General features: G+C 42.7%; 1 protein-coding gene and 1 non-coding gene across 2 annotated transcripts; both read right to left on the reverse strand.

Moving 5' to 3' along the window:
* Positions 1-19,388: 19,388 nt before the first annotated feature.
* CFAP91 (cilia and flagella associated protein 91) lies at positions 19,389-109,315 on the reverse strand. Its single transcript, XM_056109130.1, has 17 exons — positions 109,192-109,315; positions 104,348-104,424; positions 103,695-103,852; positions 101,341-101,424; positions 100,380-100,436; positions 83,453-83,634; positions 64,310-64,487; positions 54,692-54,849; positions 52,189-52,371; positions 50,526-50,668; positions 42,936-43,052; positions 39,633-39,704; positions 37,577-37,723; positions 34,639-34,860; positions 25,268-25,416; positions 24,220-24,311; positions 19,389-19,702 (listed from the first exon to the last, which is right to left on the reverse strand). Exons 1-17 carry the CDS (start codon positions 109,313-109,315, stop codon positions 19,389-19,391), a joined length of 2,457 nt encoding a protein of 818 aa, XP_055965105.1.
* Positions 20,997-21,103, reverse strand: LOC130018766 (U6 spliceosomal RNA). The gene has a single exon (XR_008791638.1). It is a non-coding gene; the product is annotated as a U6 spliceosomal RNA (small nuclear RNA).
* Positions 109,316-130,025: the final 20,710 nt, after the last annotated feature.

The following is a 130,025-nucleotide window of genomic DNA, read 5'->3' on the forward strand; positions in this document are numbered from 1 at the left end:
CAAATCGACGATCAACGGGAGGGCCTTTACCTTTTACCTTTACTTTTTGGGTCACAACTGTTGATGCACAAGGATCACTCCTGGCTTTGCACTCAGGAATTACTCCTGGTGGTGCTCAGGAAACCATATGGGGTGTTAATAATCGAACCTGGGTTGTCCGAATGCAAGGCAAATGCCCTACTCGCTGTATTATCACTCCAGCCCCAGAGTTCTTTATTTTCTGAACCAAGTTTTTTTCTGAAGTAAGTTAAATATCCTTAAATGATTCATAAATTCACCACTGAAACTCAGATTCTGGAGGTTTCTTTGTGATAGATTTTTTTACTGTTTCTTTGGTTTGGTTTGGGGGCCATACCTGGTGGTCCTTGGGGACAATTGCTTGCTCAGTGCTTAGGAGTCATTTCCAATGGTTACGGGTGTCAGGATATTCAATTCTGTTACATTGATCTTTGGATCTATCTTTATTTCAATACCATGCTGTTTTAATTACTACCACTTTGTAGTATAGTTTGAAGTTAAGGAAGGTGATGTCTCCCATCTTCTTTTTCCCAAGGATTGTTTTAGCTATTCATGGGGGTTTGTTGTTCTGTATTAATTTCAGAAGTGCTTGATCTATTTCTTTGAACAATGTCATGGGTTTTCTTATAGGGGCCACATTGAATCTGTATAATGCTTTAGGGAGCATTGCCATTTTGACAACGTTAATTACCTAGATTCCATGAGCAGGGAGTGTGTTTCTATTTCCCCATGCCCTCTTTTATTTCTTAAAGTAGTTTTTGTATATTTTTTGGTATAGGTCTTTCACCCCTTTATTTAAGCTGATTCTCAGATACTTGATTTTCTGAGGCACAATTGTGAATAGGTTTTTCTAATATCTCTTTCTTCTCTTTCATTATTTATATATTGTAAAGCCATGGAATTTGGGTATTGATTTTGTAACCTGCCACTTTATTATACAAATCTATTGTTTCTAGGAATTTTTTGTAGAGTCTTTAGAATTTTCTAAGTATAGTATCTGCAAATAGAGAAAGCTTGACTTCTTCCTTTCCTATCTGAATGCACTTGGTATCTTTTTCTTGCCTAACTGCTATGGCAAGTACTCTCAGTACTATATTGAATAGAAGTGCTAAGAGTGGAAAACCTTGCCTTGTGCCAGATCATAAAGGGGTAAGCCTTTAGATTTCCACCCTCCATTGAGAATAATGCTTGCTGAAGGCTTCTGGTAGATGGCTTTGACTATATTGAGGAAAGTTCCTTTAGCTCCCATTTTGTTGAGAGTTTTTATCATGTATGGGCGTTGGATTTTGTCAAGTGCTTTTTCTGTATCCATTGATATGATTGTATGGTTTTTACCTTATTTCTCATCCATATGGTGTAATATTTTTTTGTGGCTATCTCTGAATCTTATGAAGACAATGTTTATGAGAAACAGCCTTGTTCCTGACGCTCCATTCATTCTCAATGGAACGACCATCTCCGAATGCAACAGCTATGTGTACCTAGGTCGAGAGGTCAACATGACAAATGACCTGGCACCTGAGCTGTGCAGGAGGAAGAGAGCGGCTTGGAACGCCTTCAAGAACGTTGAAGAAATAGCTAAGAGGACGAAGAACCTCCGGCTCCGGGCACATCTCTTTGATTCCACTGTTCTTCCTGCATTAACATATGCCTCAGAGACCTGGGCCCTACGCGAACAAGATGAGAACGCTATTCAGGTCTCCCAAAGAAGAATAGAAAGAGCTATGCTTGGAATATCACGTTTCACTCAAATGAGAGAAAGAATCCGGAGTTCTGACATCCGTCGACTATCAAGGATCAGGGACACTGTCTCATTTGCCAAGGTGTTGAAAATCAGATGGGCTGGTCACGTAATGAGATTTAAAGACGACCGCTGGACTAGAGCTGTTACCGACTGGATTCCACGGGATGTCAAAAGACCGCGTGGCCACCCACCTTCCAGATGGTCAGACTTCTTCGTCAAGATCATGAACGATCGGTTTGAGGCCCTTCATGTTCCCGGAGCGAACAGATGCCATTGGGCTACACTAGCACGCGACAGGGACAAATGGAGACGTTACTGGCGCCCGCTCGAGCAAATCGACGACTAACGGGAAGTTAAGTGATTAAGTGAAGTGATGGTGTAATATGTTGATTGACTTGCTAATATTAAACCATCTTTGCATCCCTGGACGATGTGTGTGATCTTTTTGATGACTTACTGTATATTTGCTAGTATTTTGTTGAGGATCTCTGCATCTGCGTTCATCAGGAATATTAGTCTGTAGTTTTATTTTTTTGTGTGTGGTGTCTCTGTCTGCTTTGGGCATTAGGGTGATATTTGCCTCATAGAAACAGTTTGGGAGTGTTTCTGTTTGTTCAATTTCCTGGAAAAACTTTAAAAGAACTGACAGTAGAACCTCTTTAAAGGTTTAAAAGAATTCGCTAGGGAACTCATGAAAATCCTGCTTTTTTGTTTTTGGGAAGACTTTTTGTTACCATTTCAATTTCCTCAGTGGTGATAGATCTATTTAGGTATTTTTAATCTTCTTGTTTCAGCCTTGAGAGGTTACATGAATGCAGGAAGTTATCCATTTCTTTGAAGATAACAAGAGATTGTTTTGTGGCATAAAGATTCTCAAAGTAATCTCTGATGATCCTTTGAACTTCTATATTTTCTGTTGTAATGTACCATTTTTTATTTCTGATTTGGTTTATTAGTATGTTTCTTTTTAAGTCTTGATTATAGTTTATCAATCTTGCTTTTCTCGAAGAACCAGCTCTTTGTTCCACTGATCTTTTGGATTGTTTTTTAGGATTCCAGCTTGCTGATTTCTGTTCTAAGTTTTATTATTTCTTTCTTCCTGCCTGGTTTGGGCTCCTTTTGTTGGTCATGTTCCAAGATCTTAATTTGTGAGGTTAAGTCATTTATGTGGATCCTTTCTTCCTTCCTGATGAACGCTTGCAGAGCTATGAACTTTCCTCTTATCACTTCTTTTTCTGTGTCCCACAAGTTCTGATAGCTCCTGTCCTCCTTCTCATTTGTTTCCAGTAATCTTTTGATTTCCTCTTTGATTTCCTCTCTAATCCAGTGGTTGTTCAGTAATGAGCTGTTTAATTTCCAGGTGTTATTGACTGGAGTCCATTGACTTGACTCTCTGTTTCTGTGTGTGATTCACTTCTATTTTCGGTGCATCGTAGCCTGAAAATATAGTTGATACAATTTCTCTCCTTTTAATTTTATGGAGGTATGTTTCATGGTCTAGCATGTGGCATCATGGAGAATGTCCCATGTGCACCGAAGAAGAAGTGTATTCAGATTTGGGGAGTGAAAAGTCCTATATATCAACTAGCCCACTCTCTTCTATTTCTTCCCTCAAATAAAGTATTTCCTTGCTGGGCTTTAGCCTAGGTGATCTATTGAGAGGTGACAAAGCAGTGTTGATATCTCCAGCTCCTGCTTGTTGCTATCAACGTCCTTCAAAACTATTAGCAGTTGCTTCAAGTATTTTGCTGGTCCCTCATTATATGTGTATACATTTAAGAGTGTGAGTTCTTCCTGATGTACAGTTTCCTTGATCATTAAGAAATGACCTTCACTGTCTCTTATAACCTTCTTCAGCCTGAAGTTTATGTCATCTGATACTAGTATAGCCACCTCTGCATTTTTGAGGGGGTTGTTGCTTGAAGATCTGTTTTCCAGACGTTGACTTTGTGTTTGCTTTGACTGTTCGAATGTGTTTCTTGAAGGCAGAGGAGTGTTGGGTTCAATGTTCTGATCCATCCTTCCACTCTGGTCTATGGCCATACCACCCTGAACGTGCCTGATATCATCTCATCCGGTCACTCTGTGCCCCTTGTGCATTTAGTCCACTGACATTGAGAGAGATTCTTGTGATGGGGTTTTGTGCCATATTTCTGCAGGAGTTTGGTGTACTTGTGGGACTTGTCTTATCTAAAAGAAGCCTTTTTAGTTTTTGTAACAATGGCTTTGAGTCTATGAAGTTCCTGAATTGTTGTTTATCTGTAACATTGTGTACTGTTCCTTCAAATCTGAATGGGTCTCTGGCTGGATGAAGTACTCTTGGTGAGGCATTCATTTCATTGAGTTTTTTCACTATGTCCCAAGACTGTTTTTGAGCCCAGAGGTTTTATCGGAAATGTCTGCTATAAATCTTAAGGATGCTCCTTTACAAGTGATTTCCTTCTTTGATCTTGCTGCTCAGCATTCTATCTCTATCTGTGGTTTTCGTCATTCTGACAAAGACGTGCCAGGGGGTATATTTATTTTGATTTCTTTTAGCTGGCCTGCAGACCTCCTGGATTTGGGTGTGTGCACTTTTCTTGGAATGCACAATGTCTGGGAACTTCTCTGCAATGATGGCTTTGGTAGTTGCTTCTTCATCAGGGTTTTCTTCCTGTCCCTCTGGTACCCTAATGATTCTTACGTTGTTTCTCTTGAATTCATCTCATGTTCTCTTGTCATGCTGGTTTATTTTGAGACTCATTGCCATATTCTGCTATTGTCTGAAGATTTTCTGCATATCCTCTTGGAGCTCACTGATTTTGGAGCTAACTGCAGTCCTCAGCAGCCGTTACTCCTGGTGGAGCTTAGGGGACCATATATGGTACAAAGCATCATTCCTAGGTCCACTGCATACAAGGCACGCACTTTACCCATTGTACTATTTCTCTGACCTCTCCATACAATTATTTTTGTAGGAGTACTGCTATTTATTCAGCCACTGATTAGGTGATTGAATTGGGCATGAACTCTACCTTAATTTTTTTTTCACAATTTTATTTATTTATTTTTCTTTTTATATTTATTTATTGAATCACTGTGGGAATAGTTACTATGCTTTCAGGTTTAAGTCTCGGTCATGCAATGATCAAACACCTTTCCCTTCACCAGTACTCATTTTTCACCACCAAGAACCCCAGTATACCCACCCTCCCACCCCTCCAAATGCCTATGAGGCAGATGATTTCTACTTAACTCTTCTCTACATTGATTACATTCACTATTTCGACAAAAGATGCACCATTATTGTTTAGAATTTCTCCCCAATCAGAATTGCTGAAAAGGCATTGTGAAATGTTTTGTTTTCTATAGCTGGTTATGAGAATCATATAATGTCACGCGGCCACAATTTTGGATTTCTGCAAAGAGCCAGATAATTTACAAGATTGGTTTCTGTGTGTCTGGTGTTATGGCCATGCTGGAGAGCCGCTCGTGGGGGGTAACTAGTGACCTCGGTAGGGCATGGTCCATTCACTTTTCTTCTGCAAGCTTTTGGGCTCTGGACTAAGTCCTTTTGCCTCTGGAGCTATGGCTGTGCCAGAGAGCCGCTTGTGGGGGGCAAGTCATGACCTCGGTAGATTGTGAAGGATGAGCCGGTTCCGTCCCCTTCCCATGAGACTGTAGTTGCCCCTTCACTGCCGGTTCATACCTGGCTTTCCAATAAGCTCTAAGGTGGTGGCCACCTTGCTGCCAGGGGGGCGGAAAAGGTGGAAGGGAGCAACACCCTTTCCCTCCCAGGGAGGCAGCTCCATACAATCCATACAATTTTAATCTTTGAAAAATTGGTTGAGACTGATTCTGTTGCCCAGGATATGGCCTAGCTTGATATATATTTAATGAACACTTGAAAACAATTATGTATCATGTGATGGTTGGATATAATGTTCTAATCAGAATTAGGTCAAGGAGGTAGATACTATTTATTTTTAAAAAGTTGTTCACAATAATTAATTACAATCAATATTCCAACACAAATCCCATCACCATTACCCCTTCTCACCACCATATTTCAAATTATTCCACCCCAATCTCCAAAGCCTGCCCCCAAAGCAGGACATAAATAATTTATTTTGATTTGCGTATCATGAATAATCCACTAAAGATGATGCAAAAAAGTTTCCTTAGAGGAAAGTGTGTGAAGATTGTTGTACCACCCTGGAGCCATTAAGTCCTTTTGTAGAATATGAGATGATGGCTGCATACTCCAGGAATTCTAAAATTTTAAATAGGGTGATACAGCTAGAACTAATCTTTTTTAATAATGTAGGACTACTGCTATTTGTTTAGCCATTGATTAAGCTAATTGAATTGGGCATGAACTTCACATTACTTTTTTTTTAATAATTGTGTTTCCATGAGATAGAACTAGAAAGCTTTCGTGTTTGAGATTCAGCCATACAATGATGGAACACCCATCCATCCACCAATGCACATTTTTCAACACCAATATCCCCAGTATCCCCCCAACATCCCAGTCCTCACCCTGCCTCTATGGCAGACAATTTCCCTAATACTTTCTCTCTAATTTGGGCCGTTATGTTTTGCTCAAAATTTCCTACCACCATTCAAGCCTACCTGTCAGGGCCAGATGCTAGATAATTTATTTTCCATTGCTCATTCTGAATATCATGAGAGCTTGTACAACTGCGATTGTAAATTTAAATTCTAGATTGTAAATGATTGGGTTCCAGAGGCATCTCTGTATGGCACTAATCCATTTGGGGATTCAATTTTTAATGGGGTTTTCAGATTCTGTTGTTGTTTATATTTGTGAGTGTTTTAAATATTCTGGATACCAATCCTTTATCTGATAAGTTGAATATAAATATTTTCTCCCACTTAGTCTTCTTTTATTTTTAGCCCATGTTTCTTGTGCCGTGCAAAAACTCTTTAATTTGATGTAGTCCCATTTATTTACTTTTGATTCTGTAGCTTTTGCCAAAGGCTTCATGTCATTGACAACTCCTTTGAGGTCCAAATATTGGAGCATTCTGACTATATTTTATTCAATGTAGTTTATACAGTCTGATCTCAAAGTCTTTGATCCACTTTGAATCAACTTTTGTCAGATAAGAATCCAGCTTTTAATTTCTCTTTACATGTGGCTTTACAGTTTTTCCAGCACCATTTGTTTAAGAGGTTGTCTTTATTCCATTTAATGTTCTTAGCTCCTTTGTTAAAAATCAGCTGACCAGATACACTGGGGGTTATCCTTGGATATTCTATTCTGACACATTAGTCAGAGTCTGTCCCTAGCATAGCACCATGCTATTTTTATCACTATGGCTTTATACTGTAGTTTCATGTTAGGCAATAAGATACCTCCAAGTTTCTTGTTCTTCAGTATGGTTTTGATTATTCAGGGTCTTTAATGATTCCACACAAATCTCATTACTATTCTAAGTCCTTGAAGAATGTCATTTGAATTTGGGAAAAGATTGCTTTGAATCTCTGTAATAGTTTAGTTAGAATAATCATTTTGACAGTATTGATTCTTCCTATTCATGAGCATGGAATGTTTTCCATTTCCTAAGGTCTTCTTCTATTTCTTTAAGTGTTTTGAAGTTTTCATGTTATAGGTCTCCCATCTCTTTTGTTATATTGATTACTAAGTACTTGATGTTTTTGGACAATATTTTAATTGGGGTAGACTCTTTGAGTTCCTTTTCCTCTGATTCATTATTTGTACATAGGAATGCAACTGATTTTTGCTGCTGCCATGTCAGTGACTCTATTCACAAAATAGGTAAATCATACAAATGAAAAAGTTTAGTAAGAGTGAAGAGAACTAAGAAAATTTGAAGGGAAAAACCTGAATAACCCTATAAAAATACTAAGTGTGTTTTATCCTAAGAAAGGGAATGTTGATTTTTTATTGAAAAATATTACAGATACTGCTTAGGTGTCTGCATTACTAAGTAAAAAATTATGATAAATAATTGTTATGAACGTAAAAACCCTGATTAGACATAGAATCATTCAATGTAAGTGAAACATTGATTCATTATTGAAAAAAGTTTATTACTTTGGTTTTTTTTTTATAATTTATTTCCTTATTGAATCACTGTGGGAAAAGTTACAGAGCTTTCGGGTTTAGGTCTCAGTCATGTAAATATCAAACACATTTCCCTTTACCAATACTTATTTTTAACCCCGAACCCCAATAGAACCTCACCTCCCACCCCTCCCAATTCCTGTGAGGCAGATGAGTTCTAGTTAATACTCTATCTACTTTGACCAGATACATTGTTTAGATAGAAGATGCACCATTATTGTTTAGAGTTTACGACCCCCCCCCAATCAGATATGCTGAAGCAGCGTTGTGAAATGATTTGCTTTCTACAGCTGGGTTTAAGAATAAAATGATGTCTGGATTTCTGGTTTTGAATTTCTGCTATTTTACTTATTGACCCTGGAAGAATTTCTATTAAAAGTTAGCTAGTTAAGAGATTGGTTTCTGTGCCCTGGAGTCGTGGCCGTGCCGGAGAGCCGCTCGTGGGGGGCAGCTGGCGACCTCGGTGGGGCGTGGGGGACGGCCCACAAAGCCCCCCTTCCCATGAGGTCCCTGCCGCTCCCGCCAGCCCCGGCTCAAACCTGCTTTCCACAAGGCTCCCGTGCGGCCGCCATCTTTCTTTCCAGAGAGGAGCGGGCGAGCGGGTCAACACCCTTTCCCCTCCGGGCAGGCTTGGTGGCGCGGTTCAACACAAGTCCATTTGCTTTTCTGCTCCAAGCGGCTGGTTCTCTGTGCTAAGTCCTTGTGCCTCCGGGGCCGTGGCCATGCCGGAGAGCCGCTCGTGGGGGGCAGCTGGCGACCTCGGTCGGGCGTGAAGGACGGCCCATTACGCCCCCCTTCCCATGAGGTCCCTGCCGCCCCCCACCCCCGGCTCAAGCCTGCTGTCCACAAGGCTCCCGTGCGGCCGCCATCTTTCTTTCCAGAGAGGATTGGGCGAATGGAGCCAAGTTTATTACTTTGAAGTCACTTTGTTGCGATGGTATTTTGCTATTGATTGCAGGAGCCTGGTCCTATTCCACTGCAAGGCTTTAGTTGCCAGAACTACATAACTTTAAATATGAAATTTGATCTTCACTAAGGATGTTTATTTTCACAAGGACAAAGATGATGAAAATTTGGGTGGAGGGTAACTCAAGCCACTATTAGTCAAAAAGAAATGGAGAATTATGTACTACCTTATATTTATCTTTTTGCCTAATTACTCAGATTAATTTTAGAGGACTACGTAAAGACAATTCTCATTATAAACTTCCCCCCAGCAACCTCTTTAAATTCTTTTTTAAAATGGATGTGACTTTAACTTTAATTCATAGCATTCTAGTTGGGTTGGGCAAATCAGGCACATGGGCCAGCTTGCTGTCGTTTTTTTGTAAATAAAGTTTTATTAGCATACATAATGATCACTCCCTTATATGAAATTCACTGCTGCTTTCACCCTACAACGGCCAAGCTGAGTACTTGTGACAGGTTACCTGACCTAACAAGTCTGAAATGGTTACCATCTGCTCCTTGTAGAACGTGTCAGTGGTCTTCATACCCTGTCCCACTTCTAGCCCATCATTCCTAACGCACCTCTTCTCATTTTGCACCCCTGACTTTCTTAATTTCATAAATGAATTGCATGACCTTTACTTAATTCAGTTCAATCTTCTTTACAGAACAAAACAGATTTCAATGCTTCCTTTCTCAAGTAATACATTTTTTTTGTTTGTCAGAGATCCCAGGCTGGAAAAATCCTAATATTTTCCTCAAACACAGTAAACCCTTCCAAGTTTGTGCGATCACTATTACCCTGCTCCTACTCCCCCACTAAGATCTCCTATTTAGCTTATTGTTTCTCTTTTATTTGTTTTGGTTTCTTAAGAATTCTTATGGATGGGCCTTAGAGAGGGTACAGTGGGCAAGGCATTTGCCTTGTAGGCAACTAATCTGGCACTCCTAGCCTTGCCAGGAGTGATTCTTGAGTGCACAGCCAGGAGTGAACCCTGAAAACTACTAATATGGACCAAAACCTAATAAATAAATTAAAAATTGTTATGGCTTGTAGGGTGCTCATCCAGTGCTAACAGTATGGATATTTTATCACATTTCTCTTTCTTTTGTAATTTAGCAAGTTTGTCAGCAGCATAACAATTTTATTCTTTGAGGTGGCATTTCTATTCTTTTAGCTGCATTCTAATTGATAACACTGGACTTTTAATTGTCTGTATTGTTTTCAGCCTGCATTTTCCTGTTTGTTTTTGTTCGTTTGACTTTGTTCTTATTATTCTCTGCTTTCATTTCCTAAGAGGCTATCTTTATACCCGGAAGTGCTTAGTCCTGGTCCTATGCTTAAGGGATTACGCGTGGCAGTGCTCGGGGAATCATTTGTGGTACTGGGAACTCAAACTGGGGTCAGTTGCATACAAAGCAAGCACCTGTATATCTCTCTGGCTCTGAAGCTGTGGGAGACAGAACCTCAGGTCTCATAAATGTGAGTTATGAGCCCAAACACTGCGCTATGGATCTATGGGGTTCCTGGATCATTTCTTTTTGCTGCCTATTAAAAACACCAGCAGATCATTTCTGAAGATTTTCTTTGTTGCTTGTAAGATTTTCTTCTATGATAGACTTTTGCAGCTCTCAGAGTAAATTAGATTTTCTTTTATAACCTCTTGTTGTGTTGACCAATTGTTGATGTTTCTGCTTATTGTTTCTCCTATTTCCTAATCTTTTGATTAAATACAGATCTGTTCAATCTTGACTTTTACCACACATTAGTAGGGCACCTACTCTCCAGTCTCTTCAGAAAGAGACTGAATCTTCTCCATGGTATAGCATGGACATGCATTTTTAACTCTAAGCCCACTGAGGCCTAAAGCTGTGCCATTATGTGACTATACCAGAGTTGCACCATTTCAGTGCAGACAGATGTCTGGGTTTCCAATTTGGAAACAAACGTGAACAGCCTTGCCCCCCTTAACATGCCTGTGGTGTCTGCTGTGCTCTTACTCAGCCATTCCTTTTGGTATTTACCTAGGAGATGAAATGATGGGTCCCAAAGTATATTTTCATCTTTAGTAGAAAATGCTATGAATTACTCTGAATATTAAGTCAACAATACTTAAATATCCAGTAACATTTCTTTATGTTTGAGTCAACAAAGTAACGTATTCTGATAGTTAATAAAATGTTAAAATGAGTCATAAGAACATTTTCTCTTATAGTAGAGCATCCAGGGAACACCAAAATGAGGTGTCCCTTCATTTGATTTGATTATTATCACTGAAGAAAATAATTTCAAATTATTGGGTTGTTGAGAAATCTCTTCCCTTTATACACTGGCACACGTAATCTCAGAGAAGCACAGTCCGCTGGAAATTTTTTCAATGATTTGTAGCACTTCGAAAAAAAAAGATGATAATCTGTAAAAAAAATGAACAGAAGGGCATAAATGTTTATGATTAGTCATATTTCTAGAAACAAGCATTACTAACTCAATATATCCAAGTACTGTAAGATCCACAGAGCCCTGATTTGAAGTTAGACAGACCCTGAACACAGAGAGGTGCTGCAACTTAGGACACCAGAAGGTGCGATGAACCTCTTCCCACCCCATGAACCCTGCACCATGTGGACAGGTTAGCAGACATTCCCAGTCCTTCCGCCCCAACAACTCAATGAGCGTTAACTCTGATATCTTGCCTCCAACACCTCCATAATAACCCTCTACACAAATGGGAATATTAAGTACTGACTTGCATAACCACTGAAGGAGCACCCTAAGGGCACAGAAATTGTTATATTATCAGGAGTAACAGCTTGCTGAAAAACAATGAAATGGATCATAACTCAGATAATTGGGAATCTGAAGCTCAAGTCACCCTCAAAATGTCAAGAATCATAGGGAGACAAAGAAATCCACCTGCTTTGGTCAATAGGAAAATCACTAGTTGTGGCTGTTGGATTGCAGTTCTAAGCATTTGAAGAAATAACATTGGTTTGTCCTTTATCTCCTCTGCAGGGAGCTTAGGTTTTTTGAGTTGCTCCCATCACAGTGCTCCCAAGGCATACCCAATTCCTTCAGGCACTCCCAATCCTCTGTGTTTATCTTTAACCTCTCCATTGTGCTCTTCTTCCCCTATCTGTTAATCGCTAACATCCCAAAATCAGACCCTGTAACTTGTAAAGTAAAATTCTTCTGAACTTTGTAATGACACCTTTGTCAAGGTGTCAGCCATGGGGTGGGAACATGGCAGGGTGGGGGGGGGGAATCGAATATGGAACCTCCATGGGAGATTGACATGGTGGTGGGACTGGAGCTGAACTATTTTATGTCTAAAACTCAACTATCAATGACCTTGTAAATTACAGTTCTTTAATTAAAAATAGTTTTTAAAAAGAGAAGAAAATCTGAAAAATAAAACCATAAAAAGAAAGTGATTCTGGGGGAAAATTAAATTACTAGAGTATATAAACACAAAGAAAGTAAATCTCTTTCCTCCTGCCCCCAGGACCATATATAAATGCTCACCAAAATTCCTTGTTTATCTTTCCAGGAATATTCTGCGCATATTGCATAATGCTTGATATACGTCTGTGTATATATACATATATATTTATACTTTTTACTTATGAAATATGAGACGTAGGAAAGTTCATAAAAACAATGTGGAATGACATGGGTGTCAAGTGGTCATCTTGCAGATACCATATATAAGTTACGAATCATAGCCCTCTCTTCTTTTCCACTAAATTTTTCCAAGATCATTATTCTGATTTTTATTGCTTTTTACCATAATTACTTGTCTTTATACCTTTAACTCATATACATATATATATAAACATATATAAACATTACAGTTTAGTGCTGATTTTGAACTTCATATAAGTAAATTCAAAGCAAGTGCCTTACCCCTGCTCTATTGTTCAGGCATTTCTGTTATCATTTTTATGTTATTAGTTTCTTATGTTATTAATGTAATTAATTTATGTAATTATGTAATTAATGTTATTAATTTTTCTTCATTTCTTTGAATTTCCTAAAAGGATGCTTCGTTGGGTTTTCCCCCCACCTTTTCTAATATGTCAGTAAGGCTGAAAATTTCCATCTACATGCCCAGTCAGCGGCATTCCACAAGTTCGGTATGAAGCATTTTAGTATTTGATTTCTAGCTTCGTTACATTTTTCCTGATAACAAACTATGCATGTTTCCAACTCCTTCAAATGGCTGAAACTTCTTTATAATATAGTAAGTACAGTCAATTTTTGTTTAACGTTCTCTGTGTGTTTGAAAGAATATGAGTTTGTAGTTGTTGACTAAAATTCTATAAATGTCTGTTAGCCAAGTTTCTTAACTACGTTTCTCAATCTTCCATTTTTTAAATTTTTTTCTCAGCTTACTCTATCAGTTTCTGAGAAGATTGAATTTTTCCCAGCATTATTATGAATTGATGACTATTTCGCTTGCAATTCTATTAAATGTTGCTTCATGAAGGTTAAATCCATGTTATTAGGTATATTTAAATTATAATTCAAAATACTTTCCCAATGAACTAAACCTTTGTGAAGTGCCTTTTCTTCTCTAGTAGCTCTTTCTGCTTTAAAATCTTTGATATTCAGCTCTTCCTGTTCAGCCCCAACACTGTGCTGGTCTTCTTCCCCACCCAGGTCAGTTAAGCTGTCAGTACTAAAACCCGGGAATTGGCTTTCTTCGGGTAAGCGTCCCAGGCGTCCTCTAGGACCCTGGGTTGCCCACCAGCCCTGAGCCTCTTCCTGTTCGTCCCCAACGCTGTGCTGGTCTTCTTCCCCTCTCAGCTGGTAACACTCCCCCACATACACCAGGTACCTTTGGGGGCGTGGCCTCTTAGAAGTGGGCGTGGCTTCTGTAGAAGTGGGCGTAGATAGTTTAGTCATACCAAGAAATCCAGTGTAACATCTTAGTCCCCATACCTCTACACCAATATGAAGAAACAATGCAAATCCCCACCACATGGGGACAATGATGAAAAGAGTCCAGAAGCCTCAGTAGGTGCTACTCACCTAAAAGACCTCTCTGAGAAAGAATTCAGATATGAAGTAATGAAGATGTTCAATGAACTCAGTGAAACAGTCAGACAGATATCCAGTAACATGACAGAAACAATCGAGAAATTATGGGAAGAAATGAGAGCAGACATTGGAAAGCTACACACAGAAATGTCATGAATAAAAGATTCCATAGATGAAATAAAAAATTCAGTCTGTGCCATCAACAGTAGAATGGCCACAGTGAAGACAGAATCAGTGAGCTGGAAGATCAGCTGCACCAAGCCAACAGGCAACAACAAACAATGGCAAGAGACCTCAAAATAGCTCTAGAGTGAATCAGAGTCCTAGGAGATGATTCCAAGAGGAACAACATTAGAATCACTGGAGTACCAGAAGGTCAGGGAAACAATCCCAATGAAAAAGCCATGGTTAAACAAATCATTGCTGAAAAGTTCCCAGAGCTGGACAATGCAGCCATTCAGATTCAAGGAGCCCGAAGGGTGCCAGCTAAAAGAGACCCTAACAAAAACACTCCAAGACATATCATAGTTAGAATCATGGATGCCTCAGATAGAGACACAATACTGCAAGTAGCAAGGTCAAAGAAGGAAATCACATACAAAGGAGCACCCCTTAGATTCACAGCAGACTTATCAGAGGAAACCCTCCAAGCCCGAAAGCAATGGTAGGATATAGCGAAAAAACTCACTGAAATGAACGCTTCACCAAGAATACTCTATCCGGCTAAACTCTCACTCAAACTTGAAGGAACGGCACACTACACACTATTTTCTAGATAAACAGCAGCTCAGGAACTTCATAGACTGAAAACCAAACCTAAAAGAAGGGCTAACGGGGCTACTGTAAGACAAGACAAACCCTACAAGCACAACAGACCCTTACAGAAAGACACCAAACCCTATAACAATAATCTCTCTCAATGTCAATGGTCTAAATTCACCAATTAAGAGACACAGAGTGGCAAAATGGATTCAGAGACAGAACCCAACATTCTGCTGACATAGAAGGACTGCACTCATTTGTGGCGTATAAAAGAATATAACATGAGGCTTACATCTAAGGATAGTGAATACATGGGACAGGAAGATTGCTCCATAGCTGGAAGCCTGCCTTATGGGCAAAGGGGAGAAGGCAGCTGGAATAGAGAAGGGATCACCAAGAAAATGATGGCTTGAGGAACCGGTCGGAATGGGAGATGTGTGCTGAAAGTAGATAATGGACCAAACGTGATAACCTCTCAGTATCTGCACTGCAAACCATAAATGCCCAAAAGGAGAGAGAGAGTATGGGGAATATTGTCTGCCATGGAGGCAGGGGGAGGGTGGGAAAGGGGGAGGGTATATGCCGGGGATATTGGTGGTGGGGAATGTGCACTGGTGGAGGGATGGGTGTTTGATCATTGTGTTATTGTAACCCAAACATGAAAGCTTGTAACCATCTCACAGTGGTTCAATAAAGTTTAAAAAAAAGCATGCTACTGGAACAACAACTACAAAAAAAAAAAACTTTCTGACCAATGAGTCAGAATAGAATATCCCAGGATAAACCCCCATGTTTATGTTTAACTAATTTTTGACAAAGTTGCTGAGCGCATGAGAAGGAATAAAGTCATCCTTTTCAACAAATGGTGTTGGGAGAATTAGATAACCACATGCAAGAAATTAAAGCTGGATCCCCTATCTCACGTCTTATACAAAAGTCAACTCAAAGTGGATCAAAGACCTTGAGATCAGACCTGAATCTAATGGAATACTCCAAGCAAAATATAGGCAGAACACTCCAAGATCTCAAAGAAGTCTTCAGTGGCATTGGCAAAAACTACAGAATCAAAACAAAACAAATGGGACTAATCAAATTTCAAAAGAAACATGGGCTAAAACTAATCGATAGCTAATTGAGTGGGACAAAATACTCACACTCAACACCTCAATAAAGGGTTGACATCCAGGATTTATAAAGGACTCACAAAAATAAGCAAAATCTAAAAGCCCTGTCAAAAAATGGAGAGAGGAAATGAACAGACACTTCTCTGATGAAGAACAACAGATGGTCAAAAGGCACATGAAAACATGCTCATCATCACCTATCATTAGGGAGGTCCAAATCAACATGACAGTGAGAATTTGCACTCACACCAGTGAGAATGAAGCATAATCGAAAATACTGGGAACAATTTCTTTTGGCAGGGATATGGGGGAAAAGGAAACCTCATCCACTGCTGATGGGGATGTTGTCTGGTTCAATCCCTGTGGAAAATAGTAACACTGTAGCACTGTCCTCCCATTGTTCATCAATTTGCTGGAGCAGGCACCAGTAATGTCTCCATTGTGAGACTTGTTACTGTTTTTGGCCTACCGAATATGCCACGAGGAGCTTGTCAGACTCTCCGAGAGGGATGGAGGAGTCGAACCCGGGTCAGCTGCATGCAAGGCAAACACCCTACAAGCTGTGCTATCACTCCGCCCATGGAAAACAGTATGTAGTGTGATTAGTAAACTAAGAAATGAGCTCCTATATGACCCAGCAGTTACACTTTTTAGTATCTATTCCCAGGACAGAAAGATGTTCATTCCAAAGAATGTGTGCACGCCATTATTCATTGCAGCACTCAGCACAATAGATAAGATTTAGAATCAATCTATCCAATGACAGATAAGTGTATCACTAAAATGTGTATATGTACCCAGTGGAATACTACACAGCTGCAAGGAAGGATGAAACCATGTGATTCACAGCAACAGGGATGAAACTGGAAGATATCATATTAAAAGAAGTAAGCCGGAAGAAGGATAAACACAGGATGGTATCACTTACATGTGGTATTTAGCGTAACTGGGTGCAAGGATGCAATGTTTTAGGGGGGATGCCCAGATTAACCTAGGTCCCAAAGTATAATAGGGAGGAGAAGAAAAGAAAGTGGAGGGGAGGGGAAGAAGAGACAGATGAGAAACAAGGATTCATGGACAAAGGCGGTCTTAAGGAATGATGGAGCCAAATACTCAAACTACAGAGTCAACAACACTGAAATCAAAAGACCCAAACTTCAACAACTGAACTTAGAAAGGGGCCTGTCTAGAGGGATGCTGGAGGGGGTTGGGGGCAGATACGGAGGTGAGCCTGGGAACAGTGGTGAAAGGAAGTTAACACCGGCAGTGGGATCAGTCAGGAAAATCTTACTTACAATGGATTCTAGCTTTCCCCCCCTAGAAGCCCAGAGCAATAGCACAGGGGGTAAGGTGGTTGCCTTGCACGCGGCCGACAGGCTGACCTGAGTACGATTCCTCCACCCCTCTTGGGGAGCCCGGCAAGCTACCGAGAGTATCTCGCCCATACGGCATAGCCTGGCAAGCTACCTGTGATGTATTCAGTATGCCAAATACAGTAACAAGTCTCACAATTTGTTGTGAGACGTTACTGGTACCCGCTTGCACAGATCGATGAACAATGGGAGGACAGTGCTACAGTCTGATAGGGTGGCAAGTGTTAATTACTAAAACCACTAAGGTAAAAAAGACCAAAAATTAATAATCCAACTTGTGGTAAAAAATAAATGTCCTCTACATACTCAAGTAGCATACTAACTGGGAAGACTTATCGATGAACTGTTCAGACCTGTGGAAACCCATAGCACTGATTTACTCTGGGCACGCTGACTTTTGTCACTGGGCAAGCCCACTGTGGAAACCCTGGAAGCGAGGCCTTGTAGTTATTATCAAAGATACTGGCACATGGGTGACTCCATATAAACTGTGTGACTCCTAAACCCTAAATACACTCACCCTGAAACGCTTCTCGGCACTTTGAGTTTTGCTCTTGCTAAAGAAAGATCTTCTCCTTCTCCTTCTCCTGCTCTTTCTCTTCCTCCTCCTCCCCCTCTTCCTTCTCCCTCTTGTTCCTCCTCCCTCCTCCTTCTTCTGTTTTGTTCTGTTTTGTTTGGGGCTCATACCTGCCAATGCTCAGGAGTCCCTCCTGGCTCTGCACTCAGGAATTACCCTGAGTGATTTACGAGCACTTACGCTGTTTGGGGGACTGCACGTGACTCCACGGACTGAACCGGGTAGACCACATGCAAGGCAAATGTCCTACCTGCTATACTATTGGTCCCGACACTCTGTGCTCTTCTTCTTCTTTTTTGTTTTTCATTAGGTAAGGTAAAGGTAAAGGCCCTCCCGTTGATCGTCGATTTGCTCGAGCGGGCCCAGTAACGTCTCCATTGGAGACTTTGTTGTTACTGTGTCTGGCATATCGAATACTCTCGGTAGCTTGCCGGGCTCTCCGAGAGGGGCGGAGGAATCGAACTCGGGTCGGCCATGTTGGCCGCTTGTAAGGCGAACGCCCTACCGCTGTGCTATCGCTCAGATTTGTGATTTACAAAGTTGTTGATAGCTAAGTTTTAAGTATCTAATATTTCAACATCAGTCCCACCACTGGTGTCAGCACCTCTCCACCACTGTTCCCATATATCCTCCCCACCCCTCCGTGCTCTTCTGTGCGAGCATGGCCAGAGCTCCCACGGGAAGGAAACGCCTTGTGCTCTTCTAACGGCAACTGTGACTCCTGTGCTATCTTCTGAGGAGACGGATGCTCAACTCACAACAAACATGGTCTGAGTTAGGCTTGTGAGTGCAGATGTTTAGCTGATCCTAAGACGAAGTTCTCAGGGGCACTGCAGAAGGTGTGGGTGCTGTGCCTACTAACGAGTCCACCTCTCTATGAAAAGGACATTGACACATTCCACTGACACACTGTGATTTTATTTATGAGGGAGTTTAGTCAGATGCTAACTGAACCCATTAAAAATCATCTTGCAGGAAGCTGGAGAGATAGTACAGTGGGTACAGTGCTCACTTTGCATGCTGCTAACCCGGGTTTCATCCCCAGCATCCCATACAGTCCCCTGAGAACCACCAGGAGTGATTTCTGAGTGCAGAACCAGGAATAACCCCCGAGCATCAACTGTATGACCCCTCCACCCCAAATTATCTAGCAGGGCTTATAACTCAGGGACGTAGCTCAGTGGTCAAGAATGAATTCTGCAAGTGTTGATTCCAAGCATTGGGGTAGAGGTGGGTGTAAGAAGGAAAGATCCAGAGTCCTGTTTTCTGGAATGCAGGAACCCACGTTTTGTGAATCCATTTTGCTCTCTAGAAATTTTAATAAATGGCTGCACCACCCAAATGGAAAGCACCAACTGAAGTGGCACTGCATATCCTTGTGACCAGCGGGCACTCTGCATAGCAGAGCACGTGGCTGCTAGATGATATTTCTTCTCTTCCTCCCTCCGCTTCCTTCCAGACACAACTCGCTGTCACTGTCACTGTCCTCCCATGGTTCATCAATTTGCTCGAGCAGGACCAGTAACGTCTCCATCGTGAGACTTGTTACTGTGTTTGGCATATCGAACACTTCACGGGTAGCTCGCCGGGCTCTCTGAGCGGGACGGAGGAATGGAACCTGGGTGGGCCAGGTCAGCTGCGTGCAAGGCAAATGCCCTACCCGCTGGTGCTATCGCACAGCCCGGACAGACACGACTCAAACCCACCTCATTTTGAGTCTTTTGCGTCTTTCTTCTCCTCTGGAATTTCGGGGCTCTCCTGTGGCTGCTCCTGCTCCTGCCCCTGCCCCAGCACCTGCTCCCAGGCCTGCTCTAACTGCCGCTGCTGCTCCAGCTCCAGCTGCCACTGCTGCTCCTGCTCCCTCTGCCACTGCTGCTGTACCTCCAGCAGCCACTGCCTCTCCTGCTCCCGCTGCAGCTCCAGCAGCTTCTCCTCCTCTGCGCGCCTCAGCAGCATTTCGTCCATCTCAGCGTGGATGATCTGGTGGGCTGCGAGAATGTGCTTCCGCTGGGCGTCCCTCACTGTGCCAAGGACACAAAGAAGACCCTCCCTGAAAATCTGCAGGAAACCATTCCTGATGGTTTTTAGTTTGGTTTTGGATTGGGAGGAGGGACCCGGGGGTGGGGTGGGGCTACATCAAGCAGTGCTCCGGGGACCAGGGGATGTTGTAGGTGGAATCTGGGTCCCCTTTATGCAAAGCACGCACTCAGCCTACTGAGCTGTCCCAAAGGTTTCTGAGGGAGGCGTAAAGGAACCGGCATTCTGGGGGCAAAGTGGGCATTCTAATGATGGGTGTGGGATTGAAACCATGTATGCATAAAACTGCCACTAACAGTGTAAATCACAGTACCTCAATAAAAATTTTGATATGCCAGACACAGTAACAACAAAGTCTCCAATGGAGATGTTACTGGGCCCGCTCGAGCAAATCAACGATCAACGGGAGGGCCTTTACCTTTACCTTTTACCTTAAAATTTGAAAGAAATTGGCATTTCATTGGTGGGTGTGGTGTACATTATATTCCTTGGGTACACACACACTTATACTCTTTTAAACCAATGTTGTGCCAATGTAGTAGAAAAAATTGAGAATCGTAATTTTGCGAACGCCATTCCTTGGCTTGAGCCTGAATATATTAAATACAAATTACCGGCTCTCTTTTATAAGACGCCAAACCCAGGGGCTGGAGAGATACCCAGCAGGGGAGGCACTGCCTTGCACACCACAGAGGGTTTAATCCCCTGGTCTGCTCAGGGTTCTCTGGCCGCTGTTAAGAGTGATTCCTGAAATATTTTTCACAGACTTATGGAAGAGCTTAATGTCCCCTGGGTAAAATACAACAATCTTCACACTCTTTCCTCTAGGGATACTTTTCTGTAGCATTTTCAGCAGTTTTTCATGACAAATAATACAAAATGTTATTATTTCAGTTCTGCTTTGGGGCAGGGATTAGGGTTCGGGATGAAAACATTTCAGATATGGTGATGGGAAGGTGTAATGGTGGTGGGATTGGTGTCTGAATATTAAACGTAATCAAACAGAGTGAGCTACTTTATAAAATAAAAAAAAATTTAAAAAAAAGAGTGATTCCCCTAGCACAGAGCAAGGAATAAGCCCCGAGCACCACCAGGTGTGGCCCAATCACCTTTCGTCATCATTCCAGTGTTTTAATCTTTTTTAAAAATTTTTATTAGTGAGACACCATGAGGTCCAGTTGTAGACTTACAAATTTTTGTGCTTGGGTTTCAGTTATTCAATGATCAAGTACCCATCCCTCCACCAGTGCCCGTTTTCCACCACCACGGGTCCCAGTGAAAACTATGGAATGCTTCATGAATTTGCATGTCATCCTTGCACAGGGGCCATGCTAATCTTCTCTGTATTGTTCCAATTTTAGTATACGTGCTGCCGAAGCGAGCACTGTTTTTCTCTTTCTAAATAAAGATAACTAAACCCAAATTGTATTACCATTGGCTCTTTCTTCCCAAGGATCGTTTCAACCCTGTTCTTGGGTTCTGGCCAAGGATCGTTCCCCACCACGTTTGCTTCCACTTCACACCCCCTCCACAATTGTTTTTCTCCTGGAATACCTGCATGCCAAATTCTATGCATCTCTACAAACCCCAACTCAATCCAAACCTCGCTCGGAGGTTTCCTCTGGCACTTCGGTTCATGCACACCATTTCCTAACCTCATGTTTGTATCAGCCCTTCCAGAATGGAAGCACTTCATGTGATTTACCATTTGTTTTCTACCAAAAAAAAAATATTATTCAAGATAAAGTCCTTTTCTCATACTTCTCTTTGAATCTCAGTTCCTAATACAGAGGACACTTGTTGATTCATGATAAGTTTTTGAGCTCATGACTTTAGAATGTAGTCTATTTGTTATCAAGATCTTATGGTAAGATTTTTCCTTTAAAAAAGAAGAATGACAATGATGATGATGATGATGATGATATCAGTTCACATTTGTCCTTACTTTGTGAAAGGTGCTAACGGGGACAAACTTTCTCAGGGATGTAAAAACATAAGGCATCTTTATTCTATAATGTGATATATATTGCCTATTGCTTGGCCTAAAAATTAAATTTTGTCAGAATAAGCACTATCACAGCGGGTAGGGCGTTCGCCTTACAAGCGGCCAACATGGCCGACCCGAGTTCGATTCCTCCACCCCTCTCGGAGAGCCCGGCAAGCTACTGAGAGTATTTGATATGCCAGACACAGTAACAACAAAGTCTCCAATGGAGACGTTACTGGGCCCGCTCGAGCAAATCGACGATCAACGGGAGGGCCTTTACCTTTACCTTAAGCACTATCTTATACTGTTGATGGGAGGACTGATTAGAAGGATCTTGTTTTTGGGGAGGCAAGTTGGCACTATCTGTCACAATGTGAGATGCTGAGAGTATTTGTATTGCTAGGAATCCAGTATTATACCACTAGGAATCAAATCACAGAAGCATAATCAGGACACATATAAAAAGTACATCAGGGGCTGGAGCATTGTCAACATTCATTATAATTTTTCCATGATAAAAATTATCTTGGGTTGAAGCAATAGCACAGAGGGCAGGGCGTTTGCTTTGCAGGCGGCCAACCCAGGTTCGATTCCCAGCATCCCATATGGTCCCCCGAGCACCGCCAGTAGTTATTCCTGAGTGCAGAGCCAAGAGTAACCCCTGAGCATTGCCAGGTGTGACTCAAAAAGCAAAAAGAAAAAAAAGTACATCAACTGCAACTTGGATAATTACAGAAAATCACACCAGAAACAGGTCAAATGTTCATTTAAAAGGGTTACTGGTTTTAAAATTATAGTACAATCACATAATGGGAAGCTAAGACATTTTTCTGTTCAAAGACTTTATTAGAACTACACTGCTCCTTGATCCTGGGTTCAGTGAGCTGAAACATTACATACTCTTCTCGTAAGCCTGGCCAGTACTCCCCTGCATAGCTGCAATTTCTCAAGGTGTTATTTCACTTAAATGTTGGTCTTCTCCTGGCTGTGCCCTCTTCTGGGATTAGGACAATCGCCAATGATTAACAGCTCCAGAATAATACTCCTCTTTTATTTTTTCAGATATATTTTATCTCCTCTATTGACTAAAGACATTACTTTTTAAAAAAATTACCACTTTGGGGCTGGAGAGATAGTACAGTGGGGAGGGCGCTAGCCCTGAACCACTCAGCCAACCCAGGAACCTCTGGCTCCAGGCACATCTTTTCTCCTCCACTGTTCTTCCTGCACTAACATGTGCATCAGTGACCTCGGCCCTATGAAAACAGGATGAGAATGCTATTCAGGTCTCCCAAAGAGGAATCGAAAGAGCTATGCTTGGAGTATCAGGCTTCCCTCAAGTGAGAGAAGGAACCCGGAGTTCCGACCTCCATCCATGATCGAGAATCAGGGGCGCTGTCTCATTTGCCAAGGCATCAAAAATCACGTAATGCAATTTGGAGATGACTGCTGGACTAGAGCCGTTACCAACTGGATTCCACGGGATGTCAAAAGAAAGCCTGACTGCCCACCTACGAGATGGTCGGACTTCTTCGTCAAGACCCTGAACAAACAGTTTGACGCTCTTCATGTTCCAGAAGTGAGCAGACGCCATTGGGATACACTATAACATGGCAGGGACAAATGGAGCAAACGAGGACATTACTGGCACCAACTGGAGCAAATCGATGAACAATGGGATGACAAGTGATACAAGTGAATGTTTTAAATTTTAAAAATTGCCACCTTTGGCAAATGATAAATGAGGATTTTGTTTGTGTTTTGGAGGCCATGCCCAGTTGTGCTCAGAGTTTCCTCGGGGCTCTGGGCTCAAGGGTCACTCTTGGCGGGGCTTGAGGGACCATCTGGGGTGCTGGAGATAGACATCCCTCCAGTACCTAACTTAGATTCAATCCTGGCAGAAAGAGGAGGTAGTTGTGGCACGGGCTGAGCAGCAGAGAAGACTAAAGCCCTCCAGACACCCCAGCTTTCAGCACTCACTCTGCACACACCCTACCCCAAAGGGCAGTTCTATATGCTTCTCAACACTCACTTTATGTGTAAAGAGCCACCAAATCTCAAAATACTCGTCTTCTGGAAGATTGGGAATCTCCTTTTAGAGAAGGTTTGGATTTTTAAACCTCCAAACTCAGCAAGTGATTCTTCTCCTGAAATTTCCCCATAACTCTACTCAGTTTGAAATCTGAGGTGCACTGAAAATGATCTCCTCTGTGAGTGGTGGGTAAGGGGTGTGTGTGTGTGTGTGTGTGTGTGTATGTGTGTGTGTGTGTGTGTGTTTGGCAGGGGAGGGAGGGGGATGGGGGTTGGTCCCACTCAGGGCTGCTCAGGTCCTCCTCCTGGCTCTGTCTCAGAGATCATTCGTAGAAGTGCTCAAATGATCCAACTCAGTACTAGGGATTGAACCAGGCCCATTATGTAGCAAGGCAAGCACCTTACCCCCTGTACTGTCTCTCCAGCCCCTATGAATATATTTTTCAAAAAAAATTATAAAAAGAAACATGTACATTGGTTTACCTTTTTCTTTGACAAAGTTCTTTTGTACTTCTGGGATCAGGAAACTATAAACTAACTCTGCAACAATTTCCTCTGACTGAAGTGTAGTTCGACTAAAACATAAAAAAAAAATTTTTTTGGATGAGTTCTTTGGTGGCTTGTGTTAGGAACTTCACAGCTTATGTGTACTATTGACTCTTCCTTGATTAAGGATCTGAAATAGCATATTCCTGGTGAGCAGAGCTCACTCCATGGACATTGCATATGTAATCCTCTAAATAATTTACCTTGCCTGCTAGGAAGGGAATATAAGATAATCAACTCATATATGGAAACTTAAATCTAATGTTGAAGATACATATTCATATTGCTTTCTTGCTTTGCACATTCTCAAAGTTAGAAATATGAAAGTATTTGGATACCAGACTATAATCAAATACCCAGTTCCCAAGGAAAGGGAAACTGCACCAGACCCAGTGGGATATAGAAACCACAAAAAGGCGCATTCATGTTGATATCTCAAGAGTTGTGCTTTCCAGAGCAGCATGACAATTATAGCTGGAAATGATCATGCTGGAAAAGAACTGAGTGTTTAAAAGTAGGTAAAGGGATATTCTGAAAAACCTTTCAGTATCTATATTGCAAAACAGTGCCCAAAATGAAAGTGTGTGTGTGTATGAGAGAGAGAGAGAGAGAGAGAGAGAGAGAGAGAGAGAGAGAGAGAGAGAGAGAAGAAAATTGCCTCCCAAAGAGGTAGTCTGGTGGTGATGGGAAGGCACCTAGAGACACTGGTGCTGGGAAATGTACACTGATAGAGGGATGAGTGTTGGAACACTGTATGACTGAAATCTCATCATGAACAGCTTTGTAAGGGACTATTTCACAGTGATTCAATTAAAAAATCTTAAAGATAACAATTAAAAATAACAAATTTTTTAAGTTATGCTTTCCTTTTAAATAGTGAACACTAATGCATTAGCCATACACAAATATTTATCTGAAGGTTAAATCTTAAACTGCTGAAAATATTTGCAATTCCACCATCTTGAAGGGGGAAGGGAGTACATACCGGTCCTCCATTTCATAAGCAACATCATTGATCTGTTGAGCTATCTTCTCAATTTCTTCCCTGGCCTGAACGTCTGCGGTACTCTCTTCAGCATTTAGTATTATATCTTCCAGATAAGAGGATACAGTACTTTGATGAATTTTAATCATCTGCAAAGCCAATCCCCCAGAGTTACTCAGAACAGGGAAGCCATCGCAAACAAGACAAGGAAAATACACAGGCACTGCACAACAGCATATTTGTCTCTTGTGTTAAATCAATGTGCCTCTCACTGATCACTCCTTCTTGACCATTTAGTCAGTTCACCTCTGTCTAATCCATTTACCCACTCATTCTGAGCAGCCTGACAAGGGCATAAGTGATACTAGCCCGCAGAAAGGCGCTGGCCTTCAGAGTAACCTGGCTTAGGATTCTGACTTGCTTTCTATCGGCTCTGTGTCTTGGTCAAACTCCCTAACTGTGAGAGTAAAATAAGCAAACACTAATAAATGCTAATAAGTATTTCCCAATGTCTTTTCTCTCCCTCTACCTTAATAATAGAACCCCTGAGTTTTTCTGGGCCAAGTGCTTAGAATAAAATATACATTTTCTAGTACTATTGGTCCTCTTTCTTTCCTACCTTCTTCCTTTCTTTTTCTTCTTTCTTTTTTTTACTTCCCCTCTCTCTTTCTCGTTTCTTTTCTTCTGTGGTTCTGGGGATCACAGATGACAAGAGTTCCAGACTTAAACAGCAGGTCTGCTATGGCCGTGCTCAGCACAGACAGGATACTGGCACTGGGAAACTTACCTCATAGTCATGAGCTTGCAAGGTTGAAAGGCAGGTGCAATGAGCCACTGAGCTTTCTCTCCAGTCCTCCAGAAAGGATTCTTGAGAGAAAGGCGAGCACTTTTCTTTGTTTTGTTAGTTTAATCTCTCTTTTCATTACTTCTTTCTAGGGAATAATGCTGGAGCACTAGAAGTCATCCTAAAACTGTCACGAGTGGGCCAGCGAGATAGCTCAGCTGCCTGAGTGAATGTCTAGTACCCAGCACCACATGGCACCCAAGTAGTGCCAGGAGTGACCCTCAAGCACAGAGCTGGGTGTAGTGTCAGTAGATGTGGTCCCCAAACCAAAACTGCCATAAGGGTCATGCCTTAGCCCAGAAAATCAGAAAGTTAGGAGATACTCAGTATCTTCTGAAAATATTTAACTATTGTATCAAATTAGACTGCTTTAAATTTTTTCCTTAAAATAGTATAATGGTGATTTCAATATAAAAATAGTGTAATAGAATACATATTTCAAAAAAGGGTAGAGCACATAAAGGCTTAGATTTCTTCCAGCCCACAGCCCCTCCCATTCTTAAATGTTTTATGGTCAATTCCTGCTTTTCCCTTAATGGTTTGCTCCTTAAGCATTCAACCCAAAATAATAGCTGTTTTGCCTGTCTACAACAGATAGGCAGGAAGTACCGAAAGCACCAACTTACACGTGTATCCGCTCTCCTCCACAGAACTGCAGTTTGTTGGGGAAGGGAACTTTCCTATTTCATGTCTGAATATTCCTTTGTAACTGTGAGAATGCTCAGTAATTACCTGTTACTTGTTTCTTTTCACTGGGAGTTGGAGGAGGGTCACACCCAGTGCTCAGGGCTTACTCCTGGCTCTATGTTCAGGAATCACTCACTGTGGTGCTCGGGGAACCATAACCGGTACTGGGCATCAAATCAAGGTCAGCTGCATGCAAGGCAAGCACCTTCCCCGCTGTACTGTCTCTCTGGCCCATGTGTGAGGGTGGCACACATTCTGGTACCTGTTTATTGAAGAGGACTACGCCAGGATTGTGTATGTAAGGCCTACTGCAACACATCTACCTGTATGACACCAGATCCATGGTCTGGAATTCCTCCTCCTTCCTTAGGGGAGAGGTCCGATGACGAGTTTACTACTGTACGAGCCAGGCAAACAAGCAAATTATACTTGCTCAATGGCTAATCTGCACGGAGGCCTAAGCTGGCACTGTTAAGTTACAAAGGGACACACAATATGCCTGCTCTCTGGGAGTCCAGGAGGAAGCCAGTCCCTGAATGGAACAATTAGACAGCTGAGTCAGAAAACAGCTTAGAGATGGAAAGCTTCGTCTATCTCTAGCAATATATGTCCTCAAAAATTTACATATGGCTTCCTAAATATCAAAATTACTGGACACATATGTACTTATGAATAAATAAGGAAACATAGAAAGTGCTTAAATATGCATCTATATCATCTATATGTATTCCTTTATGCCTTTGCTACTTATTGTGCACAGGACTGTGGTTGTGAATATAAATACACAAATCCAAGAATGTGTTTGTATCCAGCATATATAAGGCAAAGGGCTAATATCTAAAGTACATTAAGCACCGACAAAGCTTAATAACAGCAAAAGTAACCCCAATTTAAAAAATGGGTGAGATGAACAACACACTCATGAAAAGGATATATGGATGGCCAGTAGACATATGAAAAAGTATATGCCATATATTATCAGAGAACTGAAAATTGAAAGGACAATAATATATCTTGCATCAATGAAAATGGTATATATTGAAAAGACCAGAAAGAACCAGTGTTGAGAGGATGCGGTGAGAAAAAAATGCTCACTCCTTGTTGGTGAGAATGTTGTCTGGTTCAGACTCTATGAAAGCAATATGGAGACTTCTAAAAAAAAGTAAGAATAAAATTTTCACATGACCCAGTGATTCTTCTTCTTGGTATCAACCCCTCAAACACAAGAGGATCCAACCAAAACTATACATATACACATATGTTCATTATAGTACTTAGATAGCACAGCGGGTAGGGCGTTTGCCTTGCATGCGGCCAACCCGGTTTTGATTCCTCCGCCCCTCTAGGAGAGCCCGGCAAGCTACCGAGAGTATCTCACCTACATGGTAAAGCCTGGCAAGCTACCCGTGAAGTATTTGATATGCCAAAGGCAGTAACAAGTCTCACAATGAAGACGTTACTAGGGCCACTTGAACAAATCAATGAACAACGGGAGAATAGTGCTACAGTACCATAGCAAGGATATGGAAATAATATATATATATATGTTCATTAACAGATGAATGGACAAGGAAGTTGTGATATGTACACAATGGAATTCTATGTAGCTTCAAGAAGAGATGAAACTTTGCAGTTTGCTGCAACTTGGATGAAACTGGGGAGTATAATGTTAAGTGGAAGAAGTTGGAGAACGACAAATACCAGATGATCTCACTCATTTGTGGGGAGGAATAAAACAAAGATAGAGATAATATTGAATGATTATAACCCCCTGGCCTTGGATTATATAACTAAGATTACTAAAATAAGGCCGGCAAGCTACCGAGAGAATTTCACCACACGGCAGAGCCTGGCAAGCTCCCCATGGTGTATTTGATATATCAAACACAGTAACAAAAAGTCTCACAATGTTACTGGGCCCGCTTGAGCAAATCAATGAACAACGAGAGGACAGTGACAGTGACAGTGACTAGGTGGAGGTTGGGGGGCGGGGGAGGGAGACGTTGGGGAGGCAGAAGAGGAAGACTGGAGGTAACATAAGGACAGTAGTGGAAGGTGTTGGCCACTTTGATGGTAGTAAGGCGCAGTAATTACATATCAAAACCATGTCAACCATAATTAATTACCATCAAAACCATATTATAAACTTTTTGTGTAAGTAAGTAAGTAAAGGCCCTCCCGTTGTTCATCGATTTGCTTGAGCGGGCCCAGTAACGTCTCCATTGGAGACTTTGTTGTTACTGTGTCTGGCATATCGAATACGTCGCGGGGATCTTGCCAGGCTCTGCCGTGCGGGTGAGATACTCTCGGTAGCTTGCCGGACTCTCCGAGAGGGGCGGAGGAATCGAACTCGGGTCGGCCATGTTGGCTGCGTGCAAGGCAAACGCCCTACCGCTGTGCTATTGCTCCAGCCCAAACTTTTTGTGTAAACTACAATATTACTGCTACTGCTGCTACCACCACCACCACCACTACTATTACTACTAATACTACTGAATTTTAAAATAGTCAAAACAAAAGTAGTGGCATAAAACAAGAAAACTAAGTTTTACACTCTAAAAACAAAAAAAAGTGGGACCGAAGTGCTAATACTGTGGGCAGGGCACTTGCTTTTCATGTGGCTGATGGAGGTTCAATTCCTGGCACCCCACATAGTCTCCTGAGCACTGCCAGGAGTGATACCTGAGTCCAGAGCCAGGCGTAAGCCCAGGACACCATTGGGTGTAGCCACAAAATAAAATAAATAAGCAGAGTATATGAGTGTACAGGCTAGAGAGCTAGAAAAGGGGGTAAGCCACTTGCCTTAAACATGGCTGCCCGGGTTCAATCCTGGGTACCACATACGTCCCCCCAAGCACAGCCAGAAGTGAGCCCTGAACACCACTACACACGGCCCCCAAAAACAAAATAAATATAAGTCTGGATCAGTGTTTCTCAGTATCTCTATATATTTGTGTATGGGCATGTTTATCTTTTCTGTTTTGTGTAGGGAGGAGGCTGGAGGACACTGGTTGTCCTTTCCCCGGCCCTGTTCTCAGGGCTTGCCCATAGTCCCATCTCTCCAGCCCAACATGTTTGTCATTAAGAGAGTTTTATGAAGGAAAGTTGGTGATGAAGATGATGGATGGTATCTGAATATGGAGTCTATTATCCTTAAATCATCCTGGAAAAGTCATCCTAATCCTTTCTTTCCCTTTCTAAACATGACTCACATTTCCTGGCATCATTCAAAAAGAAAAAAATTAAGGAGGGAAGGAAGAAAGGAAGAAACGAAGGAGGAAAACGCCCTTTCAATAAAGCCTTTCGCCTTCTTTCTTTCTCCAGATTGGTTCCTTTGTTCTGTACCACGTTATTCTCAATCTTGGTTGACTTGTCCTCTCCCAACTGGTTTTACCCAGTAATTGATAGCAGGAAAAATAACTTCTAATTTAAATGTTTATATATCTTAATAACTCTTCTTAAAGAAATATGTATTAGGATGGCAGAAAACTAGAATCTGAATACTGTTGGTTATTAAATATTATACATGATCTGTTACTTCTGTTAAATTGTTGAACCTGGGGCTGGAGTAGTAGTACAGTGGGTAGGGAGCTTGTCTTACATGTGGCCAATGTGATACGTATACAATGGGCCAGGTTCCATCCCTAGTATCATATATGGATCATATATGGTTCCCCCGAGCCCACCAGGAATAAACCCTGAGTACTTCCAGGTGTGACCCAAGAAAACAAAAAGGAAAAAAAAGTTGAGCCTGAAAAATGTATAGCCAAAGTATCTTAAGCTTTATAAAAGGAAGGCAGATTGTTTAGTTTTAATCCATTTTTTTCGTTTGCTTTTGTTTTTTCGGTTACAAAAACACCCATCAAATAGTATTCATCTTTGGAGTTGGAGAGATAGTACAGTGGGAAGGATGTTTGCCTTGCATACAAGTGACATGGGTTCAATCCCTGGCAGTATATATGGTCTCCCAAGCCAGACAGGAGTGATCCCTGAGCACAGAACCAGGAATAAGCCCTGAGCACTGCTGGATGTGTCCCCAAAAACAAACAAACCAAATAAAAGCCAAATAGTACATATCCTCAATCTTATTCCATGAAAATTGGACAAGTCATTGGAATCTTAAATCAAATTAGAAAACTCCAAACTGAAGTACAAAGCAAAACCACTATGTGGTAACACCTCAGGCCTGTAAGAATGTAGCATATTAAAAAAATCTGAAAACAATAAGCACTGGAGAGGATGTGGGAAAAGGTATGATGCATGTGAGACTGTGAACTGGTATAGCTCTATGGAGCTGATGTGGAGATTACTAATTCAAAGTGATGTGTGCACCCACATTATTATTATTATCATTATTATTATTATTGCAGCATTATTCATCACCTTCAGCAGGACATCAGCCTAAATGCCCACCAGCAGATGGCTGGATAGAGACTGTTGGGCATGTACTGTTCTTTTTTTTAATTGAATCCACCGTGAGTCTTGGTCATGCAATGATCAAACACCTATTCAGCAGTGACATTTTTCATCACCAAAACCCCCAGTATACTCCTCATTCAACCCCGACCACTACCTGTGTGGCAGATAATTTCCACATTACTCTTTCTATACTTTGATTACATTCAATATTTTGACACTAGTTTCACCATTATTATTTGTAATTTTCCCCAAACACTCAGACCTGCTGAAAAGGCAACATTAGACAATTTGTTTTCTATTGCTGGTTTTGAATAGCATATTATGATTTTGGAATTCTAAAATTTTAATAATTAGGTCTGGAGAGATTTCTGCCAAGAGCCACTCAGTTCCAAGATTCATTTGTGTGTCTCTGGGATAATGACCGTTAAGGAGCTTAATCAGTAGCGGGGGTGGGGTGGGGTGGGGTGTGTGTTCGTGGGCGGTCCCGTCAGAGTGGGGCACATGTACCATTCTTACTGGAATACGATACTACCATTAAATGACTAAATTGAGTTTTTGATACAAAATGGATGAATCCTGAGCTGATCATGCTAAGTGAAATAGCTAAGGAGTTGTAAGAGAATTGCATGATTTGACACTCATTTGTTGAATATAATTAAAGAAGAAAATCACGCAAAATAAAACTGAGAGAGAGAGAGAGAGAGAGAGAGAGAGAGAGAGAGAGAGAAGAAAATCGCTTTCCACAGAAGCAGGAAGGGGGTGGGAGGTGGAGGGCGATGGGAGGGAACCTGGGGACACTGGTGCTGGGAAATGGACACTGGTGGAGGGATGGGTGTTGGGACACTGTATGACTGAAACCTAATCATGAACAGATTTGTAAGGATCTATCTCAAAGTGATTCAATTAAAAAGTTTTTTAAAACTAAAAAACTTAGATTTGATGAAAACTTACGGTGGTTCCCAGGGAAAAAAGAACAAGGGAATGAGGAGAGGAATCTTTTTGGTGGTTGAGTGACACCAGGAATTTGAGGTGGGTTCAGTGTGTTTTATACAGACGTATTAAACTATATCCACGAAGTTCTGTTGTGCTCAAGACTGCTAATAAATCAATTAAGGAGGGGATGGGGAAAATCCCCAAATTCACATTTTTTTCTCTTTAGTCTGCGAAAGTCAAAAGGACATGCATGCAGTTCAGAATGCCTTCTGGAATATATTTTTTTAAAGTTACAACTTGGCTCTTTTTCTCTTGACCATGTGGCCCACATCTGTTCCGTGAGGCTTTCGGTCAGCTTTGCCTCCATTGCTCTGGGCTGTGCCTACTTCAGAAACAACTGGCCACCCTAGCCCTGCCCTCCACTCCCAGGAAGCTGGATACCCTGGCTGAAAGAATACGGATCAAGCTCTCCGATAACAAGAGCCAAGGGAAAAGAGCCTCTCCACCTTGGGATGTCTGGGTGCGGATGTGGCAGATGTGTGTGTGTTGGGCCAGAGGAACAGTGAAAATTCTCAAGGGGAATTTTCCCTTGAGGAAAGGGAACTCTGGGGGAAAAAAGACACACCAAAGGGATGAGGATGTTCGGTGCTATAGGCCTTGGGAGGCAGGCTGTGAAGCCCGGGACAAAACAGAGAGCAGGAAGCACCAACAAAGGGACACCGGTTCCAATACTGTGGCAGCAGAGCTCAGACTGGGAAGCCACATACTGGACTGAGTATAGAAGGAAACAGGACCTGGCCATAGCCAAGGGACAGACAGATGATACAGTTCACTGGCGAGGTCATGAGGGGATGACAAGTGACATCGTACATGGGAGAATGGGACAGGGGGAGAAGAGAGAGAGAGAGAGAGAGAGAGAGAGAGAGGAAGGAGACAGACAGAAAGAGGAAAGAGAGAGAAAAAAAGAGGAAGGAGAGAGAGAGACAGAGACAGAGAGAGAGAGAGAAGCCTGGATACTGGAGAGGAACCTACAACAACCTACTAAACTGTACAAAAATATACTATAGCTTAATATGCATCTTTAGTTCTATATGCAAATTTTACATGCAAAATTCAAGAACCCATTCAGGAAACAAACTGGCTTCACAGTAACAAGACTACATAGAAATCTCAAATATTTATTAATTGCATAGAACATACTGAGATAATTATTTGAGTGTATGCAACCCCAAAATATGCACATTTATTAATTTTTTAATTATATGTATACACTTCATTAGTAGTGTATTATGTATATTAAAATTAACCACCAAAGAGGGAATTAGAGAGGGACAAATTTTAGAAATAATATGAAATGAAGATTATGACTAAAGTCATTCAGATTTGGGCTGGAGAGACAGCATAGGGGTAAGGAACATGTCTTGCACATGGTCGACTCAAATTCAATCCTAGGCATCACACATGGTCGTTTGAGACCTGCCAGGAGTGACAGCTGAGCACAGAGCCAGGAGTACGACACCAGCACTACCAGGTGTGGCACCAAAACAAAACCAAAACAAAGCAAAAAAATTAAAATTAAGAGGTTAACCTTTTTTGCTTGTTTTGTTTTGGAGTCACAGCAGGTGGGGCTCCTGGCCATTTCTGGCAGTATTTGGGGGACATGCCCGGAAGTTCTCAGGGGGTCCCCACAATGCCAGAAACTGAACTTGGGATCCGGGCATGCAAAGCTTATGCCCAGATAATAGCTCTCTCTCTCTCTCTCTCTCTCTCTCTCTCTCCTCTTTCTCCCTCTCTCCCTCTCTCTCTCTCTCTTTCAAAGGGAACTTAGGTTAAAGTTCCTTCCCTCACAAATTATCTCCAATCTTTTTAACACTTGACCTTGAAGAGGGTGAAAATGTTTTGCACTATTAGTTAGTGATCCAATTACTGTTTGCACCTTGATCACTTTGGAATTCCGCCTCACTTGTGTCTTGGTCAGAATGCTAATTTACCACAAGAGCATTCTAAATCCCATATGGATCTCTTTAGACCAACCTGCTTTTCTAAATTCCATCTGCGTATTCACTTGCGGAAGTGACAGCACCATGACATCTCAGACTCAACAGAAATCAAAGTCCTGAGTGTACCCCTGCCCCTAACCACTGCCCCTCTTGGCCTTCCCACCTCAGGACCCGGACCATCTTCCGCAGTTGCTCAAGCCTGTCTTCCCTCCAGACCTGTTCTCCACACAGCAAGCAGGGCAGCCTTGTGAAAGGAACCACCGTCCTCTAATCCTGTACTTGTCTGAGTGTCAGTTGGCACTTAAGCTCCAAGGAGGAGCACGGATTCCCTCTGACGCATTCCTCAATGCCCTGGCTTGGTGAGGAAACCCAAAACAGGTTTGCTAGGGGCAAGAGCAGCAGAGAGCATCTGCCAGCTGCAGACCCCAAGTCTCCTCTGTGGGGCCCTGACTCCAGGCCCCAACCCGCCACCCAGAGCCCCCACTTGCCTCCTTAAATATCTGGTCCTCCTCCCGCAGGCGCCTCTCCTCCAGCTGGCGCCGGCCACTCTCCTCGGCCTCCCGCATCCTCCGCTGTCGCTCTGCCATCATGGCAAAGGCGTGGATGCGCCTCTCCTCCTGCAGTCTCACCAGCTCTTTTGACAGGAAGTCGAACATGTCGGCCAGCACCCCTCCTTCCAGGCCAGCCAAGTGGTCCTCAATCAGCGACAACTTAAAAAAATAAAAGATAGCTTATGAAGGATGCAGATTCCACTGAGGACAGTGACTTGTCAAAAGGGGCATCTGCTAACCAAACTCCCGACAGGCCCTCCTCTTTCAGAAGGCGCTCAGTTTTTATTGGGTCTATTGTCCCTGGCCCCATCCCAAGGGTTCTTAGTAGGAAAACGCATGCTACAAATTTAGACGCCATGAGAAAGTGAATTACTCCTTCACTGGCAGATTATAGTCTTCATATTTCAAAGAGGGTTTAACAAAAAAATTTCTGCTAGTCTCTACCTAGAATGATATTTTCCTTTGTTCAATTTTATCAGAAGGTGATATGCATATTTTCTCAGATATAAAGGGAAATGCCAAGGTTTGTAGCAAAAGGTAATACTGAAATTTGATAAAATATGATCTCCTAGAATTTTACTTACAATTCCTTTGAATTTTTTACTGCTTGGACCTTTAACATCAATTTGGGGAATGCTGAGATCTTGACCAACATGAAAGTGGAAAACCATAGTACTTTTTGTTTTATCCTTTTGAATAATTTAAAAATCATTAACAACTATCTTTAAAACAGAGCAGGAAAAATCTTCCGCTTCTATGATCGTTGAGGTAAGAAGCAGGGTGGGGAGGACTCAGCCAGCAATAAGCCACAGAATCTATTCATAGCCTTGACTCAAGGAAAGCAAAAGTGTTCAGGGAGGCTGTATCAGTTACTTCGACTGGTAGAACTTCAACCTATAAAAACTCCTGCAAAGAATATTCAGGGAGGACAATTCTGCATATTCCCAGTCACATGTAATGCAACAGAGGCACACCTCATTTGACTGCATTTTGTTTTACTGAATATTGCAAATGCTGCACCTTTTAAGGACACCTTGAACGCTTGTGGCAGCCCTTATCTACCTGGAGCAAGTCTACGGGGGCCATTTTTCCAACAGTATATGCTTACTTTGTGCTTTGTGGTTTTTCTTTAAGATATTCTTTTATGCATGGGGGGAGGGACAGCAGCCCCAGAGGTGCTCAGAGTTTACTCACAGTTCTGTGCTTGGAGGTCACTCCTAGCAGTGCTCAGATTGAACCCAGGCCTCCCACACACAAAACATGCACGTGAGTCCTTTGAACTATCTATCAAGTTATTTTTTGTTTGATTGGTTTTGGGGCGACACCTGGCAGTGTTCAGGGTTACTCCTGACTCTGTGCTCAGGGATCATGAATAGTGGTACTTGGGAACACCATATGTGGTGCCAAGGATCAAAACGAGGTTAGCCGTGTGCAAGGCAAGAGCACACCCCAGTACTACCTCTCTGTCCCTAATCCAGTCTGCATTTTTAGACATAATGTTACTATACAATTAATAGTCTGCCATGCAGTGTAACATGTATATCGTGGAAGACAAAAAAAAAATTACTGACTCCTTTCATTGTGATATCTGCTTTCCCACCGAGGTCTAAACAGACGTGCAATATCTGTGAAGTAACAGGACATTTCCTGGGCTGTTTTCATGGAGACACAATAGAAGGCAGGAAGGGGACACCAGCCGAGCTGCTGGTGCTTAGATATAAGGGGCTCACTGCCTGCGATTGGGCAGAGCTGACGGTCAATTGGTTAATTTCTTGGCTATCACTGTATCACTGTCATCCCGTTGTTCCTCGATTTACTCGAGCGGGTGCCGGTAACGTCTCTATTCATCCCAGCCCTGAGATTTTAGCAGCCTCTTCTTACTCATCTTTCCCAATGATTGGAGGCTCTTTCAGGGTCATGGGAATGAAACCTGTTATTTTTACTGTTCTTGGCATATCGAATATGCCATGGGGAGCTTGCCAGGCTCTGCCTGTGTGGGCAGGATACTCTTGGTAGCTTGCCGGGCTCTCCAAGATCTGAGTGGGAGAGTCAGTGAACGCTTATCTACTCTACAGTCAAAAAACACATTTAGAATGTGTTGTCTAGACAACTGAAAAGGATGGGAGAAACATTTGGTCAAGAGCTACAAATACCAGCTCTCAGGGGACAGGGCCGAGAGCTCCTGGTGAGTAGTAGCGCATTTTATCTGTCTTTTCACCAGTATGAGCTATGTACAGCTCCAAAACTTGCAAGTGTTTCCTGTTTTGGGGACCATTTGTTCGGTTAGGCTCCCACTAACTGAAATACAAGTCACCAAACAGATAGGAAAAGTGAAGAGAAAAGTCTTACATGTTGAGCTCCTTCCCTCAAGCTCAACTCCTGAAGGATCGTAAGGCTCATAACTCACATTACAGACTACGGACGGTCATGTTTCAAAATGCAGGCAGTGGGGCTCTGGAGAGAATGCAGGGGAAGTCCCCTTCCAGGCACCATCCCCAGTAACCCAAGGCCTCCTAAGCACAGTCAGGTGGCGGCCTGGAGACCCTGGAGTACTGTCCAGGTGGCCCTGGTACTCTCAGCATCACAGACACTGCATCCTGGGACTCTGCCATGGAACTCCAGTACAGCTGGCCCAAAACTGCAGGGGTGGCCCCAAGAGGTCCCTGAGCACTGCTTGAGAAGCCCCCAAATGAAATTAAAAACAATGATGTAGACGATAATAAGAGCAATAAGATTGTGTGTGTGTGTGTGTGTGTGTAGGGGAGTGTTATTTCTTAATGTTATTCTATTTATTGATTATCATGCTGTTGATGCAGCAATAAAAATCAAAGAAGAAAAGGAAACAAGAGAGAGCAAAGAGAGTGGGGACGAGAACCTTATTCTCATGCAGGTTCCTTTGTCGCTGTAAGGCCAAGGTCACTTGCTTCTCAGCTTTCTTCACCATCCTTTCATCTTCCTGCAGTGCATGACTGGTGCGCAGTTCCTGGATCAACTCCAGACGCTTCTCCTTCCCTTCAAACATCTGTATCAAAACCAAGTAAAGAGACACTTGCAGGTGAGCACCGTAACACCCCTGTAGTGAGCTAGGAGGCCCTGTGACAGCTAGCAGGGTGTCTAGAAAGTAGATGCGGGTGGTGAAGAGCAGAGGCTTAGTTATCCTTGGCTTAATTTGTTTGTTTGTTTGTTTGTTTTTTGGTTGGTTTTGGTATTCAGGGCTTACTCTGGGCTCTGCACTCAGAGATCAGTCCTGGAGATGCTCAGTTGACCATACAGGGTGTTGGGGATTGAACCTAGTTAAGCAAAGCTAGGCCTTACCCATTGTACTATCTATTCAGCCCTATGGCTTGATTCCTTAAGAGACCTCCCTCAAAGAATCAGACTGGCCACTTTGGGTTCATATTAGTCAGCTAGAACCTTCTCCCCAATCTTGTGTTCCTTCCTTAAGAAATACGGACTTTTCTTTTCCACTTGATCTATCCCCAGACCATAATACAGAATCTGTTGCCAGCCGGCCACACCTCGCTCTGGGAAAGTAAAGAATTTAGAATAATGCTGAACACTGGGTGCTGTCCTGGGATGATTCCTCTTACCTAAGTCTTTTAATCGTCATAATTGCCAGAGTCAGAGATACTGCACAGGGGGCTAAGACTTGCAGGTGGCTGACCCTGACCTGAACCTTAGTAACGCATATGATCCCCCAGCACCAACAGGAATGATCTCTGAACACAGAGCCAGGAGTAAATCCTGATCTGGGGCCCCAAAACCAGTGAAATAAAAGAAAATGACTGCATAGAGAGGGGGGAAGTGTAGCTGGGGGTTGATAGACGTGTTCATACTATACGAGTAGGATTAATCACATGGGGGCTTGACAGCCAGGGTGACAGGTTTGAGTCAGCTGGCAGTAAATGCAATCCCTCTTACACTCAGGTGACTTGCCCATAAAATGGGGGTTTTGATAGGGAAAGAAAGAGATGTATACATAGAGCACAGAATATATTATGTGGGTGTATAGTTGAGGTTCAAAATGATGTTTTTTTTTTAAAGTTGGGTTTTGGGCACTTGGATTGTTTCCAGATTCTAGCTACTGTGAATTGTGAACTGGTGAACTGTGCTGCATTGAACATACAGATACAAATGTCATTTCTACTGTGTGGTGTTTTTTTTTTTTGCACTCCTGGGTTGTATTCCCAGAAGTGGTATTCCTGAATCATATGGAAGCTAGTCTTTTGAGGACTGTCCATACTGTTTTCCAAAACAGCTGGGCCTGTAGGCACTCCCACCAACAAGGGCCAGGAGGATTGGTCCAGTTGGAAGCCTGCCTCAAAGGCTGGGGGAGAGGCATTGGGCTAGAGAAGGGTCCACTCTGACAATGATGGTTGGAGTGATTGTTCTGGATGGGAGATGTGTGCTGAATATGGGTAAAGGACTAAATATCATGGCTTCTCAGTATCTGTATTACAAACCATAATGCCCAAAAGGAGAGAGAGAGAGAGAGAGAGAGAGAGAGAGAGAGAGAGAGAGAGAGAGAAGACCAGTGCCTGCGGGGTGAGGGGGAAGCATAAGAAGCATGAGGAATATTGGATTCATTGGTGTGAGAAAATGTACACTGGTGGGGGGACAGGTGTTGGAACATTGTATGATTGAAACCCGATCATGAAAGCTTCATAACTGTATCTCATGGTGATTCAATAGACAATTAAAATTTTTTTAAATAAATAAATAAAAAGTTGGTTTTGGTGCCACACTCAGGCTCTGTGCTCAGGGACCACACCTGGTGTAGAGTGATGCTTGCTATGCTCAGGGAACTATCCGGCAAGAAATTCACTCCCATTCACTCCAAGGAATTCCAAGGGATTCCATTTTCTCCAAGGGAGCTGGCCCAGAAACCCTTCAGGAATCTCTCCTGAGCGAGAAGCACTGGCCCTACCCACCATATTCTGAACTGCTCTGCCTCGGAGTAACTTCTGCAGGTAGATCACAGCCATGTCTATGTCTTCTTCTTCCTGAAAGAACAAAGGCAGAAGCAAGGGGTTGGAGTGCAGCCGCAGTCGACTTCCAATATTTGGGGAAGAAATGCAGACCAAGGAATAGTCTTCAGAGAAGTGAGGAAGAAACCACATTGCCCACCTCTTTGGAGATAGCATATTTTAAGTGCAACACACTTTATTGTCAACACTTATTATGATTTTTTCCATGATAAAAATCATTATCTTGGGCTGGAGCAATAGCACAGCAGGTGGGGCATTTGCTTTGCATGCAGCCAACCCAGGTTCGAGTCCCAGTATTCCACATGGTCCCCCGAGCACCGTCAGGAGTGATTCCTGAGTTCAGAGCCAGGAGTAACCACTGAGCATCACTGGGTGTGACCCAAAAAGCAAAAAAAAATCATTAACTCTTATCAGTAAGGCAAGAATTCACCTGCAGCCACACAGGGATACCTACGCATTCAGTTGTTTTCTTTTGGGGGCCATATTTGGGGGTGCTCAGGTTCTGTGCACTCTCGGATCACCCTCAGTGGTGCTCTGGAGAGCATACAGCTGCGAAGTTCAGTCCCCACAGGCACTGAGGATTGCATCTGCTCAGCTGGGCTTAGGGCAGGCCTTACACCAGCGTTACTGTCTCTCTGACCCCATTCAGTCAATCTCACATTTTATATTTTTGTAGTCCTTGCCTGAAAAACCTTTTGGAAGCAACAAGAATTCCATCTGACATCCCTTTTGCAATTCTTTTTAAATGTTTAATCATGAGGAAACATCACTAGTTTGACATGGGGTATAGAGTGGGAGTTACCAAGCATCTCAGAAGAATTTAGCTAAACTGGCAAAAATCAGCATATAACAAACAATATTAGTCATCCACAAAAATCACCCTCAATAGTAACTTGAGGAAAACAGAAAGGCCAGAGTCTGCAAATGGAATTAAGTTGCCTCTGAATGGAAAAGAAAGAAACAGCCAAGCCAATGGCACTGCACAGAGGAATGACGACCAATAAACCACAGGCAGGGTCAGAACAGCAGGGACTTGAAGTATGGTGCTGCCAGCAGGTCAATCTGTACCTGTGAGGCGAGTGCATCAGCCTGATGGTGCCTTTAGACTTCCAGATACCCCAAAAATTGCTGCTGTGCCTTTGGCCAGACTCCAACAACTTGGGGCCAAGTTTACCAAGAAAGTAAATGGCCAAAAGTTAGGTATGTGGGAGACACACCCACAAACCAACTCCGGCTCAGCTATATAATTGGAGGGAAGACCTCTCTTGTTCCTGATCAAACTGCTTAACGGCCATGATCCCAGAGACTGATAAACAAATCTCAGAACCCAGCGGCTTTTGGCAGAAATACGTAAGGTCCCCACAATAGGTTACCAGTACCAGGCCACCCCCAGTGGGAATAGGTTTTGTGCCTTGGCCTGTTCCCCCTGGTGACTTGGTGGCTGCCATCCTCCAGAGGCTATTTGACAGTCAGGTTTGGGCCCGCAGTGACGAGAGACATGTGAGGCCTCACAGGATGGGGATGGAGCCGGCCCTTTCCCCCCCACCCCCCCATGAGACCCTGGGTCACCACCGACGAATGGCCTCTCTGGGATTTAATTGTTAAAATTTCAGAATTCCAAAATCGTGTGGCCACTATGGCAAATGATTTGTTCATCTACTTTTGCCTTTTCAGCAGGTCTGAGTGTTGGGGTAAAATCCCAAATGATAATGGCGGGTCTGGTGTCAAAATATTGAATGTAATCAAAGTAGAGAGAAAGGAATGTGGAAATCGTCTGCCCACAAGTAGGGGGAGGGTATGGGAGGGGGGGTATACTGGGGTTTTGGGGGTGGGGAATGGACACTGGTGAAGGGACAAGTGTTTCAACATTGTATGACTGAGACTTAAACCGGAAAGCTTTATAACTGCTCTCATGGTGATTCAATAAAAAAAAAATTTATAAAAAAGAAAAAAAAAGGTGGAGTTCATGCCCAATTCAATCAACCTAATCAATGGCTGAATAAATCGCAATACTCCTACATTCACTGTCACTCTCACTATCCTCCCGTTGTTGATCAATTTGCTCAAGCGGGCCCAGTAATGTCACCATTGTGAGACTTGTTTTCCTGTGTTTTGGCATATTGAATACATCACGGGTAGCTCCTACATTAAAAAAAAAAAAAAAAGAACAATGGCAGGGACATGTGGAGTTACTGTCCAGAAGTACAGATGGCTGTGGGATGGGAATGCTCGAGTCCTCCACAGATGTGACTCATCAGAGGGCCCTCGGAAGCTCCTCCTCCCTCTGCCAAAGCACTCATTTGCTGCAGACTCCATGAAGGTCCGCCCTGCATTGGGGAGCACAGGCTGGCCAGCTAAGAGGACCACCTCAACCCTCCAGGCCGGCAGTTCTACTACTGCCTGTACCACCTCACCCCAGCCCTGCCTCATGGGAGATGGGAGAGTAAGACTTCATCAATCTCTGTATTTCACTGCAGAATCGTCTCAGATTCGTGGACAATCTTTGTTTATTCATTCTTTCTTTTTTTGAATGAAAGTAGGGTGCAGATATTGTATGAAGCTTAAAGCAAAAACTGTGCCATATTACTGAAAACAAAACAAGGTGTGACAATTCTGTGGTAAAATACAGTTCTTTCATTTGATACACAGACAGCCTTCTAGTACCCATTTTATTATATAAGTATTTTATTCATTGTATTTTCATTCCTTTTCCTTTTTTCCAGTTGTGGGGTCACATCCAGCAGTGCTCAGTGGGTCACTCCCATTTTCCTCAGTCTTGGGGCTCCATCCAGCTACAGCATGCATAGCATTTGGAAACACCACTTTTTTTTATTTAATTTTTTAATAGAAAAGTGTGTGTTTCTATTCTTGGAAAATATTGGATTTATATTCCATTTTATGTAGTTCGCTTTGGTGTTATTTGAAACCTAAACATAAGAAAGGTCTTGGGAGAGACTGGAGAGATAATACAGTGAGCAGGCACTTGCCTTGCATGCAGCTGGCCCAGGTTCGATGCCTGACACCTTCACATGGACCCCTGAACCTAGCAGAAGTGGCCCTGGGCACAGCTGGAGCCAGGAGTGCCTCAAAAACCAAAACTGAAACAGATCTTAGGAAATGAACACTTGTTAAATTCTTGTGTGTGTGTGTGTGTGTGTGTGTTTTAACCCAAACTATCTGAATAAACTGACAGCAACACTGGTTTAATTATTTGATTATTTCAAAGGAAATTAGTTTCAAACTTACATTAGAACACATCACCAAGGTTGGAGTTGGAAGCCGGGGCTGAGGGATCGGCTTTTTCTCAAGGAAGCGCAGAGGCTTCTTCGGTTCGGGAACCTCATACTTCTTATCCAACAGTGCCTGAAATGACACCAGCTCACATCATTTCTTAGCCTTGTCTGTCCTCACACTGTAGGATCTAGACATAGACAAGAATATTAATCAGAAATACCTTCTCTATTCCTGGACACTGTGAGAAAGTCCAAACTGGGGCACTTGGATGGGATGCTTTAATTTCCCTGAGGATACATCAACCACCAACCAGGGCCAGAGAGAGAGAGTATAGCAGGTAGGGTGCTTGCCGTGTACACAGCTACCCAGGTTCAGTCCCCAGCACCCAGATGGCCCCCCAGATTAAAAAATCTGGCAATAACCATCAAAATGATAAATTATACAAATATTGTGGATCAGCAATTCCATGTCTGAAAATTTTTTTCTAGATATACATGTGCCAAATTACAGGCAGAGTAAAAATTCCTTGCAGCCGCGTTTTAATAGAATTTAAAATTTGGGAGCCAGAGTAATAGGACAGCAGGTTGGGCATTTGCCACCAGGAATGATCCTTGAGCACAGAGCCCGGAGTAAGCCCTGAGTACAGCTGGCTATGCCACCAAACAAACAAAAAATTAATCATTTTTTGTAGGGCGTTTGCCTTGCATGCAGCCAACATGGCCAACCCGAGTTCAATTCCTCCACCCCTCTCGGAGAGCCCGGCAAGCTACCGAGAGTATCTCGCCCGCACGGCAGAGCCTGGCAAGCCACCCGTGATGTATTCGATATGCCAAACACAGTAACAACAAAGTCTCCAATGGAGACGTTACTGGGCCCGCTCGAGCAAATCAATGAACAACGGGAGGACAGTGACGGACAGTGACTACTGTATGTGAAGCCTCAAAAGATAAGCTGATATGGGGGGAATTGTTATTTACTCTAAAAATTGTTTAAAGTTCATCAACATCTTTTTCTAAAATGGGAATTAAAAGTTGTTATTTTTGTTTTGTTTTGGGGACACACTCTTTAGTGCTCAGGGTATACTCCTGGGCCTGTGCTCAGGGATCATTCCTCCTGGTAGCATTTGGGGCACCAAATGTGGTGCTGGGGATCAAACCTATCCTACCCACTGTACTATCTCTCCAGTCCTTAAAATTATTTGTTAGTTATTAAAAGCTTCTGTCATTAGCCAAGGATATGGCTCACTGGTACAACACATGCCTTATATATGTCTGATACTTTTATTTTTTTATTATTTTTTTAATAGTGAGACATCATGAGGTACAGTTGCAGACTTACACATTTTTGTGCTTGGGTTTCAATTATACAATGATCAAATACCCATCCCTCCACCGGTGCCCATTTCCCACCACCACAGATCCCAGTATCCCTCCCACCCCCCTCCCCCCCATCCCACCCTGCCTCTGTGGCAGGGCATTCCCCTCTGTTCTCTCTCTCTTTTTGGGTGTTGTGGTTTGCAAAAGAAACATTGAGTGGCAATCATGTTTGGTCTATAGTCTACTTTCAGCATGCTTCTCCCATCCTGGGAGGATCCTCCCAACACCTGATACTTTTAAATTAAAAGTAATTTAAAAAAACCCTCTGCCTTTTGTGATTTAAAAATCGTGCGTTAGTTATTTTTTATTACATAATACATTTTGTACTACTTTTACCACAAAAAAATTAAAAAGCGATAAAACTTGACATTAATAAAATACAAGTCAAATTTGGAATGACATGAAATTATTACAGTTTTTGTACAGCCTCTGAATGAAATATGTAATTCATTTCTATGACTGCAATTAGTAAAGCAACAGAAAGCAGGCTCAGCCTAAACCTTCTAAACAATTCTAAACTCAGGCATTGTTTGAATGAAATGCCTTGAACTACTGTTTTTTCCTGGGGTGGATGGAAGGCCTGCTGCACAGGGCACTGGGATTGAGGCCATTCTTGGTGTTCTATGACCCAGAAGTGCTGGGGGTCACCAGAACTATACCCACCGGTACTCAGTGTCCCATGTGGTGCAGGGGATCCATCTCGGTCCTCGCAGCTAAAGTGTGCACTCTTCACCCCACTTAAACGACTTTGAAACAGTGATTCTTGCAGATTATGTTGGTAGAGATGTGGGGAAACAGACACTCTCATGGTTGATATTAGTACACCAATTATATAGATGGCTTAAAACTAAATTTTCTAAGAAAATCTTGCAATGACCATCAAAATGATATATTATACAAATATTGTGGATCAGCAATTCCATGTCTGAAATTTTTTTTCTAGATATGCATGTGCCAAATTTCAGGCAGAGTAATTCCTTGCAGCCTTGTCTTAATATTAGAATTTCAAACTTGGGAGCCAGAGTAATAGGACAGCAGGTTGGGCATCTGCCTTGCACACAGCTGACCCAGGTTAGATGCCCTGCGTCCCATATGGTCCCCTGAACACCACCAGGTGAAGTTCCTGAGTGAGCCAGGAATAACCCTTGAGCATTGCTGGGTGTGACCCAAAAACCAAAAATAAACAAATAAATACAGTGGAAACAATACAAATATTCATCAAAATATTTTATGGTTCCATTTATATAATGCTACATTGCATTAGAAAATTTAAAAAAAAAAGCTTTTCTGATAACACGGACATGGAAGGATATTACATGTTAAAAATCCTCAGCAAAAAAAAAAAAAAAAATCCTCAGCAAGTGCAGTAAATACTTGCACATGTGAGGCCCCAGGTCCAATCCCCAATACCAAACAGTTTTTAAAGATACATATATGTATTATACATATTTGTTTAGACATATAAATATACACACATATATTTCAGATACAGCATACATACATTTGCTTATATAAAATATATATTAAGGACAGAAATGAAACTGGAAACACCTGTTGCTTCCAAAAATATCTACATAACTGAAAGACAGGAACAGATGGGAAATATTTCTGCTAATACCGTAACTCATGAATGTTAAATGATGTGATACAATTCTTACTTGGGAAATACAAGAGTAAAGGAAGACAACTCCAATTCTGAAGAAAAAATATTTTATAAATTAAAATTAAAATGGTCAAAGAGTCCAGCTGAAAATAAAGGCATAATATAATCAATAATGAAAAAATAATGATTTCTTTCATCTCAACCTCACTATTACCTTGAAAGGTAAATTTGAGAGAGTATAACGGACACCAATATTTTATATAGTCAAGTAAGAAAAATGCATTTCACTTACGACTATAAAATAAAAATTCGAATAAGAGAAGGAACACATGGAGGGTGCGGGATCCCGGAGGAAAAGAAAAAAGAAAAAACAGGTTCCAAAAAGAGCCGAGAGCACCGGGAAGTTCCAGATGGAGTAGGCGCCGCATCCCGCCTCCCCCAGATGGAACCCTGGTGACCAGAAGCCTCTACAAACACAGCTCGAGTATGCGGGAACGAGGACTTTTTCTCAAATCTGCCGGACTACACCTCCCAGGTAACCTCTGATCCCGGAAGTCATGCCCACAGCCCGCCCCCCAGCGCCATCTTTGAAACGTTCAGAATAAGAGAAGGAACACATGGAGGGTGCGGGATCCCGGAGGAAAAGAAAAAAGAAAAAACAGGTTCCAAAAAGAGCCGAGAGCACCGGGAAGTTCCAGATGGAGTAGGCGCCGCATCCCGCCTCCCCCAGATGGAACCCTGGTGACCAGAAGCCTCTACAAACACAGCTCGAGTATGCGGGAACGAGGACTTTTTCTCAAAACCGCGCGGCCGCTTATGCGGCCGCGCGACATCTCTCTATATACAAAGTGATCAATGAGAAGTAAACCACCCAATCTTTCTCCCTGAAAATCAGAGTTAAGTTTGGAGCATGGCCACAGCCCCAGAAACACAAGGACTTAATGCAGAAACCAGCAGCTTAGAGCAGAAAAGTGAACGGACGATGCGTTAACCCAGGCCATCATTTCTGCCCAGAGGGGAAAAGGGTGTTGCCCCATTCGCCCTCTCTTCTCTGGAAAGAAGGATGGCAGCCGCATGGGAGCCTTGTGGACAGCAGGTATGAGCCGGGGGTGTGGGGGCGACTAAAACCTCATGGGAAGAGGGGCGTTCCGGTCCGTCCTTCACGCCCTACCGAGGTCACCAGTTGCCCCCCACGAGCGGCTCTCCAGCACGGCCACAGCCCCAGAAGCACAAGGGCTTAATGCAGAACCCAGCAGCTTGGAGCAGAAAAGTGAAAGGACTATGCGTTAATCCAGGCAATCATTTCTGCCCAGAGGGGAAAGGGTGTTGCTCCCTTCCGCCCTCCTCCCTCTGGAAAGAAAGATGGCGGCCACATGGGAGCCTTGTGGACAGCAGGTATGAGCCGGGGGTGTGGGGGCGACTAAAACCTCATGGGAAGAGGGGCGTTCTGGTCCGTCCTTCACGCCCTACCGAGGTCACCAGTTGCCCCCCACGAGCGGCTCTCCAGCACAGCCACGGCCCCAGAAGCACAAGGACTTAATGCAGAACCCAGCAGCTTGGAGCAGAAAAGTGAACGGACTCTGCATTGATCCAGGCCATCAAGTCTGCCGGAGGGGAAAGGGTGTTGCCCCATTCGCCCTCTCCTCTCTGGAAAGAAAGATGGCGGCCACATGGGAGCCTTGTGGACAGCAGGTATGAGCCGGGAGTGTGGGGGCGACTAAAACCTCATGGGAAGGGGGGCGTTTCGGTCCGCCCTTCACGCCCTACCGAGGCCACCAGTTGCCCCCACGAGCGGCTCTCCAGCACGGCCACAGCCCCAGAAGCACAATGACCTAATGCAGAACCCAGCAGCTTGGAGCAGAAAAGTGAAAGGACTATGCGTTGATCCAGGCAATCATTTCTGCCCAGAGGGGAAAGGGTGTTGCTCCCTTCCGCCCTCCTCCCTCTGGAAAGAAAGATGGCGGCCACATGGGAGCCTTGTGGACAGCAGGTATGAGCCGGGGGTGTGGGGGCGACTAAAACCTCATGGGAAGGGGGGCGTTCTGGTCCGTCCTTCACGCCCTACCGAGGTCACCAGTTGCCCCCCGCGAGCGGCTCTCCAGCACGGCCACGGCCCCAGAAGCACAAGGACTTAATGCAGAACCCAGCAGCTTGGAGCAGAAAAGTGAACGGACTCTGCATTGATCCAGGCCATCAAGTCTGCCGGAGGGGAAAGGGTGTTGCCCCATTCGCCCTCTCCTCTTTGGAAAGAAAGATGGCGGCCACATGGGAGCCTTGTGGACAGCAGGTATGAGCCGGGAGTGTGGGGGCGACTAAAACCTCATGGGAAGGGGGGCGTTCTGGTCCGTCCTTCACGCCCTACCGAGGTCACCAGTTGCCCCCCGCGAGCGGCTCTCCAGCACGGCCAGGACTCCAGAACAGAAACCAATTTCTTAACTATCTGACTTTCAGTAGAAATACTTCCAGGTCAATAGGTAAAAGAGCAGAAATCCAAAACCAACATTTAATTCTTGAACCCAGCCGTAGAAAGCAAATCACTTCACAATGCTTTTTCAGCATGTCTGATTTGGGGGGGGGTAAACTCTAAATAATAGTGGTGAATCTTTTATTGAAACAATGAATCTAATCAAAGCAGATAGAGTGTTAACTAGAATTCATCTGCTTCACAGGGACGGGGAGGGGTGGGGGGTGGGGTTTTATTGGGGTTCTTCATGGTAAAAAATAAGTATTGGTAAAGGGAAATGTGTTTGATATTTGCATGACTGAGACATAAACCTGAAAGCTTTGTAACCTTTCCCACAGTGATTCAATAAATAAATTAAAAAAAAAAATAAAAAAATAAAAAAATAAAAAAAAAAATAAAAAAATAAAAAAAAAATAAAAATTCTGAAGAGCATATTAGTAAATCAAATCTAACAATATGTATATAGGAAGAGGGAGAGAGAGCAGAGGGCTGAGTAGAGGCTTCACATGCAGGAGGCAAAGGGTTTGTCCTGAGCACAATCACCACTAGGAACGGATCAAAAGTCAACAAAAACAAAATAAAATAAAATCTAACAATGAATTAAAAATAATAAATACACCTTGATCATGTTATGTTTATCCAGGTAAGAACGATAAATGGTGGGAAATAAGTGATTGTCAAGTACAGAATCTGCATGGATGAGACCTTGGAGCGATCTCTGGGACTGGGAACCAACAAATGATGAATGTTCCTCATAGCAATAATTTTACAAAGAATCCATGTATTACTGCCTCAATTGATTCAGGCAAAATATTTGATAAGATTCAACATAAACATATGATTTAAAGGCACAGTATTATAAGAATATTAGAAAAAAGAGAAGTATATAAGAATTTAAAGGAATTTCCACGCCATAGTAAAGACAAAAAGAAATTAAACAAAACAAGAGATAGCTTAACAGTGCTCCAGAGAATTAAAGGGTCAAGACGCAGATGTCTGGATGATTCTCAGTGCCCTCATTTTCATGAAAAGGCTACATCTGGGGGTGTTTGAGGTCACCATAATCAACCTAGAGAGGCTCGGGGACCGCCAGGGGTACAGCTATGGTTCTGAGGAGAGAGGCTCGTAATGCCAGGGGTGTGGTCTGTCACTTGAACTATCTCCTGGGTCACTCAAAGCCCTAATTTTTCATACCGACTATGGACTTCCATGGCTTCTTATTCCACTACTCAGACCAACTAACAGGCACACATGCACGGGCCAGTGATGTGAGTATGTCATAAACCAGTAAGTCTGAAATTATGGTTTCTGCCACATCAGCAGCATCTGGAAACTCAATTTTAAAATGCAAACACTCCAGACCTACTGAATCAGAAAGTTTGTGGCTAGGGCGAAGAGACATGTTTCAACAAGTTCTGCAAGCACTTCCGGTGTGCCCTACAGATGGAGCCCCACTCTCACAGACTAAGAATTCTGAAGCATTTAATTGCGTTCTGTATTCTGTTCCAATGACTGCAAGGGATAGCCAGGTTGGTGGATTATGTAGGACTGGCTCATGGGGATAACCATCAAACCTCCTCTCCTCAGTTATTTTAAATTAGATGAGAGAATGGCTAAACAAGTCTCCCCTTTTTGTGTGAAATTCTCTAGGGAGAATGCAGCCCATCACACTACTAAAACCATACTACTTAAACTACAACAAGTTCCTAAATCTGGAACTTGCTCCACCTCAATATAGCATCAAATTTAATATATAGATCCACAGTCAAGCACTTTCAGATAGTAATTTGACTTTCGAAAATCTCCAAGAGATTGTACAGTTTGAAATGAGTGAGGTAAACTACACTGGTTCAACAGAAGACAGGCAACCTACAGTAGAGAAATGTCTAAAAGAGGAGGCTGAGGATAAATATGTGTATTGAAAACCAAGTTCAAGATAAAGTGCAACAATTATTCTTTGCAAATGTTTCACTACAGCATCTTGTTGTCTGGATTAAGATCCTATCTTTTGAGGGCTGGGGAAATGGCCTGAAGGACTGAAGCAGATGCTTTGCATGTCTGAGTCCCAGACTCAATCACAGGCACTACATGGTCCCTTCAGCCCAGTTCTGCTGGGTGTGACCCAGAACGAGAAAGCCAAATGACAAAAAGAGAGATACCTTATGAACCTCTTCCAACTCACGTTCCAGTCTTGCTGACCTGTTCAGAAAACCAGCTTTGGTGGTGGTGACTTTGGGCTTTGGAGCTGTGATGCGGGGCTGTGTCACAAAATCAGGGATACATTCCTCAAGCTCAACTAATCCTATGGAAAAGGAAGAACAGGTGTTTAGTACCAAATGCTTAAATTTGGCCTTTTGAGTGATACTGTTCATTTTAGTAACTGTTCACCAAGAGATTCACTTAAAATTGTTTGATAAGGTGTATCTTAAAGAACTGAATTGTCCCTGAAATGAAAAGCCCATTTCTAGCTAATGACATCATCGTCTCAGTGGCTCAGACAACACGAGAAATGCAATCTAAGATAAAAGCACTGGGCTGTGAGCAAAGATCTGTGGCAGCTGCCTTGCATATATGGAAGGCCCTGGGTTTCACCTCCAGCAGTGCAAACACAAATGAATGAATTGATAATAAAATAGAAATACCCTTGAAAAAAGTAGTAAATTCTATAATAGCTATCAACAGAAAAATAATGATTATATTCTCCATGATATCATCAATTCTAAAGCAAACGTGGACCAATTTATCATAGTTTGCTCTGAAGGTAGCCAGCCAGAGCTCCAACTTCAGCCCTAAGACTTTCAACTTATGATCTTGATCATGTGAAGCCTTAAGTTGCTAAATGAAATGTGGGTGTGGGGGTTATGCTGAGAATTGACCCTCACACGCAAAGCATGCACTTTACCACTATGCTATACCCCTAATACCAAGCTGAAATATTCTCACCCAGTCTTTCTTGTCCTTCAGAGCCGGCACAGTCCAGTCCCAAGCTTTTCCTCTCACTCCCCAGTCCCCTGAACATTCATTTTCTGCCATTGCTTCTTCAAGAGTGATTTTATTACATAGTTCCTTTTTTCTTCATAACAAGGTATAGTAGAGCTTTTTCTATCCAGTTTTTATTGTTTATTTTTATTTTTTTTGTCATTGTTGTTTTGGGGCCACAGCTGGCAGTGCTCAGGACTTACTCCTGGTTCTGCACTCAGGGATCACTCACTCCTGAAGGTTCTCAGGGCATCATATGTGGTACATAATTCAAGTTCATGCAAGGCAATCGACCACCTTATTCCAATGTACTATCACTCTGGTCACAATTTTTATTAGTAGTATCATTAAATACTTTAAGGTGCTTCATTGACAACTGATTTGATTCCTCAATAAACTGCTATACACTGAATTCATGAACAGTTTTATTTATGCTACAGTGTCTTTAGCACTGTAGCACTGTCCCCCGTTGTTCATCAATTTGCTTGAGCAGGTACCAGTAACAATGGAGATTGTGAGACTTGTAACTGTTTTTGGCTTATCAAATACGCCATGAGGAGCTTGCCAGGCTCTGCTGTGTGGGCGGGATAATCTCGATAGCTTGCCGAGCTCTCCAAGAGGGATGGAGGAATGCAACCTGGGTTGGCCGCATGCAAGGCAAACGCCCTACCCCCTGTGCTATCACTCCAGCCCTCTCCAAAGTTATCTTAACGTATTGTTAAATGTGTTCAGTGTTATTTATTGCAAAAATATGTATTTTTCAATATATAGTTCTATATTTTATGTATTTTATTTCTAGGATAACCTTCTTATATTGTACTTGTAATTACATCAATTGCTTACCTTCATAGGTGTTGAGAAAATGGTTTTTTACTACAAAGTTCTCTGAGTTGTTGTCTGGAAAACGGCCAAGCCGAGACAAAGGTCCATAGACCTGTGATGCATAATCAGAATACTCCTGGATGATGTCTCTTTTATGAAATTTCCCTTCTATATCCTTTCTTTTTGTTGCAAGTTTTCTCATTGCTGAAACAAAACATATCTCCATGACTATCTCTCAAGTACACTGTTTTGACTGAACCAAAGACAGAATAGTAAACCAGTTTCAGGGCCAGAGCAATAGTACAGAGGGTAGGGCATTTGCCTTGCACACGGGCAACCCAAACTTGATCCTGGCCATCTGGCATCCCATAAGAGCGCCGCCAGGAGTAATTCCTGAGTGCAAAACTAGGAGTAAACCTTAAGCATCGTTGGGTGTGATACAAATGGTTAAAAAAAAGTAAATAAACAAGTTTCCGTTTCCTTCAAAGGGAAGCTACTGACAGTGCTATTTTATGATGTCCAGCCCCTGCAGCCAGAGTGTAACACTAAAGCCCAAGTCTGCTCGTGTGTGTGGCTGAGACTGTCAGGAAACTGGCAGGTGGGAGTGACAGAATAGGAATCAGCAGCTGTCCCTCACTGGCATTCATCAAAACTCTCTGTCATTGCATTCAAAGCTTTGGCCAAGAAAGGGTATTTTATTAAAGTTTCCTAAGTAAATAAAACTCAAAATGACAGAAAAACACATGTCCAGTGGAAATCAGGGGAATCATTCTCTCCTAAGGAAATAATTTAAAAGGAGGGACAACTGCATGCTCTTTAATTTTAACTTTAGCCAGAAAAAAATTAAGTCTGTCTTATATTTATAGCTTTCAGACTTGCCTTTTGCAGGGAACTCAGAAGGAGTTTCCCAGGAGGTGTTCAGGAGGTCCAGGGTACCCTCCAAGTAATTCCTGGCCAACAGGGTAGGGTTTTGTGCACGGGTCTGAGGATGTGATGCCACTCAGCCCCATGGGGCCAGGGATCGCTGGTGATGCTTGAGGGCCCTCCAGGACTGCAGCTGGCAGTGCTTGAGTGACCCTGTGGTACTGGGGATGGAATTATGGTTGATCGCCTAGGAGACAGGCACCTTAACTTCTGTGATAGCTCTCCAGCCCCTCACAATTGCTTTTAAGCATAGGAAAAGGATCAGCTGTGAATAGAATTGGGGTACTCATCCAAGGAATTTTTTTATTTTTATTTTTTGCTTTTTGGGTCACACCCAGCAATGCACAGGGGTTACTCCTGGCCCTGCACTCATGAATTAGTCCTGGCAGTGCTCAGGGCACCATATGGGATGCTGGGAATTGAACCCGGTCGGCCACGTGCAAGGCAAATGCACTACCTGCTGTGCTATCACTCCAGCCCCTCATCCAAGGAATTATACTCATACCTCTTATTTTCTCCTTTTCCTTCCATCCTGTCATGAGCCAGTTCATGCACTTTCAGTGGGAATAAAACCGTACTGCAAGGTTTTGAAGTCAGATTGCCTGAGGTGCCGTGTGGATGTTATTTTTGTTTGATCCTGAGTACACTGTGTGTGATGAGTGATTTTGTAACTAAATTTAGAAAGTCTAAAATTTATCCTCTATCTACAAAAGCTAGTGAGTCCTGGCTATACATCAACAATAACAACAACAATGACAACAACAACAAACTTGACAGTATGTAAATGTAAACCTCATTGAAAAGTTATTTTCCTACATCAAGAGAAAATAAAGGGCGAGAGAGATAGAACGGGGGTAAGGTACTTGCCTTGAACATAACTGACCCAGGACTGATCTCTGACACTATACACGGTCCCCTGAGCACCTCCAGGAATTATCCCTGTTCACAGAGCCAGGAGTAAACCATGCACACCACCAGGTGTAACCAAATCTTAGACCCCCCTTGCCCCATCACCACCAAAAGAAAAAGTTAAGTTCACTAAAAAAATTATTTTATAGGGCTTATACCCATCAGTGCTCAAAGGCCCAGGAAATAAATGAAATACAAAATATATCTGTAATATTAACATTTCATGGAAGGGGGTCTGTAGAATACTTATGTCTAAATGTCTATTTTAGGAAGCATTCATATAAACAATGTTGAAAAAGATATGTAGGGAAACCAGCACTCATATACACACACAGAGATACAGAGAGAAAGAGAGAGAGAGAGACAGAGACAGATACAGAGACAGAGATACAGAGTCAGAGAGAGAGAAAGAGAGAGAGATGCATATGAATAGAAACCAGTCATAGGCAGGTACTCTCTCCTCTCGCTCTATAATACCATAGGTTGGTTCTTAGAATATCACTTGCTTTTCTTCAGGAGGAACTTCCCTCTACTTTTCTATCACTGAAAAGGGACTCATCTCCCATCTCTACCTATTTGATTACATTAGAACTAGAAGAAGAATTATTTCATGACTCAATGAGGCTTGATCAAAGATCCAAAGCAAAATCAATATTCCTTTCTCTTCACTGTGCACGTGACACCACGTTACCTGTTATGTGTCTCTGTTGAATCTTTGCAATTTTTGCCTCCTTTGCCTCCTGTAGTTTAGCCCACCGAGCATTCAAGAGCTTCGTATTCACTTCGTTTTGATTCTCATCACGCTTCTTCAGTAGCTCTTTTAAAATTTCCAGGCGAATCTCCTGTATCCTTCAAACAAATAACAAAACATAAAGAAGTACACAGTCTCTAACGCAACAGTGTTGTACTAGAGAGGAAACAACACATCAAAATCTAAACATTTTCTTTGGGCTGGTATCATGGTCATGTGTTTTTTAAAAGACAACTTTGAGAAACAAAATGAAAATAAGTAGGATTATATTAAACTAAGAAGATTCTGTACATTAAAGGAAGTCATCAAACAAAGTGAAAGACAACCCATTGAATGGGAGAAGATACTTGAAAATCATATATCTAACAAAGGATTAATATCCAATATATCCAATATATAATGAGTATAACTAAAAAATATCCAGTTTAAATGGGCATAGGGCTACAGAGAGAGTACAAGGTTTAAGGCACTTGTCTTGCATGAAGCCAAGCCTGGCTCGATCCCCAGGACCATAGATGCTTCCCCAAGCACCACTAGAAGTGACGCCTGAGCACAGAGCCAGGACTAAGTCCTAAGCATCTCTAGGTATGACCTCAAAGCCTCAAAATAAATTCACAGAGAGCCTGAATATTTTTACAAAGATGAAAAGATGTTCAAAATCACTAATCACAAGGGAAATTACAACCAAAAGCACAGTGAACTGTCACCTCAACACCTGTTAGAATGGTGTTATCTAAAACAGCATTCTTCAACCATCAGCCCATGGCTGCCAATTGACAAATGTAGGAAGATTTGAAATCACTGGGTAGTAACTGCTAGTCCATGGATCAGTAATCAAGACAGATACCAGTCTGCAGGTGTAAAAAGGTTGAAGAATGCTGATCTAAAAGATTAAAAAAAAATAACAAGTGTTGGCTAGAATGGGAGAACATGTTGGCAAAGATGAGGAGACCTTTGTGCACTGCTGGTGGGAAAATTGATTGGTACAAGGGGGTATGGTGCTGTCAGCAGGTCAATCTGTACCTGTGAGGCGAGTGCATCAGCAGCCTGATGGTGTCTTCAGACTTCCAGATACCCCAAAATTGCTGCTGTGCCTTTGGCCAGACCCCCAAAACATGGGGTTTATCAATAAAGTAAATGGCCAAAAGTTAGGTATGTGGGAGACACACCCACAAACCACGTCCGGCTCAGCTATATAATTGGAGGCATGGCCTCTCTGGTTCCTGATTGAACTGCTCAATGGCCAGGATCCCAGAGACTCAGAAACAAATCTCAAAACCCAGCGGCTTTTGGCAGAAATGTGTCCAGACCGTGCTGTAGGTTACTGTCGCTGGGCCACCCCAGGGGGGAAAGAGTGCTGTCCCTCTGCGTGCTCCCCCTAGGCGACTCCGTGGCCACCATCCACCAGAGGCCATTGGACAGTCAGGTTTGGGCCCGCGGTGACGAGACATGCAGGGCCTCACAGGATAGGGGTGGTGCCTGCCCTTTCCTCCCCATCCCAACAAAAACCCGAATCGCCACCCATTAACAGCCTTTCTGGCTCCTGATCAAGCTGCTTAACAGCCATAATCCAAGAGACTCAGGAACAAATCTCAGAACCCAGCAGTTTTAGTAGAAATCCCTCCAGATTTAAGTGTTAAAATCTCAGAATTTTAAAAATTGCATGGCCACTACTGCAGCCACACGACATCATATATTATTCATAACCAGCAATAGAAAACAAATTGTCTATTGTTGCCTTTTCAACTGATCTGAATGTTGGGGGTAAAATCTCAAATAATAATGGTGGGTCTGGTGTCAAAATATTGAATGTAATGTAAAGCAGAGAGAGAGAGAGTAATGTGGAAATCATCTGCCCTACGTTAGGGGGAGGGTTTGGGATAGGGGTATATTGGAGTTTTGGGGGGTGGAGAATGGGCACTGGTGAAGGTATGGGTATTTCATTGTATGACCGAGACTTAAACCTGAAAGTTTTGTAACTGCTCTCACGGTGATTCAATAAATAAAATTATAAAAAATGGAAAAAAAGAGAAGTAAGGTGGAGTTCATGCCCAATTCAATCAGCTAATAAATAAATAGCAGTACTCCTACATAAAAAAAAAGATTGGTACAACCACTCTGGAAATCAATATGGAAGTTTCTCAAAAAATTAAAAATGGAACTACCATATAACCTAGTAATTACAAATCTGAGTACTTGCCTAAAGGAAATGAAAAGACTTACTGGGAAAGCTAGTCTTTTCTAGTTCACAGCAACATAATTTACAAAAGTTAAGTTATGTTAGCAGCCTGAGTGTCCATTTGACCAATGGATGCATCCATCAGTGCAGTGAGAGTATGTGTGTCAGATGTGTGTACATACCCATGTATGTATGTTTACACACATGCAGTGAAATACTATCTACTGACAAAAAAAATGAAATTTTGCCATTTGCAATGACACAGATGAATCTCAACATGGGTAAGTGAAATAATTCAGAGAAAGATAAATTTCATTAAAATTCATTTATATGTGGAATCTTTGAAAAAGAGTGAAAATAAAAACAAATACAATCAGGGCCAGCATGATAGTACAGAAGGTAGGACATTTGCCTTATATATGGCTGACTTGCATTCAATTTCTGGCACCACATATCGAGTTCCAGTGCTGCCAGGAGTGATCCCCAAACATAGAGCAATGAATACGTCCTGAAAACTATCAAGATGGGCAAAAGAAATATATCAAAAACGCAGGTACATTGGGGCTGGAGCAATAGCACAGCGGGTAGGGCGTTTGCCTTGCACATGGCCCACCCGGGTTCGATTCCCAGCATCCCATATGGTTCCCTGAGCACCGCCAGGGGTGATTCCTGACGGCAGAGCCAAGAGTAACCTCTGTGCATCGCTGGGTGTGACCCAAAAAGAAAAAAAAACACAGGTACATAAAATAGATTGGTTGATAGAGATGGTGGGGGGAGATAAGGTAGGCAAAATGGATGCAGGGTTCAGCTACAAAATAAATAAGACATGTGGGCAATAGTTCACAATAAATAATTCTGCACACATTTGAAAGTTGCTAAGAGAGTAGTACTCACAACTACATGCAGTGACACTATCTTTGTTTTTTTTATTACAGTTTAGATCACATACTTACATTATTGTTAAAGGTTATGGTATTGATGTACAAAGTTACTGCATGCCTCACCCAGCGCAGTACCACTGTCCCTATTAGCAGCGGAGACTGATGTTATCTAGACCTCTGGTGGGAGTCATTCCACTCTGTACACCAATGTCAAAGCACTTTTTTACACCTGAAATTAAGTTTACAGGACCATTCCACATTAAAAAAGAAAATGCCACTCTAGTAAAACTTTCATCGATGAGTTGAGGTTACGGGGAAACGATGAGTCTTTAGACAACAGGTGTATGTGTAGGTGTGGTTCAGGAGGATCAAGGAGGATGCGCCAGGTAGATGTGTCTAGACAGGCTGTATAAGTAGAGGGGCCAAAGTGAACCACAGATGCTGACGCCTGGTTCCAGGTTTGCTGATGCTGCTGGAGACGTAACAAAAGGAGCAAAGGGAAAGTGAGGTGTGGTGTGTTAGGCTAAGGAGGGAATGTAGCTGCTAACACGGCACCAGTAGGCAAGGAGGTCATCTGCCCCTTTGCTTCGCCCTTACCTTGTCCTCCCCAGGCTAGTATGCTCATACATACCCAACCACTGAGAGAAGATTTTAGAATCTGTATCTCCAACACAGACACTTCTGAATCAAGTGTTCAATCAACATTTCTATTTAAATCTCCAGCTATCTCCTGACAACTTTAAGGCAAATATTCATGGGACTAGAGCAACAGCACAGTACGTAGGGCGTTTGCCTTGCACAAGGCCGACCCGGGTTCGATTCCCAGCATCCTATATGGTCCCCCACGCACCGCCAGGAGTAATTCCTGAGTGCAGAGCCAGGAGTAACCCCTGTGTATTGCCGGGCGTGATCCAAAAAAGAAAAAAAAAATATATATATATATTCATTTGTTCTTCAAAAAAATCTACTCCTTCTCTTGTCTTCTTTCCTCCACTAATGATTCTTCCTGTCAAACACTTTGCTGTTTTCATCCCCCAGCTCCTAGCTCTTAATCTGTGGGCTGAGACCAAACATGAGGTCATGTAACTAACTGTAGGGGCTGTGAAATTTTCACAACAGTGAAAGTTTTCTAAATGTGCAATGACCAAAAATTAATTCAATGGGTCAGAGAGATAGCTCAAAGGGCTGCAGTATACAAACTTTGCATGCAAGAGGCGTTGGTTTAATCCTCAGTACCACATGGTCTCCTGAGCACTTCTAGGAGTGACTCCCAAGTATAGAGTTGGAAATAGTCCCTGGGCACCAGAACATGTAGCCCCCAGACCAAAATAATTAATAATAATAATAATAATAATTCAAATTACAACAAAGGAATCCTATATGTTTCTATCAATGCTTGTCTTTGATGCACTTCTTGGTCAAAAGGGTGTTGGTTGAGTGGAAAAAGTTTAAGAACTCTTGTGATCTAGCTCCTGTTTTTGTCATTTCTCTCCCAACTTGAACTCTAGATGTTAGAGTCTAGTCCTTTTTCTCTGCCTTCCAATCTTTGTCCCACACAGCTGTCAAGATATTCTTTCCCAAAATAGAGATTTGAACATTTTCCTCCTACTTCAAAATTCATACATTAATTTATTCAGTCACTCATTTGTCAAATATTTGTTGCAAGCCCATCACATGCAGGGCTAAGAACAAACACTGAGGAAGCACAAAGCACCTTCTCCCAGTAAGACCTGTTTCCATGGGGCAGGCACAGAGGAGATAAAGGGCAGGCCAGGAGAACAAAGACTTCCTTGGCGGAAAGAAGCAACAGGGCCCCTATGACTTACGCTACTCCCGGGGCATGGAGGAAGAGATGCTTGGCAGGAAAGCCTTCCTCAGAAGAGCCTTTAACTGCAGCCAGGCTCAGGGCTACCGGAGCCTTGAACTTTGCTCCAGTGTCCTAGGAGAAGGAAAGGCTGACAGTTTGACTCAGAAGTGAATGCGTCACCACTGGAGAAGTTTCTCAAAGTGACTTCCAGCAAAGGGCGGGAGGGGCGGGGCGGTGGTTGGGGGAAAAAGGGAGGGAGGCCCTCAGAGGCAGAAAAGTGCCTGTCATTGAAGTGCGAGGCCAGGCATTCTAGCCCTGCGTTGCCCACATGTACCAAGCAGACCCAGGGTCTCAGAAGTTTGGGATCCCACAAAGTGTGTGGTCCGCATCCCCGCCAATTGTGAGTGAACAGTACAACTAAACTTGTATGATCCCCAGAATGCTTAGCAGAATTGCAAGCACCACAGCCAGGCTCAGGACCCCCAGTATTCCCTGCGAGCATAAGGTCAACCAAGAATTCAATATTCAATCAAGAACATGCCTGAGCCCCACTTCTGTAAGAATATGACCCCTGGGCCAATGAGATAGTACAGTAGGACTCCTGCCTTGCATGTGGCCAAGCTGAGTGCAATCCCCAACACCCCATATGGTCCCCGGAGCCCTGATAGAAAGGATCCCTGAGCACAGAGCAGGAGTAAGCCCTGAACACTGCCGGGCATGACCTAAAACAAACAACAATAACCAAAAAAAGAGTGATCCCTGGTTGGCATGGCGACTGAGGGTGTGAGCATCACAGACAAATGCACAACAGCAGGCAGGCACCACAACCAAGTGTGTGTGACTCTTGCTCATCACATCAACCACAAAGGCCAGCGGAAGGAATGGCTGCATGTGAGAGGGCAGGGCAGAGGGAGACAATGAAATACAGAGAGGCAGGCATTTTAACACACCGACACCAGAAAGGACCACCAGGGGCTGGCTGGTTTAATGAAGACGAATTGCAGCTTCAGCATGAACCTGTTCAATACTAAAGCCATATACCAACGGTTCTATTCCTTGGTAGAGTCAGAAATCCAGACTTAGTTCTCAACTTAATCCCTTCCTCAGTTTATCTGGTTGCCGATGTGATAACAACAGTGTCTGTGCTCTGAGTGTTGTATTACAGGAGTCCGGGAACTCGGGCGCGCAAACTGGAGCCTGCATCAGGACATCTGGAGGGCGGTGGGAACAGCCGGAAGGAGTATTTCTGGGATGGAGCTGAAAGGGTCCATTCCCTGACGGCTCTCAGATGATGCCAAGCTGCTGACTTGTGCATTGTACTGGGTGTGGAACACTCCAAATACAGTGACCACTTCCTAGATGTCATATGACATATGTCATGTGAGGTCAGAGGGAAAATACAGGGGCAATCCTCAGCACACATAAGGTTGCCCACGCACTGCCAGAAGGCGGCCTTGAGTGGCCCCAAGCCCCAAAAAGGATTCTATCTCTGTCTGTCTGTTTGTCTATCAGCAGCACAGACATTACCATTTCCCCATGTTTTCCGCTCACCCTTCAATGCCCACATCTGAGGTTATATCTTCTCTGTGCTTTCCCAAATCTCTACCCACCTCAAGCAGAACAAATTATTCTCTTGCCCAAGTTCCTTGCAGATAGGTAGTATAAGGGCTGGAGTGATAGCACAGCGGTAGGGCGTTTGCCTTGCATGCAGCCAACATGGCCAACCCAAGTTCGATTCCTCTGTCCCTCTCGGAGAGCCCTGCAAGCTACCGAGAGTATCTCGCCCACACGGCAGAGCCTGGCAAGCTACCCGTGACATATTCGATATGCCAGACACAGTAACAACAAAGTCTCATGATGGAAACGTTACTGGGCCCGCTCGAGCAAATCGATGAACAACGGGAGGACAGTGACAGTGACAGGTAGTATAATCACTGGCTAGGTCTGTCTGAGTCTGTCACACCATTGCCCAACTATTTTCTCCTTCACCCCTCTACCCCAGTGAAACATCAGGAGCTCTGTCTGGGCAGAAAAACCTCCTCATTCTTGCTTCCCCTGCTGACAGCCCAGAGCCCGGCACATAGAAGGTCCTCCATGCATTCATTAAAATTGTTCTCCCTCTGGGTTCAACGGGACAGGGAACAGAGATACTCCACCCGTACCCCCTGTCTTCAGCAACTCAGCAGTCATGCCCACAAGCCACCTCTCGCTGGAGCCAGATAATCTTGTCATCAACCACCATCCAGATTGCACGTCCTTCTCTCTCAGAAGGGAGCATAACATGACGCTCGCCATAACTGTGCCGCCAGACCCCACACCAGGCTGTTCCACTCAGGGCGCCCCGAAGGGGGTTGGTGAGACCCCCATCCGCCCCAAGGCAGTCATCCCAAGCAGCCGAAAACCTCCAGAACCCAGCCACCACCATGTTCATGGCCACTCTCCAAGCACTCCAGCATCACCCAAGAGTGAATCTATTCCTAGACCGGGAGGCTGCATTCACAGCCACGCGATACTTCAAACCACACACCTTAACCATACTCCAAGGTTACTGCACCACATTTTATAGGGCTCAAAGTAGGAGGCAACCAATCTTAGAGAGGGAAAAACAACTTTTTTTTTAACAGTTACATATATGAAAAACACACAAGGCTCAACCTTTAACAACATGTTAGTGATCTCTTACAGAAGGACTTAATGGTCCCTGGGTGAAATACAACAATCTTAACACACTTTCCTCTAAGGATACTTTTTCTGTAGTATTTTCAGAGGTTTTTCATAACAAACAATACAAAATATGTTATTTCAATTCTGCGGGGATTGGGGTTTGGGATAGAACACCCAAAATATGGTGGTTGGAAAGTATAATGGTGGTGGGATTGGTGTTTGACTATTAAATGTAATCAAATATTGCGAACTACTTTGTAAAATAAAAAGAATTTAAATAAATGATTAAATTTTAAAAAAGAAATTTAAATAAAAATAAAATTGTTCTCAGCTTCAGGGCCCCAGCGGGTACTGTTTTGCACACAGCTGACCCAGTGTGATCCCTGGCACCCCCAGGTCTCCTGCAGGAAAAGCAGCATTTCGAGCTCACTGTTTAGTCCAAGGATTGGGGGATCCATGCATTTGGAAAAATACTGTATAGTTGGGAGGAGTGTTGTTTGTTTGGTATGCATGTTTTGTATGGCTACATGCCAAGACAGAACCTGGGTCAGCCACGTGCAAGGCAAAAGCCCTACCCATTGTACTGTTGCTCTGACCCCTGTGCAGATTTTTTTTTATTTTATTTAATCATTAGTTCGATTCCTCCGCCCCTCTCGGAGAGCCCGGCAAGCTACCGAGAGTATTCCATATGCCAGACACAGTAACAACAAAGTCTCCAATGGAGACGTTACTGGGCCCGCTCGAGCAAATCGACGATCAACGGGAGGGCCTTTACCTTTACCTCGAGCAAATCATCATGAGATACAGTTACAAAGCTCTCATGTTTGAGTTTCAGTCACATAATGATCAAACATTCAGTCCTCCACCAGTGCACATTCTCCACCACCAATGTCCCCAGTATACCCCCCCTTTCCAACCCTCTCCCTACCTCCATGGCAGACAATTTCCTCCATACTCTCTCTCTACTTTTGGACATTATGGTTTGCAATACAGATATTGAGAGGTTATCACGTTTGGTCCTTTATCTACTTTCAGCACACATCTCCCATCCCGAATGATTCCTCCAACCATCATTGTCCTAGTGATCTCTTCTATATCCCAGCTGCCTTCTCCCCCAGCTCATAAGAAAGGCTTCCAAGTATATAGAAATATTCCTGGCCCTTGTGTCTATTGTCCTTGGATGTCAGTCTCATATTATGTTGTTTTATATACCACAAATGAGTGCAGTCCTTCTATGTCTGTCCCTCTCTTTCTGACTCATTTCACTTAGAATGATACTCTCCCATGTCCATCCACTTCTAAGAAAATTTCATGACTTCATTTTTCCTAACAGCTGCATAGCATTCCATTGTGTAGATGTACTGATGTTCCTTTAACCAGTCATCTGTTCTAGGACACTCGAGTTCTTTCCAGATTCTGGCTACTGTGAACAGTGCTACAATGAAAATACAAGTGCAGATGTCTTTTCTACTGTGCTTTTTTGCACCCTCGGGAGATCCCTGTATAGATATTTTTTAAGAATTATTGATGTTGCAAACACAGGACCCAAAAGAAGAGAGAGAGAACAAGGGGGAATGCCCTGCCACAGAGGCAGGGTGGGATGGGGGGGATGGGGGGTGAGAGGGATGCTGGGACCGGTGGTGGTGGAGGATGGGTGCTGATGGAGAGATGGGTACTTGATCATTGTATAACTGAAACACAAGCACAAAAATTTGTAAGTCTATAACTGTACCTCATGGTGTTTCACTAATAGAAAAATTTAAAAAAAAAAAGAATTATTGATGTCGGGGTTGGAGCAATAGCACAGCGGGTAGGCATTAGCCTTTCATGTGGACGACCCAGGTTCGATTCCCAGCATCCCATATGGTCCCCTGAGCACCGCCAGGAGTCAATCCTGAGTGCAGAGCCAGGAGTAAACACTGTGCATCGCCAGGTGTGACCCCCCCCCCCCAAAAAAAAGGAAAAAAAAGAATTATCGATGTATTCCATCAGTGCAGAAAGAGTTATCTGGGCGATTTGGAACCTACTTTTCAATCTCCTGCTCTCGGAAGGCCCACTCCTTCCTCTCCATTGCATCCATCATCCTCCTCCTCTTCTCATAGTGTGCAGTGTCACTCAGCAAGGGCAGGGTGGCTTCCCAGGCACGCTTCTCCCGGGCACGCTCTATCATCTCCACCTCGGCCAGTCCTGCGGGGAGACCTCGAGCTGGGAAAAGAAGCACAGTCGGTGTTGCATATTTATCCTAAGTAGCTTCCCCTTGTCCTCCCCGCACAACCCGACAGAGAAATTTCCAGTTCTCTTGAAAGCATCCGCAATCCCCTGAGCTCATCTTTAACCTTTGCTTCGTGTTTTATCTCTCATTGTTACATTTACCAAGTCAGCCTTGGTTATGTATAAGTCAAAACTTCTGGTGATTCTGGACTTTGTATTTGTAATGAATTACACGCTTTTCTATTTCCCCGATAGCCTTTTCATATCTTACTATAGAGTAATGTTCTTTGTTTAAACATAGAATGACTGTTAATGCTACGCTCCTAATATTTGGGAGTTAATTGACTGAAATATGTCTACTCCTGGGCATCTGTCATAATTACTTGACTCAGGCTTTGATTGCCGTAGTTCCTAATCCCCCGAAGAGGAGGTCCCACCATGGGACCTGGATGAACCCAGGGCGAGCAGTAAAGCTACCCTGGTATCAAAATGGGACAGCCTAGAAAGCATCAAAGCACAGTCTTTTTTTTTTATTGAATCACCGTGAGATATAGATAAATTTGCTTATAACTGGATAGACATGGAGAGTATAATGTTATGTGAAATAAGTCAGAAAGTTAGGGACAGATATACAAAGCACAGTCTTGATGCAAGCCGTTATGACTTAAGAGACGGAATTGCCATGAGGAAGGACAAGCTAAACTGGCCTGAGGACTAAGTCTGGAATTTACTGTAGAAGCCCAGCAGCCTTGCCCTCAGAGCCCAGAGAACTAAGTTTTGGAATCTATATTTCATACTGTGTTTATCCAAATAAATGCAAGTATTAATAAGAAATAAACTTAATAGTTTAGTATGCACAACTAAAAGGAAAGAGAGAAGCAATATAGATGTCCCAGGGAGACAGGGTGTCTCCTTGAGTTAATCCCCCAAGAGAATTCCCTCCAGCGAAACCCTTTACCTCTGAAAATGATAAATCACACCTACATGCAGTCCTACACCTCGAACCCCGTTAGATGTTCTATCAGTATGCTTAACAGCTCCACATTAAACAGGCCATTTTGACCATCAGTCTGTGGTCCCCTGTCTCTTTGTTCCTCTGCTGGTGAGGCCTGGATCGGGGGCTCTCTGCAACTGAACACATTGTGCACTCGCACCATGAACTCAAAAGTCACCAACACAAGGACAAACTCAGGGGTCTACACACTCCCTTTCAGTTACTTTATTTTTTATTCTTTTTGAATCAAATTTTTTTGATTGGTCATGGGTTTATATTAAAGTTTCTTCTTTTATTCTGCTGTTCTTTGGGCCACATCCAACAATGCTCAGGGCTTCCACCTGGCTTTGTTCTCAGGAACCACTCCTGGTAGGGGTTGGGAGACCACCTGTGGTGCCAGGGATTAGCCCAGGTCAGTCGTGTGCAAGGCATGTACATAACCCTCTACACTATCTCCCGACCCTATATTAAAATTCTGAAATCTCAGCTTCACAACTTGATGGTTCTGTAAATCTTACTGAATTTATTATTACAGTTCCAGGGTTACCCCATTATTAAAACAATCTTTTCTAGTCTTTCTTCTAGTCTTTCATCCCCCTTTTCTCACTGTTATTCTTTATTCTAAGTGCTATTTTTGTCGATTTATTTGCCTTGGTTATTTGTACTCCACAGCTGAGTGAAACCATCTAGCAGTCATCTTTCACTTTCTGATTTATTTGCCCCCCTTATAACTACCTTAAGTTTCACCCATATTGCTGCAAAAGACACACTTTCATCTATTAGAATAACTGAGGAGTATGCCATTTAAAATATATGCCATAACTGATTTATCCAGTCATCTGTTGATGGATATTTAGGTTGACTCCATGTTTGGGCATATATGAACAATGCTGCTAAAAATATAAGGGTGAAAATACTCTTTCAAGTTAGTGCTCTAATAATTCTTTGAATAAATGCCTAGGAGAGTGGTATGCTAGATCATAGGGTATTTCCATTTTTAGCATTTTTGTTGTTGTAGCTTTCTGGTGTGTGTGTGTGTGTGTGTGTGTGTGTGTGTGTGTGTGTGTTAAACACTGGACCTCACATATGCAAGGCATGAGGCTCTATGAATGATCAAACTCCTGACCTATGTTTAGTATTTAATCCCCATCTCCTTCATCTCCTCGCGTCTTCTATAGATAGTACATCAGTTTACATTCCCTTTTTCTCTACGCCCTTGTCAACATTTGTTGTTTCTAGTCATTTTGATAGAGATCATTCTCAGGAGTGCAAGCACTGTGGTTTGGATTTGCATTTCCCTAATAAGTGAAGTTGACCATTTTTCATATGACTATGGGTTTCTATATATGTTCTTTGGAGAAGTGTATATTTAAATCTTTTGTTCAGTTTTTTTGGTTGGGTTGTTTGTTTTTATATTGATAGTTTGCTTCCATTATTTATCTTTTTGAATAGTAACTCTTTGTCAAATGTATTTATACAAATACCTTCTCTAATTGATAAGTCACCTTTTATATTTATGCTAGTTTCTTTTGTTGTATATATATATATATTAAATTTGATGTTCTCCCACTATTTATGTTTGTTTCCCTTGCCACTGGAGTTAGAATTTCAAATACATCTCTGAGGTCTTTTTTTTTTTTTCGGGGTTCATCTAAATTTTATTTTTTTTTTTACAGTTGTAGATTTACAATTTTTTGTGGTTGGGTTTCGATTATACAATGATCAGATACCCATCCCTCCACCAGTGCCCATTTTCCACCACCATGGATAATATCCCTCCCACCCCCATCCTCCCATCCCCCCTGTCTCTGTGGCAGGGCAATCCCCTGTGTTCTCTCTCTCCTTTTGGGTGTTGTGGTCTGCAAAAGAGGCATTGAGTGGCAAACATGTTCAGTCCATAGTCTACTTTCAACATGCATTTCCCCTCCTGGGAGGATCCTCCAAACACCCTTTATTTGGTGCTCCCTTCTCTATCTGAACTGCCCTTTCCTCTGAGGTCTTAATCCAAGAGTATATCTCCTATGTTTTATTCTATGTATTTTATGGTTTAAGGTCTCATTTACATAATCCACTTTGTGTTCATTTTTGTGCATGATCCTTCCTCCCTCCCTCCCTCCCTTCTCTCCTTCCTTCCTTCCTTCCTTCCTTCCTTCCTTTCTTCCTTCCTTCCTTTCCTCCTTCCCTCTCTCCCTCCCTCCCTCCCTCCCTCCTTCCTTCCTGCTTCCTTCCAGAATTTTTTATGTATAATATGTCATTAGCAAATAATGATCATTTCGCTTCCAATAGGGCTCTCTCCATATATTTTTTCTTTCTTTTTTTTTTTATTAGTGAAACACCATGAGGTACAGTTGTAGATTTACAAACTTTCGTGCTTGGGTTTCTGTTATACAATGATCGAGTACCCATCCCTCCACCAGTGCCCATTCTCCACCACCAATGATTCCAGTAGCCTTCCCACCCCCCACCCCTCCCCCCCACCCCACCCCACCTCTGTGGTAAAGCATTCCCTTTTGCTCTCTCTTTCCTTTAGGGTGTTGTAGTTTTCAATCACTTAATCACTTAAGTGATTAAGTGATTCACTTAACTTCCCGTTAGTCGTCGATTTGCTCAAGCGGGCGCCAGTAACGTCTCCATTTGTCCCTGTCGCGTGCTAGTGTAGCCCAATGGCATCTCTTCGCTCTGGGAACATGGAGGGCCTCAAACCGATCGTTCATGATCTTGACAAAGAAGTCTGACCATCTGGTAGGTGGGCGGCCACGCGGTCTCTTGACATCCCGTGGAATCCAATCAGTAACAGCTCTAGTCCAACGGTCGTCTTTAAATCTCATTACGTGACCAGCCCATCTGATTTTCGACACCTTGGCATATGAGACAGCGTCCCTGATCCTTGATCGTCGACGGATGTCAGAACTCCGGATTCGTTCTCTCATTTGAGTGAAACGTGATATTCCAAGCATAGCTCTTTCTATTCTTCTTTGGGAGACCTAAATGGCGTTCTCATCTTGTTTGCGTAGGGCCCAGGTCTCTGAGGCATATGTTAATGCAGGAAGAACAGTGGAATCAAAGAGATGTGCCCAGAGCCGGAGGTTCTTCGTCCTCTTAGCTATTTCTTCGACGTTCTTGAAGGCGTTCCAAGCTGCTCTCTTCCTCCTGCGCAGCTCGGGTGCCAGGTCATTTGTCATGTTGACCTCTCGACCTAGGTACACATAGCTGTTGCATTCGGAGATGGTCGTTCCATTGAGAGCAAATGGGGCGTCAGGAACAAGGCTGTTTCTCATAAACATTGTCTTCGTAAGATTCAGCTGTAGTCCTACCTTTCCACACTCACGGTCAAAGTCGGCCAGCATTTGTGCCGCTTGGCTGATGTTTGGTGTTATTAAAACAATGTCATCAGTAGTTTTCAATAGAGCCATTGAATGACCATCATGTTCAGTCTATAGCCTACTTTCAGCACACATCTCACATGCCAAGCGAATCCTCCAAACACTCTTAACTTAGTGTTCCCTTCTCTATCTGAGCTGCCTTTTCCCTCAGTATGTGTTGCCGGCTTCCAAGCTGTGGAGCAGACCTCCTGGTACTTATCTCAATTATTCTTGGGTGTTCGTTTCCCATTCTGTTACTTTATATTCCCCAGATGAGTGCAGTCTATGTCTCTTTCTGACTCATTTCACTTAGCATGATACTTTCTATGTAGAACCACTTGTTTTCAAATTTCATGACTTCATCTTTTCTAACAAAATCATAGTATTCCATTGTGTAGATGTCCCAAAGTTTCTTTAACCAGTCATCTGTTTTCAGGCACTCGGGTTTTTTTTCCCAAATTCTGGCTATTGTGAACAGTGCAGCAATGAACCGACAAGTGCAGATGTCATTTCAACTGTACTTTTTTGCCTCTCCGGGATATATTCCCAGGAGTGGTATTGCTGGGTCAAATGGGAGCTCAATTTCTAATTTTTTAAGAATCGTCCATATTGTTTTCCAAAAGGGCTAAACCATTTGGCATTCCCACCAGCAGTGAAGGAGGGTCCCTTTCTCGCCATATCTGTGCCAACACCAGTTGCTTTTGTTCATTTGGATATGGGCCAATCTCTGTGGTGTGAGATATCTCATTGTTGTTTTGATCTGCATCTCCCTGATGATTAGTGGTGTAGAGAATTTTCTCATGTGCCTTTTAGCCATTCGGATTTCTTCTTTGAGAAAGTTTCTGTTCATTTCATCCCCTCATTTTTTGATGGGGTTGGATGTTTTCTTCTTGTAGAGTTTAACCAGTGCTTTGTATATCCTTGATATCAACCCCTTATCGGATGGGTATTGGGTGAATATCCTTTCGCATTCTGTAGACTGTCTTTGTATCTTGGTCACTGTTTCTTTTGAGGTGCAGAAGCTTCTTAGTTTAAGATAGTCCCATTTGGAGCGCCAAATAAAGAATGTTGGGAAGATCCTCCCAGGGTGGGAGATGCATGCTGAAAGTAGACTATAGACCAAAAATGATTGCCACCCAATGCCTCTTTTGCAAACCACAGCACCCAAAGGGAGAGAGATAACAAAACGGAGTGCCCTGCCACAGAGACAAGGTGGGATAGGGGGGTGGGGGGGTTGGAGGGATACTGGGATTGGTAGGGGTGGAGAATGCGCACTGGTGGTGGGATGGGTACTCGATCATTGTATAACTGAAACCCAAGCACAAAAATGTGTAAGTCTACAACTGTACCTCATGGTGTTTCACTAATAATAATAAAAAAAGATAGTCCCATTTTGTCTATCTGTTTTCACTTTCTTGGCCAGTGGCATGTCAACTTTGAAGATACCGTTAGCTTCAATATTGTGGAGGGTTTTGCCAACCTTGTCTTCAATGTATCTTATGGATTCTGGTCTGATGTTCAGGTCTTTAATCCACTTTGATCTTACTTTTGTACATGGTGTTAGGTAAAGATCTGAGCCCATTTTTTTCTTGCATGTAGCTGTTCAGTTTTGCCAGCACAATTTGTTAAAGAGGCTTTCCTTGATCCACTTCACATTTCTTGCTCCCTTATCAAAGATTAGATGATCAAATATTTGGGTGGGGGGATTTCAGTATATTCAACCCTGTTTCATTGGTCTGCAGCTCTGTCTTTGTTCCAGTACCACACTGCTTTAATTATTACCGCTTTGTAGTAGAGTTTGAGGTTGGGGAGATTGATTCTTCCCTTTTTCTTTTTCCCAAGAATTGCTTTAGCTATTCATGGGGGCTTATTGTTCCATATGAATTTCATGAGTGTTTGCTCCATTTCTTTGAAGAATGTGATGGGTATTCTTATAGAGATAGCATTGAATTTGTGCAATGCTTTGGGGAGTATTGCCATTTTGATAATGTTAATTCTCCCAATCCATGAGCGGGGGTTATCTTTCCATTTCCTCATGTCCTCTTTTATTTCCTGAAGTAGCATTTTGTAGTTTTCTTTGTACAGGTCTTTTACATCCTTAGTTAAGCTGATTCCTAGGCATGGATTTTTTTTTTCTTACCTAGTTGATCTGGCTATGGTTTCCAAAATTATGTTGAGCAGCAGTGGTACATCCTTGAGTTGTTACTGATCTTAGAGGAAAAGCATTGTTTGTCTCCACTGTGTATGTTAGCTATGGGCTTGTCATTTAGGGCCTGGAAAGATAGAACAGTGGGTATGGCATCTGCCTTGCATGTGGCCAACCCGGGTTTAATCCTTGGCATCCCATACAGTCCCCTGAGCACCACTGGAGTAATTCCTGAGTGTAGATCCAGGAGTAACCCTGAAGCATCACCAGGTGTGATCCAAAAATCAAATAAATGAATAAATAAATAAGCTGTTAAGTTAAGTCATATGAAGCTTTTTAAAATGCTAGGGTGAGAGAGAGAGAGAAAAAAAGTGCCTGCTGTAGGGGCAGACTGGGACAGGGTGGGAGGCTTGCAGGGAGGGAAACTGAGGACATTAGTAGTGGGAAATGTACAATGGTAAAGGGATGAGCATTGGAACATTTTATGAGTGAAACCCAATTATGAACGAATTTGAGATTGTTTATCTCACGGTGATTCAATGTTTAAAAAATTATTTCAGCATGACAACAGTAATTGTGTAATAAATATTTAAAATTATACTGGAAATTCTATGTTTGAAGGTGAGGAATTTAATTATGACAATTTTAATTATGACAAACTTTTAATTATGACAGTTTGATTTACAAGGTTATCATATACAGGGTACCTACAAGATAAAACTGTAATTAATAGGCCTGTCTGGTGATGGGAATCTGAAACAATATTACCAATGAATTTCTGAAGTATAACCTTAGATATTAGTATAACCTTAGATATTAGTTTTCTAGGTTGTTTGTATCAGTATTTTATATAACTGATCTGTTTAGGGACATTATTATAAAAAAAAGAAAAATCATATGCAATAAACAAATATTTTCTAAATAAAAAAAAGGTAACTCACTTTTGTTTTGTTTCGAAGCCACAAAACCAGTGTTCTCAAGGGTTACTCCTGGCTCTGAACTCAGGAATCATTCTTGGCAGTGCTCGGGGGACCATGTGGGAGACCGGGTATCAAACCCAGGTCAGCTTCATGCAAAGCAAATGCCCTACCTCTGCTTTATGTCTCCAGCCACAAGGTATGTCACTTAAACTCCAAGTTTATTGAGTTTTTATTAAAAATGAATGCTGAACTTTGTGAATTTTTTCATTGCCTATTTACATGCATAAAATTTTTACCTTTTATTATGAGGCATACTATATCAATTCATTTGCATATGTTTAATCATCCTTGCATCCCTGAATTGAACCTTACTTGGTTTTGGTACATCATTGTTTTGATGCACTAAGATTCTCCAGTTGATTGAGGATATTGGTTCATAGCTTTCTTGTACGTGTTGTCCTAGGATTGGCTTTAGAATTATGGCTGTCCTCTTTAAATTCAAGGATTGTGGCAGAGAAATAATATTAGAAAACATCTTTCAGATGTAGCTCATGACTTGTTATCTGTGCGCTATGTCATCTATGGTTATTTACTCAGCAGATATTTTAGCTACATGTGGGGAATATTGTGCAACTATAGAATAATTACTTCTTAGAATGATTTGTACTGGGGAAAATTAAGTATAAATAAATTAATTCACAGATAGTTACATATTGCAGGTGTGGGGATAAGGAGGTGAGTATAGGACATGAATCTGATCCTTGAGGTCTTAAGAAACAAAAAGTACAGAAAAACATTCAACTAACACCATATTCAACAGTCAAAGACTTAAAACTTTCCTCTATCAACTCCATGTAAAACAACACAAGAATACCCACTCTCATCACTTCTGTTCAAAGCAGTACTGGAATCCCTGGCCAGAGAAATATGGCAAGAAAAAGAAATAAAGGATATCTGAATCAGAAAAGAAGCACAACTGTTTCTATTTGCAGATAACATTATATCAGACATGAAACTCTAAATAGTTGTCAAAACCCTGAAGATTATCAAAAATCTGTTAGAACTATATATAAATTCAATAACGTTGCAAGATACAAACTTAACAAATACTAGTTCTGTTTCTACACACTAACAGCAAATTCTAAAAACATTATAAAATTGAATAAGAGCAATAGTACAGTGAGTAAGGTGCAGTCAGCTGACCTAAGTTCAATTCCCAGCACCACAAACAGTCCCCAAAGCCACAAGCAGTGCCAGGAGGAATCTTTGAGCACAGAACCAGGAGTAAACCCTGAGCACCTCTGGGTATGGCTAAAAGCAAACAAAAAAGATAAAACAAACCTAACGTACACTAGCATCAAGAGCAACAAAACATAGCTTAATAGTCAATGTAACTAAGGTGGCGGTAAAATATATACATGCATATGTATATCTATGTATGTATATATATGATATTAATGAAAGAAACCAAAGAACACAAATAGATGGAAATATATTCCGTGTTCATGGATCAGAAGAATTAATATTGTTCAAATGTTCATGTCACTTTTAGCCACCTACAGATTCAAAGCAATTCTATAAAACAGTGTAATGGCATTTTTCCCAGAAATAGAGAAAACAATCCAAAATTCATATGAGGGGACCAAAGAAATAGGAGAGAGGATAAAATGCCTGCCTTCCATGAGACTAACCTGGGTTTGTCTCCCAGCACCCAATATAATTCCCCAAGATCACCAGTAGTGATCCCTGAGAGAAAAAACAGAAGAGTAAGCCCTGAACACATCAAGGTGTTGCATGAAGTCCAAAAAATATAAAAAGGATAAAATTTATATGAAATTGATATATGACACCAAATTATCAAAGCAAACTTAAAAACAGAACTAGAAGCATTACATCTCCCAACTTCAAACAATATTACAAAGTTATAGTAATAAAAATAACATTACTAACATAAAAAGATTAAACAGAACAAAGAAGTTATCAAACTCATGCACAAAAAATTAAATAACATTTGACAAAAGTACCAATATTACTTGACAGGGAAAAGACAGTCCCTTCAATAAATGATGCCCCAAAAAACTAACATTTAGAAAGTAAAAGAATTGATCTGGACTCCTATTATACACTACTCAAAAGGTACTCAAAATATCTCACTCTGGCAGCGGAGACAGATCTAAGGGCAAAGGGCTGAAGCACTCAGTTTGCTTGCAGAAGCTCTGAAATCAACCCCTAGCACCACAATTCCCTCAAACACTTCCAGGTCCCCTAAGCACCAGGTATGGTCAAAAAATAAAACAAAGCAATCTGTTCAAAATTACTCAGAAATACTATCCATAAGACCTAAAACTGTAAAACTTCTAGAAAAAAACATAAGGAGAAAGCTTATTAATATTTGTCACAGTGCCTTTTAAAGATGACATCAAAGGCACAAGCAAACTCTACAAATGAGACTACAGGGAATTAAGGGATTAACAGCCAAAGTATACGAGGAATTTATACAAATCAGCTGTGAAACCAACTGAAAACAGGAAAAACAACTAAAAAATGGACACAGGATCTTATGGAAAATAAAAAGTGGTCGGAATCATTAATCATCATAGAAATCAAAACTAGAAAGATATACACTTTTCACCATTAAAATGATTTTATAAAAAATACAAGAGGGGCCGGAGAGATAGCACAGTGGGTAGGGTGTTTGCTTTGCACGCAGACAATCCAGGTTCAATCCCCAGCATCCCATATGGTCCCCTGAGCACTGCTAGGAGTAACTCCTGAGCGTAGAGCCAGGAGTAACCCCTGTGCATCGCCAGGTGTGACCCAAAAAAGAGAAAAAAAATACAAGAGGTGGGGGGCTGGAGAGATAGTACAGCAGGAAGGGCTCTCACCTCACATGTAACCTACCTGTCTTTAATCCCCAGTGTAGCATATGGATCCCTGAGCAGTGCTAGGAATGATCCTTGAGTGCAGAGCTGCTGAGTGTGGGTCTGCTGAGTGTGGGTCTCTCTCTCTCTCTCTCTCTCTCTCTCTCTCTCTCTCTCTCTCTCTCTCTCTCTCTCTCTCACACACACACACACACACACACACACAAGATCACTAGCACCAGCAATGATGTTGAGAAAGAGAATCCTTGCATACTACTGGACAGGGAGAGGTGGGGAGAAACGGGTGGCCGTGGTGGAAGTAGGTATAGCCAATAGAGAAAACAGTGTGGACATTCCTCAAAAGGTCAAAACTAGAACTAGTACATGACGTAGTAGTCCTTCAGGGCACATTTCCTAAGGAAATGAAATGCTACTTGACACAGGTGTATCCCCACGCAGCCGTTAGCATTACTGACTATGACCCAAACATAGAAGCAACCTGAATCCATGCACAAGCTAAAGAAGGTGTGATTTACAGATCTTCATACCTATGTGCTATAATGTAATATTATTTTATTACACATAATTATACTGTAGTGAACATCTTTACCCCAATCTCGAACATCCTTGCCCCAATCTCATGATGAATTTCTCTAGGATCCCTAGAAATGGCAATATTTAGTCTGGCAGCTAGACCATAGATACGATGGTTTCGGTTCTTAGAGATACTGCCAAGTATCCCTGCAGGAAGTATATTTTGACTCTTCTCAGATTCCCTTAAACCTCCCCCACAAGCCACACTTCCTCACTCTTCCCACATTGCTTCTGTCTGATCTCAGCTGCTTCTTTTAGTCTTTACAAATAATATCTAGAAGTTCACAGATTGTGTGTGTGTGTTCTTGTTGCATGAGTGAATTTTCTGGGAAGAGACAATGATTTACAAGTGTATAGTTATACTTGCTACAGGAATTTAACATTGAAATTATTTGGAGATATAAAACTTGAGGTAATGAACATACATGTAAAATAATACATATAAAATCTTAATTAAATATAAATGATTAATAAAATATTTGAGGTGGTAGTTTTCCCTTGATAATCATGGTGTGTGCCTCTATTTTGACTAAATCTGTCCTTATAAAACAGTTTAAAATTTTCTTTATACATGCCTTATCCATGGATGTTATTTTCTAAGCACTTTATTATTGCTGCTATTGTGAGTAATTTTTTCAATGACATTTCTAAATTAATGATGCTCACATATGGCTACTGATCTTTTTATGCTGACTTCATCTATCTTGCTGAACTCTTCTGAGTTCCTTATGCTCTGCTACTTCATTTCATTTTCTTTTTTGCTTTTTGGGTCACACCCGGTGATGCACAGGGGTTACTCTTGGCTCTGAACTCAGGAATTACTCCTGGCAGTGCTAGGGGACCATATGGGATGCTGGGAATCGAACCCGGGTTGGCCACGTGCAAGGCAAATGCCCTACCCACTGTGCCATCGCTCCAGCCCCTATTTCATTTAATTTTCTAAATAAGCACATTGTCAGCAAATAAAAGAGAAGTTTATCTTTCTAATCTTCATACACCTTTTTATTTTTTTAATCTTAGAATTGACTCGGTATTTGTCAGCCAGGAAGTCACTGCTGCCACGCAAGTGACAGTTTGCTGAATAGGTAGATACTTACTATTCCTGTCAGCCTGCTTTCCTCATCCATCTGAGCAACTAAAAGCTACTATCATTGTTTAATACAAAAATTCAGCCTGTATTTCCAAGTATTCTTAGGTGGGAGAGGCAGTGAGAAGCGGTTATAACCCACTTTGATAAGCTCAGATTGTTCTCTGTGTTGCTACTACAAATAGTACTGATACATCACAATCACAATCACAAATCATCCTGTTATTCGTCGATTGCCTCGAGCAGGCCCCAGTAACGTCTCTTTCATCCTAGCCCTGAGATTATATTCAAGGCTCTTTAGGAGAATGAGACCCACCATTGTTACTGGTATTTGGCATATTGAGTACGCCACGGGGAGTTTGCCAGACTCTGCCGTGTGGGCAGGCTACATTCGGTAGCCTGCCAGTTTGTCCAAAGTAGGAATGAGATAATAAGATGTCATAATAAGATGCCGCGCAGCCCAGGAGCTGGTTTTTATAGTCTCTGAGTCTTGGCCGTTGATGGGATTACACGGCGCCAGGGGGCCAGTTGGTGGGTGTGACCCCCGCCTACTGGAATTTGGAGGATCTGGGTGGAGGATGCTTGGCCCAAATCCGAGTAGGCTTAGAGATCTCAGCCCCGAAACCCTCGTGACTTTGTCCCTCTGCCAGTACCTTCATGTGTGCGGAGAGTGGTCTCAGCATGGTGGTGGCTGGTCCTGGAGGTCTTTGGCTGCTGGAGCCCTGGTCGGGGCGGGGAGGAAAGCTCAACCCACTCCCCTCCAAGGGGCCCCGGCGAGGACAGCCAGGCGCGGGGGCAGGAGACTGCACTGTTCTCTTCCGGGAGCTGGTTTTTACAGTCTCTGAGTCTTGGCTGTTGATGGGATTACACGGCGCCAGGGGGTCAGTTGGTGGGTGTGACCCCCGCCTACTGGAATTTGGAGGATCTGGGTGGAGGATGCTATCCAAAGTTTTTTTTAGTATATTATGATTATTGTGGATTACCTCTATTAAATTACTTTATTACTTAATAAAGTTCCTTCTGGTTTCAGTTTATTTCAACTTTAGAAAATAGTAAATGTTCTCAAAATACTTTTCATGCACTGATTGAAGAATTTTTCTCCCTACACCTTCTGTTAAAATGGTAAATTTTTCTGGTTTTCTGATATTGTACTAATCTTGAATTTATATGATCGGTCACTAGGGTATGATAAGTCATCTTCCAAAAATACTGTGAGAGTTGACTGCTAGTATCTTCTTTAAGAATAAAACTAAAAAAACGGAACCCTGACATGCTGCCCACAAACGCCCCTCCTCAGCCCCTCCCCACTACTTATTAAGGTCTGAAATGGCCACGATCCCAGAGACACACAAACAAATCTCAGAACCCAGCAGCTCTTGACAGAAATGCCTCCAGACTTTGCATTAGGCCAGCTTCACCAGGCCACCCCAGATGGGAAAAGGTGTTGTCCCACCCCGAGAAGACTGGTGGCCGCCATCTTCCAGAGCTCATTGGAAAATCTAGGTTTGAGTCAGCAGTGACGACAAACACCAGATCTCTCAGGATAAGGGAGGAGCTGGTCCTTCTCCCCTACTCTGACAGAACCCTGAGATGCTGCCCATGAACAGCCACCCAGGTACTTATTAAACTCCGTAACAGCCACGATCCCAGAGACACACAAACAAATCTCGGAACCCAGCGGCTCTTGCAGAAACCTCTACAGACCTAATTATTAAAATTTTATAATTCCAAGATCGTGTGGCCACTCTCACAGCTGCATGACATCATATGCTATTCATAGCCAGCAATAGGGAACAAATTGTCTAACGTTGCCTTTTCAGCAGGTCTGACTGATGGGGGGAAATTCCAAATAATAATGGTGGGTCTGGTGTCCAAATATTGAATGTAATCAAAGTAGAGAGAGAGTAATGTGGAAATTATCTGCCACACAGGTAAGGGTAGGGGTGGGATGGGTGAGATGGGCTCCAGCACTCCAGCCCATATCACAAGCGGGGATACTGGGGGTTTTGGAGGAAAATGTGCACTGGTGAAGGGATGGGTGTTTGATCATTGTCTGACCACGGCTCAAACATGAAAGCTTTGTAATTGTTCTCACGATTCCATTTTTTTAAAAAAAGAATAAAACTATTTTTATGTGAAACTGATCTGCAATTTTCCATTTATTTATTTATTTTTATTAATGAAACACCATGAGGTATCCCTTTTTTTAAAAAAAATGTTTCGTAAATCACCATGAGATAGTTACAGATTTACAAACTTTCGTGATTACTTTTCAGTCATCCAATGATCGAGTACCCATCCCTCCACCAGTGCCCATTCTCCATGCAATTTTCCTTTCTCGTACTGTCCTTATTCAGTTTTCACATCAAGACCTAGCTTTTCATAAAATGAATGAATTAACTTCAGTTTTTCTCTCTGCTAGAAAGTGTGGCATAAACAAATTATCCCCGTAAGAGTAGTAAAATCACCTACAAAACTATCTAGGTGGGATGTTCTTATTTGGGGGAGCTGTGTGTAAGCAAGGAGTGAAGAGCAGCCTGCAACAGCTTGGTGGCAACTCCGCACTCTGCTCATGGGCTGCTTCTGTCCAGTGTTCAGGGGACCTTGAGGTGCCGGGGATCTAACCAGAGTCGGATGCATGCAAGACTCTGGTTCGATCTTACAAGTGTAAGTCTGACACTCCAAAGGTTTTCTTTACCAACAACTTCACGACTGATCTCAGAAGAGATGCCAAGCCAATGAAGTTCATAGGTACACTGGTCTCCAGCAGTGAAAACTCTGGGATGTCCTGGGAAGAGGGGGGGGCCAAATCCCCACCATGCTGAAGCCCCAGCAGTTGAACCCATACCTCACAGTCTCCACCATACAAACGGTTTGACTTCACTGCTTCATGGATAATCTTGGAAGAGAGCCAATCTGACAAAACTCAGTTCTACAGATCCTGAAGCTCTTGGAGCATGTGGCCCAGTACACAGCTGTGACACCTCCAAATTCCACAATACTAAAAGCCCAGTAGGTGCACAGCAAATTAGACAGGAAAGAAGCATAGAAACCAACTAAGCTCAGTAAGCAAAAACAATAACAGAAGGCTCAACGAAATGAGTTCAGTAATTCTCTGTCTGTCCTTCTTATTTATTTCACTCAGCATGATACTCTCCATGTCCATCCATTTATGAGCAAATTTCATGACTTCATTCTTTTTCTAATAGTTGTATAGTATTCTATTCTTTACTAAACTGTTTTTTATATAATTCCATTTAGCACAGTCAATCCTCTGACAATGACTTTAATAATGTAGCACTGTAGCACTGTCCTCCCGTTGTTTCTCCATTTGCTCGAGCGGGCACCAGAACGTCTCCATTGTGAGACTTTTTTGGCTCATACCTAGTGATGCTCAGGTGTTACTCCTGGATCTGCACTCAAAAATTACTCCTGGAAATGCTCGGGAGACCATATGAGATGCCAGGGATCGAACCTGGGTTGGCCACACGCAAAGCAAATGCCCCTTCCTGCTGTACTATCTCTCTGGTCCTGCAAATTTCTTTTACTTGAATATTTTGTTTTAATTGAATTACAGTTACAAAGCTTTCATGATCAGGTTTCAGTCATACAGTGTTCCAACACCCATTCCTCTACCGGTGTAAATTTCGCACCACCAAAATCCCTCATATCCTTCCTGCCAGCCTCCTCACCCCACCCCCCACCCCTTCCATAGCCTGCTTCTATGGCAGGCACTTTTCTCCTCCCTCCCTTCCTTTCTTCCTCCCTTCCTCCTTCCTTCCCTCTCTCTCCCTCGCTCCCTCGCTCCTTCCCTCTCCCCCTCCTTCCTTTTCCCCTTTTGGGCATTATGGTTTGCAATACAGATACCGAGAGATCATGATGTTTGGTCCTTTACCCACTTTCAGCACATCTCTCATTCAGAGCAATTCCAACCATCACTTCCATAATGGTCCCTTCTCTATCCCAACTTCCCTCTCCTCAGCCCTTCAGGAGGGCTTCCAACCAAGGGCCATTCATGCTGGCCCTTGTTTCTATTGTCCTTGGGTATTATTCTCATACTATTTATTTCTATATCCCAGAAATGAGTTCAGTAATTCTATGTCTGTCCTTCTTCTTCTTTATTTCACTCAGCATGATACTCTCCATGTCCATACATTTATGAGCAAATTTCATGACTTCATTCTTTTTCTAATAGTTGTATAGTATTCTATTTTTTACTAAACTGTTTTTTATATAATTCCATTTAGCACAGCGGGTAGGGTGTTTGCCTTGCAAGCGGCCAACATGGCGAACCCGAGTTCTATTCCTCCGCCCCTCTCGGAGAGCCCGGCAAGCTACCGAGAGTATCTCGCCCGCATGGCAGAGCCTGGCAAGCTACCCGTGACGTATTCGATATGCCAGACACAGTATAGATGGTAGGAACTCAGGAATGAGTAACTCTTAGAGGCGTCTGGGAGCTCAGACTGAGGTAAAATTTTCAACAAACAGCAAGAAATGTATCAGGAATTGGCAGATCAGAGGAAAGGAGATTTAGATTTCCAATATTGGCAAGATGTGTAAAGGTAAAATAGCTGAGTGGAAACGGGAAAAAAAATCTTTAGCAAGTCAATTTCTCTAATTGTTTTATTCAAGTTTGCTATTGTTCCCTGAAATTAGCACAGTAATATTTCCCTTAAAGTTATACAATTATTTAACTTTAAAATAAGGCAGTGAGGCTAGAGAGACAGGATAGTGGGTGAGACCCTTGCCTTGAGCATGGCTGACCTAAATTAAATCCCTGGCATCCCATATGGTTCCCCTACAACCTCCAGGAGGTTGTACTGATTCCTGAAAGCAGAGCCAGGAGTGAGACCTGAGCATTGCTGGGTTTGACCTAAAAACCATAAAATAAAATATAAGGCAAAAGATGTGCAGCTATTTTTTAAGTTATACCCCCTTCTAATCCTATACTACTTATGAGCATCCTGCATCTTTTGTCTTGATGCTTTCCACAAGAGGCTTGTCTATATAATTGATCCTTTTGTGTTTTGTGTTGTTTTGTTTAATTTTTTTTTTTTTTTTTTTCCCCTTTATTTTATTTTATTTTTTTTAAAGTTGTAGATTTACAATTTTTTGTGCTTTGGTTTCAATTATACAATGATCAGATACCCATCCCTCCACCAGTGCCCATTTTCCACCACCATGGATAATATCCCTCCCACCCCCATCCCCCCATCCCCCCATCTCTGTGGCAGGGCAATCCCCTGTGTTCTCTCTCTCCTTTTGGGTGTTGTGGTCTGCAAAAGAGGCATTGAGTGGCAAACATGTTCAGTCCATAGTCTACTTTCGACATGCATCTCCCCTCCTGGGAGAATCCTCCAAACATTCTTTATTTGGTGCTCCCTTCTCTATCTGAATAGCCCTTTCCTCTAGGATACCCGGCTGGCCTCTAAGTTATGGAGTAATCCTCCTGGTGCTGATCTCAGCTATTCTTGGGTATTAATCTCATACTTTGTTACTTTATATCCCCCAGATGAATGCAATCTTTCTATGTCTATCCCTCTCTTTCTGACTCATTTCGCTTAGCATGATACTTTCCATATTGTACCACTTGTATGTAAATTTCATGACTTCATCTTTTCTAAGAGCTACATAGTACTCCATTGTGTAGATGTACCAAAGTTTCTTTAACCAGTCATCTGTTCTTGGGCATTCAGGTTTCTTCCAGTTTCTGGCTATTGTAAAGAGTGCTGCAATGAACAAACAAGTGCAGATGTCTCAATAAGCCCCCACGAATAGCTAAAGCAATTCTTGGGAAAAAGAAAATGGGAGGAATCAACCTCCCGAACTTCAAACTGTACTACAAAGCAGTAATAATTAAAACAGCATGGTACTGGAACAAAGGCAGAACTGCAGACCAATGGAACAGGGTTGAATACACTGACATTTCTCCTCAATCATATGCTCATCTAATCTTTGATAAAGGTGCAAGTAATGTGAAGTGGAGTAAGGAAAGCCTCTTTAATAAATTGTGTTGGCATCACTGGACGGCTACATGCAAAAAAATAGGCTCAGAACTCTGCCTAACACCATGTACAAAAGTAAGATCAAAATGGATTAAAGACCTCAACATCAGACCAGAAACCATAAGGTACATTGAAGACAAAGTTGGCAAAACCCTCCATGACATTGAAGCTAATGGTATCTTCAAAGATGCCACGCCACTGGCCGAGCAAGTGAAAACAGAGATAGATAAATGGGACTATCTTAAACTAAGAAGCTTCTGCACCTCCAAAGAAACAGTGACCAAAATACAAAGACAGTCTACAGAATGGGAAAGGATATTCACCGAATACACATCTGACAAGGGGTTGATATCCAGGATATACAAAATACTGGTTAAACTCCACAAGAAGAAAACATCCAACCCCATCCAAAAATGGGGCAATGAAATGAACAGAAACTTTCTCAAAGAAGAAATCCGAATGGCAAAAAAGCACATGAGAAAATGCTCTACATCATTAATCATCAGGGAGATGCAGATCAAAACCACAATGAGATACCATCTCACACCTCAGAGACTGGCCCAAATTCAAAAGAACAAAAGCAACCGATGCTGGCGTGGATGTGGCGAGAAAGGGACACTCCTTCACTGTTGGTGGGAATGTCCACTGGTTCAGCCCTTCTGGAAAACAGTATGGACGATTCTCAAAAAATTAGAAATTGAGCTCCCATTTGACCCAGCAATACCACTCCTGGGAATATATCCCAGAGAGGCAAAAATGTTTTGTTTAATTTTGTTGGCGATAACCCAGAGGTACTCAGGGCTTACTCCAGGATCAGGCCATTCCTGATGTCATCTGGCGATGAACCCAGAGTACTGCATAGGCAAGGCATACCACCACCTAGACCAGCCACTCCTTCAATCACTTCTATGTCTGTTTCCCCAGGAACTCGGAATCATGTGTGGTTAGCAGGACCATTATCTACCGATGTTCAAAAAATTCCCAACTCACCCCAAGTAAGAGTGGCCAGGGTCAGGAGCTCAGGGATTGTGTCCTGACACACTATATATTCTGGAGAATATGGGTCTGTCTGGACATCGGCTTCCCGGTAATCAGTCTGCGTGCCCACTGTGCTCTTTGTAAGGGCAGATGACTGCTTAGCAACAGGAGGTGAAGAGGTAAATGATTCTGCCCTGAAAGACAAATTATTTAAAAGATTAAAACCTGATATCATCACTTAGAATAGACCATATAATCAAGTAGAACTAAATAATTAAATTTCACTAAAACCATTTCCCCTTTATTTTCATTAATTAATTTTTTTATTGGGGCCCTGGGGGTCATCCCCAGCAGTGTTCAAGGGACCCTGCAATGTCTGGGATCAAGCCAGGTTCCTGCAGGTCCATTGAGCTCTCTCCTTAGCTCTCACAAGGAAATTTTACCTCATCCCTTGCACAAAAATTAATTTAATCTATTTTAAAATATTTAATGCTGGGGGCTGGAGCAACAGTACACAGCAGGTAGAGCATTTGCCTTGCAGGCAGCTGACCCGGGTTCAATCACCGGCATCACATATGGTTCCCCAAGCACTGCCAGGAGTAATTCCTGAGTGCAGAGCCTGGAATAACCCCTGAGCACTGTTGGGTATGACCCAAAAAGCAAATAATAATAATAATAATAATAATTGAAAAAATAAAAATAAGTTAATACTAAAGTGAAATTATAAAAGTACCAGAAGGGGTCAAGGAGATAGTACAAGGGTTAAGGTGCTTTCTCTACATGCCACTGACCTTGCTTTGATATCTGACACTCAACATGGTCCCCCAAGCCCTACCAGGAGTGATCTCTGAGCACAGAACCAGGAGTACCACCAAGTGTGGCCCCAACAGCCCCCAAAAAGAAAATGAAAGAGATCAAAATCATATATATATGTACATCACTGTCACTGTCACTGTCCTCCCGTTGTTCATCGATTTGCTCGAGTGGGCCCAGTAACATCTCCTTCATGAGACTTGTTGTTACTGTGTTTGGCATACTGAATACGTCACGAGTAGCTTGCCAAGTTCTGCCATGCTGGGGAGTTACTCTCGGTAGCTTGCCGGGCTCTCTGAGAGGGGCGGAGGAATCAAACTTGGGTCAGCCATGTTGGCCGCTTGCAAGGCAAACGCCCTACCCGCTGTGCTATCGTTCCACCCCTTTTATGTACATACACAAATATATATATATATATATACATACACACATATACAAATATCTTGCTTCTAACTTGAAAACCATAAATAGAGAAAATTATATTCTAAGTGATCACACATGCACAGCTTACCCCAATATTAATGCCTCCCCTGCCAGAATGATAGTTTTTACAAGCCAATAAACCTATATTCACACATAATAATTGTTTTCAGTCTATAGCTTAATATATGACAAAAGCACACTGCCTTATGTTCTACAATCTTTCTATAAAAATTATAACTCTAGGAGGCTTGTTTGGTGTTCAGGGATCACTCCCGATGGGATCAGGAGACCATATATGGTTCCAGGGTTTGAACCTGAATCAGCCATGTGCAAGGCTTTAGTGCTGGACAAACTCTGCAGCCACACAAAGAGGCTTTGTGTCAACTCATTCTGATTTTCTACAGGGATGAACGTGTCATCTGCTAACAAAGAGGTTTTTATCTTCCTTACCAATCTATCTTACTATCTTATAAGAAAATTTTATGATGTGATATATTATTTTATTTTCTTATTCTCTTATATGGCAAATGAGCTCGAGAGTTTTCAAAGACAAGCATCTTTTTTTTCTGGAAAATTGTTGATTATTATTATTATTTTATTATTTTTTTAATTTTTATTAGTGAAACACCTTGAGGTACAATTGTAGACTTACAAATTTTTGTGCTTGGGTTTCAGTTATACAATGATCAAGTACCCATCCCTCCACCAGTGCCCATTTTCCACCACCACGGGTCCCAGTATCCCTCCCACCCCCCCATACCTCCCATCCCACCCTGCCTCTGTGGCAGGGCATTCCCTTTTGTTCTCTCTCTCCTTTTGGGTGTTGTGGTTTGCAAAAGAGGCATTGAGTGGCAATCATGATTGGTCTATAGTGACAGGCGTCTTTTTGTGGCTATCTCTTTCTCAGCTTCCTCACACAATCAAGGAGGTGCTAAACCAGTCTATCATATTCTTTGTCAATGATGTCAATGACGGCATCTTCCCATGTGGCTGCAGTTGGTGGTCATTCTGGGAGTTCTCTTCTTAAACTTTGCAGCCCTTTCTCCCCGCTCTGTGAAGTAGAATTTTGCACGAAGGAGACGGTGGTCTGGTCCCGTTTGGAATTTTGAGACAACAGCGACATCAGTCAGGCAAGACCGTGGATTGAATATGATGTGGTCAATTTCATTGTGGAACCGTCCACCAGGAGACTCCCATGTCCAACGTTTAGATTCGGCCTTCTGGAACTGTGAGTTACCAAGGATGGTCTTGGTCGACATGATGAATTCAGAGAGTCTCTCACACTGTTCATTCCATTCTAGCCATGAGTACCGATGTGGAGTTCTTCAGAAGCGCTGATCTTCTCGGTCCTATCTTGGCATTAAAATCACCGACAATGATCTTGTAGAAGGTGTGGTCTTCTTTATAGAACTTCTCCAGCTCCATGTAGAACTTTTCAATTTCTCCTTCATCATAATTGGATGTTGGTGAGTAGATACCGTAGATAAAAACTGCCGGCAGTGAGCCACATCTATTCAAGTTTAATCGTTTGATTCGAGTTGTTAGGCATTCGAATGAATTAATGTTTATGGCTAAGTTCGTGTTGACAAGGACACTGACACCACTGATAACTCTTTTGTCACATGTTCTGAGGAACAGTTCTTCTCCAGTGTCGAAAACGGTGTGATGTGATTGATGCCTTCTCGTCTCGGTCAGAACAATGATGCTGTACTTGATCTTTCATGCCTGCACCATCAGGTCCTCGATGGAAGCATCTGATGCCAGCATATGTGCATTGAAAGCGCAGACAGTCATTTTTGTCCTTCTTCATTTTGGCAGCCTAGTTCAGCCCTGAGATTTTATCAGCCTCTCCTTCCTCATCCTTCTTAACACTGCCATATTGGTGGCTCTTTCAGGGTGAGGGAAATGCGACCCATTGTATTTACTGTTTTTGGCATATCAAATATGCCCTGGATAGCTTGCCAGGCTCTGCCGTGTGGGTGGGATACTCTTGGTAGCTTGCCAGGATCTCCGAGAGGGATAGAGGCTTTTAGGGCAGCCTCTAATAACCATTGCAGGTGTTTCCATGGTTCAAACCATATTTGAACCCCTTTGAGATCACTCACCAACATGTCTTGGCGTGAGCCTTAGGCAACTGGAAGCAAATGTCCCAGCTCACAAAGCAGTGAAGAGAAGCGATAAAGGAAGACCTCAAAGAGAGAAGAGCAGCAGTGCTGGCAGATGCTGCAGAAGTTGGGAAAAGCATTCGCAACACCTGCCTGTCCTTTGCCAACTACAATATCAAGATAACTGTCCTCCGATGTCCTGATGGATCTATCACATCTTCCAGAAGGGCAATGGAGATTATCCATGACCTCTACTCGGATCTCTTGAATAGCCACGTCCACCTGCCACACACCAAATTCCACAGGATGGAAATGTCATTACCAACGTTCTCTCTTCCGAAATCCAACACGCCATTTCATTGGTAAAAAACCAAACAGCACCCAGCCCAGACAAGGTCAGACCCAAACACCTGAAGAACCTGCCGTCAGTACTCATCAATACACTGGCTTAGCTCTTCACATGCTACCTGTCTGAATGCAAGGTTCTGTCCCAGTGGAAAACCAGCAGGACTGTGCTACTGTACAAGAAGGGAGACATCCACGACATTGGCAACTATTGCCCAATCTGCCTGCTGTCTGTCATCTACAAGCTGTTCACTTGAGTTATCCTGAATAGGATTGGCAGAATACTAGATGAAGTACAACCATGCGAGCAAGCTGGTTTCCGAAAAGGATTCAGCACAATCGACTGTATCCACATGGTAACCAAGCTCATTGAGGTTTCTTGGGAGTTCAAGATGCCGCTCTGTCTAACGTTCATTGATTTAAAGAAGGCCTTTGATTCTGTTGAGATGGAAGCGGTCATCAAAGCCCTAGTCAAACAGGGAATTCAAACTCAATACATCAGGATCCTCCGTGAGCTGGATTGTGGATTCACTACCAGGATCTCACCATTCTACAAGGAAGTGATCATCCATGTCAAGAGAGGGGTTCGGCAGGGTGATACCACTTCACCAAAACTCTTCAGTTCCACCCTCAAGAACGTCATGCAATGACTGGAATGGGAAGGAATGGGAGTGAAGATAGACAGTCGGCAACTACACCACTTCCGCTTTGCTGATGACATGGTTCTAATAACACCAAACATTAGCCACAATTGCTGGCCTACTTCGACTGTGAGTGTGGAAAGGTCAGACTGCAGCTGAATCTCACCAAGACAATGTTTATGAGAAACGAACTCGTTCCTGATGTTCCATTAACTCTCAACAGAATGAACATCTCTGAATGCAACTGATATGTGTACCTAGGTCGAGAATTCAACATAACAAATGATCTGGCACCTGAGTTGCTCAGGAGGAAGAAAGCAGCTTGGAACGCCTTCAAGAGCATCGAAGAAATAGCTAAGAGGACAAAGAACCTCCAGCTCTGGGCATATCTCTTTGATTCCACTGTTCTTCCTGCATTAATATACGCCTCAGAGACCTGGGCCCTACGAAAACAGGATGAGAACACTATTCAGGTCTCCCAAAGAGGAATCGAAAGAGCTATGATTAGAGTATCATGCTTCACTCAAGTGGGAGAAAGAATCCGGAATTCCGACCTCCGCTGACGATCAAGAATCAGGGACGCTGTCTTCTTTGGCATGGCATCAAAAATCAGCTGGGCTGGACACGGAATGCGATTTGGAGATGACCAGTGGACTAGAGCCGTTACCGATTGGATTCCAGGGGACTTCAAAAGATAGCGTGGCTGCCCATCTTTGAGATGGTGAGACATCTTCGTCAAGACCCTGAATGATCGGTTTGAGGCTCTTTGTGTTCCTGGAGCGAGCAGACGCCATTGGGCTACACTAGCACGTGACAGGGATGAATGGAGATGTTACTGGCTCCCACTCGAGCTAATCTATGAGTAACAGGATGTCAAGTGATCAAGTGATCAAGTGATTCTCTTATATTATCTTATTCTCTTCTCTTATAATAAGAGAAGCTCTTATTGTTTCATTAGCAAGGATTTCTAATATATTGCTATAAAGGAGTGGTGTAATCCCATCAACGGCCAAGACTCAGAGACTATAATAACCAACTCCCGGAAGAGAACAGTGGAGTCTCCTGCCCCCGCGCCTGGCTGTCCTCGCCAGAGCCCCCTGGAGGGGAGCGGGTTGAGCTTTCCTCCCCGCCCCGACCAGGCTCCGGCAGCTGAAGACCTTCAGGACCAGCCACCACCATGCTGAGACCACTCTCCGCACACATGAAGGTACTGGCAGAGGGACAAAGCTATGCGGGTTCCGGGGCCGAGATCTCCAAGCCTACTCGGATTGGGGCCGAGCATCCTCCGCCCAGATCCTCCGCATTTGACATCTTATTATGACATCTTATTATCTCATTCCTACTTTGGACAAACTGGCAGGCTACCGAATGTAGCCTGCCCACACGGCAGAGTCTGGCAAACTCCCCGTGGCATACCCAATATGTCCAATACCAGTAACAATGATGGGTCTCATTCTCCTAAAGAGCCTTGAATATAATCTCAGGGCTAGGATGAAAGAGACGTTACTGGGGCCTGCTCAAGGCAATCGACGAATAACAGGATGATTTGTGATTGTGACTTGTGAAAGGAGTGGTGAGAGAGAAATCCTTCCTTTGCTCCTAACCTCTATTCGAAAACACTGAGTTTTTTGTCATTACACTGATGTTAGCTGTAGTATTTTGTTAACTGTTTTTATCAATTTGAGGAAATTCCCTTCTTCCTAGATTTTTTTAACTTTGTTTTGTTTGGGGACCACACCCAGTGGTGCTCAGAGCTTATTCCTAAATCTGTACTCAGGGCTCAGTCCTGAAAGGCCTCAGGGGATTATACTTACCCTCAATACGTCTGATGTTTTGGGTTATTTCATATCCAATTTCCTTTCTCATTTAAAATGAGTAACTTGAAGTAACTTGGGTTTCAACAGTGTGAATGTTTTATTCCCACTTTTTAAATGCTTCTCAGGGGACAGGGACATAGCTCAGTAACAGCTGCCTCGCATTCATGCAGCACTGGGTTCAATCCTGGGCATCACAAAATCAACCAATAAATAAAATAAAATACTCAAGTTGCCTCAAAGTGGTAAACCAATTCCACACACCTACCCTTACCCCCACAACCTGTGGCTCAGTGTGGTTTAGTCAGAAGGAGATTTAAGAGGTCCAGGGCACCTCCCAGACTTAAAAAAAACACAACTACACTCCTAAGACACCATCAAGACATAGGGGGTTAGCATACCTGCAAGGGGAGCAAAGGTACCGTGATCATCAAGACAGCTGCCTGCCCCCAACTTCAAACCAAAGAACACCCTCTGGACATAAAGAGCATCATTTAACGGCATCATCAAGTCTAACAGTAAGCATAACATCTACGAGAGTGGGAAAATGTAAGAATGCCAAATACCAATAGAAGAAACCCCAGAGTTATCATCAGTAACAGCAGACATCTACAATCTGCCTGAAGAAGACTTTAGGACAACCAAATGCTAAATGATCAAAAAAATATACATTTGAGCAAAGAATTAACAAACTGGAAGAAAGTTTGATGGGGGTGGGGGAATAAAAGAAATAACTTAAATAGAAATAACAGAACTTAAGAATGCAGTGGAAGTACTGTCCCTGGGCCCTATGCAAACAAGATGAGAACGCCATTCAGGTCTCCCAAAGAAGAATAGAAAGAGCTATGCTTGGAATATCACGTTTCACTCAAATGAAAGAAAGAATCCGGAGTTCTGACATCCGTCGACGATCAAGAATCCGGGACGCTGTCTCATTTGCCAAGGTGTCGAAAATCAGATGGGCTGGTCACGTAATGAGATTTAAAGACGACCACTGGACTAGAGCTGTTACGGACTGGATTCCACGGGATGTCAAAAGACCGTGTGGCCGCCCACCTACCAGATGGTCAGACTTCTTCGTGAAGATCATGAACGATCGGTTTGAGGCCCTTCATGTTCCCGGAGCGAACAGATGCCATTGGGCTACACTAGCACGCGACAGGGACAAATGGAGACGTTACTGGCGCCCGCTCGAGCAAATCGACGACTAACGGGAAGTTAAGTGATTAAGTGAAGAATGCAGTAGGAAGCCTTAGAAGCAATACGAATATGCTCCAAAAAATGAATCAGCATGCTCAAAGATACACAAAACAAATACACCAAGAAAGAAGAGGAAGTAGAAAAACAATCAAGAAAAAAAATGAAGAAAACATACGGGAAAATTGACAATACTAAGAGGAAAGTGAATTTCAGAATTACAGGAATCCCAGAGGAGAGGAAAGTGAAAAAGGAGAAGAAACACTATTTGAAAAGATAATTGGGGAGAATTTCCCCAACCTGAAAAGATAAGAGCTGAGACACAAGAGAACCCGAGAGTACCAAAAAGAGTAAACCCAAACAAAATGACACCAAGGTTTTGTAATCAAATGGCAAGAATAAAGACAGAGACAGGCTCCTTACAGCTGCAAAACAGACGTAAAACCTCAAATACAAGGGACGAAATATCAGACTCATGGAAGGTTTCTCAAGGGGAACTCTACAAACAAGAAAGGAACGACTTAAATAAAATAGTGGACAAAAAGAGCTTCGGATTTAGAATCCTGCACCCAGGGGCAGGAGCGATAGCACAGCGGGTCGGGCATTTGCCTTGTACAGCAGTCAACCCAGTGTCAATCCCCGGCACCCCATTTGGTCTCCTGAGCACCACATGAAGTTTCTGTGTGCAAAATTCTGCACTATTTCTGTATGCAGAGCCAGGAGTAGCCCCTGATCACCACTGGGTGTGGTCCAAAAACAAACAAAACAAAAAGGTAGTACCACACAGTGCAAGCAACCAAACTCTACATATAGATATGACAACACATTCTTCAGATCAGTAATGTCTAAATGTCCATGGACTTAATGCCATAAAGTGACACAAAACATCAAGATGTGCCAGAAAACAAAACCAAGCCTTCTATTGCTTGCAGGCAACACACTTAAACTCCGATGACAAACACAAGCTCAGAATCAATGGTTGGAAGACAATTATACAGGCTAAAGGGAATCAGAAAAAAGGAAGGGACAGCTATACTTGTTTCAGGCCCAAAAGCGCTCAAACTAAAGAAGATAATACAAGATAGGGAAGGATATTACATATTGGTTAAGGGATCAGATCACAAGAAATTAAGGCTCATCACATATATGCACCAAGCGAAGGGGCAGCAAAGTTTATAAAGCAACTTCTACGTGACTTGAGGAAATACATCGATGGCAACACAATAGTGGTGGAAGACTTCAATACACCACTCTCAGCATTGGATAGAACAAGCAGACAACGCATCAATAAAGAAGTAAGAGCCTTGAATGGAGAACCGGAAAATCTGGATCTAATAGACATATCCAGGACCTGCTGATCTCCCACACAAAAATGCACATTCCTCTCCACTGAATATGGGACACTGTCCAGGACAGATCAAATTCTGGGACACAATTCAAGCATCCATAAATTCACAAAAATAGAAATAATACCAAGTATTTTCTTAGACCACAAAGCCAAAAAGTAGAATTCAATCATTAAAAAGAAGTGGTAAAAGATTCAATGCATGGAAATTAAACAACATAGGGCTAAAATAACTATTGGATCAAAGAAGTCACTGTCACTGTCACTGTCACTGTCCTCCTGTGGTTCCTCGATTTGCTCGAGTGGGCCCAGTAACATTGTGAGACTTGTTACTGCGTCACGGGTAGCTTGCCAGGCTTTGCCGAGCGGGCGAAATACTCTTGGTAGCTTGCCGGGCTCTCCGAGAGGGGTGGAGGAATTAAACTCGGGTCGACCATGTTGGCTGCATGCAAGGCAAATGCCCTACCCGCTGTACTATCTCTCCAGCCAAGAAAAAATTTCAAAAATTCCTCAGAACAAATGAGAGGAATTCTGAAGGCAGCAAAGACCAGAATCTATGAGATACAGCAAATGATACTAGTGGGACCATTTATAGCTATTCAAGTGCGCATAAGAAAGAAAGAAAAGGATCAAATCAACAACTGACTTCTAAGCTACAGAAACTAGAAAAGAACAACAAATAAATCCCAAAGCAAATAAAAGAAAAAATAATTAAAAACTACAGTGGAAATCAATGATATAGAAAAGGAGAAACAATACAAAGGAACAAGGAAACCAGGAGTTGGTTCACTCTCTTTCTCTCTTTTAATTGAATCACTGTGAGGTCCACAGTTACAAAGTTGCTCATGATTGGGTTTCAGTCTTACAATGTTCCAACTCCCATCCCTTCAACAGTGTACCTTTCCCACCCCCGACGTCCCCAGTTTCCCAATGCACCACCCCTCCTTCCCACACCCCCGCCCCACCCCCATCTCCCCACACCCCACCTCTATGGCTGACACACTTTTCTCCCATCCTTCTGTCTGTCTGTCTGTCTGTATGTATGTATGTATGTATGTCTCTCTTTCCTATTAGGCACTGTGGTTTGCAATACTGTTACTGAAAGGTTATCATGTATATCACTTTAGCTTCTTTCAGCACTCAGTTCTTGTCCAGAGTGGTCATTTCCAGTTATTATTGTCATTGTGGTCCCCTTCACTGTCCCCATAAATTGTGGCAAGATTTCTACCTCAAACTTATCTTCCTGACGATCAATTCTACTGTCTTTGGTATTACTTTATACTAAGTTTTTTTTTTAATATATCCCGCAAATGAGTGTGATTATTCTATGTCTGTCCCTCTCCCTCTTACTCATTTCACTGGGCCTGATACTCCCCATGTCCATGTATAAGCAAATTTCATGACTTCATTTTTCCTAACAGCTGCATAGTATTCCATTGTGTAGCTGTATCATAGTTCCATTATCCAGTCATCTGTTCTCACACACTTGGGTTACATCCAGATCCTGGCAATTGTGAACAGTGCTGCAAAGAACATAGGCGTGCAGGTGGCTTTTCTGCATTGTGTTTTTGGGCCCCTAGGGTATATTCCCAGAATTTTGCTGGTTCAATATCAGACCTGAATCCATAAGATACATAGAGGATAAAATAGGCATAACTCTCCACATTGAAGTTACAGGCATCTTGAAAGATGAAACACCACGAAGAAAGTGGAAGCAATGATAAATAAATGGGACTACATTAAACTAAGAAGCTTCTACATACCTCAGAGGAAATAATGATCAGGATACAAAGACAGCCCAAGGAATGGGAAAAATTATTAGTCAACACTCTCATATGATGAGGGGTTAATATCAAAGATACATAAGGCACTGGTAGAACTTTACAAGAAAAAAATATCCAACCCCATCAAAAAATGGGGAGAAGAGATGAACAGAAACTTCCTTAAAGAAAATATGAACGACCTAAAGGCACATAAAAAATACTCTACATCACTAATAATCAGGAAAATGTAAATCAAAACAACAATGAGATATCATCTCACACCACAGAGACTGACACACATCAGACAGAACAAGAACAACTAATACTAGTACCGATGTGGGTAGAAAGAGGCTTTCATTCATTGCTGGTGGGAATGCCGACTGGGCCAGCCTTTTCAGAAAACATTATGGATATTCTTCAAAAAACTAGGAATTGAGCTTTCATACAACCCAGAAGTTGTATGAAAGAGTAAACAAAATTGACAACCCCTAAGACAGACTCACTAAGAAGAGAAAAATCCCACATAAATAAGATCAGAGATGACAGGGAAGAAATCACAATAAACATCTCAGAAATATAAGAAATCATAAGAGGTTATTATGAACAACTTTATGACACTAACATCAAGAACTTAAAAAGAAAGGGATAAATTCTTAGAATCATATGAACTCCCAAAAATGAATCAAGAGGAACGAGAAAACCAGAAAAAGACTAATCTCAAGAAAAAAATTGATAGTTGGGACTGGAGAGACAATACAGTACACACTTGCCTTGCATGTGGTCAATCTGGGTTCAATCCCCATGAGGTGATCTTCATCTGGTTCCTGGAGCTTGCCAAGGGTAAATTCTGAGCACAGAACTGGGAGTAACCCCTGAGCATCATCAGGTATGACCCAAAAACTTTTTAAAAAAGAAGAAACTAAGACAGTAATTAAAAAATTAAAAATCCTCTAAGAGGAGTTAAAGTGACAGTATAGCTGGTAGGGAGCTTGCCTTGCACACAGCCAACCTGGGTTCAATTCCTGGCACTTTATAATGTCTGTCCCTGGATCCCCACCAGGAGTGACCTCTGAGCACAAAGTCAGGAGTAAGCCTTAAATGCTTCAGGGTGGCCCAAAACCCTCCAAAAAACCCTCCAAAATAATCCCCAAGAACAAAAGCCCATGACCATGTAGATTCACTAGTGAGTTCTACCAAACTTCAAAGAAGACATAGTGTTTATACTCTAAGCTCTTCAAAAACATTGAAGAAACAGTAACCCCCCTATAGCTTTTGTGAAGCCAATAGTACACTGATAACTAAACCATTCTCCTAAAAAATAAAATTGTACATAAATATCCCTGGTGAACACTGATGCAAAGATCCTCAACAAAATCCTAAGCAATATATCCAAAGTGTTATACACCATAATCAAGCGGGGTCCATCCTAGGGATGCATGAATGACTCAATGTATAAAAATCAACTAATATAATACACCATATCAATAAAAAGAAAAATTAAACCATACTGTCATATCAGTTGATACAGATAAGGTTGTGACAAGATCCAACACTATTCATGATTGAAAAATTTTTTAAAAAACTCAAAAAAATAGGAATAGAAGGAGTATAACTTAAGATAGTAATGGTCATCTACAACAAACTCACAGCCAATATCAAACTTAATATTGTAAAACTAAAAGCCTTTCTCCTGAATGCATAGTATAGATATGCATCTTACCATTTCTATTTAACATAATTCTGGAAGTCTTCACCACAGTAATCAACAAGAGAAAAAATATCAAATGGATCCAATTTTTTAAAAAAATTCAAAATATTGCTATTTGTAGATTGAAAACAGTAAAGACTTCACCCCAAAGCTATTAGAAATAACAAACTAACATAGTAAAGTAGCAAGGTACAAAACCAGACACAAAAATCACTCCTGTACACAAATAATAAACTAGAAGGAAAATAAATCAAAAAGAGTATTCCCTTCAAAATAATGGCCCAAAACAAATATCTAGATATCTAGGAATCAACTTAATGAAGACAGTGAAAGATTTATACAGCAAAAACTAGAAATCACTGTTAAGAGAAATAGAAAACACACCCAGAAATGGAAAAATATTTCCTGTTCATGGATTTATTTTATTTATTCATTTATTTTTGCTTTTTGGGTCACACTCGGAGATGCACAGGGGTTATTCCTGGCTCATGCACTCAGGAATTATTCCTGGCGGTGCTCGGGGGACCAGATGGGATGCTGGGAATTGAACCCGGGTCAGCTGCGAGCAAGGCAAACGCCCTCCCTGCTGTGCTATCTCTCCAGCGCCCCCTGTTCATGGATGTAAAGAATCAACATTGTTAAAATGATTGTCCTAACCAAAGTACTATACAGAGTCAATAAAATACCCATTAAAATTCCAATGATTCGGCCACCCCAGGTGGGAATAGATTTCGTGTCTTGGCCTGTTCCCCCTGGTGGTTCAGTGGCTGCCATCCTCCAGAGGCCATTCGACAGTCAGGTTTGGGCCCGCAGTGACGAGACTTGTGGGGCCTTACAGGATGGGGTGGAACCGGCCCTTTCCTCCCCACCCCAATGAGACCCCGAGCCACCTCCCACGAACAGCCTCTCTGGCTCCTGATCAAGCTGCTTAACGGCCATGATCCCAGAGACTCAGGAACAAATCTCGGAACAAGGGTTTGGGCAGAAATCCCTCCAGATTTAATTGTGAAAATTTCGGAATTCCGATATCGTGTGGCCACTACTGCGGCCGCACAACATCATATGCTATTCATAATCAGCAATGGAAAACAAATCATCTACGGTTTCCTTTCCAGCAGATCTGAGTGATGGGGTAAAATCCCAAATAATAATGGTGGGTCTGGGGTCGAAATGTTGAATGATATCAAAGTAGAGAGAGAGGAATGTGGAAATCATCTACCCACAAGTAGGGGGAGGGTGTGGGATGGGGGGTATACTGGGGTTTTTGGTGGTGGAAAAATGGGCACTGGTGAAGGGACAGGTGTTTCATCATTGTATGACTGAGACTTAAACCTGAAAGTTTTGTAACTGTTCTCACTGTGATTCAATAACTAAATTTATAAAAAAAAAAAAAAAAAAGTAAGGTGGAGTGCATGCCCAATTCAATCAGCGTAATCAATGGCTGAATAAATAGCAACACTCCTACATTAAAAAAAAATTCCAATGATGATTTTCAAAATCATGGAACAATCTGTACTAAAATTTGTATAGAAACATAAAACTTCCAGAACAGGCAACACAATCCTAAAGGGAAGGAAAGAGAAAGAAGAAAAAGAACAAAGAAGGGAGGAGGAGAAAAAGAGGGAGAGCGAGAAATAGAAGGAAAAGGAGGAAAAGAGGGAAAAGCAGAAGCAGAAGGAGGAGGAGGAGAAGGAGGAGTAGAAAGAAGAGGAGGAGGAGGAGGAGGTGAAGGGAGGAGGAAGAGGAGTGGGAGGAGGAGGAAGTGGAGGAGGGGAGAAAGAGGAAGTGGAGGGGAAGGAGAAGGAGGAAGTGGAGTGAGAGGAGTAAGAAAAGAAGGAAGTGAAAGTGGAGGAAAAGAAGGAGGAGGAGGAGGAGGAGGAGGAGATTGCATGGAATAAAGATAGACCCGCAGACAAATGGAACAGAGCTGAGAGTCCTCAGTTGAACCTCAAGGTTTACGAACAACTAATCTATGAAAAGGGAGCTCAACATATAAATTGGAGCAAAAAACATCCCTTACACTTAAAATTGAGCTACCATATGACCCAGCAATTCTGCTTTGGGTATCTATCCCCAGGACAGAAAAACATTCATTCAAAAGGACATAGGCGCACCATTATTCGTTGCAACACTCAGTACAATAGCAAAGATTTAGAATCAATTTAGATGCCGCAGATCATGAAGATGTGGCAAATACAGAATGGAATACTAGGCAGCTGCACGGAATAATGAAGTCATGTAATTTGCTGCAACATAGATGGAACTGGATGATATCATATGCAATGAAGTAAGGCAGAAGTAGACGGACACAAGATAATGTTACTTATATGTGGTATTTAGAGTAACTGGATGAGAAAACACAATCGTTTAAGGGGGAGATGCCTATATTACCCTTGGCCGCAAAATATAAGAAGGAAAGAAATAGAGTGAAGGGAAAGGGCAGAAGAGACAGATGAGAAGCAACAGGGGCAGGGGTTAAGGGGGTTTAGGTACATCCATATCGTTAAAGAATGACAGTGCTAAATATCCAAACCACAAAGTCAACAACACTTAAATCACGAGATCCAAACTTTAGTAACCAAATTAAAAAGATGCCTGTCAGTCTGGGACTGGGGCAGGGGTGGGGGAGGAGAGGGAACCTGGAAATACTGATGGAGGAAAGTTGACTCTTAGGGCAGTGATCCATGATAGAACATTATATGTCAAAAACCCAATTATGAATAACTCTGTAACTCAAGGTACTTAATAAAAGAAAATTTGGAAAAAAATATAAATTCTCTTCAACAAATGCTGTTGGAAAAACTGTATAGCCACATGTAAAAAACAATTGCCATTAGAATCATATCTCACATCTTCACAAAAGTGAACTCACAATGGATTATATATCTTGAGATTACACCAGAACCCATAACATACATTGACAAAACATTGGAAGAACTCTCCAGAATATTGACCATAGAGGAGTTTTCAGCAAGATGACCACAGTGGCAAAGACAACAAAACCAAAACTAATCAAATGAGACTACAACAAATTTAAAAGCTTTAAAAAGAAAAAAAAAAGCACCCTACCGAATGGGACAAAATGTTTGCACACAGTGCAGTTGCTAAAACTTTGATACCCAAAAGCCATAAAATACTCACAAAACTCAACAACAAACAACAAAAATCCAGTGACCCCCCCACACCTACAAATAGTGTGAGGTGGTTAACAGACATTTTCATAAAGAAGACATAATAGCCAACAGACATTTGAAAAAATGATCATTGTCACTCGTTATTATGGAAATAACAAATCAAAACCACAATGAGATATCACTGCATGCCATGAGAATGAGGTGATCTAAAAGTCTGGAGGGCTGGAGTGATAGTACAGTGAGTAGGGCATTTGCTTTGCGTGCGGCCGGCCCAGGTTTGATTCCCAGCATCCCATATGGTCCCCCCGAGCACCACCAGGAGTAATTCCTGAGTGCAAAACCAGGAGTAACCCCTGAGCATCACCGAGTATGACCCAAAAAGAAAACAAAACAAAATAAAATAAAAGTCTGGAAACAGCCATTGCTGGTAGGGTTGTGGTAAGAAAGAAACCCTCATCCACTCTTGGTGGGAGTGTCATCTGGTTCAGTCTCTATGGAAAGCAATATGGGGATCTATCCAAAAACTAGGACCAGAACTCTCATAGAGCCCAACTTCTTGTAATCTCCAAATCACAAAAACACTAATTAATTAAACTGATATATGTAAAACTATATTCTTCACAGAGCTTAATACAATAGCCAGACGTGGAGAGAACCCAACTGCCCAAATATGGCAGAATGGAGCAAGAAGTTGAGATAGATAGATAGATAGATAGATAGATAGCAGTGGTACAGTGGGTAGGGCATTTTCCTTGCATGTGGCTGACCAGGGCTTGATCCCCAGCAACCCATATAGTCTCCCAATAACTGCCAGGAGTAGTTCCTGAGTGCAGAGCCAAGAGTAACCCTTGAATGTTGCTGGATATAACCCAAAAACTAACAAACAAAAGGATAGACAGAATGGAATACTATGCTGGAGCGATAGCACAGTGATAGGGCGTTTGCCTTGCACGCAGCCAACATGGCTGACCCGAGTTCAATTCCTCCGCCCCTCTCGGAGAGCCCGGCAAGCTACTGAGAGGATCTCGCCCGCACGGCAGAGCCTGGCAAGCTCCCCGTGACGTATTCGATATGCCAAACACAGTAACAACAAAGTCTCCAATGGAGACGTTACTGGGCCCGCTCGAGCAAATGCATTTCTTAAAAAGAATAAAATAATACAGTTTTGCAGCAACATGGATGGAACGAGAAGATATCATGTGAGCACAATCAGTAAGAAAGAAAGGGATAGACACAGAATGATTTGTCTCATATGTAAGACTTAAAGCTACAACAGCAAGGCAACCACAAAGGTCCTAAGAAACACAACAGGAGAAATGAACCACACATTTCAGTTTTGCAGGATGGGGTGGGGAGAAAGAGAGGAGTGTTGGGGTCCTCATAAAGGGAGATGGGTATACTGGTGATAGACACGTGTTGGATATATGCATGAGAAATGATCGTTAACAGCATTGTAAATCATCTCAATTAAAAACATTTTTAATAATAAAATTAAATTCTGCTCAAGACCTATTAGAAGTTTCCATGCCTTCTGAAGTTTTTTGATATATAGTTTGAAATATATCAATTTAGAGAATTATATTTTGGAGACAAACATGGAGTCAACTATAAATAAACTTGTCCCTCTAAGTTTTAAAACATTAGTACTTACTTGGCTGCTGCATAAACAGCACAGTATGGGATCCGTGTATAAAATGGAAGGAAAGGTCTGGAAGAGAAAGGAAAATACAAATGTGAAGGACTTCTGCATCATGACCATTCTGAACTGTTTTCCAATTCCAATATTTTCCCCTTAAAAATCAGTGAGCTTGGGGGGCTGGGAAAGAGCACAGTGGGTAGGGCATTTGCCTTGCATGTGGCTGACCCAGTTTCGATTCCCAGCATCCCATATGGTCCACTGAGCACCGTCAGGGGTAATTTCTGAGTGCAGAGCCAGGAGTGACCCCTGTGCATCGCCAGTTGTGACCCAAAAAGCAAAAAAAAAGAATCAGTGAGCTTGAATATCCCATTAATCAGCAATCCTCAAACTTGTACATGTACAAAATCAGTTGTCAGTGAGGATATTCCCAAGTCTAATCAAGGAGAGTCAGCAGGTCTAAGGTAAAGTCAATGCATGTGCATTTCAAGTAAGCACTCCAGAATTTTCTCAACAGATAAACAATACTTTGATACTTTGAGAAGTACCCACTATTGGGCTGTAGCTGGTCATTAGCTTCTAGCAACTCCTCAATTTCCTAGGATATTCTGAAATTCCCAATGATTCTGTTTAAATAGTTCCATAAAACAACCTAGAAAATGAGTATACTACATTAAGAATTTAGTATTTGGGAGGCCAGAGAGTTAGTACCAAAGGGAGGGCACTTGCTTTGCATGAGATGGAACCAAGTTTAATGCCTGATACCCAATATGGTACCCTGAGCACTATGTGAGCATGCCTAAGCTCTGAGCCCAGAACTAGGAGTAAGCCCTGAGCAATGAATGATATGCCCCTCCCCACCAAAATTATAATAAATGGGAAAAATATGTTATTTTTGAAAAATAAGCATCATAAAACTTCCTTAGGAAAGATGTTCATGCATAATAATTTTTAAGGAGATAGTAATTGTGTTTACCTTTCAAAGTACTTATAGCGATTTCTTCCAGTAATTTCGGGATCTTCGTAAGTTTCTTTAGGTCTCTGACAATAAGTATCTGCTCTAAAACGAAGCAAAAAAAATTATTCAAGTCTAAGAATTTTATCTAATGTTTTTACGTCTATAAAGTAGGAGATATATATAGGGTATCTCAGATTGAGAACAAGTTTTATATAACTATCCAATATCTCACAGTCAATCACAATCACAACCATCCTGTTATTCGTCGATTGCTTCGAGCAGGCCCCAGTAACGTCTCCCTCATCCTAGCCCTGAGATATTTTTTAAAAAGTGCCATATTCAAGGCTCTTTCAGAGTTAGGAGAATGAGACCCTTCATTGTTACTGGTATTTGGCATATCCGATATCTCAGATTACATAAAATTACTCTCTCTTAATCTTCTGGAACCTTTCCTACCAGTAACAAACAGAAGATGTGGGAGTTAAAAAAAAAGTGCACATTTCACAAAGACTGGCACACGTCAAAAATCGAGAACAGATGACTGGTTGAAGAAACTATGGTATATCTACACAATGGAATACTATACAGCTGTTAGGAAAGATGAAGTCATGAAATTTGCTTATAAGTGGACAGATATTGAGAGTATCATGCTAATTAGCCAGAAAGAGAGGGATAGACATAGAATGAGTGCACTCATTTGTGGAATATAAAATAACATAATGTGAGATTAACACCCAAGGACAGTGGACCCAAGGGCCAGTAAGATTGCTCCATGGAGGATCCTCCCAGGAGGGGAGATGCATGTTGAAAGTAGACTATGGACTGAACATGTTTGCCACTCAATGCCTCTTTTGCAGACCACAACACCCAAAAGGAGAGAGAGAACACAGGGGATTGCCCTGCCACAGAGGCAGGGGGGATGGGGGGATGGGGGTGGGGGGGATATTATCCATGGTGGTGGAAAATGGGCACTGGTGGAGGGATGGGTATCTGATCATTGTATAATCGAAACCCAAGCACAAAAAATTGTAAATCTACAACTGTACCACATGGTGTTTCACTAATAAAAAAAAATCAATAAAAAATAAATTAATTAATTTAAAAAAAAAAAAGATTGCTCCATGGTTGGAAGCTGCCTCATGAGCCAGGGGAGAATGCAGCTGGGACAGAGAAGGGATCATTAAGTCAATGATGGTTGGAGGGATGACTCGGGATGGGAGATGTGTGATGAAAGTAGATAAAGGACCAAACGTGAATAAGAAGGAAATTATCTTCCGTAGAGGCAGAGGGTGGGGTGGGGTGGGGGTGGTGGGAGGGATACTGGGACATGAGTAGTGAAAAATGTACACTGGTGGAGAGATGGGTGTTTAATCACTGTATGACTGAAACTCAATCATAAAATCTTTATAACTGTAAAAAGAAGTGCACATTTATTAGACATCATATACAAAATAGCCACTTTTAATTAATAGCATATGATAACACAAAGTTTTAAAAGACAACTTTTCATATTCATGCTGAAAGTAGGTTTGTTTTGTTACCGAACATTTGTATGGTAACAAACAATTTTTTAAACAATATTTTAAAAACAAATTCTTAAAAAATTTTTGCTTTGGGGCCATGCCCAGCTGTGCTTAGGACTTACTCCTGGCTCTTCACTCAGGGATCACTCCTGGCAGGGCTCAGGTGAACATATGGGGCTTCGGGATCAAACCCACATCAGCCACGTGCAAGGCAAATGCCCTACCTGCTGTGCAATTGCTCTCGTCCCAGGTAGCACTTTTTGATTCATTAGAACTTACCTAATTAAATGAACAGAAATTCTAGCTATTTGTCTCTGAAGGTTACTGGGGACTAGGTCTCCAATTTTTTTTAGTTTTTTACTAGCAGAAAAATACATCTGTAGACCCGAGAGATTGTGCAGCAGGTAAAACATTCACCTTGACAGGAGAAAACTGGGTTTGACTCCTGGCATCACAAAGAGCTCCTTGAGCTCCGCCAGGAGTGGTCCTTGAGCACAGGAATAAGACCTGAGTTCAGTTGAGTGTGGCCCCCCAAAACAAAAAATGAAAAACACACTTGCAATTTCTAAGATCAAAGGAACAACATACTGCATTTAATATATGTGAATGTTTATATATTCAATTCAATCTTCTGAGAATACGTATTAACATACAAGACTAACCACTGCTCCTGAATCAGTTTCATTACTGTCTAAGGGGTTAAAATAGAGAATTAGGGGGCTCAGTTGGCCTAAGCATAAGATCACAATTGTACCTTTTCAAGTAATGAAGAATCAGTAAATGCAATTCTTAAAAATGCATCCTTTAAAAGCACACATCTTATAGAAACTGCAGGTGCATGATACTTACTCTGGAACCCTCTGAAGGCCGCCTCTAAGTTTAGTTTCAGGCCCCTTCCACTCCTGATTGATGAACGGTGGAATAGGGCTTGCCTTGCTCAAGTGCAGAGAATATCTTGGATAATGGGTCAAGTTGCTGAACATGTTTTGAAACCTGGGAACTTTTCTCTAATATTCGAACAAGAAAACAAGAAGGAAAAAACATGAAATTACATCATCAGATTTTTCTATAGCATTTTTCATATATATGTATATATACAGATATTTATAATATTGAATTATATCTTTATACATGTGCTATCTCTCTGGCCCCAGTGCAAAGGAATTTCTATAGCATATAAGGGCTGGAGCGATAGCACAGCAGGTAGGGCGTTTGCCTTGCACGCAGCCAACATGGCTGACCCGAGTTCGATTCCTCCGCCCTTCTCGGAGAGCCCAGCAAGCTACCGAGAGTATCTCGCCCACACGCAGAGCCTGCCATGCTACCCGTGATGTATTCGATATGCCAAACACAGTAACAACAGGTCTCATCATGGAGACATTACTGGGCCCGCTTGAGCAAATCGATGATCAACGGGAGGACCGTGACCATGAATAAGGTCCAGTAATGCAGCTAGCTATAGCACACGGCTTGGGGTCCTTAGGTAGATGAATCACACTTACCAGTCTGCTTTTCATCAACATGGCTTGGGCACTGGCTTGTTTGTGGTCTTTCTCACTTGACACAGTAAATAATGGATCTGCAAAATAAACAACAAGGTAACATAAGGAGCAGAACTTACAGACCCTGAGACTGAGAATAATGGCAAAGTGGGTATCTCCAACACCACAACCTTATTGAAAAACAATTTGGAGGGGCCATACAACAGTACTGCGGGTAGGGCCCTTGCCTTGCATTTGGCCAACCTGGATTGGATTCCCGCCATCCCATATGGTTCCCCAAGCACTGCCAGGAGTAATTCCTGAGTGCAGAGCCAAGTGTAACTCCTGGGCACCGCCAGGTGTGTCCCAAAAACAAACTAACAAAACAATTTAAAGCATTTATATATCCCCGAGTTCTGCAGCAGCTCACCTCCTTGTTCTTTCCCATGAGTGAGAGTGTATTAGATGTTCTTCCTCTCTGAGTTTCCCAAATCAGTTTGCAGACTGGGGATGCCAACGGGTTCTAACAGATTCTCCAGCACCACAACCTAAACATACTCCGTTTCCTCCCACAAACAACCCACCTCCTGGGGTTGGGCAGCCAGGAAAATAACCCCCAAGGAAAGACTACACATATACAAACTATTCCAATTCACAAGTGCACTGTAGCACAATTTGTTGTGAGATGTGTGTTTTTTTAAACCATATTTTATTTATTTTTTGCTTTTGGGTCACACCCAGCAATGACCAGAGGTTCCTCCTGGCTCTGCATTCAGGAATTATTCCCAGTGGTGTTCGGGAGACCATATGGGATGCCGGGATTGAACTCGGGCCAGCCACATGCAAGGCAAACGCCCACCTGCTATACTATTGCTATGGTCCCCAATCTCTTTGTTTTAATAGTCTGTCCTGGTTTTAATCTGCCTTGGCTATGTTAAACTTCCTATCTATGAAGCTGTAGGATGACCTGTTTTATTAGCGGTATGATTTACACTTTAGATTGGCCTATTCTGAGTGGATTTTGTTCTCTGAAAGGAATGTGGCAGTATTTCACAAATCCTCCGCCAAAATAAAAACCAACAAAAGCTCAACTTACAACAATAAGCTTAATAAATTATTTTCCTACCTTTACTACTGAAGTTTATCCCCACTTCCAAATTATCTTTGAAACAACTACAGCAATGTGTTTGTGATAATTTTACTAGGCTCATTTTATAAGATGAAACCAAGAATGAATAATTAAAGCCACCTGGAGAGACAGCTCAAAGGGCAAGAGGACACACTCAGCCAGTGGGAGCCTGAGCTCCGTTACCTGGAAACTCAGCGTACCCTCCCCTCCCCAACCCACATCAGCACAACTGGGAACAACCCTGGAGCACAAAGCTAGGAGTGTCTTCTGAGCACTGGGGAGTGGCCTCCTTCTATTTTTTTAATAAAAAAAAAAAAAACAAGTAAGCACTTGTCATAACATGTTAGTATAACTGCTACCATAGCAGGGAATGGTACCCTATCAATTACCATCCCAGGCGAAACTGAGAATCCCAGAAGGACAGTTGAAAGCAACTCAAGAATGCCTGCATGGACGGTGGGCGAAATTGAAAAGGAAAAAAATTGTATTTAACTGATTATATCTCTTGTAATGTTGTATTTAATGATAAAATAAATATTTATGCTGCCACAACATATGTGCCAGGACTGGACTAGGTACTTGAGAACGCCACAAAAATGTATACGACAAAGAAAAAAAAATTAAAGAACTCATGGAAGTTGTGGTTCTGAAGAAGGGTTGGAATATACATGGATAGTCGGGTCAAGTAAGAAACTTGGACTTATTTGGCCCAGAAGGATCCAGGGGAACTCTTTTATTTGCAATGCTTTGATAGCTAAAAATCATTTCAGTGGAGGGAAACCAAAATGGTTTTGGCATTGATGTTGGAACACATGATTGAGTCTGAAACTCAACTATGAATAACTATTTAAATTATGGTGCCTAGTTATTTAAATTTTTAATGTAAAAATAAATCTTTTTTTAAAGAATTATTTTCAAAAACAATAGCCCCAGCAGGAAAAAAAATGGGGAAAAGAGATGAACAGAAATCCTCAAGGAAGAGATACAGATATCCAAAATATCCATACACACAACCCCAAATGTATGAACATCTAATCTTTGATAAGGGAGCAAGAAATGTGAAGTGGAACAAGGAAAGCCTCTTCGACAAATAGTTCCGGCATAACTGACAACCACATGCAAAAAAAAAAATGGGCTTAGACCTGAACCTAACACCATGCACAGATCAGATCAAAATGGATTAAAGATCTCAACATCAGGCCAAAATCCATAAGGTACATTGAAGACAAGGTCGGCAAAACCCTCCACGATATTGAGACTAATGGTATCTTCAAAGACGACACTCCACTGACCAGCCAAGTGGAAACAGAGATAAACAAATGGGACTATATTAAATTAAGAAGCTTCTGCACCTCAAAAGATACAATAACCAGAATACAAAGACAATCTACAGAATGGGAAAGGATATTTACCCAATACCCATCTGATAAAGGGTTGATATCAAGGATATACAAAGCACTGGTTGAACTCTACAAGAAGTAAACATCTAACCCCATCAAAAAATGGGGTGATGAAATGAACAGAAACTTTCCCAAAGAAGAAATCCGAATGGCTAAAAGGCACATGAGAAAATGCTCTTCATCACTAATCATCAGGGAGATGCAGATCAAAACAACAATGAGATATCATCTTACACCACAGGGACTGGTCCACATCCAAAAGAACAAAAGCCACTGGTGTTGGCGTGGATGTGGCAAGAAAGGGACACTCCTTCACTGCTGGTGGGAATGTCAACTGGTTCAGCCCTTTTGGCAAACAGTATTGACGATTCTCAAAAAATTAGAAATTGAGCTCCCATTTCACCCAGCAATACCACTCCTGGGAATATATCTCAGAGAGGCAAAAAAATTACAGTCGAAATGACATCTGCACTTCTATGTTCATGAATCACGACGAATCCCGACCATCCTGTTATTCGTCGATTGCCTCGAGCAGGCCCCAGTAACGTTTCCTTCATCCTAGCCCTGAGATTTTTAAGAAAGTGCTATATACAAGGCTCTTTAGGAGAATGAGACCCATCATTGTTACTGGTATTTGGCATAATGGGTACGCCACGGGGATTTCTCCAGACTCTGCCATGTGGGCAGGTTACACTCGGTAGCCTGCCAGTTTGTCCGAAGCAGGAATGAGATAATAAGATGTCTTAATAAGATGTCGCGCGGCCCGGGAGCTGGTTTTTATAGTCTCTGAGTCTTGGCCGTCGATGGGATTACACGGCGCCAGGGGGCCAGTTAGTGGGTGTGACCCCCGCCTACTGGAATTTGGAGGATCTGGGTGGAAGATGCTCAGCCTCGATTCGAGTAGGCTTGGAGCTCTCAGTTCATTCCTACACTATTCACAATAGCCAAAATCTGGAAAAAAAAAACCGAGTGCCCGAGAACAGATGACTGGCTAAAGAAACTTTGGGACATCTACACAATGGAGTACTATGCAGCTGTTAGAAAAAAATGAAGTCATGAAATTTACATACAAGTGGTACTACATGGAAAGTATCCTGCTAAGTGAAATGAGACAGAAAGAGAGGGACATACATAGAAAGATTGCATTCATCTGGGGAATATAAAGAAACAAATTGGGAGACTAACACACAAGAATAGCCAAGATAAGTACCAGGAGGTTCACTCCACGGCTCGGAGGCCAGCCGCACATGCTAGGGGAGAAGGCAGCTCAGATAGAGAAGGGAACACCAAATAAAGGGTGTTGGGAGGATCCTCCCAGGATGAGAGGTGCATGCTGAAAGTAGACTATAGACCAAACATGATTGCCACTCAATGCCTCTTTTGCAAACCACAGCACCCAAAAGGAGAGAGAGATCAAAAGGGAATGCCCTGCCACAGGGGTGGGGTGGGATGGGGGGCTGGGGGGCCAGGGATTCTGGGAGCATTGGGAATGGGCACTGGTAGAGGGATGGGTACTCAATCATTGCATAACCGAAACCCAAGCACAAAAATCTGTAAGTCTACGAGTGTACCTCGTGGTTTCACCAATAAAAAAAACAAACAAAAAAACTAAAAATAGTAATAAAAGTAACTCAAACTCATTGTAAAAAAAAAACCCTGTCATTATGAATATTGCCAATCATGGTGCTTATAATAGTTAAAGAATCATTTTCAGCCGTAGATATAGCACAAAGGGTATGTTGCTTGTCTTGCACGCAGCCGACCTGGATTCAATCCCTGCTTCCCATATGGTCCTGAGCTCTGCCAAGAGTAATTCCTGAGTGCAGAACCAGGAGTAATCCCTGAGCATTTCTGGTCGTGGCACCAAAACCAAAATTATTATTATTATTATTATTATCATTATTTTCAGGAAAGAAAAAGAAAATGAAGATGAGATTAACTGGTGCTCTTTACCTGGCATGTCAAACACCCAGAAAATGAGAAAAGATCCCCTTTGCGGCATTGCACGAGGTTTGAACGCAAGAATGTTGCGGGAACCTCCAAGTCTGCATATAGTTGCATGCTTTTCTAGATACAAAATGCCTGGAATCGATTCAAGGAAATTAAAAGGGTGATGAGAGCAAGAAGGCGCAGCACAGTGGTCCAAGACGCAGAACACAAGGTCTCGGAGGCATCTGTCACGTAGTGGGCTCGGACTGCCCCCTCCCTGCAAAGGACCACCTGGGACAAGGCACTCTTCCTGAAGACTGTCTTTCGCTAGCCCTGCCCTTGAGCAGGTCCCAGCGGAGCAACGCTCGCCTGCCTGGCGGTCCACGCCTCGGGAGGAAGGCTCTTACCGTACACAAAGTCAAACGCCCGGTTGCGGGAGAACACGGGCTGCTGGACCGAACTTAAGCCACCCGCGGCTTGAGACGCCTGCGGCGTGGTCAGGAGCTCCTGGACAGTCGTTGCTTGTTTCATAGTGCTGTCTCTTTCCTCCGACCACCCGGAGGCACACAGGGGAGGCCGAGTTGCGGCTTGCACTGTCGCTATGGTAACAAGAGCCGGAGCGAGGACCCGGCGAGGAGAGGCGCAGAGACGTAAGGCGGGGCTCGGTGAAGGGGCGTGGCGGGGGCGTGGCTTCTACAGGGGGCGGGGCGGGGCGGGGCTCCGAGAAGGGCGGGTGCTCTGCGAGGGGGCGTGGCTGGAGGCGTGGCTTCTAGGCAGGTGTGTGGCTGGGCGTGGCTCCGAGAAGGGGCGAGGCTGGGGCGGAGATTCTAAAAGAGGCGGAAAGGAGGGGCTTCTAGACAGGGGCTCAGTGAAGGGGCGGGTGGGGCAGGGCTCCGAGGCGGGGCGGGGACCGACGGGGCTCAGTGAAGGGGTGGGGCTGGAGCGGGGCTCCTAAAAGGGGCGGGATTGGGCAGGGCTCCTGAGGGCGGAGCTTCTAGTAGGGGCGGGGCTCTTGAAGGGGCGTGGCTCTGTGAGGGGCGGGGCTCTGGGCAGGCGGGGCGGGGTCGGCGTTGAGAGGTGGGACAAAGGCGGGGTGGGCAAGGACTATGTGAGGCGCTGGAGGAAGGCTGGAAGAAAGCTGAGGACAGAGTGTGAAAGGAGGAAAATGTGGACAAAGGAAAGTCAGCTGATCTAAACCTACAGCAACTTGTGAGTCACGCACCCTTGGCCTCTTCAGGAATCTGAGCCGTTGAGGTTTTCATTTTGGACCACCTTTTCCCCTCTAGGGCTTGTTCTTGTACCTAGTCCCTGAGTCACTGGCAACAGCCTGTCATTAGTACTGGTTGAACCACAGGCCGCTGGCCTTATTGAGCTCTGGGTATAAATCTGATGATGAGATAAGCACTGTCTGCTTTAAAAACTATATATATGTACATGCGTATATATATACATATACATGTGTATCTATACATATACAAATACATATGTATATACACATATACATATGTATATATACATATATACACACGTAACATATATATATAGTTTTTAAAAGCAGACAGTGGCTCAGCCGGGTTCGATTCCTCCGCCCCTCTCGGAGAGCCTGGCAAGCTACCGAGAGTATCTCGCCCGCTCGGCAAAGCCTGGCAAGCTCCCTGTGGCGTATTCAATATGCCAAACACAGTAACAACAAGTCAAACACAGTAACAACAAGTCTCACGATGGAGATGTTACTGGGCCCGCTGGAGCAAGTCGATGAACAACAGGAGGACAGTGCTACAGTGCCTCTATTTTTCATCTAGGGTTTTTTATAGAAAAATTTTTCTTAGAGGGAGCCAGAGCAGTGCAGCAGGAAGGATGCTTGCCTTGTTCATGGCTGACTCTAGTTCAATCTCAGGCACCCCGTATGGTCAGGAGTGATCCCTGAGCACAGAGCCAGGATTAAGCCCTGAGCATTGCCAGGTGTGGGTTCCCGCAAAAAAAATTTTTTTTTTCTTAGACTGGGGAGATAGAGAGGGTTTGGATTACATAGAACTTCCAGGTTTGATCTCCCGCACCTCATCGCATGGTCACACCAACAGTGCCTGCCTGAGTGCATGCATTTTTACATATCTGATGTGTTTTAATCCGGCTGCATTACTCTCTATGATGCCGCCATTCTCCCATGAGGCTAGTAGCACAATGGAGAGTTGGTTTCTGTCCTTTTGAGATAATCCATTGACACTTATTGAAGAAACTTGACGTTCCTCTTTCCGAACATACTCCTGCTTTTATTTTCTCTACTGTACTATTATTTTGTCTTTCTCTACTACCTTTTAGGAGTTTTTGAAAATCAGTCACCACTTCCTTTGGCATCTTCAAGCTCATTCCTCAGAGACGTCTAAACACTTTTTATTTTATTATTTATTTATGCTCCCAACTAATCTAGATTTTCTTCAGGATCCAGTGCTAAACATGCAACCTCAGGTGGGTTTCCCCAATTTTCCCACATGGAGCAAGACTTAGTTCTTTCCTCTGATGCTACTGTAGCACCAGTACAGCATTGACCCACCCTCGTGTTAATAACTGTTTGCCTCTCGCCCTCACAACTGTGAGTTCACTGAAGACAAAGGTTCTCACAGGATCATTTTATATTTGAGGTCTCTGGGTCACAGAAAATTAAAGAAATAATTCCCTGGAAAGCAGAGCTATAGTACAGAGGGAAGGGCACTTTCTTTGATGTGATCAATCCAGGTTCGATCCCCAACATCCCATAAGGTCCCCAAGTGCCACCAGGAGTAATTCCTGACTGCAGAGCCAGGAGTAACCCCTGAGTATCGCCAGGTGTGCCCTACCTCACACCAAAATAAATAAATAAATAAGAAGAAAGAAAGAAAGAAAGAAAGAAAGAAGAAAATGATTCCTAAATGAGTACTTTTGTTGGGGGAGATTTGGGTGACGCGGGGAGCAAGAGTAGTGCCTTAAGAAAATGGCGCTTCCACCTCTCTACCCCACCCACCTCAGCATCCCAGGAAATTCTTGGCGTAGGTCAAGATGGATAAAATCTGCCTTGAGCACATATACAGCAAGGACTCCAGCAGCCCACTGACTGCCCACACACCCGCAAGCAGTTGTCAAGCAGAGCCTGAAGTTTTCTTGATCTGCAAGGTCTGAGAACTGATCCCCGCCACGAGAGTTCTTGAGGGGCTGGGGACTTGTGCTGAGGTGACGAATCGCTCCTTGTAGGCCCAGGGAAGCTGAAAGCAGAAGCATTCCAGGCCTAGCTCGCCTCACATTCCAAGTCTAACCTCTGCACAGGCATTCTAAGAATGTTGTCTTCCCTCACAGGAAAGAATTTCAGGAGGGGACAAAATAGTGAACACAGAAATTCAAGGAATTTACCTAGAGAAATGTGAAGGGACAGAGAAAGATGCATGCTCAAAGGAGAACAAAGGGGTCAGGGCAACAGTGCAGGGCGGAGGGCATTTGCCTTGCATGTAACTGATCTGGGTTCAATCCCTGACACCACATATGGTCCCATGAGCCCAGAAGTAAGACCTGAGCATCCCCGGGTGTGGCCCCCCAAACAATAACAAACGAAATAACATAGGCTCAAAGGAGCAAGCCTCTAACGCCTTTTGGTTCCAGGCTATGTACAGTTCTCCAAATGGTCTTTGCCTGGAGTGCTCCAAGTCCTTCCATGCCCCAGGGAAAGCCTTGCACTTTCCATCCTCCTTTCATTATCTCATCATAATTTCTGTAGCTTCTCCTTTTCTGAGGGGTCTGCCCTTCTCTGGGTGGGGCTTCATATTCTGCATCTGGTGGTGCTTTTATTTCTCCAGCTGCAAAGAGCTTGGGTTTTGTAGCTCAAAGAAATGTGGTCTTTTCATGTCTTTGGACTGCTTCAGGAATGAGCAATTTCTTCTTAAATTTTAATTGCTAACCAAAAGCTCATTTCCAGGGCCCCCCACCTGTCTTCCTGCAACAGAAGGTTATAAGCAATTTTTCAAAATTGTCCTGAAGTTCTCTGCATGCATAAAAGTTAATTGGGGTGTTGTCATAGGGGAAAAGGCTGGGTCTCTTGACGTCCTTTCATAGTCTTATGATGACTTTTATATTATCCTATGGCTTCTCCTTTTCTAGGAGCCTCACCTTTCTCATTGAACTCTGAGCACTGAGCAGGGAGTAGCCCTTGAGCACCTCCTGATATACCCCCTTAAAAAGACGAAGAAAAATCTTTCTATTAGCAAGACATACTAGGTAATAATGAAATTATTATTATATTTGCATAAATCACTGTCACTGTCCTCCCATTGTCCATCGATTTGCTCAAGCGGGCCCAGTAACGTCTCCATTGTGACACTTGTTACTGTGTTTGGCATATCGAATACATCATGGGTAGCTTGCCAGGCTTTGCCATGCAGGCGAGATACTTTCTCAGTAGCTTGCCAGGCTCTCCAAGAGGGGCGGAGGAATCGAACCTAGGTCGGCCGGGTTGGCCGCATGCAAGGCAAACACCCTATCCACTGTGCTATTGCTCCAGCAGGACAAATTATGTAAAATAAAGATATTTTATTAAATTATTATATGTTAATAATGTAATAACTCATTAAAATCAAAGTCCTACTTTACTGTGTTGGAAAACAATTCTCTCTGATGGTTCTCTGGTAAGGGGAAATAGGGAAACACAGTCTGTCATTGCTGTTTTGTGTAAGAAATGACTTTGGAAGATAAGAGATATCCCTGAATCTTCCCTGGAGGGAAGGGCAGGTTTCTCCTAACCCTAAGAGACAAAGATAGAATCTGCCTTTGACCAAAGAGCAGACCTCCTTACTGCCATCTCTAAGGAATTATATATCCTAGAAAGCAGCTGTGGAGAGAAGAAATCACAGAATTAAAACTGATGAAAGAAGCATTCAAAATGGAACAAACCCCCCACCCGCACCCCAACCCCCGGAGAATAGCTCAGAGGGTTTTAAAGTGCATGTGGGAGGCCCAGATTCGATCTAATCTATGACCAGTAAGCAACACATCTGCTCAGCTCCTTGAGCCATTGCTCCAACGCCCCTCCCCCAACTCCCCTTTCATTTCTTTTATACCAACACAATGCTGCAGCTCCAGAAATCATCTTAAAACTGCATGTGGCTGAAACCTGGTTTGATCCCCATAACTGGGATCACTTCTGAGCTCCAAGGAGTGTGGCCCATCCCCCAACACCCCCCACAAAAGAAAATCGTCAGAATCTGGAGGGTGGGAGGGAGGGAGGGAGGGAGAGAGGGAGGGAGAGAGGGGGGTATTGGGAGGGGAGCAAATGCTTTGCTTCCAGGAGACCCCGACATGGCACCTCCAGGAGTGCCTCCAACAATGGAGCTGGAAGTGTTGCCCCTAGTCAGTTCGATTCATGCAAGGCCCCCAAACAAACAAAAAAATTAATTGTAATTCTTCTCTCTCAGCATATGGGGTCACTCCTCTACCACCAACTACCAAGCCTTACATAACTTTAGCTCTGGGATTAGTTAAGGATGAATAATGGCTAAATTTCTTTTATCACAATGGAAGTTTAGAAAGTATTCCCTCACTTAGTGCTTGCTATATTACCAGGATTATTATCTTTCCCCAGAATGGCTGCTTGATGCCACTGACAGCAATTTTATGTCCTCATTCAGTGCGAACAATACCATAGTTACTGCACTAAGGAAAGGTCCATTACAGTCACTCTTTCAAGTATTGCTACCTACCAATTTAGCAATTACGGCTAAACACATGGTCTATTGGTTAGAATAGCAAAGAGTCCCAGATGCTCAAAACAGTAATAGATTTCTTGTTAAAGTTAGAATTGTGAAGCTCAAACTTGACATAAAAAAATATGAATCAACCAACCTCAGAGTTGACTCCACAACAGAGGGTTGAATTAAGACTTTAGAATTTTAGTCTTCACATGTCTCTTACTCCAATTTAATCTCTTATTACAGCTCTTTTCAAAATAGTTGTATTTTTCTTGAGGATTTTGGGTTACTAAGATTTTCCTTGGAGTAGAATGGCAAACACTAAATTTTATGTTTTATAAGAGCAACTTTTTCTTTCATAGTTTAAAAAAAAACTCTTCCATAAGTTTAAAGGCTTTTAGGCTGGATAGAAAAGCAAAGTATTTCATTAACCATCTGCACTGTCTGCACATTGTTCATCGATTTGCTCAAGCAGGCACCAGTAACGTCTCCATTGTGACACTTGTTACTGTTTTTGGCATATCGAATATGCCACGGGGACCTTACCAGGCTTTGCCGTGCGGGCGAGATACTCTCCATAGCTTGCCGGGCTCTCTGAGAGGGACGGAGGAATTGAACCCGGGTCGGCCACGTGCACGGCAGACGCCCTACCTGTTGTACTATCGCTCCAGCCCATTTCATTAATATGAAGATAAATAGAATGGGGCCAGAGTGATAATTAGCTCAAAAATTTGGCCACAAGCACTGCATAGAGGATACCCAGGTTCTATCCTGACACTGTGTGACTCCCTGAGCATCACCAGAAACACACACACACACACACACACACACCTAAATATTGAACCCAAAGTAGACTTTGAGCACTGCCAGGTGCTTTTGTTCAGTGAACAAAACCAGAAATAAATAAAGAAGTAAACCTTAAAAACTAATTTGTGGGCTGGAATGATAATACAGTGGGTAGGGTGTTTGGTTTTCATACGGCTGACCCGGGTTCCATTCCCGGCATCCCGTATGGTTCCCCAAGCACCGCCAGGAGTAATTCCTGAATGCAGAGCCAGGAGTAATCCCTGAGTATCACTCGGTGTCATCCAAAAAGCAAAAACAAAAACAAATAACCCTGATTTGTGGGACCTGAAAGCAAGTACAAGGGTTAAGGCACTGTTTGCATGCAGTAAATGCAGATTTGATCCTTCACACATATGCACAGTTAATTTATGATAAAAGAGCCAAGAGCATGAATTGAAGAAAGGGAAATGGTTTGGGGAAAATTTGATAGCCACTTGCAAAGGAATAAAATTGGTCATTATCTTATTCCACGTATAAAAGTTAACTCAAAATGGATTAAGGACTTAGATGTTAGAGCTGGCAACATAAAATGTACTCAAAAAAAACATCAGCAAAACACATTGGGATATTATCTTCAGTGTTGTCTTTGAATGTTGAAGATTTGGGTTTCGACTATGCTTCCTGTGGCAGAGTCTGAGGGGTGGCAGGCATCATATCATGGCTAACCTCGAAGGTGGCAAGAAGCCCCTAAAACAGGCCCAAAAGCAGGTCTAGGAGATGAATAAGGAAAATAAGGCATTCAAGCAGAAACAGGAGGAGCAGAAGAAACTCAGCCAGGGCCTGGGAAGGGTCCCCCGGCCATAGGTGGATTTAAGAAATCCAGCAAAAAGTAAACTGTTCCTTGCACCTGAGGCAATGGTGGTCTTTAATTCTATTTCTGGTTAAATATCTGGATACTCTGCAGAGCCTCCATTGCCAACAAACCTAGAGTGAAGTGTTTTAGAACCTGTTTGGGTCTCACTCAGCCATCTCTACCATCTTTACTTAGCTGTGAGGTCAGTAAACCTAACCCAGAACTCTGCCAGAGCGTACTCTTCTCCAGGGTTTGGTCTATCCCATATTCTGTACCATCTGGAATTAAACCTACTCATTAAAAAAAAAAGTTGCTACTCCTCTTGGCAAGGAAGTGAGAGCAAAAATAAATAAACTGTTTTCATTGAACTAAAAAGATCTTGCACTGTGAAATAAATTATCATTCAACAAAAATTCTGTTAAATGAAAGAAAATATTCACACACAAGACACCTCACAATTCAACAGCAAAAGACCAAATATTTCCATCGAAAGATGGGGGAGAGGAGCTAAATAGACACTTCTCTAAAGCAAACATAAGGATGCCCAAAAGGCAGAGGAGAAAGTGCTCATCATCACCAATTGCCAAGGAAATGCAAATCAAAATGACAGTGTAATATCACCCTCACCAATGAGAGAGACCTATATCAGAAAGTTCAGAAAGAACAACCATTGGGAGGATGTGGAGAAAAAAGGAACACTTATTCCCTGTTGTTTGGAAGTCAATCTGTCCTGTCTTTAGAAAGTAGTATGGAAATTTCTCCAAAACTTAAAAATAAAGGGCCACAGAGATAGTTCAGGGTTAAGGCACTTCTTTGAATGAGCCCAGTCATAGTTCAATTCCTTGAGCTGGATAGTGCACCCCAAGCACTGCAGGGAGTAGCCCCCCACTATCAGGTGTGACCCCAAAATCAAAATAATCAAATAAAACTATCATATGATTCTTAACAAAGGATCTGAGAAAAAAAGTATCATATGACTTATTAGTTCCATTCCTAGGTAACACACAAAAAGCACAAAAATACTCACTTGAAAAGAGACATGCACACCTGATGTTCATCGCAGCTGCTTACAAGAGCCAAGATCTGGAAACAAATCCAAGGCTGGGAAATTTCCCAAGGACAGGCAAACGGGTTAAAAGGAAACAGTAAATGTAGAAAATGGAATATACACAACTGGATTGAAAAAGGTGGAATTTTGCCTTTTTCTACCTCTGGGATGGAAGTGGAGGAAATCACGCTGAGCCAAGAAGGCCACTTGACTATTAGAGTTTCTGTTCAATAGATTCCCAGTAACATCTTTTTTTTTTATTGTCAGCAATTTTATTTTATTTTATTATTATTTTTTATTTTTATTAGTGAGACATCATGAGGTACAGTTGTAGACTTACAAATTTTTGTGCTTGGGATTCAATTATACAATGATCAAGTACCCATCCCTCCACCAGTGCCCATTTCCCACCACCACGGATCCCAGTATCCCTCCCACCCCCTATCCCCCCCATCTCACCCGGCCTCTGTGACAGGGCATTCCCTTTTGTTCTCTCTCTCCTTTTGGGTGTTGTGGTTTGCAAAAGAGGCAATGGGTGACAATCATGTTTGGTCTATAGTCTACTTTCAGCATGCTTCTCCCATCCTGGGAGGATCCTCCCAACGCCCTTTATTTGGTGTTCCCTTCTCTATCCGAGCTCCCTTTTCCCCTAGCATGTGTGTAAAAGCCATGGAGTAAAATTCCTGGTACTAATCTCGGCCATTCTTGGGTGTTAGTCTCCTAGTTTGCCAGTAACATCTTTTTTCAAAGATCATATTCTGGTCTTCTTAGTTAATTTTTGAAGAACAGTTTTGCTCTTTATCTGAGAACCCAAATAGATCCTGAATTTCTCCAGTATCTGATTATGACTTTCCAAATATTTCCAGGTTTTTCCCTAGTTAACCTGAACTGATTTAGAACTAAGTGTATCCTTTTTAAAAGGACCATACAGTCAGGGCCAGAGAGTTAGTACAGAGGGTAGGGCGTTTTCCTTGCCCATGGCCAACCTGGCTTTGATCCCTGACATCCCATATGGGCTCTTGAGCACCATCAGGAGTGATTTCTGAGCACTAAGCTAGTAAAACCTTGAGCATTAGTGGGTGTGCACCCCTCCCCCCCCCCAATTACAAATTACAAAATCAAGAGATTAAAAACCTTTATATAAGCCACTGAGATATAGTGTTTGTGATTGGGTAAAATTTGTACGTCCAAATATCTCTGTTTCATATTTTGGGCTCCACTACCTCCACTGCCCAGCTGCTGCCATGCCCAGGACAATTTCCAGACACTCAGACCAGGACTTGTGCATGAGTGAAGCCCCACAGAACCAGGGGAGCGGAGCTCTGTGACCTTAGACTCCGGGCTCAGTGGGCCTAGGAGCGGAGATCCTCTGCCTGCTCCCAGGAGCCAGGCAGACCTCCACTACCTCCACTACCTCCACTACCCAGCCTCCACCATGCTTCAGGACGATTTTTGGACACAACATAAAACACTGAATACAGGATTACCACACCATATTTGATGGGGTTCAAATATGGTTTGAACCATGGGAACACCTGCAAGGATGATTAGAGGCCACCCTAAAAGCCTCTATCCCTCTCGGAGAGCCTGGCAAGCTATTGAGAGTGTCCCGCCCGCATGACAGAGCTTGGCAAGCTATCCGTGGTGTATTAGATATGCCAAAACCAGTAAATACAATGGGTCTCATTCCCCTGACCCTGAAAGAGCCACCAATACCACAGCGTTAAGAAGGATGAGGAAGGAGAGGCTGATAAAATCTCAGGGCCAAACTAGGCTGCCAAAAGAAGAAGGACAAAAATGACTGTCTGCACTTTCAATGCATGTACGCTGGCATCGGATGCATCCATTGAGGACCTGATGGTGCAAGTGCAAAAGATCAAGTATGACATCATTGGTCTGACTGAGACGAGAAGGCATCAATCACATCATGCCGTTTTCAACAATGGAGAAGAACTGTTCCTTGGAACATGTGACAAAAGAGGCATCAGTGGTGTCAGTGTCCTTGTCAACACAAACTTGGTCATAAACATTGATTCATTCGAATGCTTAATAACCCGAATCGGATGATTAAAGTTGAATAGATGTGGCTTACTGCTGGCAGTTTCTATCTTCATTATCTATGCACCAACATCCAATTATGATAAAGGAGAAATTGAGAAGTTCTAGATGGAGTTGGAGAAGTTCTATAAAGAAGACCGCATCTTTTACAAGATCATTGTTGATGATTTTAATGCCAAGATAGGACCGAGATCAGCCAAAGAATGCCACATCAGGACCCATAGCCTCGAATGGAACAAACAGGGTGAGAGGCTGTCTGAGTTCATCATGTCGACCAAGACCATCCATGGTAACTCACAGTTCCAGAAGACTGAATCTAAATGCTGGACATGGTAGTCTCCCGGTGGATGGTTCCACAACAAAATTGACCACATCATATTCAATCCACAGTCTTGCCTGACTGCTGTTGTCCCAAAATTCCAAACGGGATCTTGTCTTCTTAGTGCAAAATTCTACTTCACAAAGCGGGGAGAAAGGGCTGCAAAGTTTAAGAAGAGAACTCCCAGAATGACCACCAACTGGGAGCTCTTTGGCACTATTGCAGCAACATGGGAAGATGACATGATTGACAACATTGACGAGTAATACAATCCACCTCCATGATTGTGCGAAGAAAGCCGAGACAGAGATATCCACAAAAAGACACCTGTCTTCAAAAAACTCTTGAGCTCATTCACCAACGTGGCTTGGCGCAAGTCTCAGGCAACCGCAAGCGAACATCCGAGCTTGCAAAGCAGTGCACAGAAGCGATAAAGGAAGACCTCAAAGAGAAAAGAGCAGCAGTGCTGGCAGATGCAGCAGAAGCTGGGAAAAGCATTCGTAACATCGGCCTGTCCTTCGCCAACTACAAGACCAAGATGACTGCCCTCCGATGTCCTGATGGATCTATCACATCTTCCAGAAGGGCAATGGAGAAGATTATCCATGACTTCTACTCGGATCTCTTCCATAGCCATGTCCACCTGCCCACATACAAAATTCCGCAGAATGGATATGTCGTTCCCAATGTTCTCCCTTCCGAAATCTGACACGCCATTTTATCAGTAAAGAGGAAAACAGCACCAGGCCCAGACAAGGTCATACCCAAACACCTGAAGAACCTGCCCTCAGTACTCATCAATACACTGACTCGGCTCTTCACACGCTACCTGTCTGAATGCAAGGTTCCATCCCAATGGAAAACCAGCAGGACTGTACTGCTGTACAAGAAGGGAGACATCCACAACATTGGCAACTATCACCCAATATGCCTGTTATCTGTCGTCTACAAGCTGTTCACTTGAGTCATCCTGAATAGGATTGGCAGAACACTAGATGAAGGACAACCATGCGAGCAAGCTGGTTTCTGAAAAGGATTCAGCACAATCAACCATATCCACATGATAACCAAGCTCACTGAGGTTTCTCGGGAGTTCAAGATGCCGCTCTAACATTCATTGATTTAAAGAAGGCTTTTGATTCTGTTGAGACTGAAGCAGTTATCGAAGCCCTAGCCAAACAGGGCGTTCAAACTCAATACATCAGTATCCTCCATGAGATGTATTGCGTATTCACTACCAGAATCTCATCATTGTACAGGGAGGTGATCATTGACATCAAGAGAGGGGTTTGACAGGGTGATACCATTTCTCTGAAACTCTTCAGTACCACCCTCGAGAACGTCATGCGACGACTGGAATGGGAAGGAATGGGAGTGAAGATAGATGGTCGGCAACTAAACCACCTCCGATTTGCTGATGACATTGTTCTAATAACACCAAACATCAGCCAAGTGGCACAAATGCTGACTAACTTCGACCGTGAGTGTGGAAAGGTCAGACTACAGCAGAATCTTACGAAGACAATGTTTATGAGAAACAGTCTCGTTCCTGATGTTCCATTCACTCTCAACGGGATGAACATCTCCAAATGCAACAGTTATGTGTACCTAGGTTGAGAAGTCAACATGACGAATGATCTGGCACCTGAGTTGCACAGGAGGAAGAGAGTGGCTTGGAATGCCTTCAAGAGCATCGAAGAAATAGCTAAGAGGACAAAGAACCTCCAGCTCCGGGCACATCTCTTTGATTCCACTGTTCTTTCTGCATTAACATACACCTCAGAGATCTGGCCCCTAAGAAAATAGGATGAGAACAGTATTCAGGTCTTCCAAAGAGGAATCGAAAGAGCTATGCTTGGAGTATCACACTTGTCTCAAATGAGAGAAAGAATCCGGAGTTCTGACCTCCGTCGACGATCAAGAATCAGGGACGCTGTCTCATTTGCCAAGGCATCGAAAATCAGATGGGCTGGACAAGTAATGAGATTTGGAGATGACCGTTGGACTAGAGCCATTACTAACTGGATTCCAAGGGAGGTCAAAGGATTGCATGGCCGCCCACCTATGAGATGGTCAAACTTCTTCGTCAAGACCTTGAACAATCAGTTTGAGGCTGTTTGTGTTCCTAGAACGAGCAGACGCCATTGGGCTACACTAGCACTTGACAGGGACAAATGGAGACGTTACTGGCACCCGCGTGAGCAAATCAATGAGTAACAGATGTCAAGTGATCAAGTGATCATATTTTGGGCCAGACCTGGCAATGCTGAGGGTCTGGTCCTGGTTCTATGCTTGGAATATTGCTCCCCACAGTGCTTGAGGGATTATGTGATGCCGTGATCAAATGTAGCCCACCTGTTTTTGAACCATTAGCTTAGCGTGTTATCTCTCCAGCAACTTTCATATATCTCCTTGCGAGAGTGGAGAGGGTAGGAGTAGTACGGGAGGAGTGGGAAATTCTGCTTATTCATGACTCTGTGTTGGGGGATCTCTTCTATGGGGCTAAGAGTTTCCAGCCCCAATTTCATATATCTTTAGTGTATCAGAGGCATTGTATTCAAGAAGAACCTGTGCTCTGGTAATGTGTCAATTAATATCTAAAAATAATTCTCTTCCTACTGTGGGAGATTGTTGCCCAAAGATAAAATAAAACATGGTACCAAGAAAATTGAATACGTTGCGGGTAGCTTGCCATGCTTTGCCGTGCAGGTGAGATACTCCTGGTAGCTTGCTGGGCTCTCTGAGAGGGTTGCAGGAATTGAACCTGGCTCGTCCGGGCTGGCTAACATGAGTTTCAAAATGGAGAAGTTACTGGACCCGCTCGAGCAAATTGATGAACAACGGGAGGACAGTGATAGACAGTGACCAAGAAAATAGAAGCAACAGAAAAGGGTGAAGAGACTCCCAGGCGGATGGCACCTGAGGGTGACAGTTAAGCCCCAGTTGTAACAAGTCTCAATGGCAGCTATTTGACTCTAGATAGGTGATGACCATTGTACATTCTTCTTTAACCTGAATCCTGAGTGCTAATGACTATTGCCCAGTTTTCACCTGTTTTTGTCTTTGCAATTTGCATAAAATTTTTGTCTACTCTCTAAATCCTGCCTGGGTCCCACAACAGCCCCTTTACAGCCAACAGAGACATTCTGTTCTCTGTCCAGTAGGAACCTAAAAGCAAAACCTGCAGATCAGACTACATTTCTGATGTTATTTCCATCAGGCAGCTAGTACCAAAGCAGTAATAACCCTGCCAGATCTTCCAAGTATGATGAGACTTCTGTTTTCTAGAATTCATTTGTGTTTTTCATTGTTATTCTACAAAAACGCTTTTGTAAACTCTCAATGAAGTCTAAGTTACACTCTGTTCAGCTTACTATCTCTTGAATTTTGGCAACCTCACCTATTATTTACAACTGGATTTGTACTTCATACTTGTCTTTTCAAACTAAATAGTGTCTATATGTAGGAATGAAGCACGCAGAGGCTTGGGGGTAAATGTCTATTTTATTACCTGCTGTTGAATACTTAGGAGTTTGTTTCATTACTATTATTTGCATATTTTATTAGTGTTATTTTCTTATTTTGTTTTTGCAGCCACTCTGGGCTATGTTCAGAGCTTACTTCTAGCTCTGAACTCAGGAAAAGCTCCTGGCAGGATTTAGACACCATATGGGATGCCAGGAATTGAACAAGGATGGGTGTATACAAGAGAAGCACCTTACCTGCTGCACCATCTCTCCAGCCCCCAATTTTCATATTTAAACTAGAGGATTAGCAAACTTTTAATGTAAATAATTAGCTAGTAATATAAATATTTTCTGCTTTGTGGGTTTTTATGTATCTCTCTGTTAAAACCAATTCTAATGTTGTTGCACAAAAACAACTACAGACACTATGTAAGAAGCTGGACACACATGTGTTCCAATAAAACTTTATTGATAAAAAAATAAATAAATAAAATAAAAATAATTCTCTTCCTGCAGTTCTCAGAAATCATAAGTGAATTTTAAATCTATTTTCATTTTTAAGCTTTTTTTTTCTCTTTTGCTTTTGTAGAATATCTCTTCCTTTACCTCAAGAATTTAGGCACAAATAGTTCATTGGACCGATCTATCCTCAGGGCTGAGACAGTCTATGGACAAACCAACTTTAAGTTATAAAACTTCTCAAAAATTTTAACGATTTCCATCACTACATGAGCCCAGAAAACCTTATGGCATGAGCAATAGTTCAATGAGTAGGGCACTGGCATACTGTGGATAAAGAATGGCATAAGGACAAGATGAGGCCATCATACACTGAAAACAAGCAGACAGTCAGGGACAGGATTTAGAAAGTTGTATCCTGGACTGGACAATATGCAACAGGATGAGTGACATCGCACATGAGAAAGGAATGGCCCGTGTCATTCCTTGCTCCCCACAGTGAAGGATGTTGTGGAGGAATCTGGACCTACCTATTTGAACGGTACAATAAACGCTAACATCTTCAACTTTTGAGTTTTAATGCAAAATTTTCACGAATTTCTCAACAATCCACCAACACAGGAAAATCCATTTTCACTGTAACATGAGGAAAACAAACCTCAGACCCTGACAACCAGGACTGAGGTTGCCAACCGGGAGATGAGCGGGCTGGGGTCCAATGGAGAGAGAGGTAAAAGGATACTGGCACTTTGGTGGGCATAGTTTGGCAACATTATACCTGCAAAACATAGCATTTATACTCCTGTAAACCATGTTACCTCAAACAAACAACCACAAATTACTTGTTAATTTCTTATTCAGAAGGAAAAAGGAACTCACTTGTGTAGGCTAGTTGTACCACTCTGAAACAAGAAAATTAAGTAGCTGGATGAAAAAACAATAAATATTTTACTTTGAGAAAGACTATTTTTTGATCAGCTTTTCAAGGGCGGAAAATATTCAATCTCTGAAAAGCAGCCGGTAAGAGTCTGAGTCACAGTGTTCAGGAAAGAAACCAGAGGCTTGCTAATGTCTTGAACACAGCAGGTTAAAGGAACTGTGGGGTGGGGCAAAAGGCTATTGCTCAACTCTTGTCTGAGGTCTACCAACACTAGTTAACCATGAAGGTGTCGCAGAAAGTGTTGGCACTGTGCATGTCCCTGGTTTTTGTTATTTCATTTTGGGTTTGGGGCTACATCCATCAATGCTCAGGGGTTACTCCTAGCTCTCTGCACTCCTGGGGGTGCTCAGGGGACCATACGATATGCTCAGGTTTGAACCTGGTTGGCCAAGTGCAAGGCAAGCTGTTTCCCCCCTGGACGATCTCTTCAGCCCATGCCCATGACCCATACCTCTTGCTACTGAAGCAGGGAAAGAGAGGTTTGTAATCACCAAATGACTAGGAATCGCTTGTAATCTCTTGCTGCCTGTGTTCGGTGGTCTCAAGTCACTTCCCCAACCTGGATGGTCGATGCCATGAGCATACGAAAGAGGAAGCAAGGGCCAGGCTGGTTGAGGATCAGTTGCAGTTATTCGTTTCTCCCCATGCACCTGTTCCAGTCTCACTAGACTCCTTATTCTAGTCTCTTCCTGTCTCTCTCGTTTGTCTCTCTGCATTCCCACTTGCAGCCTTGCTCTCTCTCTCTCTCTCTGTCTCTCTGTTTCTCTCTCTCTCTCTCTCTCTCCCTAGTCTCTCATCTCTTGTCTCTCCCAACCTCTCTATGCATTGGGGGGTGGCACAATCAACATATGAAAGCCCTTCCTGACTGTCAAGCTCAAGGGTGAAATCCGCTTAGGGGGTTTTCTCCTTCCTTTAGTCCAATAACTTAATTAACATCTTAAATAAAATCTTAATTATACTTCTTAATATTAGTTATTTCGTATGGACACAGAAAGAGATACATTAAGCTTATAGGATGGCTCTCCTGGGGACATCTCGCTGTAGATCTCAGACTCCAGTGCTCAGGCCAGATTAATCTTTCCTAATCCTAGCAGGGTCCTAATCCAGTTGTTACTTTTTGGACCATGACAGAATTTGTCCATGACTATGCTCTTAACTTATAGCTATGACGTTTTGGCCTGGCACACTTCAATACCAGGAGAGTTTACGGCTTTCCCGTGTCCATTCAATCACTTTGTCAGGACCCTGCTTTGGGGGTGCTAGGAAGTAAGGGAAACTGAGGCGTAAGTCAAGAAACAAATGCCCAGGGGTGAATATTATTCGGAGTCAATTAACTCCCAAGTTACAAAAGGATAGCATTAACTGTCTTCCTGTGTCTATACAAAAAGGACACTGCTCTGAAATTACTATGCAAAGAACCTAAGGAGACAAGAAAAGCAATATTTACAAGTTAACAGAGTCTGATTAGGAGATAAAGGTGATTGACTGGTTTCAGAAGCAGAGCACAAAGAAAGAGGCTACAGATAATCATAGAGGAATGGGAATGCCTCGAGAGCACTGTGAATGGGTGCAACCCAATAAACCTAAGCTCCCTGTGGCAGGGCAGACAGGAAAAACAATGTTATCCTACAGAGAGGTTTGTTGGCAGTAAAAAATCTAATTACAGAAAAGCTGCTTAATTTTTTTGAGTTTATAATTTAGGTCCATGGCTTTTCTGAATTCACTTAATATTCTTACTTATAAGATATTTCTTTCTCTTTTCTTCCCTACTCATTTCACAGACTCAAAAATTCCATAGCACAATGAAATATAAAGTATTAATTTTTAAAATAAGTATGTTCCCTACGTTTATCAAATTAAGTAGGTTAGTTAATGTCAGGGCTGGAGCGATAGCATGGTGGGCAGGGCATTGGCCTTGCATGTGGCCGACTCGGGTTCAATTTGTCCGCCCCTCTCGGAGAGCCCAGCAAGCTACTGAGAGTATCCCGCCCGCACGGCAGAGCCTGGTAAGCTCCCCGTGTCATCTTCGAAATGACAAAAACAGTAACAACAAGTATCACAATGAAGACGTTACTGGTGCCTGCTCGAGCAAATCCATGAACAATGGGGCGACAGTGCAGTGCTACAGTTAATGTCAAGCCCCAAGTAAATCATCCTATACCCCATGAGTTTTCCAGAGGCTTGACAAATAATCAAAAAGGCATTACAGGGCCAAAGGAAAGTCTCAATGGGCTAAGCACATGCTTTGCTTGCAGGAGGACTGGCTTTGAGCACCTGCACTCTTAGGGTCACTTGAGCACCACCGGGGATCAGTCAAAGGAAGAATCTGGGAATAGCCTCTAATTGCTGCTGGGTGTGGCAACAAAACCAAAACAAACCAAAAAAGGACTAGACACATTGAGAAACCTGGTGTCAAAGAGAGAACCCAGGAAAACAGCAACCTATACCATGGGCTCACAGGCTGTCTTTCCAACAGTAACCCCACATTAGACATACTCTGGAAACCAGCTGAAAAAACCATTCTAAGACAACACTCGCAAGGATAAAATGCCTCTTCCCTGTAATTCTCAGGCACTGGCTTAGAAGTGTCCTTACTCTCCAATACTTATATAACCTTAGGTAAGGTAAGGTAAAGGCCCTCCCGTTGATCGTCGATTTGCTCGAGCGGGCCCAGTAACGTCTCCATTGGAGACTTTGTTGTTACTGTGTTTGGCATATCGAATACTCTCTGTAGCTTGCCGGGCTCTCCGAGAGGGGCGGAGGAATCGAACTCGGGTTGGCCATGTTGGCCGCTTGTAAAGCGAACGCCCTACCTGCTGTGCTATCGCTCCAGCCAAAAGTAAGGTGAAGTTCATGCCCAATTCAATCAGCCTAATCAATGGCTGAATAAATAGCAATACTCCTACATTTGCTCGAGCGGGCCCAGTAACGTCTCCATTGGAGACTTTGTTGTTACTGTGTCTGGCATATCGAATACTCTCGGTAGCTTGCCGGGCTCTCCGAGAGGGGCGGAGGAATCGAACTCGGGTCGGCCATGTTGGCCGCGTGTAAGGCGAACGCCCTACCCGCTGTGCTATCGCTCCAGCCCATATAATCTTGACGGATGGAAATCAGAGAAATAGTGGTTTTGGTTGGAGAACCATTCGACAAATCAAAAATGTAGAGGCCTTTTCCAAGGTGCCTTGACTTGGCATCACTGCACTTATCTGTCATAAGGACTTTGTCAAGAAGCTGGGTGGGTGTGTTTATTTAAAAACAAACAAACAAACAAACAAATAAAAAAACCCCAAAACTCGTGTTCCTGCAGAATCCCTCTGCAAAAGAGTTCCAGCCTTGACGTTCGGGCATCCTCAGTCTGGAGCTGATGGCTGGCTACTGGAACTCCTTTCAAATCAAACCTGGAGGCCAGAGCAATGCCAGATTGCATTTGCCTTGCATGCAGCCAACTGGAGTTCCATTCCTGGTACCCCATATAGTTCCCTATCACTTGATCACTTGACTTCCCGTTAATCGTCGATTTGCTCGAGCGGGCACCAGCAAGTAACGTCTCCATTTGTCCTACTTGCGTGTTAGTGTAGCCCAATAGAGTCTGTTCATTCTAGGAACACGAAGAGCCTCAAACTGATCATTCATTATCTTGATGAAGAAGTCTGACCATCTGGTAGGTGGGCGGCCACGCAGTCTTTTGACATCCCGTGGAATCCAGTCGGTAACGGCTCTAGTCCAGTGGTCATCTCTAAATCTCATTACGTGACCAGCCCATCTGATTTTTGACGTCTTGGCAAACCCGATAAAGAATGCCTGATTCTTGATCGTCAATGGAGGTCTGAACTCCGGATTCTTTCTCTCAGTTGAGTGAAACGTGATACTGCAAACATAGCCTTTTCAATTCCTCTTTGGGAGACCTGAATAGCGTTCTCAACCTGTTTCCTTAGGGGCCAGATCTCTGAGGTGTATGTTAATGCAGGAAGAACAGTGGAATCAAAGAGATGTGCCCGGAGCTGGAGGTTCTTTGTCCTCTTTGCTATTTCTTCCACGCTCTTGAAGGCGTTCCAAGCCGCTCTCTTCTCCTGCGCAGCTCAGGTGCCAGGTCATTTGTCACGTTGACTTCTCAACCTAGGTACTCATAGCTGTTGCATTCGGAGATGGTCGTTCCGTTGAGAGAGAATGGAGAGTCAGGAAAGAGGCTGTTGCTCATAAACATTGTCTTCGTAAGATTCAGCCAAGTCCGACCTTTCCACACTCACGGTCAAAGTCAGACAGCATTTGTGACTATGTTATAGTTATAGTTTGTGCCTATGTTATAGTTCCCTATGTCCACCAAAATTGATCCCTGAGCACAGCAGGGTGCAGCCCACACCCTGTCTCTCAAAAAAATCTTTTTTGTTGTTTTGTTGTTTTTGCTTTGGGGGCCACACCCGGCATGCTCTGGTTATCATAGCTCTGTACCCAGGAATTACTCCTAGCAGTGCACATGGGAACATGTGGATTGCCAGGGATTGAACCCAGATTGGCTGCATGCGAGGCAAATGCCCAACTTGCTGTACTATCATGCTGACCCCAAATTCTGGTGTTTTTTTTTATCACATGTTTTTGTTTTTTTCAAATTTATCTTTACTGAGTCACCATGATTCCAAAGTTGTTCATAATAGAATTTCAAGTACACAGTGTTAAATATCAATTCCACCATCAGTCTGACCGTCCTCCACTGATATCCCTGGGTTACAAATCTTGGTTGTATAGCTTCTTGTGAAATTATTGCCAAGGTGCTCCCTATCTGACTACTTCCTTCAGTGGGATTAACAGCATCCTTATAATTTTATTTGTATGTATTCCCATTCTCTGCTCCTACTTGTCTTCCCTCGTAGGTAATCATTCTGATTACTTGCAGCCAATATTTTAACATATGTACATATACAAATGATTGCTTTAAGTAAGTTTGTCCTGTACTGAGAATAGCTTACCTGTTCAAACTGCTTTAGCGGGTGGGGTTGGGGTAGGTAGGTGGGACAATCAGCTGACCAGAACTCAGTTGTTTTCTTCTTTCAGGCAACCTTAAGATAAAACTCTAAAAAATAAAGTGCTTCCCCACCCCCACCCCCCCACCCCCGTGTAGCAGTGATGTTGCTATTTTGGTGGGGATAGGCTGAACTCAGTGGGTACTCTGGAGCACTCCCTGCTCTGGGCTAAGGGGTGGCTCCTCGGTGAACCTCCTGCATATAAAGCATGCACTCAGCCAGTTGAGCTATCTCTTGAGTCCCTGGAGATGTTTTGTTGCGGTTGTTACTGTTGTTCTTTGGGGGAGAGGGACCACCTGGCAATGATGAGGGCTTACTTCTGACTCTGTGCTCAGGGTTCACACCTGGAGGGGCTGGGGGTAACCATATGTGGTGCTGGTGTGTGAGTTTCAAAAATGCATGGGCGCATGGGGGACTCGAACACTTGGCGGCCAATAACTCTTCCCCTGGCCAGCCGACAGCTAAGAACAAAGGAACAGAGGGATAGGCTGGTTGTTGGTCAGTTTATTTCTCTCTCTTTCCCAACACAGTTCCATCTCTCCCCTTACAGCCAGTAATTTCTTCTCTTTCTTTTTCTCTCTCCTTACA

This window comes from Sorex fumeus, unplaced genomic scaffold (genome assembly GCF_029834395.1).
Source record: "Sorex fumeus unplaced genomic scaffold, SorFum_2.1 ptg000265l, whole genome shotgun sequence".
In the NCBI taxonomy this organism is placed as follows: Eukaryota; Metazoa; Chordata; class Mammalia; order Eulipotyphla; family Soricidae; genus Sorex; species Sorex fumeus.

Coding starts and splice junctions, on each gene's coding strand:
- CFAP91 (XM_056109130.1), bottom strand. CDS start 109,315: ATGAAACAAGCAACGACTGTCCAGGAGCTCCTGACCACGCCGCAGGCG. Junction 64,488..83,452: donor CCTGGCCACTCTTACTTGGG/GTGAGTTGGGAA, acceptor TTCTTTTCCCAG/CTCGAGGTCTCCCCGCAGGA. Junction 54,850..64,309: donor CGAGAGCAGGAGATTGAAAA/GTAGGTTCCAAA, acceptor ATTTGTTTGAAG/GATACAGGAGATTCGCCTGG.